The sequence below is a fragment of the Tetrao urogallus genome (genome assembly GCF_951394365.1).
Source record: "Tetrao urogallus genome assembly, chromosome: 26".
NCBI classification, from domain to species: Eukaryota; Metazoa; Chordata; class Aves; order Galliformes; family Phasianidae; genus Tetrao; species Tetrao urogallus.
In genome coordinates, this window is record NC_136839.1 from 2463295 (window position 1) to 2576290 (window position 112996).

Here is a 112996-nt window from a genome sequence, read left to right on the forward strand (position 1 = left end):
CTGCGGGGAGAAGCGGCCGCGTTCAGCGGAAAGGACCCGGCGGCCCCGCACCGACCCCGCAGCCCGGGCCCGCCCCGCACCGAGCCCCGTATCGCGGCTGCGGCCGGCTGTGGCCGTGCGGGGCGGGGGGACCCTCAGCCCCCGGGCCTCCTTCGCCTACCGCCTTCCATCCCCCGCCCCCCCCACGGGTCCGGGATGCGCCGTGCCCGCGCTCCCCGGGGCTGCAATGGAGGCTCCAATGCGGACCCCCGCCCCACACCGCGCCCCCCCCCCGCAGCGCAGCGCCCACCCCCGGCCCTACGGCCCCTCCTGTCCCGCCCCCCCCCCCCCCCCCCCCCCCCCCCCCCCCCCCCCCCCCCTCCGTGTTCTCCCCTCCCTGCCGCGGCCCGTTCCCCGCAGCCAAGTTGCGGGACGGCAGCGGGACGAGGCCGGACCCCCCTCCCCACGGTGCCCGCGGCAGCCCGGTCCCGACGCCCCCCATCCCGGCCGGGCCGCCCCGCACCGGCAGCGCCTCGCCCGCACCTACCTGCGCCGCTCAACCAGCCTTGAAGTGGGGACCTTCCGCCCTCCCCCGCCCCCATTGGCTGAGCGCGGGGCATGCGCCCGTCCCATTGGTCCGCGCCGCGTCAATCAGCTCCGAGGGGGCGGGGCCGGGCGGTGATTGATGCGGGGCCGCCGCTCGCCCCCCGCCGCGGGGGCCGGGACCCCCGAGGGCGCCCCCGCCCGGAGCCCCTCCGCCCCCCGCCCGCCCCGCATCCCGTCCGACTCCGCGCTCCGGGGCGGCGCGGGCCGCGGCCCGGGGGGTCCCGGCCTTCCCCTCGCCGAGGGGCGGCCCGGAGCCGGGCGGGGGCCCGCGGGGGGCTCGGGGCGGCGGGCGCGGAGGGCGCGGGGTCGGGCGGTGCCGCTCGGCGCGGGGCGCGGCGCGGCGGGGACGGCGGGGCCGTAACGCGGGTGCCGGCGTGTCCGCGTCCCGCCGGGGACGGCAGGCCGGTGCTCCGTGGTGCGGCCGGCCCTGGGCGCACGGTGACAGCAGGGCCCCGCGGCGGGACGAGGCCGGGTCCGGCCCGACCGGGCGCTCCGGGCTCGCGTCCCACCGGGCAGCGTCGCGGCCGCGTCCCGCAGACGGCGCCAGGCCCCGCGTCCCACCGCGGGCTGCACCAGGCCGTGAGCTGCAGCTGGCATCGCGGCCGTGTAGCAGCGGTGGCACCGAGCCCCGTATGGCCGGTGGCAGCACATTGGGTTCCCACCGCAGGTGACCCCGTGTCTGCGTCCCACGGGTGGCACTGAGCCCGTGTCCCATCGCAGGGACAGCCTGCGTCCCACCACGGGTGACAGCAGCCCCGTATCACCCAGGTGATGCCGTGCCCAAATCCCAGCACAGGGGTCGGTATTCCCACTGCTGCCACAAAGCCTGCATCCTGCAGGTGACGCCGTGTCACACAGCTGACATCAGGCACAAATCACGCTAAGCCCATGTGCAACAGGAGACATCCAGCCAACGTCCCTCTGCTGACACAACAGCCATTTCCCAGTGGTAGCACTGTGCCTGTCACAGAATGGCCAGGGTTGGAAGGGACCTCAAGGATCACGAAGCTCCAACCCCCTGCCACATGCAGGGCCACCAACCTCCCCATTTCACACCAGCCCAGGCTGCCCAGGGCCCCATCCAACCTGGCCTTGAACACCTCCAGGGATGGACGGGGCATCACAGCCTCTCTGGGCAGCTGTTCCAGCACCTCACCACTCTCAGAGTAAAGAACTTCCCCCTGACATCCAACCTCCATCTTCCCTCCCTCAACTACAAACCATTTCCCCTCATCCTGCAGTTATCTACCCTTTCACAGAGTTCATTCCCCCCTGTTTGTAGGCTCGCTGTGTCCAATAGGAGACACTACATCCATCTCCCCTATGTGACACCATGTCCGTGCCCCATGGATGACTCCATGTCCATTTCCCAGGTAACACCATGCCCATATCCTGTAGGTGACACCATTTCCCTCAGCTGACACCATACTTGTGTCCCATAGGAGACACCCTGTCCGTGCCCCACGGATGACACCGTGCCCATGTCCTGTAGGTGACACCACGTCCATTCCCCACAGGTAGCACCATGCCGTTTCCCATAGGTGACTCCATACCCACATCCTATGGGACAACACCCTCAGGACGCAGCAGAGGTGGAGGATGAGCTCAGAGGGGGGTTGGGGACAGAGAGTGGCACTGGTTGTGACAAGAGGCACGGGACAAAGGGGGCACTGGGTATCTCTGCCCTGCACAGCCAGCACCACCCTTCTGTTCCCAAGGCTCCTGTAGCCTCCATAATCAACAAGTTAAAGCCAAAAGCTCAGCCACACTGCAGCTGGAGAACAAGGTGAGACTCTGGGCTGCTGTTGGGCATTCCCAGCACAGCCATCCCTGCACACACAGCACTGCAGCTTCTTAGGGATTTTTGCACTTCCAGTCACTCAGCAGGAGCCAAAAATCAGAACGCTCACAGTTCGTTTGAATGCTGTCAGATTTCAGTAAAGCCAAACTTCATGAACCTATGTTTCCAATCGTGGGGTCACAAAATGGTTGTGTTGGAAGGGACCTTAAAGCCCACCCACTTCCAACCCTCTGCCACAGGCCGGTCGCCCACTCCCAGCTCAGGTTGTCCAGAGCCCATCACCATGGCTGCAGGCGCCTCCAGCAGAGCTGGGCCCGACTCCTCCTGCCTCGTCCTGAGCTGCTCCATGCGTGTGATGCTGACAGTAGTGCTGACGTCCCTTTGTATCACACGCAGCTGGCTGGCTCTTGCTCTTCAACAGTTCTAAGGCCCAAAATGAATTTCAGAGGAAACTGAGTAGGAGCAGAATGCAGCAGAACGCAGCAGACAAACTCTTCTTACCCATTGCTGGGTTTCTCTTGCTGCCCACAGCTGCGATTGGGAACTGCTGGATTTCTTAAATATCTCCTCTAGCTTAACTGGTAGAAACCTAAAGGTGAAGATGGGCAGAATCACAGAATTGGGTTGGAAGGGAACTCCAGAGCTCATCGAGTTCAACCCCCTGCCAAAGCAGGTTCCCTACAGCAGGTCGCACAGGTCGGCATCCAGGCAGGTCTTGGACATCTCCAGAGAAGGAGACTCCCCCACCTCCCTGCAGCCTGTTCCAGTGCTCCTCACCTCACTGTACAGAAGTTCCTTCGCACATTGGTGCAGAACTTCCTGTGCTGCAGTTTCCGGCCGTTTCCCCTCGTCCTGTCTCCACTCACCACTGAAAGGAACGTGCAGCTCCTTTGGGGATGTTTTCGATGGAAGGAGCTCTTTTTCTGATATGGGGACCACTTCTGAGCCCTCCATAGGGGGAGGCATGCTGTGGCACTAACAGCATCCACTGCGCCAGCACGAAGAGCACAAAGCTCATTAAGCACCAAAACGATTCCCCAGCTGGAAGCCCTGAGGTTCTGCCCAGTCCTGAGGCACTGCATGGCTGCTGTGCAGGTGGGGAAGGAGCGCTGCAGCATACGGGGAGTCCAGCAGACGCTGCTTCTCCCTGCAGGAACTGAGAGCTCTCTGCACAAAGCATCAGGAGCAGAAGTGTGAAGGGCAGGGCTGAGATGCAGAGATGAAAGGGACGAGGGCTCAATTTCAGTGCAGCTTCTGCACCCAAAGGCAGAAACGTGCCAGGTGGGGCTGACAGAACAGACTGAGTGCCAACAGCTTTAAGCCAAGGATGGCAAAACTGTGACCCCTCCTGCAGCCTGCAGAACTCACAGCTTCCCTTATCAAGGTTGGTGCTGGAGGGCTCACACACAACTCTCAGAATCCCTGCAGCACAAACTCAGGATGCAGCGGTTTCCACAGGGGCAGAACACTGCTGAGTCTGCTTCTAACGCCTTCCCTTGGATTTTTACCTCTTTTAATTAATCAAAAATATATTAACAACAAACTGCTCCCCCCCAGCACAGCTGCACAAGTCTTCAAAATAAAAAGCACACAAAAAAACCAAATCGCATTGTTTCAATGCAGGTAATACAGGCCACACTTCACATTTTGCCTTATTTTTGCTGTAAGGATGTGGCAGATCCCCCAATTCTTTCCCATGAACACAATTGCTCAGGCCTGGCTGCCCCAGCACCCGCTGCTCCCCTCCCCAAATAACAACACCTTACCAATTAAGCACTAATTGCACGTCGCTATCTAGAAGGCAAGAAAGCAGCACGGTCAGTTCAGATTCCTTTCAAAAAAACCTCATTTTAAAGGTCTGATGTACATGTAAACGTGGGGACAGATGGAAGTATTAAACCTTCAGTGAGGATCCAACATCCCAGATGAGTTCGTGACCATTGTGCAGTAGCTCTGAAGCCTCGGGTCCCCAGCTAACAAGCAGCATTTCTTGGGGAAGTCACAGCAGCAGCTCCTGCTGCAAGGCTGGAAAGGGGACCAAACAAGCAGCGCCTTTCTGGGAGCCTGGTGTTTCTTTACACACACAGAGAAAGACTCACCTGCTGCAGCTGGGAAGCTCTGAGGGATGAGACTCACTATTTTTGCTTAGCAAATGGGTTGGGCACCAGGAGGATGACTTCACTGTGCAGACAGAGCGGTGCTGCCTCCTGACAAGGAGGGTGGCAACGGCCACAGAGCTCATGTGGACCTCAGTGTAGGTAAGGAACTCCTGGGGAATGAGAACAGAGCCCCACAGAGCCCCACAGAGCCCCACAGAGCCCCACAGAGCCCCACAGAGCCCCACAGAGCCCCACAGAGCCCCACAGAGCCCCACAGAGCCCCACAGAGCCCCACAGAGCCCCACAGAGCCCCACAGAGCCCCACAGAGCCCCACAGAGCCCCACAGAGCCCCACAGAGCCCCACAGAGCCCCACAGAGCCCCACAGAGCCCCACAGAGCCCCACAGAGCCCCCATTTCAGGACCTCAGTGGTGCCGGGGGCGCTCAGCTCACTTCCCTCTGCTTGTCTCCCCCTGCTTCCAAACAGCACAAAGGTATTTGTGAGCTGCACCTGTGGGTTATTTCTCATACAATAAAGGTGTCCCTGTGACTCAGCAGCGATGGGGCACGGTGCAGGGCAAGGCTGTGGCTTAATGCACAAGCTCTGAAGGTAAGCAACGACCCCTAGAAGAGAGAACGCTTGAAAAGGAAACAACAAAAAGATCAAGACTGATGACACCAAGGATGTTGCTATGAAATTTATATCATTCCCAATTTATTATGCATAAATTGCTCTTTAAAACTGCTTTTATCATACACTTTCTTTATCATCACTGCATAAAGGGCACCAATTGTTGCTGCAAAACACTACAGAGAAAGATCATTTTGGACTCAGTGTGGCACAGCTTTCTTCTCACAGAAACAGCCTGTGGGAGGAGGGCAGGGGTCTGTATTCCTATAGTGAGAAAGTACTGCAACAACCTTAAAGAACAGCTTAAAAAAAAAAAAAAAACAAAGAGAGAATTGCACGTTTCTGCACTCTGCTTGGACCACATGGTACAAAACAGTTTAAAAAGGAGACGATCTGAGGCAATTATCTGATGCATTTGACTGTAAGGTTCTGATTGCATTAAGGCTTCCATGGTCTGCCCCATGGATTTGCTCAGCAGCACGCAGTCACTGCAGGGAAAGGGCTCAATGCTTCCACATTAATCATACCTACATTTCTCTCTTGGTTTCGCCCTTTATTAAGGTTTATTCTCACACCAGGAAGAACAAATCAAGGGATATATGAAAAAAAAAAAAAAAAAATAAAGCAATGCATCGCTGATTTCTTTAAAGTACAAAGTAAACACATTTTAGAAACTAGGTGAATAAATTAATTCCTGGTTAGAAGATGAAGGTGTTCTGTGAAAGCTGTGGTTCTGCACTGTGATTCTCTTGCTACGTTCCCATTCCTGCAGGTCTGCACTCTAACAGGGACACAGCAGGGACACAGGATGTCTTACTTGTGTGACAGCCCCAGTCCTGAGCACTGAGCTCTGTTTGTTCACTGGAGACGCTGCAGCTTTAAGGTCATTTACATTCCCTGGCATTTAAGTTACACTACAATATGCAAAAGTCTTTAACAGCATTTGTCAACACTGTCCTCAACGAACTTGGAAATGAAGTTCAGCACTCCGCTTATCAAGAAAGAACCAAACTAAGACACATTTCTGGGAAAAAAAACAAGACACTGCTTCATTAGTACTGTCCCCACATCTACTGGCTTTGTTACAGCAAACCACAAGTCTCTCTTCCATGATATTTTTCCAGCAAAGGGGAGTCCAAAAGTAGCATTTCCTCCTCAGTCACTTTCATAAGTGTAAGAGCCAACTCGTCAGACTCGGCAGCAGCCAAACGCTGCGCTGCCGTTCGCTCTGCGCAGTCTGAGGTGTAACGTGGAGAACCACGGCAGTGCTGGCTCAGTGATGTGAAGACCCAGGACGCGAAGGAAGGGGAGAACACAACAGTACCAGTCACACACTCAAGCCCACAGACTGGCTTTCGGAGGTTAGAATTCATCGCTTTCAACTGCGTGGAGCTGTGTGTCGTCCGCATCCGTCATGCTGCTCTCTTGGGATTCGTCTGTGCCGACTTTGAAAGGAAACAGAACACAGAAGTGGTCACAGCTTCCCTGCGGTTCTTCCACAGCCAGCTCAGCACAGCGGAGCACAGCGACATCTCAGTACCAGCAATGTGAAACTGAGCTCCTCCCCTTCCCCTCAAAACGCTTCAGAGCCATACGGCTTTTCCCTTGTGATAAACTGGCCTTGCCAGCATCCTGCAGTCCAAATGAACGCATTTAGAAAGGAGTCAGAACCACGAGGTCCAAAAACTTGCAGCCTCCTCCATTGAAGGACTGCTCTCTCGTTACCCCGCACATCAGTGCGCTGCGGTCGCTGCACTCGCGATCAAAATGCATTCCACAGGACACTAAAGCAGCGTCCCAACGTGCTCCTTTTCTTCCAGTTATGTTTAACGGACCGCTTAACCCCGACCCCCCACCCCGCCGCTTCCTGGCTCGGCTGCCGCCGCAGTTCCAGCGCTCTGCCTCCATCTTCTGGCGAGAAACGCACTCAGCCCACAGAGCGCAACCAGCCACAGCAAGGGGAGAAGCCTGGTGCCCCAGGAAACGCAGGGCAGGATGAGCTCCCACTGTAACAGCATCATTAGCAGCCACTGGGACAGGCACCCTGACAACTTCTCCAGCTGAAGGTTTAGGGATGCGGAACACAGCACGTGTTCCTTCAGAAACTTTTCCGAATTCCTTTTTTTTCCTCCTTTGGAGGGAGATAATCACACTGCCTATCAGCTTCATTCTCTATTTTCTTTTACATCAGTATTTATGGCTATCCATTTCACAGCGCCATCCACGCTTCACTGCGCTTCAAGCTGATGACGAGAGGCTGGAGGAGGGGAGAACCCCGCGCCCCCCCTTCCTGCAGGCTGCGATTCAAACAAAACTCATCCATTACTTTACCTTTGATGGTTACCAGACAGTCAAGGCCTTTTAACCAACATCCAGTTCATCCAACCTCTCCCAGAGCCTCCGTGGATCCCTCAGTTACACAGAGAATGAAGAAGCCCTGGAGCTCTCGCTGAGCAGAGGGGCTCTGACTGTTAGCCTGGAATTCTCCCTACCCCCAGGCAGGAGGTGACCCCTCGCACTGGAAACACCTCACTGAATAACAGAGGGTTGCAAAACACCAACCTGATTCGTAGGGATAACATTCACTGATTTGCTCTTCTTGAGTTATTGGCTCCTCATCATCTGGAAGGTAACGTTTATCGATAGCCTCTTTGATTTGGTTGTTGGCTCCTTTGGGATCTAAGTCCATCGCCCACGAGAAATTCATCAGGGCCAAATGAGTCTGGCCCAGCTTTTTATAAACCTAAAATAAAAGCATGAAATGCTACGCTTACAAGTTGCTGCTTGAAAGGCTGGACAACAAACATGGTAAGGCACAGTCAAGTAACACTTCTGAGAAGCAGCAGATTCAAATATTTAATATACAAGTCCAAAGGGAAGCAGAAAAAGCGTGTAGAAAAAGTGCACGAGTGTTTCTACAGAAGTGCCAAAATTTAAATGAAACGATCAAATGAAATTAGCAGCCAACAGACTCAAGAACATAAGGAAGTGGCTCCTCAGATGTAATTGAAGCTTTGGAACTCCTACAGCCTCATTCAGGTTTCCCACTTCCCAAACTGTCACGGAAGGACATCGCCTCTGTGAGCCTGGGAAGGCCATCAGCTGAAACAGACACTGAGGCCGCTGATGGGGGAGTCAAAGACATTCACACAGACATTTATGCAGCATTTCTGATGAAGCATCAATAAATTTGAGTGTGGTCCAACTTGAATAAAGGCTCAAATAAGCAACACAGCTGACTGATGGGCAGACCGGCCCAGACAGCCAGCTGCTGCTCCTCAGTGTAAGATCTCAACAAAGATCTATTCCTTGCTTTCTAAAACGAATCCTTTCAAGTCGACAGATGTAGAAAAGACAACAGGAGTTTGGGTTTTCTCCTCTTGGGTGGTAATAAAAATAGCCTGAGGTTGCTCCAGTCTTTTGAGGCTGAAAGCAGACATGTTAGAGCTGTGAGATCACATGCAGCAAGCTTCATTGAAGGCTGTGTGAATTTTTAGAACGCTGCCCCAGATGTAAACAGCTTGGCAACAGGCATCAAGTTTTCTCATCAAGCAGTTTCTGCCATGAAGGAAAACAAAGTACTTCCAAAGACAGGGAAGCTTCACCTACCTTTCCTATTAAGAAGTAAACAAGAGACTCTTTGGGAACAATCTGTTTCAGTTCTTCAAGTTCTTGTAAAGCAGACTGAAAAGGAAGAATAAAAACGTAGCACAAGCTGGCAGTGTGCAAGCAGGCACTGCATCACTGAACTGCAATTCAGTGCTGATGTGAACCTTGAAACTCACATCCAGCACACTGCACCACAAACAGCACTGTGGTCTCACCCAAAGCAGCTCAAGCTTATTTGTTACATCAGTTTCTCATTTAGGACTGTAGAACATTTTACCCCAATTACAGGCACAGAGCAAATTGGCTCTCCTGCACTAACATCTATTTTTTTCCTGCTCACATTCATCCTCTGCTTTCAACTTATAAAAACAACTCCACTGGGCACTTTGCCTACTCCTCACCCCAACCCTTCTTACATTTAACTGCTTAAGTGAGGAATTTCCAGAACACGTTGCAGATGAAGTTTCTCCCACACGTAAGCACACACTCCTGAAGAAGGTTTCAGAAGCCAGACTACCAGACTTGCTTCTGTTGGCCACAGAGTTCAGACCAGAGGACAAGAGTCCCTGGAAAGACAGGGGAGACCCAACCCACCCACCAGCAGGGCACAGATCAGCAGAGGGATCACAACAAAACTGTGTGGCCTCCCATTTTTCAATTGCTGATACAGCCTTTAGCAGCAGGTTCTTACTGCTGTCATCTGTTAGGACCCTTAAAAAACAAACCAACACATCTGTTGCCTTCAGATTTTATGAACAAAAACCTCAAATTTCCCCCTCAGTGAAGGTGGCACTTCTTGAAACAAAGGCTTTGTTAGCTGCTCTGCCTGCTCATGCTGCAGACTGCATCCCCATTCACTGCTGCAGCAACTGAAAGATAATTTAAGGTTGTCTGCACCAAATCTTACCTTGTATTTCTCATTTGCAAACAATACAGAAGCCCTATGGAATTTGCATAGTGGGTTCTTGGGGTCAATGTTAATGGCTTTGTTTAGAGTATCCAAAGCCTTTTCAGATTTTTTCAGTGCGTGCTGTACCTGTAACAGAACAGGAATAAAGCCTTGAAAGGGGGAAAGAAGAAAAACACATTTGCCTGGTAGATGTGCTGCTGCATTTCCTGACAGCCTGTTTCTACCAAGTCTTAAACCAAGCTTTCTCCCAGGCAAGCTTATGCTGTCAGTCATTTCCACACTGGCTAAAAGCAACTGGGGGAGGGAGAGAGGAGGACTTTTTTCTGACACAATCCCACGGTGACTCATTTATGCCATAAGATCCTCTAACAGGTCTTCTGAACTTTGTTTTGTTTGGTTTTGCACTTCAAGTTCAGGAAGACTGCAGGTGAAGCACAGAGGCAGATCAGAAGATAACAAGGAGAGCTGAGTGCAATCTACTTACGACTCCGATGTGACACAGTAAGACTGAGCTCTGAGGATTGATATCAAGTGCTTTCTGGAAATGCATTTCTGCTAGACTGAATTTTTCCTGTTTGTAATAAATCATTCCCAACCCATACCTGCAGAAAGGAAAAAAATCCATTAATAAGAGAGCATCTGAAGTAAACTTTCATCAGCAAACACCAACTGGCAGAAGTGGCACAGATTCACTATTTCACTGAGGGTAAGAAATGCCTCTATGACAAAAAACGTGCCCAAAATTCACAGCAACGTTTGCAGCTCATTTCTCTCCAAAAGGTGCTCAGGATCACACACAGCACAAGGGGACAAAGCAAGACTTACCACGCATTATAGTGTCTAGGATTGACTCTGATTGCGTTCCTAAAACAAGCCAGTGCTTTGTCTAGCTCTTCTGTTAACACAAATTCGTGCCCCAGAAGGGTGTAGGCGTAAGCATAGTTTGGATCAACTTGAATGGCTCTCTGGAAGAACTTGATTGCAATGTCATGCTCTCGTTGCAAACTGAAGCAGTTCCCTGCAGCACACCATGCCTAGCAAAAGCAGCATTCCAAAGTTAGCAGACAGTTTTGTTTTACAACCTGCACTGCTGTCACTGATTTATGCAGTTACACATCACTTCCTACTGGATTCTAAATAACACAACAGTTTGAACAATCCTGACCAGTTGCTTCACTGATTTTCCTTCCTCTGGTACATGACAGAATGACCTCAACAGGTTTCTCTCCAGCAGAAAATCCCAAACTCCACAGTTTTCTCAACTGTTAGGAGCAGATTTATAATCCCTCCACACAACACACTCTTATTACTTGTGCTGGGGCACATGTTAAAATATCAGCCTGTTTGCATCCCATGTGTATGCTATACTACCTGTTATACTACTATACTGCAGTTCAATGGACTTCAGCACAAAAATGTTTCCAGAAGGATGTTGCCCAAGTACAGGAAATGAAAGTGCCAGTGAATTACAGCACTTAGAGGGTGGTATCAGGAAAGACATTCCTTGTGTTCACACACTGGCATCAGGAGGAACAATCAACCCACGCCAATACGAATTCAAATGATACAAATTAATAGATTGCAGGTTTCAACCTGCCCCATATAAGCTGATATTCTAATGCCAAGCAGCCATTTCAGGCATCATCAGTTCGACAGACAATCCTGCACCTCCCTCTCCATTTTCACCACACAGTTCTCACGTCAGAATGAAATCCTAATCCAGTTCCAGGCCAGGTTCTGGTCCCTGTCACTGATTGTTGCTCATCTCACTGAGCACCACAGCATTTTGTACCTCTGGGGAGTTTTTATCCATGTCTGTTAAATCCTTGGACAGAACTGAAAGAGCAACATCTTTCTGCAGGTGCCACAGCGTCGTTGAATAGATCTCCATGCCTTCTACTCTGTAGTTTTCAATCCTCCTCACTTCTGAAAATATCCTTTCAGCCTAAGAAAGGAAACGAGAAATCAAACTTACGATTCCACCCAGCCAAGCAGTGCACACAGATCAAAGTTAGAAGCCTCATGTGTCCAGACTGACAGCTCTTTGCCACACAATCACACGATGCAGAGCTACGAGTCCTGCTGTATTTTTATCTTCCCCTCCAAACACAGGAGGTGACTACACTCCAATACAGCTGGGCCAGGCAGAACTCCAGCTGCCCTCCCTGCTTGTGACTCCTGCAGGAAACAAGCACACCAACTGCCAGGACAACAGAGAGAAGGGAAGGTGAGCGGCTGGATTCATCTCAGCTGCCTGCTTCTGTTCTGAAGCAGCTTGCCATCACCTCAGCTGTACAAATAAAATGCAGCCATTCCCCAGGCTGCAAGGGGAACCAGGCCATCGATGGGATCTGTGTTAATTAAACAAGTGTGGGGAGAAGAACACCTGGTTTTAGAACCTGAACTGTTTCAGTGGTATTATTTACAGCACTGCAGCACAAACAGCTGCATCAGCACCACTGAGGGTGAAGAGGCAAGGGGAGAGCCCCACAATTGGACACAAGAGGAAATAAGCTCAGCTTTGAAAGCAGTCTGAAGCCGAACTCAACTTCAGGAAAGAGTGACTGCAGACACAGATTCAAAACCAACCACACACAGCTCCTACCTGCATGTATTCTGCGAGCTCAAAGTAAGCTCTCCCGATTTGGCACAGCACCCAGCCAGTGTTGTAGTGGTGAGATGGCAGATGGCTTAGAATATTTATCGCTTCTTTGCAGTTGTACGAGCACAAGGCTAAATAACCTTTCCCCATGTCACGAAGGAGGCTCATCAAACCTTCTAGGAGAAAAATACAATAAGTAAAAAACGGAAAACAGATTGCTGGAACACTTATTTACTTGAAACTGCTAATCCCCATAAGCTTTTCAGTGTGGCACTGCTCCCAATTTTGCATATGAATATCTTCCGAGGGTCCTTAAGCAGGCTTATCCACTCTTAATTCACAACACAACAGTGCAAACTGCAATGGAACTCAGGCATTGGCAACTTCTTAAGCCAGCAACAGAACACTCAGGAACACGGAAATGGGGAAGCTCGGGAGAAGTGGATTTCTGCACTTACACCAACAACTCAAACTTATTTTTTAGGTCTCAGTTTCCACATGTCTGGTATCCATGGACACGTGCTTGCTGCCTGGAAACTTTATGGAGCCAAAAGAGAGGAATTCAACAGTTTGTCTAGGATTTTCTGTCAAACTGGACAAAGGCTTGTGCTTAAACAAACGGGAAATAACAAGGGAGAAGAGACAACAAACCCAGCTTTGAGGGAAGTTAGCTGAATTACTCATACTTTGAATCGGTTTCCAGGGTTCCTGCCTGAAAACATCTTCAACACTCAGCAGAACCAGAATCAGATTCACTCACTGTCACTTTTTCCTATCCTGTTATTTCAGCTGTTCTCTGTAAGTTAGCTGGAGCATACTGAATTCAATCACCTTGATAATCACAGAAAGGCAATAACTGCAGGTTGACCAAAACATAACTAAAGCAATTTTCCCCACCCACTAAACCACAGGGAGCTCATAAGCAGGAGGGAGAACCACTTCACACACAGCAGACAGTGCTAGGACAAAGGGGAATGGTTTTAAACTAAGAGGGGAGAATGAGGGCAGACGTGAGGGGGAAACTCTTGACCAGAGTGGCGAGGCCCTGGCAGTGCTGCCCAGAGCTGCGGGCGCCCATCATCCCTGGAGGTGCACAAGGCCATGGATGGGCCCTGAGCTACCCCTGCTGCTGGGGGGCAGGCAGCCCACAGCAGAGTTGCATCTGGGTGGGCTCTGAGGTCCTTTCCTACACAACCATGCTATGATCCCACCATTAAAAACACGGAGCTACAAAGTTCGACCTGTCTGACCGCATTCAAACAGACCTGCTGCTGCCTTCTGTAGCGTAAAAGCCTGGATCTGGGGTGTAACAGTAGATATTTTCCCTTCTGAAATGATGGAAGAGTCCAGTTTGGTAATTTCCAAGCTATCATTTATGTTTGGCTGAGTTATCCCTCCCTTATTTGTTTTACTTTTTGTTTTCCTGTTTGCAATCTTAGGTGGAAACTTCATTTTTAATTTTTTGCTATTTTCCTGCAAGCAAAAAGAAAAAAAAAGTTACACATGTAAAAAAAATTAATTCAACTTCACATAATTAACTTGCAAGTTCAGTAAGAATGTATTTATGCCTCTTCACAGCAGCGCCCAGCTGCTCCACTTTCGCACTTAGTTACAGGCACCTCCAACTCCATTGAACGCTGTGTTTAACAGCAAAGACTCTCATATATTTAACCACAGTCCACAGGCATTGAAGTCCTGCTCCATTGATTAAAGAGCAGGAAACTGACAAGAAAAAAGTGCAGCTTGCTTTCAGAACAAAGCAAGCAACCAAGACACTTCTTAAATAAACACATCCACACAACACAGCCTCTTGTCAACTGGGTTGGCAGCCAGCAGCACCGCTGCACTTGTCATCCCAGCACACATCTCTGTTTTTGTTCACCTTCTTCCCACTCCCAGTGGAGCACTACTGAGAATGAAAAGAAACAAGGCACCAAGACATGTTTCACAGAGCCTGATATGAAATGTCAGTTCTGCTCACGATGGAGATGAGGAACCAACTGCTACGACTGATGTGCAGATGGGGAAACTATTAGAGGCATGGGTGAGGAAAGCCCCTCAAAAAGACAAGCGTGGATTCTGTTACCTTTGTTGTGGAGCTATCACTAGTAAAAAGGCGAGAGCTTCTTCGAGGCAGTGAGTTTGGTGGAGCAGCAATTGTTGGGCTCAATACCTGAGGTGTTGTACTGAAAACAAACAGCACGTTAAAGCTGAAGGTTTCGCTTCCATTCTTTTGAAACAAGAAAATTGTTTTATTGTTGCTTTAAAGAAAAATGCTCAAGTACTGAAGTGCAAGCAGTCCTACAGGAAAGGGATGGAAAAAACCCACCTGCCTTTTCTGTGTTAACAGCACCAACATAAAACTTCCTGTCTACCTTGCTGTCTATTGATGACATTTTCCTGCCTGCCAAGCAGATTTAAAACAAACACCACCATCACACAGGAGCCTTCAAATCACTGAGGTCATTCTCCCCAACAAAACAGACACTTCCTCATCCCAACCAGAATCCTGCAGGACAGCCCGTAAAGGATGGACAAACAAAACCATCCCTAAATCCTCCAGAAAGAAGATGTAAAAGGTAACAGCAAGCTGAGAGATTTTTCTCTTCCTACCTTGTCTGTGGACCAGAGCTCTGTGTTTGTGCAACGAGGATTGGAGTGACCTCCCGGCTATTCCCACTCTGGGAGAAGACTGATTTTGTTCCAGCCTGGCTGATCCTGGTGACCGCCTGCATAACACGAAGTTTCTACAGGTTTGTTATGATGTCACTGAGAAACCTCAATTCTCTGCTCTAGCAAAGCAAATCCCTTCTGCCTACTGACCAGTGCCCAGAGAAGTATTTCCACAAAGGTTTCCTCCCCCCCAGTTGTAAGGAGAACCCAAAGCATTCCTCATTCTCTGCCTGAACGTTTGCCCATACAACAACTTCCCAAAACTCCACACACATTATCTGAAGACACAAAATCTCCATCTAGTGGCAAGAAACTACATTAAGTGCTTGTGCAAGAAGAAAAGGGAATTAAAAAGTATCACATTTCAAGTTCCTTAACGTGACTGAATCTGAGCATTCAGGAACAGGTTCACAAAGAAAGCAGTTGTCTGATGTACAGATTTGGTCTTTCACAGAAGCCCAAGTTCCAGCTCTCTGCCCCACCCCAGAGGCACTAACAGCCAACTCTGGTGGTCACACAGAAGAGATGCTTTCTAAGGCACCAAACTGTAAGCAGGACCAACAGCAGCACAAGCAGCAACAGCTGATGGATTATCTGACTTGTACAGGTTCTGTCCCTCCTTTCCTTCTCAATGTCTTGTTATCAGAGGACAGCTGAGGCAGCCAGCACACAGGCCTGCCCACTCAGATAGGGAGCCTTGGATCAATCCTGATGTCTCATTCATTTACGCAGGTGTTTCCTAGGAAACTGCCTCCATTCAGTCATGCACATCCTAGCCACAGCTACAACAGCGTTAGCAAACCTGGCCATTTGAAGTGAAAGTGGCCAAGTAATTATTTACATTGGGCAAAGCATGCATCAGAATTCTAAGCTACTTAAGTGTTTGTATTCAGGGACCAGCAGAGATCCACCTCAGAAAGCATCTGCAGAGCAGTGAAATTCCCATCGTGGGGCCCTCGTGGCACACCGAGCCAAGTGACAAAGGAGCAAGAAGGACCTGATTTCCTGAAGCCCTGCATCTATCACAGCACATCTGAGACTAAATGCAGGGGAGTACTACAGCAAAAAGGCACATGCAACTTCTGGATTTAATAATACATTCAAGTATCCTCAGGTTTTGTTTTTAGAAAGGAACAAACGGTTCCTTAACTGCCATCAACATCCCACCTCTCATTTGTCACTATGGCAACTATGATAATTTCTTCCTGAATAAAAAAAGATAATTTGTAGTTTCTTCTAGACAAGATTTAGCCAAATGAAACAGCACTCTATCAGTCAGCTCCCCACGGACCACCAACAGTATTTTGATCAGATCTGATGTAAACTAGAATTCAGGAACTGTCTGCAAGCTGACTTGAAGCTCCTAGTATTATCTGAAGTTCTCTCTGAAGACACCTACAGTAAGGAAAGAAATCAAAGTGAAAACTTCAAGTTCTGACTGCTTTCAGACTCCAGCTTGCACTTAAGTTTCCAATCCTTCCCAGTTCAGCTGTTATTGTCTGTACATTCCTGCTGGGCTGCAGGAGGACAGAAGTGATGGCCCAGGTTGCCCCTCAGGCCTGCCAAGCAACTCCAGCAAGGCAGCCTGCAGATAAATGAGTGTTTAGGGGCAGGAGGAAAGGTTTGATTTACCAGGAAGAAAGGATTCCTCACTGGGAGCCTTCCCTGTCTTTACAAACCTTTGGGAAAACAAAAATCTGTTTTGCTATCAAAAGAAAGTGACAGAATGAGTTGAAAACATTTGCAGCACAAACACTGTTCGAAATACAGTTGCTGTCTTCCTTGCTGCCTTATTTGCTCAGCTGAAGAGAAAGGTTTTTAAAATAATAAGCTTTTTGTTGAGGCTTTGGGAACTGTGAAACTGTCACTACTTCAAAACAGACCATTTTACAGCAGATTTCATTTCAACTGACGCTTCTTAAAAGTCTAAAGAGTTTTGCCAGGGAGATAACTGGCCCATCACAGTCCAAATGAAGCATTCATTAATAGTGTTTGCCTTTTTTTTTTTTGAATCTGCATTATGGATTCTCCTTTTAAAGTAACCAACAGAACAGCAACTGCATCCTGGAACACAAAGTACCTTCTTTGAAGGTGCTCCTGTGGATGGCACATCAATTACAGAAGAGGAGTTGGTGTAGTTTTGTAAATAGGATCCATCTCCAGGGCTTGGGGTTTCTAGTGGCAAAATTCCAAAGCTGAGAACAAAATGAAGAGCAAATGTTTAAGTCCAAATGTTAGGCCATAGAATCAGACCAATTCTGTGGCCAAAGCACAGACCCAGATTATCAGCTTCACTTCACTGATTTAGGTTAACCCTGATATCTTCCGATCTATTCTCTTCTGTGTTCTTAAACTTCAGGAATAAGAACACAGAACTTTCTTTACCTCCCTCCAAAAACAAGCAATAAAATCAGATAACCCAAGTATTAACAGTTGTTTCTGTAACTAAAACAGCATATAAGGAAGATTCTTATATTTACATGTTCTTTAGAAGAGAGACACTTTTCCAGGAAAGCTCTAAGAGCAGCTTCTCATATCAGTTCTAAAGAACACATCTCTGGAATAAAGACTCTTCCAGTGTGACTGCAGCAATAAGAAACAGTGAATCAAGAGCTCTTCCCCATTCTAGACATAAAACACCAGCTGCTTGTTTAAAGAACAGAAGAGATGAACACTAGGGCCAAGAGGAGTCGTTGGATCTGTTCTGCTTCTGCAGCGCTGTGCATAATGCACCATCAGCAAGCCTTGTGCTGCACGACACAACCCAAACCAAAGGAGAGCAGCTAACTGTAGCAACAATCCGTTAGGAAGGCTCACCTTGGAGTCAGTGGGCTCAAAGCAGCAGGTCCTCCCAGTAAACTTCGCCCAGTTTTTGGTTTATTTTGAGCCTGTTTCGACAAGATGGCAGTTCCTGACCCAAGAGGGACAGCATCTGGTGAAATTACAGCTGAGTCAATGTAAGACATAGAGGAGTCTGTGTTCAAAGAGGAATATTTTGCATTGGAGGACTCTAGGTTGATCCTGTTCAACTCCTAAAAAAACAAAAGGCAGCTTTTAGTTACCCATGCAGTACAGCTTCTAATTCACATTTTAAAGTGAAGCTGGAAGGGCTGCTTGAATACAGTGATGATGGCAAAACTCACAATTGTGTCTTGCGGTGTTTCCATCAGGACAGTCTCAGGCTGTCTGTGGGAAATGTTGTGATTAGACACCAACGTTGTGCAAGTGTTAGGCAGACAGCTGCTGAAGTTCTGTAAAGATGTTAATTTAAACGTTTGGTCGGGGTCTGGTTTTTCACCTGTAAGAATGGAAGGAGATTTGAATAGTTCTTCCTCAGTTCCCATGCTGAAGATTCAAGAGGAATCAAGGAGTGGGGAGACAAGTGTACTTTAGGAAGAGGGCATTCTCGTTTTGTTCTTTTAAAAGCCCTTGCACAAAAATCAGAAGTGCACTTCCACTGCAAAACCCTGGACGGTTTAATTCATTTAATTCAACTGAAGTTAGTCCCAGAAGTGTGGTTTCTCAGGGTATCCTAACTGCAGGTACCAACACAGGGGGTGCTGATAAACCCAAAACCTAACAGTCATGAGAACAGAATGAGGCACAAGCTCTGAACACGGGTAAAGCATTTTAAATCCATCATTACTCATGAAAACACTCCTGAAGAATTCTGCTGGCATTTTGCTTACTAGCTTTGGACAGGGAGTAAAAACAGTAAAAATACATGTTGTGCAGTGATGGCAAATTGGAAAATGGGACTTAACCAGAAATGCAGAAAACATCTTCGTTAGGAAGTCAGCTCTGCAGACCTACCTATTTCACACAGCGATTCAAAAGGGGACCAGAGGAAAGGATTTAAACTAAGGCTCTTTTGGTAACATTCTGATCCTTTGGCAAGCCGGTCTGTCTTGCTGCAAAAAGAATGCAACAGTTTATCAGGAAACTTCAGAACAGAACCTTTGTTTGAGATGCTCTCCGGGAGAAGAATTGAAAAACAAAAACACGTTAAAGAGTCACAGCAACATTTCTCACACCACAGAAACAGAGCAATACTGAGTTACTTGGCACAGTTATGCACAGGTGGCAGCTTAACGCAGCCCATGGAATTACTTCAGCACTGGCCTGGTTTGAAAGTTTTCATTTTTTAGAAGGCTGCTGTTGTTGTTAACAGTTCCAAAAAATCTTCCTAATAAAAACTTTTCAAGTTCAGCTCAAGAACTTTTCAACTTCAACTCTTCACAGTTAAGAAAAATTCAAGTGGTAATACTGGGAAACAGATTTTGAGAGCTTCTCTTTAGGAATATTACAGACCTTAAGTTGTAAGAACATGGCACTTAAACACATGTTGAACACACAAGAGGGAAGCCTGTTTTCAGGCACTCAGATGTTCTGGGTAGCAGACAAACCATGCCTGCATTCCTAAGCTGGATGGTTTCCATAACTATCTGTCTGCATCTATCATTCTTCCGTGCAGGCAGCACAGCCTGGCCCCACAACCGACACTTCTACATCCTGCGTTGGCTGAATTTTTACTTATTTTGGCTAACACTGATTCGATCACAACCAAAAGCCCATCGCTATCACCACCCAAACCCTGGGCTCTGAAAGACAAAATGAACAAAGCAGCATTACCAGTAGACATGTCCCAGTAAGGAGAGCGTAAAGCACGCAGAGTCACCGAACTCCGTGACAATGTCATCATGGCTTTTCTGTTTATTCAACACTCCACCAGATAAGATCTGCTCTCCTTCTGCAAGCCTTTTTAAAAAACAAGAGGTTTAAAGGGGTTACAAGGCTCACAGCACTGGCAGTCCAGTGTTTTCACCCTGCTGCAAACAAAAACAGAAATCCACTGTCAGTGGTCACAAGTTTCAAACGATGTACAAAATAGTTCCTGCAAATTAACATCAAATAATTGATTCCTCTTGTAATGTGGAGTATGCAGAACTTGGGAGCCCAATATCCCCACTAGGGAAAAGAAAAAGAAAAATCCCATACCACTCCATAACTAGCAATGCATAATAGAGCATGACTTCCCCAAAAGAGCCTGGTTTTGGGCACTATACTAAGGGAGAAGCAGCCTTCACTGAGATGATCAGAGGGCTGGAGCAGCTCTCCTATGAAGGACAGTTGAGGGAGCTGGGCTTGTTTAGCTTGGAGAAGAGAAAGCTCCAGGGAGACCTCATGGTGGCCTTCCAGTGCTTGAATGGAGAGTATAAACAGGAGGGGAACGGCTGTTTGTGAGGGTGGATGGTGACAGGACAAGGGGGAATGGCTTCAAACTGAGACAGGAGAGGTTTAGGTTGGATGTTAGGAGGAAGTTTTTCCCCCAGAGGGTGGCGAGGCACTGGCACAGGTTGCCCAAGGAGGCTGTGGATGCCCCATCCCTGCAGGCATTCAAGGCCAGGCTGGATGTGGCTCTGGGCAGCCTGGGCTGCTGGTTGGTGACCTGCACACAGCAGGGTGATGGAACCAGATGAGCACTGTGCTCCTTTTCAACCCAGGCCATTTTGTGATTCTGTGATTCCAGGAGCTTCATCTTCGAAGGTGTTTTACCTAAAACACCACTCAGCTTGGCTTTGTTTCCCAGCTGAGAAAAGCAAGCTGTAAGGCTCTAAGCTCTTATTTCATAAGATCCAACACTGGGATGCGGCACACTTGGCATCTGAATGTCTGTTGCTTTCACAATCCCCTCCTGCCTTCACATGAAATTGCATTCATTGGTAGATGCTCTCATCAATGCAGACCACTCTCCCAAGAAAACAAGGCACATTTCTACAAGTGCCAGTCTAAGTTAACTTCTGAAGGATCTTCCAGAAACCCCACCTAACTGAAATCAGCTCAGTGGTGTTGTACACATCCAGACTTTGTAAAAGCAAGGGAGAACAATCAGCTTCAAATTTATTCTGTGGGGACCTTCCCAAGTAGAGCACTAATGTGATTTCCCTTTCAATAGAAGATGCAAAGAAACCTGTATCCTAGTAGCTCCAAGAGTGCTAAAACAATGTCAGAAGAAATGCAATAAAACCAGACTTCTCTGCTACTCTTATGAAATCAGAAGTTTTGCCTGCTAAAGAAAGCACCAAAGCAGAAAGAGCTGCTCCAAGAGACCTGTGTTTTGGTTACACATTGCAGATAGGATCCTGACTGCCACCAAAACAATCACATCACGCCGCACCAAACGACACATTTCACCACCCACTAAAGAAATGGACCTTTTTCTTTTGGGTAATTGAAAGAGGGCCTTTCTAAATGGGAGAAAACCCACACCCCAAACCCTGGAATACAAGCTGTCACGTAGGAAAAAAAGCCAACACTTAATCTTTTGCAAAGAACCCAGCTGTATTAAAAGGTCCTTGAACAGAAGTTTCTCCCTCCTTTGGTTCCTTATTCGCTCCATCTGCAGCTCAGCCAGATGTTGTTTGCTACACTGGAGCTGCAGCAGCCCTGAAGGTCTGCACAGAGGCAAAAACACCTTCAGTAACAAACTCTCTGGGCATCATGGAGGGGCTGTAGCTCGGACATTTCATTTATGTGCTCTTACTGCTAGACTGCAGCAAGCAGCAGCAAAGTACCTCCCTGCTCACACCTCGTTAAGGTTAATCCTGTTCTTGGCTTTGGAATGGAATCCAGCTGTTTTGTTTGCTTGTTTTCAGAAGAGATTTTTTACCTGCCATCCTCTCCCCCCATCCACCCCCAGCATTAACTGGGTAACAGGAGCAAGCTTACTGTCTGAGGGAAGCAGGCTGCCCATTAAATCCATACAGGAAACACTTAATGAAATAAGCCAGAGCATCACAGAAACACAAAAGCAAAACAATCACTTCTCAGACTGGTCTGCCTGAGCCACCTCAGCAACCAATCCTCTCTCCCCTCCCCTTGAAATCTCCTTTGCAGGTTATTCAAGACCTTCTGGAGGTTTCTGCAATACAGGCTATTGCTCATTAGGTTCCTATCTGAAAGCAACATGAATTGAACTTAAAATTATCTTCAGAGTTGGAGGGCCAATAAATCACTAGTTCACACGCTCTGACAGCTACGAAAGAGAAATTAAAATGAAAAAAAAAATGCATTTGTAACCCTGAAACAGAACACAGAGGGTTCACTTACTTGCTGAGGTCAACACAACATTTTGCAAGCAGGTATTTACACTGTGGAGTAGTACAGCTGTGTCCCTTTAGGAGCCTGTATGCTTTATATGCCTTTCCTGAGCGGTAGTAACACGTTGCCAGCAAAAACAGTGCTTCTTCTGAATGTACTAAGAGAAATAAAATGAAATCCATCAGTTGGTCGTTTACCACTGTAATACAGGGAACTGGTGGGAGCAGAACGCAGCCAGGAGCCAGATACAAGAAAGGAAGTAGTAACATTAGAGAAATTCATTACCCACTGGAATGTATTTCTTTATTTGTCAGCATGTAACCAGCTTCCACATGCTGCTGTCCTGCACAGTCACACCAACACGACATCTACTGTTGTAAGAGAACTTTGATCCTCATGGCTACCCAATTTCAGCAAGCATTAGCCAGCTGCTGTTGAAATGACAGCAAGCCAAGCAGAGCTGTTACTTCTAGCAGAGAAGTGCTTTAACCTGTTGGCCACACCACGTTTGGGCTCTGAGCGTTACCAGCAAACACCAACCAGGGACCCTTGGCAAAGAGCTGAGCTGCACATGAACACTGGCACAACCATGGCTGGCAGGAAGAGCCTCCCTAAGGAAGCCAACTTCAGCTTAAGCAGCCTAACTAATAGATCTAATCCTAATTACAGGATTGAACTTTCTCTATCTGCAATGTTACTTCTGCTGCTTTCCAAAAGCATTTGACTCTGTCTTTTGACATGATTTACACAGATTTTTATGATCATTAAAATAAACCACTTACCAGTCACCTCCAACATTAAATCTTTGTCCTTTCCAATGCCTATAATTATTTAATCATGATCATGGTTTACAAGTTACCATTCAGATGCTTTGTCTCATGATAGGGACAAACCCTCCTCTAAATCTTCTTCCTAAAGCTGTAAAAACTGTTACAGGTTTCTAAATTCTGAAAGAACTTCAAGCTTCAGGACAAAATCATCCCTATCAGAGCAGAAAGCCAGAGTGATCAAGACACAATAGCATTTTCTACAACAGAAACTCGAGTTGCTTAGGATGAATCATGTCTGCTTCCACACTTCTTCCACTGCGGAGCTGTATTACGTACTGCCCTGAGAATGCTCTATTCAAAGAGCTGGAGCTGGCATCCAGGTTTAAAAGGCTGAGGTCAGACTTGCTGATTGTACTTGCACTTGCAGTATAAAGGACAGAGCAGCTAATCCCTCGAGTAACTTTGAAACCTTACTGTATAATTGTCAGCTGAAACTTAAAACACCAGAACACACATTGGCGAGGCAGCAGTGAGCCCTGCCGTGCTGTGAACTTGAGCAGCAAGCCGTGGCTGTGTGAACTACCCTCACTTCTCATTCCCTCTTCCAGTTTGTAAGGGGTTGAGCCCTGCTCTTTGTTCAGCACTAAGCCATGAAGCATTCCATGTCAAAGGCGGCCTACGAAGGCAACTCTCTCAAGTACCCAATTAATTAAAAAACTGATATTACTTCACTTTTTCACTTAACAAGCAGATGGAATTCAGCACTGAGATCGAGACAGTTATGAAGTTTCTTTCTGTACTTGCTTAGAATCCTCTACAAAAATCAGGAGCAGCAGCCCACAGAAACCTCTTGGGGAACTTAGTCAAATCCTCTGCTCCACTGAACACCATTTTAAGGGTCTGTCATCACCTGGACAGTAACAAGAGAAACTGAAGGCCCAAAGGGAGAGCAACATTGCTTCAATCTTACGCTACAAACTCCAGATCTTTTTGATAACTGAAGTTAAATCAATTATTTTATCCACTAACTTAACACACTTCAAGGGTCCCGAGCAAGTCCCAAGCCACAGATGTCCCCACAAACACAAAGTGCAGAACTTAAACCTCCTCTGAGGGTAAAAACCCTACTGCTGTTATGGAATCAGTGTGTTTGAGCTCAGCACCCTCTACTCCGCAGCATAATTACTGACTGTAACCAGAAGCAAGGTGTTTGATTGCTTGAACCAAGGGACAGCAAGCTGCTCCATCTCAGCACTGCTGGCCATCCAAAAAAATCTGTCTGAAGATCTCGATAAGAGAGCTATCCTGCAGGGATTCCTGCAGCAGCACAACAGGACAGCATACTGCTACAAAGTGGACTCTATTTCTATGTGCTTGGCAATTACTTTCCATCTAGCACCTTCCTGAATCTCAGAACGTGCTTTGTTCAGGGGAGATGAACACAGAGCATGGACCAGGTTACACCATTTGGTTACAGTGTAAGCTCAAATCTTGCTTAGCCTGAAAAAATTAGATGTGTGCTTGTTATTTGATTGTTAAATGTTATATTGGTGTTTTTTTTCTGTTTCCTAAGGGACTAAGAGACAATAACTTCCAAACCAGAGAAAACTGAATACCAGTATCAAAGAGGAAGAAGCAGAGAGCAAAAAGCTTATCTGAGGTCATAGAGTAAAAGATAAGGAAGAAAACAGACTACAATAAAAGAAGGAAGTTGGTCTTTGAAGGACAGAGGAGAAGCATGGATTCATGCTGCTGTGCATAAGGCATCCTAGAAGTGACAGCACACTCCTAGCATTGCACAGGAGATGTTTATTTCGTGTTCCAATGCTCACTGTCTCCATTTTCCTCTATGCTCTTTTCTCACGCCCACAAAATCCTTCCAGCTACGACATTGACACAATCAGTGCATCTAAATGGGATTATCAGCATCAGGATAACTTGTGGCATGTACTCTGCACCTCTCCAAGACGACTTCAAGAACTGTAGGTCTTCCAAGACCCTGAAAATCTCTCCCATCGGAGGCCGCACAGCATCGATGCAAACGTTACACTCAGAACATCGACTCTGAATTTAACTTCTAAGGAAGCTTTACAAACAAACCAACAACAAACAATGCAAATAGAAAGCACTCCTGTTACACTATTTGATTGGCAATCCTGCCAATGGCAGGGTGGTGGGGTCAGCCATCTCTGAGGTCCCTTCCAACCCACGCCATTCTCCAATTCTAAGCCTTCCCAACTGAACTGAGAAACATTCTTCCTAAGCAGAAAGTTAAGCTTTATTATAATAACTAGAGCAGGACAACACAGGACCAGAGGCTCAAGATCTTAAATCAGCACTGAGGAAACGTCTTGTTCACGTCTGCAAAGCACAGCAGTACTCACCTTCTGCATACAACCTTTCTGCGAGGAACACCGCGTCGCGGTAAGCATAGTGGTTAAGTGCTTGCCATATAGCAGCCTACAAGACAAGAAAACAAAGAGCCTGTATTTAGAGAGAAATTTCAGAATGCAGAACTCAACATCATCAGCTCTTACTGCCAGAAGGTGCAGCTCAGCTTTGGTTCACCGGAGTTGTAGGAAAGTTTAGGGAAAAACACGCAGGCTTTTGTGACTTCAACTCTTAGTGGCAAGGAGCTTAAAAACGAGACAGCCATCTCAGCACTGGTAGCACAACCCAACCTCAGAACACAGCTGGTTCTCACCAGTTACCATATACAACCATCTGTAAGTCTCAACCAGTTACAGTTTTAGCCTAAGGGAACACAGATCACTGCAGACCACCAAATAATACAAGCAGGAAGAACAAAGCCAGCCCCCAACTTTTAGCACAGCACCGTTCTGCTCTTGGCCTAAGGAAGAAAAAAAATAATAATAATCAAGGGAGCCCAACCCATTTTAATGCATTGTGCATAAACCCATTTAAACCATCTCACCTTGAGGTGTGACAAACTGAAAAGCAGCAGGACTAGGAGCCCTGTCAGGCTGTCAACACAAGCCTGCTGCTGGTTAAGCATACGAAGCACTGAGTGTTCTCCTTGATGACATGTTGGCTGGGGTGACCCACTGCTTTTCACTGCCATTTGCTTTGGGTCCTTGCTTACCATTTGCTGCACTGATGAGGGCTGAGGTATCACACAGGAATGTGTGCAGCGCAGTGAGGTGGACAAACAGATCCGTGCAGCCACATGAAGGCTTTTTAACTTCTGCATTTTGCTCGTGTACGTGGACTTGGTCAAACACAAGTACCTGCATGAGGGTACCAATATTCCTTTTTCACCAACACCAAAGTTCAGTGTGTGGAGCTGACAGCGTTCAACCCTTAAGGATGACATTACTCCAGTGAAATGCAAATTAAATGCAGATACAGGTGCACAAACTCTGTGCACCAGTGGAATAGCTGCCACAATTTCTTGCACTGAGTTGCTATCAGCCGAGCTAAAAGCAGGAGCTGCCCTGCAGGAGGATGGAGAGGGCTGGAGTACATCAGCCTCGTTACACCACCCCGATTTTCCTCAGATCAATGAAAGTATCTTCAGGAAAGGGGTAGGGAGGAAAAAGAATCCCTCATAACATTGGCTTTGTCCTTCTCCATCATTACCAGCTGTGATCTGTGTGCTTCTCAGAGGTAAGACAGGCTGGGACCAGGACTGCAGCTCCAGTTGCAAAGCAGCTTCCCACAGCCAAACTGCCATTTTGCAGCAGTTCTGTTACTACTGATCCAAACAAGAGCTCAACTGATGAACTCAAGGCTCTGCGGTCTAATACTTCTCCTATATTTATATGTAACTGCAAACACAAACAGAACCTAGATCCCAATACCACAGACATCCAAAACCAAGATTAAACTCTCAGAGAGAAAGAAACAACGAACGCTGTCTCCAGCAGGAGATATAAGTGCCAATTTCACATTTCCCCCCCCCCCCCCCCCCCCCCCCCAAACATCACAAACAGTTACATGGACCATATGCTACTTCTTGCAACACAAACTCGACAAACTCAGGGTGTGAAAAAAATGTGCGAGTTCTCCTTCAGGGAAGCCTACACAGTCTTTATGAGCAGCACACAGCAGAGTTCCCAATCACTATTTAGATATTTTATACATCACCTCCACAGAGGTATTTTCTCCTTGGTCAGTAGGTCCCAGCTGTACACTTAAAATCAACAGGTACTTTGAGCCCGTGTCAAGATAATTAATTCTCTGCAAATTATAATGCAGAGGAGTTATTTCTCTCCAGTTGCACTCCGCACTTCAGATAACTTCAGCCACAGCATCTGCATGAGCGATTGCTGCTTTTACCTTGAAAAGCTCCAAGGCTGAGCACTGCTGTGGTACGAGAAGTACTGAACAGAAGGAGGGTGTTAAAATCTTTCAGACTAAATCCAGGTTAAGGCAGCTCAAGGTCTCCTTTTTCCTCCTGCTCTCCAAAGCAGCTCTTCCTTCACCCAGCCACAAGTGGCATTCAGATCAATCTAGCCAAGCAGAGCTGTCCTGGAGTTAAAAGCACTGTCTGGGCACACGCACAAAACAAAGGGATGGGGGTGGTGGTGGCAAAAAAAAAATAAAATCAATGTTATCTGCCTTCCCAAACGAGAGCAAGTTGCCAGAAGATGTTGCCAAAGGCTGAGAGGGGACCCAAGCCATTCTTGGCTAAATCACAGCCATGTTATACAAGGTATGCTACACAGCGCCTCAGAGAACAAGCCTTGCTGAGCAGAGTCCCACTGACTGCAGAAAGCCAGCTGGCAGAATCCCTCTTACGTAACAGTCGTCATTTTGCAACTAAAAAGGTGCAAGTTGGAGTTGTGCCTTCAGCCGATTCTGACAGCTGGATCCTCACATGTGCTGCCCATGGGGGCGGGGAGGGAGAAGGAAGGTGCAGGGATCAACCACACCGGTGCAGAACTGATTTTCTACAGCACGAGACAAAGCCCTAGCTTACACAAACTGCCACAAAGTCTTGCTGCCACACCCCTTAGGAAGCAAATCTGGGACTGGAGCATCACTGTCCTTATAGAGCAGTGGTTGAGTTATTTTCTAGCTGAGGATCAATGCATCCACACCACAGTGCCACAGTTAAGTCAGTCCAGAAGAGCGGTTTGAAGCAGAAACACTTTGGGGGCATTTATCCAATAAAAACTATTCAATGCTGCAATGCTTTGGGGCAGGACAACCCAGTCTTCCTTTCCTCTCTGCAGTAGTGATGAAATTTTACACGGACTGCACCCACCAGGACGCAAAGCAGCCATCTCAAGCCATCTCCCCAGGGCTGAGAAAAGCAGCTGAGGCGCTGTGGCTGTCATGTCTGTTCTGTGAGCTGCAAACAAATACAGACAGGAGAGAAGCTTCAAGTGCTTTGGAGTTTTACCGTGCTTCCAGAAGAGGTGGATCCCCAGGCTCCAGTCACCCAACCTCCTGAATATACACATAACTTGTAAACGTAGAGCAAGCAGGGAATTCCAGAACCACCACACCAGCTACAGCTCTATGGCAAAGCGTCCGCAGAGTCAGAAGCAAGGAAATAAGAGCCAGCTCACACGTGTCCACCTTCAACCCAGAAGGCCCTGTGCACCATCCAACCATCACTCCACATCTAACCCAAACCTCTTGAAGGGTAAGCCCACACTTCTGACAGTTACACAGCCTTGGGAATTACTTCCCAAGCTTTCCAGCCTATTGACATGCTAAGCAATCACTTCCTACCACATTTTAACATTTGTTCAAGGTGAGGAGAGGGGAAGACAGAGTTTCCAGTGACAGACTTGGCTATATTTGCTAGCTACAGAGACTCTGTCGAGTAATCAGACACTTATTGGTACTGCATGCTTCCAGCCATGGCAGCAGTCGTGGAGTTCAAGCATCGTTCATGTGGGTCACAGCAGATGATCACCTTGAGAAGCTGAATCCCAAGGAATGCCTTCATTTTGTTTCCATGATGTTTTTCAGAACTATTTGGAAGGCATCCAAACGCACAAGAGGTACAAGGCCTTGCATCTGAGCTGAAGAGATTTAAGCTGACCACATCAAGAAGTACAACAGTGGTCTGTTGTCTCCATAAAATGAGTAAAAATACCAGAGGCTGAGAGATTGAATAAGCTAACAGAAATCTAACCAGTCATTTTGATGTCTTTTAGGATATTAGTTTTATATAATTAAAATGTCACACTTTTAAGGCAACTGAGAAACAGATTTCTAGTATTTATCTGTCAGACTTCGTGTATCACGACAACAAAAATGAGTTTGCCCTCAATATCAGCCTCGTAGGCACCTGAGGAGCTGGGGGTGAAACAACAAACAGAGAACGTCTCTACAGTTACAACAGCAGTACAAAAGAGAAGTAGTGCCTACTTATTGAAGCATAGTATCAAAAACGTACAAATAAATAGAAAATCAGAGATAAATGCACAGACTCCAGCTAGAACGGGAACTCAAAAGCACAGTTTAACCTCATTCAAGCTGTGTACTGCAAAATGGAGTCTGGTGATTGGACACACAATATCAGTGCAAAAAGAAGCGTGAGCCGGTACAGAAAGCTTCTGCAGCACAGTGCTCACAGCTGTGGCCTGCAACTGCAGATCCAGGCAGAACCAAATGCCAACCCTGCTCTGGATGGTCGCACTGGCAACTTTCCTACCTCAAAGACTAACAGTACAACCAAGGCCACAACAAGTAACAAATCCTAAACTTATCAGCATTGCTGCAAGCAGGGAACAGCAACAGCACTGCTGACTAAAAAGTTATTTGGCACGTGAAGAATCTAAATAGGTACATTCAATAAAGCAAAGCCCTAGCAAAACTTTCAAGTAGATAAAAGCTTGAGAACAGCAATAGGCAGGTCCTTAGCACGCATTTCTACCAGGGAACTCTCAGAACAGCCAATACTTTCCTCTTGCTTAGTCTAATTAGCAGAGTGGTGCAAACGTTAAGTATTGTTCCCTGTCATTCCCTCTGAAAGGCATTCTTGCTTCCCTTTCTAACATAACCCCATATTTTCCTAGAACACCCAGCTGCTAAAAAAGCAACAGCAGAAATCCAAAGGTTGCAGCAGTGCATGGGCAAGACCATGAAGAGGAGGTGCCCAACAGCCCAAATCGTTCCTACCAATACGCTGTCCCTCACTCTCTAAGCAGAGCAACAGAACAGCAGCATCACAAATGCAAGGCCCTGCTCTATCAGAGTGCCATCGCTGCCTCCACCTCACGCAGGCAAGGTCAGGCCAGCAGGGTGGTGGTTTTCCACAGAAGTCCTTGCATCCTCTCTTCATCCTCTTCTCCTTGAAGGAAGCACCAAGCCAGACTCTTCACTATGCTTGGTACAGACAATCATCTCTATACTACCAAGACTCTTACAGCTCCAAAGATAACGAGAAAAAATAAATGCGTTAAGAAGCTAAAAATAAAAAGAGAACATGAATGGGATTATTATACTGTTAGCAGAGAATTACACAATTAGAGTAATGCACATAAGGGAAAAAAGTAGGAAGAGACAGCCAACTCCTATTCTGTAAATCATGCCTTTGCAATGGGATGACTGAGAACGGGAGCAGGACGCCATCAAGGCAAGACGTGAAATAGGGTAGAAAAAAACCACGATTATGTTATTTTTTCTCCCGTTGCAGAGATACAAACTCTCCACGCCAACTCCCGGGGAACGAGGCACGTCCTCAGCCGGGAGCCGAGCACGTTTCGAAAGGAGACAGCGGCGCAGAGGTGAGTGAGAAGGGCTCAACAGGTCTCCCCGGGGAGCTGCGGGGGAGCGGAGCGGCCCCGTGCCGCCCGCAGGGCGACGGGGGGGCGGCCAGCCCCGGCCCAGGGCAGCCCAAAGGGGCGGCGGGGCGGCCCGTGCGGCGCGGGGGGCGGCCGAGGGAACCCGGGAGGGCACGCAGAGCCGCAATGGGGCCCGGAGAGCTGCCGTAGGGCCCCGCCGCCGAGGAAGGGACGCCGAGAGCCGCCCCCGGGAGCGGCCCGAGCGGAGCGGGCCTGCCTCGGCCTCAGGAAAGGGCCCGACGAAGCGGGCGGAGCCGGACCGGGCCTCGGGGCCTGAGAGCGGCGGCGGCCCGAGCCCGTCCGCCCGGGGGTCGGTACCTGGACGGGTTCCTGCAGCACCGTCATCCTGCTCCCCTCGGCCTCCTCCGCCTCCTGCTCCTCCTCCTCGCCGAGCCCGGAGCGGGGCGGCCGCGGACCCGGCCCCGCCTCACTGCGTGTCCCGGCGGCGGCGCGGCGCGGCCCGGCCCCCGCTCATTTAAACTCGCAGCGACCGTTACCGGGGCAGGCGGCGGGGAGGGAAGGAACGAGGTGGGCCAAACGCCGAGTCCGCCCGAAGCCGCCGGCGGAAATAGCCGAAGCCGCTGCCGGAAACACCCGAAGCACCGGGCGGAAAGAGCCGAGCGCTGACGGAAAACAGCTGGGAAAGCCCTCTCGTCAGGCAAACGGAAGCGCCTCAGTCGGCGGAGCCGCCCGAGTGCGGCCGGAGAGAGCCGAGCGCTGAGGCGGGGCGGGGCGGGCGCTGAGGGGCGGTGGGTGGTTGCCGCCCCTCACAGCGGCGGGCGGCGGCCTTGGGGTCTGGGGCGGCTGTGAAAACACGTTTTTGTCAATACGAAATAAAAAATAGCGCTTTTTTTTTTTTTTTTTTTAACCTAAAAGATGAGACTTCGGGGCTAGTCAGGAAAGATCAGAGTCCCTCGGTGGTGGTTGAGGTGCCTGGGTCTCCTCCCACAGAGCGCTGAGGTGCTGGCCCACACCTCTGTGGTAATTCCATCCACGTTATCTGTCATTAAGCCATAAAAAGTCATTCTGTAACGATCTACGAATCATTAACCGAAGCTTACCGGGTTGGGTTTATTTTTTTGGGTCAAGTTTTAAACGCTGGAGCTTTTATGGAGAGCTTTTCCTTGGAAATCCTCACGGTGCAAAAAATAAAAAACCCACGGAGGTTCTGCTGCAATGCGGGGCAAAAAACGGCAGCAAAAAACGGGCAGATTGTGTCCCTGTGACAACTGTGAGTGCTGCAGGTGTGGTGTCACCTGCAGGCTGACTGAGGGGCACTCAGTCGCAGAATCACAGAATGGATTGAAAAGGAACACAGTGCTCATCTGGTTCCAACCCCCTGCTGTGTGCAGGTCACCAACCAGCAGCCCAGGCTGCCCAGAGCCACATCCAGCCTGGCCTTGAATGCCTGCAGGGATGGGGCATCCACAGCCTCCTTGGGCAACCTGTGCCAGTGCCTCACCACCTTCTATGTCAAAAACTTCCTCCTAATATCCAACCTAAACCTCCCCTGTCTCACTTTCAAACCATTCCACCTTGTCCTATCGCTATTAACAGTGCCCAAAGCTTTGAAATGAAGCTGTGTGTGTGGAGCAATGGGCTCAGCCTGTTCCCCAGTCCCTTTGTGCACCGTTCTCTGTGTTTCTGAAAAGTGCATTTGTGAGGTTGCTATCGCTCCAGCAGATCTGCAGGTGTTTGCTTTCAGGGCGAGGGCAGGCTGGCAGCACTCACCTCTAATGACAAAGTGTGCCACGCAGCAGTGCTGTCCCTGGGATGGACACCTGCCTCCCATCCGGCTTGCTTTTGTAGTGTCATAGAATACCATAGAATACCCCAAGTCGGAAGGGACCCATAGGGATCACTGAGTTCAACTCCTGAGCCAGACAGTGAGGTGGGTTGAAAACTGGCTGACTGGCAGAGCGCAGAGGGTCGTTGTTGGCGGTGCAGAGTCTGGTTGGAAGCCTGTAACCAGCGGTGTTCCTCAGGGGTCGGTGCTGGGTCCGGTCTTGTTCAACATCTTCATCAATGACCTTGATGAGGGGATGGTGGCCACCCTCAGCAAGTTTGTGATGATACGAAGTTGGGAGGATTGGCTGAAGGCCGTGCTGCCATTCAGCGAGACCTGGACAGGCTGGAGAGCTGGGCAGTAAAAAACCAGATGAGGTTTAACAACAGCAAGTGTAGAGTCTTGAATCTGGGGAGGAATAATTGCATACACCGGTACAGGTTGGGGGATGAGCTGCTGGAGGGGAGCTCTGCGGAGAGGGACCTGGGTGTCCTGGTGGACGACAGGTCGGCCACGAGCCAGCAGTGTGCCCTTGTGGCCAAGAGGGCCAATGGCATCCTGGGGTGCATTAAAAAGAGCGTGGCCAGCAGGTCGAGGGAGGTGATCCTCCCCCTCTGCTCTGCCCTGCTGAGGCCTCATCTGGAGCACTGCGTCCAGTTCTGGGCTCCCCAGTACAAAACACACAGGGATCTCTTGGAAAGAGTCCAGCGGAGGGCCACAAAGATGGTGAGGGGCCTGGAGCATCTCTGCTATGAGAAAAGGCTGAGTGAACAGGGTCTGTTCAGCCTTGAGAAAAGAAGACTGAGAGTGGACCTGATCCAGGTCTATAAATATCTGAGGTGTGGGGGGCAGAATGGCGAGGCCGGACTCTTAGTGGTGAGTGGAGACAGGACAAGGGGAAACGGACGGAAACTGCAGCATAGGAAGTTCTGCACCAATGTGCGAAGGAACTTCTGTACAGTGAGGTGAGGAGCACTGGAACAGGCTGCAGGGAGGTGGGGGAGTCTCCTTCTCTGGAGATGTCCAAGACCTGCCTGGATGCCGACCTGTGCGACCTGCTGTAGGGAACCTGCTTTGGCAGGGGTTGGACTCGATGAGCTCTGGAGGTCCCTTCCAACCCCTACAATTCTGTGATTCTGTGCTTTTGCCCCAAACGCAGCAGAACCTTTCCATAAGTGATGGTGGTACGTGCGTACATGAGTGTGCGTGCATGAGGCTGCATTCCAAGGAGCCCACTGTGTTTTCATCATCCTTACCCCAGTCTCTGCCCCACTGCATGCTGAGAGCTCGTGGGGTGGAAGCTCTGCCTGCCTGCCGTTGCACACAGCCTTCTGACACCCAGGCCATCTTTGGTATGAACCTCTGCCTTATCGCAGGGTGAGGAGATATGGCAACAGGCTCTCCCTAGAGCGGGAGGTTATTTTTTTTACTTCTTGGAATCTCCTGGGCTTCCAGTGAAGTGTTTGAACTCTGAAAGGGCAACAGCCTGAACTCTTGTCTTGGGACATCTTGATCTGCAGAGTCGCCTGTAGCCACGCAGTTCTGTGCTTGAGGTCAATGGAGGCTTTGTGTAAATGTCCATGGGACCAAAACCACTCCGCAGCACCCAGAGCTCTCTGCAGGAGGCTGGGCACAGAGGCACATAGAGATAGATGTGTGTGCTGTGCCTGTCCAAGCACATCATTCCAACCTGCCTCAATATGAATCTGCTTCTCATTGCCCTGGAGAGACAGAGCAGATCCCCAGAGCACAGCGTGGCTGACGTACCCTGGGGCTGCTGCAGAAGCTCGAGATATCAGCCCTCGCATTCTTCTGTAGTCCTCCCTGTCCTTTTCCACTGCTCTCTGCCTGCCTGCCTGCCTGCAAGAGCCTCTTTGCTTTTAATTTACAGTGTCATTCCTGTCTGCACAGGAGCTGGAGGCTGGAACGCGCTCTGTGTGCAGGAGCAGAAGCGCAGCCTCTGACTTGCTGAGGCAGGAATATCACAGCTGGCGGGGCCCCCAGCCCCTGCTGCACATTTCCTCTGTGGGTTTGGGCAGATCCTTTACCTCTCTGCTCCTTTCCCATCTGTAACGGGAGCAATGCGGTGTCGTGGCCACCACAACCCCAAAGTGCAGCAAGTGGTGTCCTGTTGTGCCCTTTCACCACAGTCCTTTGCCAGGTTAAATCACAGACTGCTCTTTAAAGGCATGAAGTGCCCAGATTCTCCCTAGTGGAAGCTGTAGAAATACCACAGACAGAAGCTAGAAATCTAATCTTGCATCTATAAACAGCTTATGTTGCTTTTTATGACCATTCATATCAAGCAGTGGGAATTGGAAGCAGCTGCTGCTCAGGCACTGCACAGAAATGAGCGAGTGGTGGCTGAAAGCAGCCAGGCTGAAGGAAGATGCTTTAAACTGCCAGTCCAAGCCATGGAATGAGGGCACTGGAATAAGGAACAAAGCAAAGCATTATCTGCTCCCAGGTGCTCTTCTGATGGGAGGACTGAGTTGTCTCTTATGAATTATTCACCACTTCTAAGGATGCTAGCACGATTTTTGCAGGTAGGAAGGGAGCTTCCAGCTCACAACACACAGCCCTAATGGCTCCTGGCTGCAGTGTGTGTGCACCAGAGCCAGCCGGGGAGCACGGCCTGTCTGGGCTTTGTAGGATGCTGCTCATGCATCAGAGTGGCTGCACCAAAGCCATGCAGGGAGCACGGTCCTGGCTGGGTTATAGGATGCTAACAGCAGCAGGGCCTGGCGTGTCCCTCTTTGCTGCACAGTGTTCAGCTTAGGCCTGCAGGGAATGCTCACAGTGCAGCACGCTGTAGGGCGGATGGGCTACAGATCCAAAGGGTTTTAAGATGTGTCCCAAAAACAGGAGTGTGGTGCTGCTCATCACCTCATGCTCACTTTTCTCCGAGCCTTCCTTCCCCCAGCTGCAGGACCCTCAGCCCACAGCAAAGTCAGGGAGATGAGCAAAGACCCTCACGCCGTGCCTGAGCTCCTCTCTCCTATCTGGAAGCCACCAAACCCACTGTTTTCCCTTTCTTCCCATGCTGTGAGAGCATCCTGCCTCCTCTGCTTGCTTGGACCTGAGCTCCCCCCCCACCACTTTATGATCAGCCCAAAGCCAAAGCAGAGAGACCACATAAGGGAGGATGGAATGAGGTTTAATGATGCGAATGGCACAGGAAAGAACTGGAAAGAATAATTTAAGGCTTAGAGCCAAGGTGCAGACTTGTCCCATTGAAACCCACTGGGGCACGTTTGTGGAGGCTGGCTGTGTGCTTGTGGAAGTCCTCTGCCTTCGGGGGACCTCTGGGGAGGAAGGGGGGACATGGATGTAGGAATCTTGTGGTCTGTGGGGCTCGGATGGATTCCATCATCTCCGAGAACCTGGGAGAAAAGCATGAGAGGGATTGACACAGTGAACCATTGCGATAGGAGCCCCAGGTGAACCCAGAATGTCCATAACCACAACTCCATGCCATTAAAAAACAAACAAACAGTTTCATGCAAGTAGCTTTGTGTAGAATTAAACCTCCCTGGCAGCAGCTGCCAGCCAAGCACCTCTGTGGCTGCATTTATGAATGGGGGCCGGGGAGAAACAGATTAAAAGCAAAGTGAGACGAGTGCTGGCCCTTCAGAGCTCAGACTTCAGCCCTCTTCGATTTTAACCTTCTGATATTTAAAGAGATTTGCAGAGAGAAACAAACAAACAAAGATTTTAAAATATTAAACGTGTGTATTTAGCAGGTTTTATTCTTTTAATCATTCTTTCCACCGGTGTGAGTTACAGATGCAGTGCCACAGAACAGCCTTGGGGGACTGGTGCTGCAGGGCTGCCTGTGGGTTTGGTGCCTTCTGCCCCTGGCAGCTGCACGCAGGGTTTCCAGCCTTGCAGCAAACAGGGGAGACCCCGAGTGACCCACCTGCAGTTCCTCGCCTCAGCCAGACATGATGTGCTTGACAAAAGCTGGGGAGGAAATGAGAAATGAGCTCTCAGACACGCTGTGCTGGGGGCACCCAGGGACAAAAGGGAGTCGCTGCAGCAGAGATGCTCTGCCAGGACCTGGAGTCTCCTTCTGTTCCCACCTTTCATGTGCAAACACCCAGCGAGAGACCCCCCCCCCTCCTGGAGATAAACCAGCTGCATGTCCCTGGTTATCCGAGGCCACAGGGGACAGAAACCTTTTCCTCAGTGCTCTCCAATTTTAGGGGTTCCCAGACTTCGCGCCAGATTTTCACCTCCTTGGAGCCACAAGCAATCTGTGCATCCAAATGTTCCCCATTAGCTGCGAAAGATGCTGGCTTTGTTTATTTTTGATAGCTTAAAGCAAAACAGCACCAGGAGCGGGGATAAAACAGTCCCCAAACCTTTGGAAACATGCTGTCCTCAGGACATCACTGCCACGAGCACCACATTCCCACCCTGGGTGACCCATCACAGCTCTGTATGGAAGATGGTCCCCACCTTCCTCTTGGGGATCACTTGAGTCCTCACAGAGGACATTTTGCACCCCAGAGCGCTGTGTCTGGGATGTACCTTCGTAGTTGATGCAGCCGTTGGCGTCTTCTTGTCCTGCCATGAGCTGCTCCACCTCGCTTTCTGTCATCTTCTCCCCTGGAGAGAAGGATGGAGAGGTGAGGGGAAGGCTCTCGCCCTGCTGCGACCCTCCTGTCCTTCTTCCAGACAGCCGAAAGCCACCGGAAAGAGGAGAAGGGGAGTTGAAGAGGGGGGTTAAAAAGGAGTTGTGCACTGCAATGGGCTGGGGAGTGCTGGTGGGAGGTGGGGAGGGAGGACCAAAGTGCAACCGTTGGCTGAGAGCTCAGGATTCCCTTGGGTCAGACACGAAGCCATGGCTTAACATGGGAAAAGCCGCATATTTGGGAGCCATCAATTCCTTCTATCGCGTGCGACCAGCCGACTAACTAACCCAGCCGACTAACTAACCCAGCCGACTAACTAACCCAGCCAACCACCCCGGGCCGTTTGCCCCAACAGGGCTCGTGGAGGCTGGCTGTGCCGCGCTGCTCCGCAGGCAGCCATACCCAGCGTGACCAGCACGTGGCGCAGCTCCGCTCCCATCACCAGGCCGTTGCCTTCCTTGTCGAAGACGCGCAGCCCTTCCACGAAGTCCTCGAAGCTGCCCTGCTCCCTGGTGCGGGTGAAGTGCTGCAGGATGGGGAGGAAGGTCTCAAAGTCCAGCATCTTCGTGTTCATGTCTGAAGGCGGAGGAGGAGACGGGGTCAGAGAGAACGCTGAGGTCAGCCCCCAAGGACCTCCTTAGACTTTTTGGGTCTCGTTTCCATCTGAGCGCGGGGAGCGAAGGCTCACGGGGTGATGGGACTGTAAGATCCGTACAAAGGATCATTACAACCTGGGCACTGCCAAAAATTAAAACCAGCAGCTCAGTCCTCTGTCACCAAACTGTCCCTGCACTGGAACTGGATGATGCTGGCTTGCACCGCTCGGGATCCTGTCTGCTGGTTTCCCTGCCAGCATCCCCACCGGGGACAGCCTGTCCCTCGGATCAGTCGTGCTACAGGTGTGGATGGGAAGGAATTATGCAGGAATGAAGCCTCTCTGCGTCACTCCTTTCCCATTTCCTTCATCTCACCGGGCTCAGGGAACACGATCCTTCAGCAGCTCTCAGAGTTGTCCCACCCCATCCCCACAGCCCCAGCATGCTGTCACCTTCTGGTTTGGGTTTGCCCAGCACCTTCAGGACCTCAGCGTTGGTGGGGTTGTGACCCAGAGCCCTCAGGACGTCGCCACACTGCGCGTAGGAGATCTGCATGGCTCCCGTGGGCGTCCGGTCAAACAGGCTGAAGGCTTCCTTGAACTCTGCGGGGAGGAAGAGCTCAGCTGTCCCTGCCGTGGCCGCTCCGTTCCCAGCCCACCAGGAGCAGGGTGGGAGGAGAGGGAGGGGCGCACGTGTGGTGGGTGCCCTCTGCACACATCGCTGCTGCACCCGGCCCTGGCAGTGAGCCCTGAAGCTTGCAGACTCCTTGAAGAAGTCGCTTGGCTCCTCCAGCTGGTTTTGCCACCCCCAAGGAGCTGGATGGGCGAATCCTGCTGGGCTTCCTGCACCGCCTTGAGCACCAGCGCCGGCCGCAGGCTGCTGTACCCATTGCAGAACATCCCCTCCTCTCTTCCCCTCCTTGGCTCAGGCCTCCCACAGACCACCCAGCCCTCCCTCCACACCCCAGTGATGCTGCAGCGCCCCATGTGCACCACCAGACCCGGCCAGGTGGGCACTGTGTGATGTTGCTGGTGTGTAGGGTCACCATCTCCACATCCCTGCTCGGAAGGATGCAGGAGGTTCATTTCCAAGCTCAAATTATCACCTTTAGAGCGTTGCTTTTTACCTGGAGAAAGGAAGCCTAGATTGGCATTGCTTTCCTGCCTTTCATGATGCTTTTCAGCTGCCTGACTTACCGCTGCATTGAATGCAGACACTGACTACACATTGGCTATATGTTAACTATGTGTTGGCTATGCACTGACTACATGAACAACCACGTGCCCACACTGCTCAGAGCCTCGTCTCTGGTTCCTCGCTGTTGTTGAGGTACAAAATGTGAAGAACTCAGTTCTTCAAGATCCCCCCATTCCTTCTGTTCCTGGGTGAAGCCATGGGCTCCAAACCTGCTGCCGGTGCCCGTTTCCCCAGCAGCCCCATGTGAGCAGGCAGGCATTTGCTTTTCCTGCAGCAGATGCTCTGCACGCTCCTGGATTTCATCCTGCTGCCTCCAAGTGGGCCAGGCGTGTGATCAGCCCTTCCAGCTGGTCCATGTGGACGCTCAGAACCGAGAGCTTAATGGTCGTGGCGTTAATGAGTTCCAGGTTCTGGTCCATCTCCTTGGTGATGCTCAGCAGCAGCTCGCTGGGCAGTCGTTGTCTTCACGTGGTGATGGAGACACGATGGGCTGCTGGATATTTTGTTGGGTTTGCTGGGAATTCCTGCCCGGAGCTTTGCGTTTTCTACTTGGCACCTTTGTGTCTCCTGCTGAACGTCACCATTCCCCTGAATCTGTCCTCACAGGATGGATCTCTGTGTCCCTGTGCTCTCATTGACCTCGCAATGCTTCTGTCGCTACAGGTGACACCCAGGCAGGGCTGCCACTGCCTGCAGGTCCCTGGGCACCCGCTGACATCCTGACTTACTGAGGGGGAACAAAGAGCAGCACCCCTGCACCCTGCTGCCTCAATCCCAGCCGAAGCCGGGCAGCACTGCTCCCCGTCACCTCCGCCTCCTCTCCTGCCTCCCCTCCCACCGGTGCTCTTTCCCACCTCCTGCTGCAGAAAATTCCCCCATCGAACGCCATCTGTGGGGGAAGGCGATGCCCGCGCTTACCTTCGATCTGCTCCGCAGCGAACTCGATCTGTCAGGGGAAGAGAACAGAGCGTGGGGACGGTGCTGGGAGAGCGAAAGGCTGTGCCCGGCCCTCGAGCATCCCCCGTCAGCTCTGCAGCCCGCTCTGGGCGGCGGCCGTGGCCACGCCGTGCCCAGGGTTGTCCCCCCCTCCCCACGAAGCCGCGATCCCCATGGAGAGCCCAGCGGGCACAGAGCGCAGCGAGGATGCTCAGCCTGCGGGGCTGTGTTGGAATCCCGTTTCCAGGGATTAAGCAGCCCCTGTGCCGAGCCCGCTATTAACAACCTGCAGCTGGGGCTTCAAAATGGAACCGTATCCTGGGGAATCGCAGCAAAAAAAAGCAAAAATGCGAGGACTCGCACAAAAGATGCTGCCAGACGGAGGAGGCGATGCAGGGGGGAAACGCCTTACGATGGAGGCGGCGGGCAGCGGGAATGTTTTCTATTGCTGCCGTGGGCTCCCGGAGCTGCGGGGCGTTGGAATCAGCGCAGCATCCCCAGCTCAGCACCGCGCAGCATCACCGCGGGGCGATGCTCCCCTCCCCGCCCTGCCGCTCTCACCGCCCGCGTGCCGCCGCGCGTCGCCCGTCGCCAGAGCCGTGCCGCCACCCCCGTGCTCACCTTCACGCTTTTGGGGTCGAAGGCGAATTCCTTGGGTGCCTCCGGGGCTGCGGCTGCTTTGGCCGCGTCCTTCTTGGGCTCGGATTTCTTGAGCGGCATGGCGCTGGGATGAGTCCTGCCCGGCGGAGCGATGCGAGGCGGGGGCTGCCGCCTCCGTTATAAACCCAGCCCTGTCCTCACCCCGCAGGGGCAGGCCGGCTGCTGGAGCAGCTGCTACTTACTATAAAAGGAAGAAAACTCAAACGAGAGGGGCCCCAACTCGACAATTGCCCATTGTCATCGGCTCCCGCGCTGGGGGAAGCTGCTGGGGCTGCCCTGGATGCTCTGAGTTCCCCCGTGAGCTTTGGCATCGTGAGAGCTTCCCCAGGTAGTGGGCACCCCCGGCACCTGCACTGCGTGGGGCCTCCACCGAACCCTAAACTCGGTGCCTGCAAGGACGCGGCTGCACGGAGCGGCTCTGGAGGAGCTGGTGGTGCAAGCATTCAAAGCTCAAATCCTTCAGGGGGTTCATTCCCTCTGCGTGCCCCCGTCGGGTGCTGACCGTGCTGCTGTGGGTGCTACCTGGAGGGGGGAGGTTTCCAAAAGCAGCTTGGCTTTATTTTACGTGGTAGGGAGGTAAATAAAGTCTCTCGGATAGTTCTGACAGCTGGGGAACTCCTGCAAAGGGGCCGAAAGGATCCACTGGGGCTCAGCAGCTCAGAAACACGGCGCAAGGGTCAAAGCGTGACATCCTGACCCATCACCTCAAGTACGGCATCAGAACATGGAGGAAATGGCAGTTCTGAGAGTCGTGGCAACAGAAATAAAGGGGGGAAAACCATTTGCAGGGGTTGGGAGCATCTCCCGGGGTGCTGCATGGCCTCATTGCTCCATCCGGAGCACGCAGGCACTGACTGCTGGGGGGGAACAGGTCCTGCTGGGGCTGAGCCGTGACACCCGTAGATCTGGGTTGCGTGCATGAGTGCAGAAAATGCAGCTGCAGGTTTGTGTGCCGTCAGTGGGCTGAGCGGGACCTGGGCAGCTCCTCTGCTTTGCTCTGCTCCTCTGATCCCTGCCCAAAATGAACGGCGTAGGGAAAGGGGCACGCGGTCAGGGAGATGGGCTGCAAATGCTGACCTGTGCTTCCCACTAGGAAGAAAATTACCCCAGGTCAGGGGGTCCTTCAGAAGGAGGGAAATTTGCTGCGTGCCATCATCTGCTGATTGCCAGCACGCATGAGGGGCTGCACGATGGGGCTGGTGGGTGTCACTTACTGTGATTGCCTCCCTGATCTCTGTGTAATCCAGCAAGCAATTTAGCAGAAAACAACGTGTTTTGCTCACTGCAAACTCCAGGTCTGGGTCAGCTGTCACATGCAGTGGGAATCCGATGGCCCCGTGCCTCCCCTCCATCACCACCAGCCCATGCACAGCACAGAGCTCCAGTGACCTCCCCCACCTGCAGCCCTGCTCAGCAGGAGCTCCTTGGCCACAAACCAGCCCCCCAGACACCACTCCTGCCATCGCACCCTTATCCCATCTCCTGTTCTAAAAGCCCACAAAACAGCCCCATAACCTCCATGAGCCAAAGAACCGTACCACTACCCACAGCAACTTGGGATGGGGTCTAAATAGGGCCAGGGCGAGGGGCAGCTGCCAGCTCTGCTCTGCTGCCTCTTGGTTTACAGCTGCACCCCATTGCAGTTTTCCTCTCTGGTTCAATCACAGTGAGCAGCAGCAGCTCCTGGGATCTGCTTTGCTCTCTCAGCTATCAGACAGATTTTTGCTGTCTGCAGGAACCCAGCAAAGCCCGACCTCCTCCATGCAGCCCCTGGTCAGGACCAGAGCTCTGTCTGGAAAACGCAGCCAGCAGGGAGGCCCCCAGCTCTGCCCTGTGCGGGGCTTTGCCATTTACGGAGACACCCAGCCATGGTTTGGGGTCCTGCAGTTCCCATGGTTTTGCACAGTGCTTTTGAATTTTGGCCCCGTCCCGAGGTCACCCTGCTCAGAGGTGAGGATCATAGAATCACAGAATGGGCTGGGTTGAAAAGGACCACAATGATCATTCACTTCCAACCCCCTGCTGTGTGCAGGGTCGCCAACCAGCAGCCCAGGCTGCCCAGAGCCACATCCAGCCTGGTTTTGTGCCTCCTTTCGCCATTTGGTGGACGCAAATTGTTCAAACCAATGAGGTGGGGGGAATGAGCTGAGTGTGGGCATGATCCCCAAATGGGGCAGCCCCAGGGCTTCCCCGTAGGGTGACAAGGGACTGCAGTGATGGGATGGTGTGGGACCCAATGCTGGTGTGTGCCCAGACGGTGTGCAGCTGTGCAGTGAGATGCCATAGGAAGCCCTGGGGGGAGCGGGGCTGATCCCCGATCCCAAGAGAAGGAAAAGGGTTAAAGCACTGCTGGAGAGCAGTGCACAGAGATGCTCACGTGTCGCACCCTCTGCCTCCCCACCTCCAGCTGCATTCCCATTCCCTCGGCTCCTCAGAACCAGGCTGGAGCTTGGGGTGGTGGGGAAATGTGTGACAGCTGAAAAATGAGCTGCTGGGCAGTGAGAGATGATCTGAAAGGAGGAATCCGCCTCGAGCAAAGAGGATTTTAGCACCTAGGGCTGAGCCAACAGACCTCTGCCATCCCCATCCCTCTGGGAACTGTTTGCACACTCTCCAGGAGCAGCTTAAAGCCGGCGGGGCACCAGCGCTGGATTGGAGCAGGCGAAGCTGTGGGACGAATCCCCAGCATGGCAGCCCTGTGCAAGCCTCCATCCCCATAGAACTGCCCCACTGACACCTCGCCTCCATGGGGACGGCGTTTGGGAAGGCGCTCCCTGAGGATGCTGCACCTGGCCCCACACCTCAGCTCACCCCATAGCCTGCAGCACTGGGCTGCTGGGGACACGGCTCCCATCCCTCGCTGGCTCCGTCCCATGGGGTCTGTGGGCATCGTGGCTGCTCTGCTCTGCTGCTGCCTGCTGGGCTCTGCCCAGGCTCTGGTAAGTGTGCGTCGGCTCCTTCATTCTCTCTGCTCTGTTGGCTTTGATTATGCATTGCTAATTGCAGCCCGTGCTGGTTGGGGATCTCATGGCTCCGTGCTCCCACTGATGGCTTTTCAGCAGCGGGGGGGACACTGATGGGACAACGCACCCCACACCTTTGTGCTCTGTAAACCCCACGTCTTTGCTCATTCCGTTGCCAGTGCTGCTGCTTTGCCCATCCTGGCCCCAGATTTCATCCCATGTCATTCTGCTCTTCCTGCAGTGCTTGGTGTTCCCAAGCAGGACTCTGTGATCCTGTGACTCCGAAGAAGAGTGCAGTGCTGTGGGCTGCAGCCTTTGCTTCCATCCCAGCTGCTCTGGTGGTAGAGCAGATCTGAGCTGCCCTCAGACAGCAGTGGCCCCACCATGACGGGCTCCTCACCCCTATCTCTATGGGCAGGTGGACCCTGACGACGTTCTCACTAAGGAAGAGCAAATTTACCTCCTGGTGGAAGCCAGAGAAAAATGTCAGAGAGACATCAGAGCTCAGCTGGAGAAGGTCAAAGGTAGAGCCTGGTCCTGCACACGGGTGGGCCTGGGGGACCGGGCTGCGTCCCCTCCGATGGCAGCAGGACATGTGGGGGACACACAGTTCTCAGGGACTGCAGGGTCCTGGTGTGGGGATGGGGATGGGATGGGATGGGATGGGATGGGATGGGATGGGATGGGATGGGATGGGGATGGGATGGGATGGGATGGGATGGGATGGGATGGGATGGGATGGGATGGGATGGGATGGGATGGAATGGGATGGAATGGGGATGGGATGGGATGGGATGGGATGGGATGGGATGGGGATGGGATGGGATGGGATGGGATGGGGATGGAATGGGATGGGATGGGGATGGGATGGGATGGGATGGAATGGGGATGGGATGGGATGGGATGGGGATGGGATGGGATGGGATGGGATGCATGTGATGGATGGGGATGGGATGGGATGGGATGGGATGGGATGGGATGGGATGGAATGGGATGGGATGGGATGGGGATGGGATGGGATGGGATGGGATGGGATGGGGATGGGATGGGATGGGATGGGATGGGATGGGATGGGATGCATGTGATGGATGGGGATGGGATGGGATGGGGATGGGATGCATGTGATGGATGGGGATGGGATGGGATGGGATGGGATGGGGATGGGGATGGGATGGGATGGGATGGGATGGGATGGGATGCATGTGATGGATAGGGATGGGATGGGGTTGGAATGCATGCCATGGGTAAGGATGGGAGGCAGACAGGATTGGAGGCATGGGATTTGATGGGATGCGTGGGATGGGATGGGATGCATGCTGTGTCACTGGGACACACAGTGCCTTTGCCCCCTCGTCAGACACCAACTGCCTCCCAGAATGGGATGGAATTATTTGCTGGCCCAAAGGCTCTCCCAGCCAGGAGGTGGCCGTGCCCTGCCCTGATTACATCTATGACTTCAACCATAAAGGTGAGCACTTGCAGCTGAGCAGCACCTCAGGAATCACCTCGGGGACACTGCCGGGTTTGCTGCGGGTCCTGCAGCTCTCAGAGTCCCCTTCTGTCCCCAGGCCGTGCCTACAGGTACTGCAGTGCCTACGGGACCTGGGAAGTGACCCTCAGCCTCAACAGGACCTGGGCCAATTACACCGAATGCGCCGTGCTCTTCTCCTCCGAGAGCCGGAGCCGTGAGAAGGTGACTGGAAGGTGCTGGGAAAGGGGCTGGGATGGGAGCAGGGCTCAGATGCCCCCCTCTGCCCCCCCAGCACTCCCAGTTCTCCCTGTGTTCTCAGCCCAGAGGCAGAAGGGACACAGGCTGTGGGAGGTCTGGACCTTCTCTTCCAGGAGGTGTTTGACCGCCTGCACTTGATGTACACCACTGGCTACTCCATCTCCTTGGCCTCCCTCATTGTGGCCGTCTGCATCCTCTCCTACTTCAAGTAAGGAGGAGCTGAGCTCCTGTCCCCATGGGGGGAAACCTCCCCATTGCCCTGCATGCAGCAGCCCCTGGAGCAACTGCAACCACTCCAGGCCGTTCCCAAAGCCCCCAGGAGCCGCATCTCATTGGCTCCCCATGACCAACACACCCCACTTTTGAAGGTGTTGAAGATCCACTCTCACCCAGATCTGCCTCCTGGGGGGCTGACACCTTGGAGTTGATGTCCGGCCCCCTGTCATCACCTGGCAGCCCCTGTGGAACGAGCTGTGGGGCAGCTGGGGTTGTGCTCATGTCACACCCTTCTCCATAGGCGCCTGCACTGCACTCGCAACTACATCCACATGCACCTCTTCGCCTCCTTCATCTGCCGGGCAGCGAGCATCTTCCTGAAGGACGCCGTGCTCTACTCAGCCACGATGGGCAGCGAGGCGAAGCTGAGGGAGGAGGACCTGGGGGCAGAGCTGAGCCCCCCGCCAGGCCAACGCAGCCACCTGGTAGAGCACAGAGACAGGATTGGGGGAAAAAGGGGATTTAGGAACTCGGAAGTGTGGGGATACGGACTGCGTTACGTGGGGTGATGCCACTGGGAGGGATGGGATAAAGGGCCAACCGTAGCACAGCTGTGTGCTCCCCGTGCTGATGCCCTTCAGCCTGTGCTGGACAAACCCAGAGGAGTTGTAGCTCTGGGGAGGACTGATGTGGGCACCTCTCTGACCCACGTCACAGGTTGGCTGCAAGGTGGTGGTGACGCTCTTCCTCTACTTCCTGGCCACCAACCACTACTGGATCCTGGTGGAAGGTCTCTACCTGCACAGCCTGATCTTCATGGCCTTCCTCTCCAACAAGAACTACCTGTGGGTCCTCATCATCATTGGCTGGGGTGAGTTTGGACCCCAACCCAAGGCTGGTGCTGCTGAGCCCAGCAAGGAGCTGAGGCACCAGCCAAGCAGCACCGATGGGGGCAGTGGAACGTGAACCATGAATCGGTTTGGGCTGCAAACACCAATCTCAGCCGTGTTCCTCTCGTGTTCCATCCCTCCAGGTCTCCCCGCTGTGTTTGTGTCCATCTGGGCCAGCGTCAGGGCCTCGCTGGCAGACACACAGTACGTAGATCCATCTCCTCCAGCAGTTCTTTGGGGAGGGGAAGGCAGGTTGCAGATGCTAGCAAGAAATCTGTGGGCATCAGAACTTCAGAAAAGATTTCCAAAAAGAACAAGAGGAGTCAGCAAACACAAAAGGCTTGTTCATAAAACTGCCAGTAGTTGAGACCCGTAATATCTTTGTCTTGCTTGTGGAATGAAGCCAGGTGGAGGCTGACATCATACACTGATAACTGCTGCCAAAACGATTTACCCAAATCCTCAAACTCCTCCCAGCCAGGCGCTCAGGGACAGCAAAGAGGGGAAGGTGGGAGGACAGGAGGTGGGGATGGTGATGGGAGGACAGGCAGCCATCGGCTGCCACCAGCATTTCAGGCATTTCTTTGGTGTGTCCTTCCTGTTCTCTTCAGGTGCTGGGACCTCAGTGCAGGGAACATGAAGTGGATTTACCAGGTCCCCATCTTGGCTGCTGTGGTGGTAGGAAATTAACAATCCTTTCTGGGGAAGGGGGGACTGAGCACCCCAGGGCCGTTTGCTGCCATTTTCAGGGCCAGGTCCCTGCAGGCAACAAACCCAAGGCGGGCGGGTGGCTGTTGGCAGGTGAACTTCTTCCTCTTCCTCAACATCGTGCGGGTGCTGGCCTCCAAACTGTGGGAGACGAACACGGGGAAGCTGGACCCCCGGCAGCAGTACAGGCGAGTGCAGGCCTGGCTCATCCTCTGCCCGTTTCCTGGGGACGGTTCCCCATAGGGCTGTGAACGCAGAGCAGAGCTGCAGGGTGGCTGTGGGAGGTGGCTGGCAGATCTCAGCTCGGCGCCTGATTTCTCTTCCCAGAAAGCTGCTGAAGTCCACGCTGGTGCTGATGCCGCTTTTTGGAGTGCACTACGTGGTGTTCATGGCCATGCCCTACACCGAAGTCTCGGGGGTCCTGTGGCAGATCCAGATGCATTACGAGATGCTCTTCAACTCCTCTCAGGTAACGGTGCTCCAAACACAGCGATGCTCATCCAGGAATCCGAGCTCAGGACTCAAAACTCTTCCATCTCTTTTGGCAGGGTTTCTTTGTGGCTTTTATCTACTGCTTTTGCAATGGGGAGGTAAGCGAGGGGCAGCATCTTTCCCTGCACCCCCTGGATAACCAGAGGGAAAACTCGGATTTGAGAAGGGAAGGGAGGACCGCTTTGGTGGCTCTGAGCAGCAGCAGCTCTGATCTCTCCCACAGGTGCAGGCAGAGATTAAAAAAGCCCGTTTTCGGAGAAGCCTGGCGCTGGACTTCAAGCAGAAGGCGCGTGCCAGCAGCGCAGCGGGGAGCTGCTGTTATGCTGGGCTGATGTCCCACGGCACCACGAGCTTCAGCGTGAGCCTGGCAGGGCGAGGGCCGGGGGGCACACAGCCCCGGGGGCTGCTTCTCCCTGCCCGCGGCAGCCTGCCAGGCTACGCCCCCAGCTCCTGTGCTGCAGAGCTTTTGTCTCATCTGACGCAGGAGATGAGCCAGAAAACCTGCGGGGAAAACAGCTTGGGCTTAAAGGACCTGGATGAGAGTCACCCGAATCTGAACAGAGAGCTGGAGACGATGCTGTGAAGTTAACGCTGCATCTCCCAGCTGCACTGCTCTTTGTGTTTGGGGCAACTTTTGTGCTTGCATGGAGAGCTGGGGCAGGAGATAGCAGCTGAATCAACCCGTTGCCCTTTTCCTCACAGCCAGCGTGCCGAGGAACCACGCGCTCCTGCTCCCTCTTGCACCTGCCTGGCCTAAAACCGAGCAGCAGTTCAAAACTTCATTTCCTTCCACGTGCAGGTGATGGTGTAAGTGATGTCTGCATGCAAAGCCTTGAATCATCACAGGAAACAGACCTCCAGGCTCAGTGCCTCATTGTGATGGTCTGGAAAGTGACTTCAGCTCCAGTGCATTCAAAATCGAGCCAATGAGATTGAACCCTTTAAGTCCAACTCCCCTGTTCAGCACCCAATTCTTGCTGTACAGCACGAGAGGGGCAGAGCAGCTCACCCCCCCCCACCCACATCCCCATGCCCATGGATGTGTGCAGTGATCGCTCACAGGAGGACAGCTGAGGGTGCGAAGGGCTGGAAGCCCAGCCAGCATCACAGCCCCCAGCTCTGCCTTCCCTGCTCGTTCCTGGGGCACAGCTCCCTGCTGCCCCCCCTGCGAGGCAATGCTCACTGCTGGGAAAACACTCCTGGGAATACAGAGATGGGTGGGAGAGAGAATTACAGCACTGTTGGGAGCGGGGATCTACTTGTTCCAATGTAATTTCATAATAAAGATAGCGACAGAGAGCGTGTGAGTAATTGCGTGTGCATTCGTAGACCTTTCCAGTGAAAAGCTTAGATTCACAAAGATTAGGAATCACTGGGGGGGGCAGCAGCCAGGGGCCGAGGGCACAGAGGGGCAGCGGGTCTTGAAGGTGGCACATCTTCATCACCTCCTGCTCTTCTTGCTCCACTGCAGAGCACAGGACAGGGGGTGCCGGAGCAGCAGGATTGTGCTTTACAGGCAAACCTGAGCTTCCTTGCAGTTGATCTGCTCAGCTGATTTGTGCTCCTGACTCTTCAGAAGAAAGCACAGCCTGCCACTGCAAGGAGAGAGGCTCTTTTTCAGGGCAGCTGGCACGCAGCTCACACTGCTACCTTGTTCTGTGGAAGAGGGATCAGCCCTGCTACCCATCCAACACGGACCTGTGAGCTGACATTTATAGCTCTCTGCCACGGATCAATATTGACTCCGGGGGCTCCTGGCAGCTGAGAGAGGGGTGAGGAATTTCAGTAATCCTATCAAAACAGCAGAGGGATGCATTTAAAACAAGGGCAGACAGCACAGCTCCAGCCAGGCCAGCTCCCAGAGGCAGCAACGTGAAACCAAGGGGGCAGGGAGCAGCTTCAGGTTATTGAGCCATCTTTTGGTTTTAGACCTCAGATCTTTAACTGTGATAAACAGGGAGTGTGATAAGGGGAATCCACAAAGGCTCCTGAGCTCTGCCACGGGAGATCATCCTCATCTTAATACTGACTACTAAACAAACTCTGCTGTCTCGCAGAGTTCAAACCAGTGCAAAAGCGATGGGACAATTCAAGTGGAAGCTGTTCCACAAACTGTATCAGAGCTGTTTGTGAGGGGGCCTGAAGAGTCAAACTTGAAGTGAATTGAGGACATTTGCAATGCTGGGCACATCACCAGCGTTGCTGAGTTCTCTTTCCAGCCCCAGGACTCTGAAAGGTTGGGATAAGCAGTGAACCCTGCACTTCTCCACTTCAAAATGGGAGAACCCAAACCCCAGAAGGCTCTGGAGCTCAAATATGGTTCTCAAACCTGTCTGAGGTAAAAGACGGCGAGAAAAAGCACGGGATTATTTTCTCACCTACTTGTGGTGAAAGAAAAGGCTGCAGTCAGATCTCCAACAGGACAGATCTCCATCCCAGTGCCAGGAGAGCCCGAGGAAAAGCAGAGAATGAAAAGCACGTGCCAGGTGTTTTGTCTCAGTAATAAAACATTTACTAAAGCAAGCAGAAAGCAAACGCACAGCGGATAAAGAAAACTTCACAACGTCACAAAAACCTGACAGGTTCTGATACTTCTGTGAGCAGAAACAAGACAGAGGTGAGCGCTGATGTGTTTCAACAGCAGAGCTCCTCCTTACCTTCATGGCGCAAACAAAAAAAGGAGTTAAAAAACAGGTAATGCACACAATGAGTTAAAAACGGGCAAGCAAGATTTTACACTTTTAACTGCACGTGTCCAACGTGGGATATCTGAGCTGTTCCACTCCATCAATCGCTTTTCAGGTTCTCCCTACAGGCTTCTGAGCAGCAGGTCCCTGAATTTCGGAATGAAGGCCCTTCACTGAGCTTCATTTCATGGGGGCACCAGACTCTGATTGCTGGGAGCAGATCTGCATTTCTTTCTTTTCTTCCCTTTGTTTTTACCTTGAAGAAAGCCATCAGCCCTCACATAACAGAGGGTGCATAGGCACAGCACAGACACGTTTGCTAAGAGGCTTCCACCCAAATGAAGGCTATTGGGAAAACAAGAGGTTCTTTACAAGGAAAAAAAAGGACACCTGGACAATAGGATTGCTGTACTGAGCACAAAGCAGGGATTCCACCCCCACTTGTGAAGTCCTGGTTAATTGGGCTGAAGAAGGATGCCTTCAACAGCTTCCATAAGGAAAGAAAACTCAACTTGTTCCATCCCACCTAAAGCAAGGAAAATTGATACATTCTTAAGTGATAGGGAGAGAAGGAAGGGGCAAATCTGGAAGCCAAAATTTATTTGGGGATAAAAGAGGGGATGAAAAGAAGAAACTGGAGAAGAACTCACCATAGTGAACAAACTGCTGAAAGTTAATGCTGTTTAATGTTAAACAGGTGGGTCCTGAGCATCAACAGATGGACTGGTTTGTAGGTGGGTGTGCTGGTTAAGAAAAGACAACCTGAAACAGTTTCTTATTGTTCCAAGGACACGAAACAGCTTCTCTCTGGTCAAGATCTGTTTAAATCCAGCCGAGTTATTCGAGCACTGAATGTTTAAAAGCAGAACCCAGGCAGCTTTATCAAAATGATTTCTTTCTAAGCATCGCACGTACACATCATTAGAGTGAATGTCTGCAGATGTACCGGCGCAGACTCGCGTGGGGAGTTTGCACGGCTTCCTTCTCCTCCCCCAGCTGCTCAACAACCAGTTACCAAGAAATCCTCCAGATAAGAGACCTGCAGAAATCCCAGGCTGTGAAGCACCAGCTTTTAACTGTCCCACCGGCTCTTCTTACGTTTCGGGGGCTCTGGGACAGCAAAACCATCTGTCTTGTTGTCTCGGCTGTTGGCATCCTTCCTGTTCTCACCATTCCTGCTCTCGTTGCTCCTCCCTTCGCCGATATTCCTGCCGTCGACGTTATTGCGATTGGCACCTCCCGCGTCGCTGAAGTGCCGGCTCTCGGCGTGGCGATGGCTGTCCCCGTGCCGGCCCTCCCCGTGCCGATAGGCGTCACCGTAGCGACCGCCCCCCTCCCCGTGATGCTGCGAATCGTTGTAGCGACCGCCGCCCTCCCCGCGGCGCGGGGCCTCGCCGTGCCGACTGTTCCTGCCGTCGCTGTAGCGCTCCCGAACGGCGCCGCCACCTCCGCCGCCACCGCCGCCACCGCGAGGAGCGCCGCCGGCGCTGCCGATGCCTTCCCGATTAGCGGCGCCGGCGTTGGCACCGTTGTTGTTGCTGTAGCCCTGCATCCCGACGCTGGGAAAGGTGGGAACGCTGCTCAGAGTCCCGGTGCTGCTGAAACCCGGGACGCCTTTCGCCGCCGCGGTAGCTGCGATGGGGCTGGCGGGGTTTGCAGCGTTTTGTTGTGCAGAACTTGTAGGTACTGAGTTCAAGCTCCCCGCGCTGGTCCAGCCACTGGCACCAGCAGCAGAGCTTCCAGTCTTTTGGTTATTCAAGCTTGCAGCAACAAAGTGGCTCTTATACTGGGACTGCCAGAAAGAGAGAAAGGAAAGGAAAAAGAAGTGTTTGCATCTGTGCTGCGCCACAGAACACAGCCAGCATGCAGGCACAACCCTGTCCTGAACTTCAGGATGTCCCCAGGAGAAAGGGTTCCTACAAAAACTCGTTCTTGGAGTGAATCAGAATCACAGAATGGCCAGGGTTGGAAGGGACCTCAAGGATCTCAAGCTCCAACCCCCTGCCACACGCAGGGCCACCAACCTCCACATTTCATAGCAGCCCAGGCTGCCCAGGGCCCCATCCAACCTGGCCTTGAACACCTCCAGGGATGGACGGGGCATCACAGCCTCTCTGGGCAGCTGTTCCAGCACCTCACCACTCTCATAGCAAAGAACTTCCCCCTGACATCCAACCTCCATCTTCCCTCCCTCAACTTCAAGCCATTTCCCCTCGTCCTGCTGTTATCTCCCCTTTCACAGAGTTTCAAAGAGTGATTACATTCCTGCCGTGCTTATCAGCACAGAATTAGTAGCAGACATCTGTTGCCTGACCACAGAAACAAGGGGACTTCTGTGTTGTGGGGTTAATTTTTACACTCAAGGGAGCCAAACAGGATCGAACGTAGTAACAAACAGAATCCAGAAGGGAAGAAGAGCAAATAGGCAGCAGAACACAAAATAAATCTGGCAAATGAATGTTGTGCAAATACGTTCAGTCCAGCCTGCATGCTAATTCTTCCACTCCAGACTCCCTGCCCCAAGTGAATGAGACGTGGCTGCAACCACCAAACTCAATTTCCCTGAAGTCAGCACAGGGTTTCTGCCCTTTCAAGGAAGAAAAAATTTGTTTCAAACTATCAGTAGGAAACATTTTCCACCTCGTTTCCTTTCCTCTTGAGTTAGAACGTGGATTGAACCAACCTGAAAAGCTGCTTTCATTGCTGTAAGTCTGTCTCCCATTGCCCCAGATGATGGCTTGTATGCTTCATAGTTACTCATCACACTGTTGTTGTTGCCACGGTCCTAAACACAACGACAAAGGACAACTGGAGAGATTTACCCAACAAAAGACATCACACTGCACAGTTTCCCAAACCTATCATCACTCTGCACTCAGGCAATGCACCCACTAAGGATCGTGGACCTTCAGAGAGCTGAGCAGCAGCACAGTCTGCCCTCTGTTCTTTAGGGCAACAGAAAAGCAAAGGTGCAGGAGGTCTGAACAACTCACTAGGACCACATTTTAACCATCTCCCTACAGCACAGCAAAACGGGATCAGCTGGCTGTGTTCACAGATGTCACAAGCAGGACAAAGTGTGAACAAGGCTTCAGCTGTGGTTTCTGGATGAATGGTGAGCACGATGCAGTTCCAGCACGTCTGCAGTTTGTCCCTGTAAACACTGGCAGTGAGCTGCTCTGGGATGGACAGACAGACCTACGCCAGTTTGTGGAAGCAGAGGTGGAACTGATGCGAATTTTTACACTGAAGAAAGGCAGCCTTAAGTTTAAAAGATCCAAAGACTGTAAACAACTTCTTCAGCATTTCTACTTACTGAACTCTCTGATCCCAGGCCAGGACGCTCACGATATCCCAAGCCACCACCACCAATATTCAGCTTCTTGCCTTTTCCTCCTTTGAAACGGGATTTCCGGAACCAAGGGTTCTGGGCAAAAAAAAAAGCAAAGGGGAGCAACACAGGGATGAGCAGCTTGAGAAACACAGGCAACGAAACTTAGAAAAGGAGGATTTTGAGCATTTTGAAAGAAAAAAGATGAAGCATGCTGTTTCCCAATCCAGAACACAGCTGTGGCAAGGGGTTGGGACAGGGCAGGCTGCACCGAGTGGGAACTGAAGCTGCAGACGGTCCTGATGCACGGCTTTCAAGCTTTCCCTACAAATCTTCCTCATGAAAACTGATTTTATGTCCTGCTCTCTTATCTATATTAAAGATTCAGAGGCTTGCTTTTTCTAAACCCAGGAATAAATGCCATTTCTAATGTCATTCACTTGAGAGGTCTGCATTTACTCATCCCTGGGTTTTACAGATTGAGCCCATTGGCAGCTTAAGAAGAAATGAAGTTTTGTCAGTGCAACTTCCTGCAACAAGCAGCGGCCAGGAAGGAACAGCCCAACCTGAGCTCCCACTGCCATTTCTAAATAATGGTTAGCTGTGTCTCATCGTGCCTGGTAGCTCCTTCAGACCCAATTAAGTCCATAAGCCAAGCCATTCAGCTTCTGTCCTCTCTTCTGACAGGCAGCCTATGGAGCTGTGCATCACACATTGTGTCACTTCTGAAAATGCTGCCTCTGTACGTCAGAAAAAGACCATTTACTTCCAGCAGTGGGCATCCGAGCTCTCAGTGCTGAAGTCAGAAGTGTGTTAATCTATCTTTGCATGTGGAGATTACCAAAAAGCCTTTGCTCCCCTGCAGCACCTTTGTGAGCTGCCAAGCACTGTGGTGCAAGTGCTGACCTATCAGTCATACTGTACATAGCAAGCCTGTCAGACAGCACTGCCAAACAACCAGGTCACACAGTGAATTAACCTGTAATCATTTTCTTGTTCAGCTTTCAACTAACTTGCATCTTATGATGCAGAGCAAAAATCTGAGTGCAGTGAGACATCAGGGTTGGTTACATATTGGAGTCCAACATCTTCATGTCTCCCTTTCTTTCAAAAGTTATTAAATAAACCCACTGCTGTACCAAGCCTGCTTAAAAACAACACAGGTTGCCAAAAGAACACTGAGGATAAATGACGGAACCCAAAACAAGTCTCCAAGCTCCTGGCTTTCTCTGCCAGCTAATTATGAGCAGCTTTCCTCACAGAGTTTTGCTTCGTACCTGCATTGCCAGATCCAACAGCTCTTTGGAAACATGTTGATTAGCACCTTCCAGATTTCTGACAAGATCCCCAGCGAAGTTGCTGTCCTTGGGAGTCAGCAGGGTGTAGGCAACTCCCTTCTCGCCCGCTCTGCCCGTACGCCCGATCCTGTGGGTGTGGGTGTCAATGTCCCGAGCCACATCGTAATTAATCACAGTCTTAATGGAAGGAATATCCAACCCACGAGCTGCAATCAAGAGCAATACAGTGGTAAGGATCTTTACCCTGCAAGGACTCAAAGCAATGCCATTCATACCAGCACATCGTTCTGCTCCATTAGGGAAGAGCTTCCACACCAACAGATCACAGTTAAGACATCCTCTGTAGGCTAAAACTCTTTGTTATCTTAAGTGCAGCGACTCACAGGACTGGAGATGGAAGATATCAGCTCACATAACTGTTACTTCAAGAGAGAAAGAGGTCTTTATTACAGGACTGTGACATTCATCCTTCATTCAGCTGAACATCTGGGAACAAGAGCTGTTCTACAAAGGCCCCAAGTGTTTCCACCTCCTCTTCATATAAGCATGAGTAAATTTGTCAGCTGATTAACAGCAACTATTTCCTTCAGAAGCAGCTTATTTACTTTCTGTGTATTAAAATACCTTTCTCTCTCTCTCTTCCTGTCACTGTATATTTAACACCACTGGGAAACTTTCAGAATAAAATCCCTTGCTAACAGTGTGCACTTCTGGAAAACATCTGGGAAGCCGTGCAGCAGGTCAGAAGTCAACCTTGCTGCCTTCCACTGAGGGGTGACACCTTTCCTGCTGATATCCACAACTTGCCCGAGCTGCAGCTCCTTATCAACCCACATACCTGCTACATCAGTAGCCACCAGTATCGGGATCCCCTTTTTCTTGAACTCTGAAATGACTTTATTCCTCTCGCTCTGGTCCATGTCGCCATGAAGGAGCCCCAGGTTATGATCCTCCTGCTTGAGGTTATTAGCCAGCTCTTCAGCGTTGGCCTTCTTGGTGACAAACAGGAGAACACTCCCAGAGGATGTGAACTCCACAAGGCGCCGCGTCAGCCAGTTCCACTTGCTGGGACCAGAGGGGAAAATCTCCACTATTTGAGTAACGTCTTCATTTGCCTAAGGAGAGAAATAAGCAGTGATGCAGGACGCAAAGGGCGCTGCAGCAAACACAGACAGCAGAATAAAAATCAGGAATTTAAAGTGATTTTGAGAGCAGAAGCAGGGAACTGACATTCTCCTCTGAGCAAGGTCACAGCTGCCTCCCGCTCACTTCATGGCTGACCACTTTATGTTCACAATGCAGAAATGGCAGGAGAGCTGAGCTGCACTTTAAAAAACTGGAGAGGCAAACTGCAGTCGCTGGCATTGATGCAGTTTAGCATCCAACTGACACAAGATGAGTATCTACAATTCAGATGCGAGGTTTGAGGTGGAGGGGGTGATCATCAGCAAAAGGTATTCCAATGGGGGTCAGAGAAAGCAGCTCTGTGTGCTGCGACTGCCCAGAGCATCACGAAGAAAGGAGGCACAAACAGACCCCCTGTGCACTCTGCTGAGATAACAAACGTGCAGTGGGGCAAAAAACTCCATTGGGAAGTTTCCAGGAAAGATTTGGTTTCTACACATTTGAATGGTAATTCCTGTGAGGACTAAGTTCCCAGACTAGTAATTTAGACCAGAGAAAAGAAACTGGCTGAACAAGGTAAGCTGCTCCTTTTCTTAGGCAAAGCATAGGAAAACCAGCTTCCTGGAAAGACAAGGCTGCAGGTAGCCACTCATTTTTTGTTAGTAAGGAATGGGGACAAAAACTGCAGAGAATGGGTGGAAAAAAGAATGTTCAGCAGACAGCTTGTGAAACTTTGCAACAGTGCAAAGCCTCTTCACAGTGAGCGTGCATCCACCCACTTCAACTGCAGAAACAAGTCTGCTAGCAGTTCAACTGCTATGTCAAGCAAGTATAGAATCAACATTCCCACTTAAACCAGCTGAAAGGCATTATAACCAGTTTCAAAGCCTCCACTGCAAAAGCTGTCATTGTTTTATTTATCCTTGCGAGACAAAGCAGAAGGAGGTGCCCACTGCTTCAGCCCAGCAAACACATCAGTCACTGCAGTGATGTTGTTTCCCTGCATGATGGAACTCCCCCCCCCCACAAGAACGTTGCTGGCAAAAAGCTCAGCAAAATAAACACCAAGAACAGCACAACAACAACGACGAAAACCCCAAATATTCTTGGCTTAAACATCCAGTATTTCCTTCTCAATTTATGAGCTGACTGCTGCAGCTTAACATAAATTTCAGACAACGGTGTGATTCCCTTCTGTGACTGGCTCAGAAGTGAGGTTACCTCCCCAATGTCTCCCTGCACCACTCGAATTGGGTCGATCAGAATATCTCGGGCCAACTTCTCAATCTTCTTACGGAAGGTGGCACTGAACAAAAGGGCTGAAAGGAGGAAGAAAACAAGATTTGCACTCCCTGAAGAATTAATCTTCCACGATTGTGACAACGCTGCACACGTGTGAGAAACCTGCCTGGCTGTTTCATGTCAGTGATCCGAAGCTACAGTCTGTCTTACCAGTGGTAAGGAAAATCAGAAATCACACTATTAGAACTCCTTGAAGGAGAAACACCTTTCATGGTATTTGAAACAAGATGTGAATAATAATAACGTGGCATGCTGCAAGCCTTCTTTTATCACAGTTTAGCACATGGGATCTCAAAGCATGCAAATATTGGTTCAGCAGATCATCCTTCCTCTGAGCAAAGACTGCGGGGGGATTACAGAGGGATGAACAACCTGGTTACAAATGCTCACACTTCCCAAGCAGCCTCTCCCAGCAGCCCACAAACAGTAACACAGTAACAGTGCAGAAGCCTCGCTGGATTTTCTGTTCTTGTCACAGCCACACAACCTCTGCTCCGCATTCTGAACTGGCTCACCCTCCACCTCACAGCCTCCTGCAGCTCCCAGAAGTTTGATCTGAAACATGCTCATACTCACTCTGTCTGTCCGGACGCACGTGGCTTGCAATGGATCTGACCTGGTACTCTGGAAAAGAAGGGAAGTGCTGCAATCAACACTGCATGTTTGTCAGCGAGTAGAATAACTCAAAGTGCAACTTCACCACTTTATTTAACAAATGGAATCAATGAATGCTTCTTCTCTATTTAACTTTGCTGTGACTTTCCAGTTCTCTGCCGCAGAAGGAAAGTTCCTTTACTGCACAAAAAGCTCAGCAAAAAGTTCTTTAAGCAAAGATGTGAGCTGAGCAGAGCACTCTGCACATCTCAGGTGCCTCCCTCACTTTGCAGCACCAAAGCACCCTCAGATTTTCACTCTGCCCCGTGATCCAACATCATGCAGATGGAAATGACTGATCCTGTTCCAATAAAGCAGGGAGTTCTTACAACACTGCTGGATCCAGTCACAGAACCAAGGCAGAGAAGTGAGTTCACTGTAAGATATTCATCACTTTCAAGATAAAAATAATATCAGGATTTCTGGAATTTATCAACTGGGTTTCACAGATCTCTGTATCAACAGATATTAGATCTTTCAATAGTTGTGTGTATTACTGTGTATACTTTCCTTAAGTGTTTTCCAGCATTCAACACTACAGGAGTTATAAACAGTCACACTGAGCAGAGAAACACACACCACTGCCTTCCAAAACATACCAAACCCCATATCAAACATCCTGTCTGCTTCATCAAACACGAGGTAAGTGACTCTCTGAAGGTTTGTAGCTTTCTTTTTCACATGATCAATCAAACGACCCTGTTGGGAGAGTGGGGAAATAAATATTAACAGCCAGTTGGTAAGCATATTAAAAAGTGTTAACATGCTCAACCTCAGAACTCACGCGCTCTTATCCTCACCATATCTGCTTTTAACCTCACCAGAGACACAGAGCAGAAAACATCTCAGGGCTTCAGTCCAGAGGTAAATGTCAATATTCAAGGCTTATAAACAAATAACTAAATCTCTCATCAACCACGCTGTCAAAGCTGAATTTTAGGGATAGTTTTTGGAAGGGCAGCAGTGCTGACATCCAAGAACTGACCATCCTTCATTTCAATTAAACTTTAACTGGGAACTGCCTATCAAAACCTCAAGTTTTTGGTGCACGAGTTATTCACGCTCTGCTTTTTTGGCCCAGTACCCCAATAAATAGCCATGACAGAACTTCCCCCAGTCATCAGTTCTGCACAAGTTCTTCACCAGCTTTTGCAAAAAGCGAGGTGGTTTGAGAACAGCCCTCATTCAAATCACTCCTGCTTCAATGTTTCATTGTACTTTGGGCATAAAGGCACTCACAGGTGTGCAGACCACGATCTCTGCCCCCTCCTGGAGGGCTTTGGCTTGCTCCCACATGCTCCCTCCTCCATAGACCGCCACTGAGCGCAGGTTGTACGCCTTTCCAAAGCGCTTACATTCAGAATGGATCTGAGGATTTAAACAGAACACCTCACAGTTCATGTCACACAGATCTGAGAACATATACCTACCTTAACAACAGAGCCCCGCTCCTGAGGTCCACTTTCCAGCTAAAAGCTTCCTGAAATCATTCAGAAATCCACAGGGCTGAGCGCTCCAACATTTGTGGACGACTTCCATCCACTTACTGGGGAAATGGATTCAGCCACCCAACCGCAACGTAAGCCACAGGCTCTATCCTTCCACACACACAGCTTGTGGCAACAGACCCACAAAACCCTCAATACTTAGGAATAATTTGGGATCTCTGTGTAAAATTAACGATGACTTAAAATTTGTCACGATCCTACAACAAAAAGGAGTGGAAGCGAGAGCTGTGAGCTTACACCACAGTTATGGCCAGGGTAATTTCTTACAAATCGATCACTGAGGTTCTCTGGCAACTTCTGCACAGGATTTTGCCTTCTCTGGGAACACTGCAGGGCACAAACCTGCTCCCTGGACACAGCCCTGCTCCCTGGACACATACCTGCTGGCAAAGCTCTCTGGTCGGGCACACAATCACTGCAATGGGGCCGTCTCCTGGTTCAAGCTCCTTTTGATCCATGATGTGAATCAGCATTGGCCAAATGAAGGCTGCTGTTTTCCCACTTCCAGTCTTAGCTATTCCAATCATATCTCTGCCACTCATGGCAACTGGAACACCCTTAAAACAAGGAAATTTTAAATCCATATTCTACCTCGGAATCACACGAAGAACTCAGATAACAAAAGAACTGCACATTACAAGGGACTCACAGCAATATGGTGGATGCATACACAGTTTTATTGCCAAATTCAGATTAGCTTGTTTCAAAGACTCAAAGCAAATGCCAGCATTCGGGCACAGCACCACATCCTAAGGATGTATTTTTACCTGGCCACAAACGCTTCCTGTTCAGCTGTAAGGATGCTAAAACCAGAATTCTCTGAGCCTGTCCCTCCAGTGACCATTCTGAGTGACAAAGCATGCAGCTCCTCCCCACTGCTGCTATGAGGACCTCTCAAGTTTTTAGAAAAGAAATTTAAAACACCCAAAGCTCGCTCCCTAGAAAAAGAAAACATTTTTTTTTCCCATGACAGTTTGGAAACTGGCATTGTATGCATCCTCATATGCACACAGGACCTTTCTGTATTATTTCTTAATGTATTCTATTAGCAGCATTTTAGATGTTAGGCAGCAACAATCCTCACCTGACACTGTATAGGCGTGGGCTGGGTATACTCAGATTTCCTAATTTGATGCATGAGCTGCTCATCAAATCCAAAATGAGCAAAACTACTGCCTGGTCTTGGAGGAGCAGCACCGGAGACCTTAGAAATAGAAACAGTGTTCATAGAAAACAGTAAGAGGAAAAACAAATACAGAAATGAATGAAGCACCTTTATTTCAGTAAGTTTTGTTGTTTTTTTTTTTACTTACTTTAAGTAAACTTCAGTTTAACTTGGCACAAATTCCATATGCATTTTGTAAACAGGGCTTCCAGATATTAGAAACCAAACATAAATTGTCAATCAACACAAGTTACTAAAAAACCACATCTCCTCCTTGTACAACTGATCTCCTTCCTCCCCAGACAGTTCCTTTCACAGGAATCACCACACTAACATGTTTCAAATGGGAAAAAGACTCAATTCTTGCTTATAGCATTTCCAGCTTCAGTTCTTAACACTGTAGCTCTCAAAAGTGCACCCACACAACTGGCGATGGACGCCCGCTTAGAGAAGACTGGAGACAACTTTCAAGACCTGCTGAGGAACACCACGCTCCTTTATATCAAAGGCATTGAAGGTGTCCAAGAGGCCTAGCATTCCAACCCTTTAATGAAAACTATTCAGGCAGTTTGAGAGAATGGAGGCAGAGAGCTCCTGAGGAGGCTCTGCGACATGCTTACCCGCAGGTTCAGCTTGTGCCGTAACTCCACCACCTGCTGTGGGGTCAGGCTGGTGATCTCTTCGTGCTCATCATAGAAATTTTTCTCAAATGGGGGATATTCAATCTGCAGGGGTAATTACATCTTCATTATGGAGAGAAAGGTTTGAGAAAAAGTTGATTGTCTGCAATAACGTTTATTTGATCTGAAGCAATTGTAAGGGTTTGCAGTGTGACTCGAGTGGCACAGCAGTGGAATGCTACCTGACAGCACCAGTGCATTTGGAAGGAAGCATGTTCCACTCTACTTCCCAGCCCCTGCTTTCTACAACAGACACAGCAGGATGCAAAATAACCTCCTACCTCTGAATGGTCAATGGGTGGAAGAGGATCGATGATTTTTTTGGATGGTGCAATTGGATTCCCATCGCTGTCATACTCCAGGTTGTCCTCTTCCTCTTCTTGCACCACACCAGCAGTGGGGTTTTCAGCCATGTAGCGAAAATAAGCTTCCTGCAGCAAAACATACAGTAAAATTGCATACAACAGGATGCAAAAATACCACGGTTGCTTAAACAGGGTAGATGTTAGATGGCTGTTTGTTTTCACACACATCACTGAGAAACAGAACATTCACTAGGACTGGTTCTTCTAATCAATATCAACAGTTATGCCCAGAAAAAGGACAAGAAGAAACAAAGGAAACAACTACAATGTTCAGTTAGACCACAGAATGCTTTTTTTAAAAAAACGAAAATAACAAACAACTTCTTCTCTTACAGGTCTGCTTAAGAACTTCTTCCACTTGTAAGGCTTTAACAGTACAAGAATCTAGTCTTATTTCCACACGAACCAAACACAAATGCTGTAGATTTCTACACAGTGAGCACAATTTCACTCTATGTTTACCTCTTTTACATAAACAAACTATGCTAAAGTTCTCCCTCTTCCCCTAATTACACTCCAGAAATGAAAAGCAACAGCAAATGGGAAAGAAACTATTTCAGGAGTCCTCTGACACAAGCCCAAGTTAGAAGCTGTCACATGCCATCCTCACAGCTCCTCTCAGCATCCCACTTACGGCTCCCTGGCACAACAAGCCATTCTCATGCACAAACACCTCAATGGACTTCCTTCAAGCAAAGATTTACGACCAGACTTTTAAGGCACGGTTCGATTACAGAGGCATGTTACACCCACCTGGCTTTTTCATTCACGTGGCCAACTGTCACTCAGCCATCTGAATATGCATACAGTACACTTGCTTAGCAGCTGTCTGCAGGTAGAAGTTACCCTAGCTCCAACTTGAGCATGGCTACACTCACTAAATTGGTAGCAAAGGCCAATGGGCACAACAAGCCTTCCATCCTCTGTATTATTACAACTACCGAGGTAGTTAGTAACTATAATTAGGTAGGAAGGTGCATTTTTGAAACGAAGTGCTTCCTTTTTGCTTATTATTCTGTTACAGCAATGCCTACAGTCCTCAAACAGAACTGGAGCCCTGCTGAAAACAAAGAGCAGAAAGCCTCATTCTTGCCCTCAACAGACACAAAATTTCACTGCAAACAGCTTCCCCACTGGTGCTCCATATTAGTTGATTCAGCTCATCCCAAACTTGATGAGACCCTTAGACACCAAAAAACCTGTTGTACAGGAAGCTGAAATTCAAAAGGACTGAAAAAATCTTCTCAAAGCAATAAAGAAAGGAATGGTCTCCTAGTATTCTTCTTTTTTTAATGGAACACCCAGAAGGGTGGAGGCAGCAGGGGAACCACTAGAGCTTCCTGCTGAATTGTCCGGGTACTGAGTTGTGCTTGTACCTAGCATTATGTGTTTGGGGAGGGAAGATAAAAAACAAATAAGAAGATAGAAAGACTGCATAGGAACTCACTTGGTCATCTTCCTCTTCAATGTCATCTCGAATACCCCTGGAAAAACAAGCGGAGAAAAAAAAAACTTCCCTGCAAGTGTTCCACATACGCAGCTCCATACTTTCAATTGCTTAGTGCTGAGCTCCATATTTTGTGGAAGTCACAACACCAACAACTCAGTAACATTCATAATCCCAACCCATGGATTTTTCATCTTTTGGTGTCAACCACAACAACGACCCTGCAAAGCCTTCATTTTTACTTCTATTAACGAGACTGAAAGATTTGGGTTCCGTCTTCCCAGTAGAAGCCACATCAAAGATCATCCTGGTCTAAGCTCTCGATGCTACCAGATGTCCCATAACTGAAGAGGAATATGAGCCAGGAAGTGCAAATCCGGTTCAGAACATCCCCAGGTGGTGATTTGGATCCGGTGTTCTGTTTCAGGACCACGTATAATCTGATCAACCCCATGCAGTGCAAGTGCTACCAACGCTTCTGACATTTACATCAAGAATCAACGGCATCATCATTTACCTTGGTCAACACTGATAGATCAGCTGCAAAAATGTCAACTGCTTAAACTCCAAATTTAGCATCCCAATTGTCAGACATTACCTAATGCATCACCTGACAGGGAACATCTTAAAACAAGCCTGGAGGAGCCTCCAGTATCTCCAGTACTACGGTACAGCAGTACTGTTTCATGTTATCTACAGAACAGTGAACATCAACAAATTGCATTGGAATCTTTCAGCACCATACAAGACACTGTTAGGCATGGGAATTACAGTAAAGAACTTACTTAGCGTTCTTTTTTTCCTTGTCTTTATCCTCCAGCCTCTTCATGTCTCGAGCAGCTTGATCCTAACAGGTTACAAAATTGTGAGACGTTAAAAAAACAAGATGATACAAATGGGAAGGAAAAACCATTCCTACATAAGTGGATCACCACGCCACAGAGACAACACTTTCTCAACCAAACCTTCTCTCATCCCACATCCTATTACACTAAACAAATTCTCCTAACAATTACTTCGAAATTTAATTATAACTTTGTGGCAGTGCTGTCGAAAAAATACAGTGTCCACACTCTTCTGGAAAACACTGACAGAATCCAGCTAAGAATTGCAGCTAAGGAGCTGTTTGGGATAAATCCAAATCATTTCCATTTGAGCTGTGAAAAACACACAAATCCTTAGCGTTGCAGTCAGAGGTGCACAGAGATGCTGTGCAGCCTTAGCATGCCCAAAACAAGTAGATAAGCTACTGGAAATTCTATCGACTACCTCTGCATTTAATTCATCTTTGAGTTCTAATTAGCAGCATCTTACACAGAAAAACAAAAGCTAAGTGACATTCTGAAGACAGCTGCCAAAGCCATGACAGGCATTTGCTGCTTCTGATGGGAGAGAAGTACTGCCACGTGAATTAATAAACATTTCAGGAGCTGGGTCTTGCCTCCACTTCAGCCATGAATGCCTCCAGAGGATCATCATCGCTGTCAGAGTCGGCCGACTTGGAATTAAACTGCTGGCGAGTGGGGGAATTCTCTGCAGGAATGTATGGCAAGTCAACATTGCTGTTATCCTCCTCTTCATCCTCAAAGTACCTGAGAAGTAGCAAACATCACCCAGTCAACACAGAGCCCATAGCAACACACTGTCTTTCATGGTTTCCGAGTCAAGTTTTCCATGCAGAAAAGGATAATAAGAGTCAGAGCACACACGGGGCTTTCCTGCAGCTGAGCAACTCAGGTTTCTGTGATGTTATTGCTGTGGTAGAGCATTTAGTTGAGCGGACTCTTCTAAATATCGAAACCTCCTACATGTCACAAATACTTTCACTGCTTTGGAAACAGTAAAAGACTAAAATGCAGAACCAGAGAAATGCAAGAAATAACCCTACTTACGCATTTTCTTCATCGAAATTCGCTCGCTTTGACCCAATTTTGTAGAAAGAAGGCAGCTGGGGAGGTCCTGATTTCGCAAACGCAGCAGAAGAACCGGCTGTTCCAAAAGCACTGTGAGACTGCTGAGAAAGCTTCGGCTCCTCTTTCTTTCCAGGGGTTATGGCAAATCCACCAAAACCAAAGCCTCTCTTCGTACCAGGTCCACCTTTATTCCAATTCATGATGCCTTCAATAGATCTGTTAAAATCAGAACAGATAAGTTAATGCCTTTCTGCTTTAAGCAGGTATTGACTACTGGCATGATTTTTCTTGAAAGCACATTACTGTACTCATGATAAAGAGACCTGGGAACTGTAACTGACATGACTTTGATCTGCTCCCCAAAAAGGAGTTAGCCTTTGTCCTTTTCTTGTAAGTTTAAGTGCATCTGCAATCTGAAAAACAGTAAAACAAAGAAATTCCCTTCCAAAAACAGACAGTGTCCCTAAAATACTACTTAAGCATATGCTGCTTGTCCTGCTTGCTTTACAGTTTTCATTTTTATAAGACAAACAAACTCAAAGCCAGAACCTGGAACACAGGAGAAACAACACTTCCCATTTAAAGTAACTTAATTACTTTGTTTGCATGATCAAGTAAGTCATACCTTGAAGGCTGCCAAAAAGAGTGTGACCACACTGCTTTTAAGTGTGTTGGAATGGGATGGCCCACCAGCCACGAGTCTTATTATGGAAATTCCCACTTTCAGTGGGAATCATTCAATGACAAAAGAAACAAGTTTAAAATAATCTGAGGATAAATCCTGCTGCTGCACCCTGTAAAGAACATTCAGCAGCTCGGGACTTGCTCGATAAATCACAAGTCCTGAACACCGGGCTCACCTCAAGGCAAACTCTGCTTTTCAGTACCCCACAGCACTGCTGGGTGCCCTACCCCTCCATGCCTGCAGTTTGTCCACCCGCGTGTTCCATAGGAGATCTATCAGCACACACACGGGCGGATGGCATGCTGCGCGTCTGCTGCTGACAGCACAGCGGGCAACCTTTTCAGTTACAATGTCTGAATTGCGGGACTCTTCCTCACTGTACCGACCCAGAAATTAAAGAACCATTCGTTGGACCTGTCACCCGCGTGAAAACTTCTCGGGCGGGTCACTCCGTCCATAGGACGGCAATGGGGCGCTGCGGGGACTGTGTGGCAACGCGGGGCTCGGCCCCCCCGCCCCGGGAAGGGCACGCCAGGAGCCCCGGCACGGACCGCCGGAACCGCAGCCGGCGCGCAACGCCCGGAGCGCCGCGCTGCTGCCCGCCGTCCCACACGGCGCCGGACCGCTCTCGGTCCTTCCCGCCCGCGGGGCCCTTTGTGCAGGCCGGGCCCAGGCCGCCCGCAACGCCGCGCCAGGCCTCGGCCCCGTAGCGCCCGCGGGCAGATGCCGGGGGAGAAGAATGAGGAGCCGCCGCACTGCCCGGCCCGCCCGGCCCAGCACCCTTCACTCACCGCGCAGGCAGCGCAGCCGCCAACCGCCGCTCCCCCGGTTACCGGGGCGGGGGGTGGAGACGGAATGGAGCGCCGCACCGATGTGCGTGCGTACGTACGTACGTTCAGACGTACGTGCGTACTTGGTGCGCTGACGTCAGTACGCCGTACCGAGCATGCGCGTTAGAGGCGGGTGAAGCCGCAGGTGAAGGGCGGGCGGCGGGAGGGCCGCCGGCAGCCTCGGGGGTAGTGCGTACTGCGCATGCCCTGTTCCTGCTACGTGAAGTGCGTAGCGTTGCGCCGTTTGCGGCCGTGGCAGCGGGCAGGGCCTGAGCGGTGCGACGCCGCGTGACTCAGGTAACGCGGCTCGGCTGGGCTCGGCCTCCGCTTTCCTTTCGGTCCCTTCCCGTTACGGACCCGCCGTGCCCTCGGTAGGAGGCAGTTCGGCCCTGAGGACAGCGGAGCTGGGGCACTCGGGTTGAGGAATGGGGCTGTAAACGAGGCGAGGGCTAGGGAAGAAGGGCTGTGTGTAGCGAGGGGCTGCTTGCAGCGTGGCTCTCGTCCACGTGTGATCCGTTGCGGTACCGGCGGGCCCACGGCCGGGCGTTGCGGGCCGCACCGAGAGCAGGGCTGGGCTGGAGGGAGCCGGGCCTTTGCTGGGCAGGAAGCCGAGTCTTTCGCTGGGGAAGGCTGTTTTGAACAACCTCAGCACACGCTCCGGCACGGCATTACGTTCTTATGAGTGTGCTCCGCTTGGGTTTTTGCTTGAACTGAAAGCCTTTGGCATAGGAATCGATTTTAGCTGTCCTTGTCATTCATAGCGGTGAGCATGTGGTGCTCAAAGGAGTGCCGGCCCAATTTAGAAACAGATTGTTTCTATTTTGAGCTTTGAAGGGAACAGTCTCGTTAACGTGCGAGTTCCCACTCAGATCCGGTTGCAGGAGGAGTCTTACTGCCAAGCCTTTTGCAGCTGATGATCCATAGATCATAGAATCATCATAGAACGGCCTGGGTTGAGAAGGAGCTCAAAGATCATCTGGCTTCAACCCCCTGCTGTGATAAATGCTGCAGTAGGGTTCTCACTGCCTTCTGAGACCCTTTGTTTTGACCTCAGTGATGCGGAGCTGGTGGCAGTGTACAGTCTGAGAGCCTGGGGCTGCTCAAGCAAGGAGATATAGGAAGCTGAGGGCAGAAAACCAAAACCACCAAAAAGAACCCTAACAAATCTCTGCAGGTTCCTGGCAGATACAGGGGAGCTTCAGTCTTGTGAGCCCATTCATTGTGTTATTTTGGAGACTAGTACAATATCCGTCTGCTTTCCACTTTTTTTTTTTTGTCATTGATTGTCCAAGAAAATGTCTCTGTGTCTGAACAGAAATAGCAGTGGAATGCCCTGATTCTGGGCATGTAATCTAGAAAGATCACAGATGAGTGGTTTAAATTACCGGAGCACTGCTGCTTGAAGTAAATGAATTAAGCACGTTTACTGCTGTAACACGTGCGCGTATCTGACTGTGTCCAATTGTAATTAATGACAACTCTGCACAGCGTGTGTTCTTTGAAATGACTCGGTGACTTTGAGATGCTGTTGGAGAGACATTTTATAGCAGCACATCTCTGTTTCTGGAACTCGTTCATCTCAGCAGCTTGGCCAGATGTGAACTTGCTGCTGCCTCAGCTGCTCCTGCAGAGAGTCTCGCACCAAACCATCCAAGCTTTTCTTGTAGGAGTGTTTGCTTTCTTTATACAGAAGGTGGCACGGCAAAGGAGTTTAATTTCTGTTCATCTGATCCCAGCAGTGCTTTGAAGTTGTTTGTGGAAATTGGACGTTAGTGGAGACGTAATATAACAGAATTGGTATCTCGTAGCATAAGGATTTCATGCAATTTTTTGGATTTTTTTGCAGCAAAAATGAAGAATTTATACATTTTCATTGCTGTTCTGTTCATCCCGTGGAGTTTTTCTTTGGCCAAGTATGATGAATTTGAAGATGGAGATGACATTATGGAATACGATGACAATGACTTTGCTGAATTTGAAGATGTTAACGAAGATGCAGTCACAGAATCCCCTCAGAGGATCATCACTACAGAAGATGATGAGGAAGAAGCCACTGTAGAGCTTGAAGGTCAGGATGAGAATCAGGAGGACTTTGATGACACAGATGCACAGGTAACCTCCATCCCTGTGCATTCCCTAACAGTATCTCTGAACCATGCTTTCTTGCTGTATGTTTTCAGACTGTGATTGCCAGACTTCAGATCTTCACAATGCTTGTGCTTTTTTTCCATCAGGAAGGTGACACTGAGAGTGAGCCTTATGACGATGAGGAGTTTGAAGGCTATGAAGAGAAACCAGATGCATCTCCTGGCAAAAATAAAGACCCCATAACAATAGTTAATGTAAGCATCAGTTTTGTTTCTCTTTCTATTTGGTATTTCATCGCTTAATTGTGTGTCAGTATGCCAGTGAAGTTGTACAAACACTAAGAATCCTGTTTACTTTCTGTAGGTCCCTGCTCACCTTCAGAACAGCTGGGAGAGTTATTACATGGAGATCCTGATGGTAACAGGTCTGCTTGCTTATATCATGAATTACATCATTGGGAAGAACAAAAACAACCGTTTGGCTCACGCGTGGTTCAATACTCACAGGGAGCTGCTGGAAAGCAATTTTGCTCTTGTTGGTAAGTTCTGTGGTGCCTGGGGTGCATTTTCAACTTGCTGCATGGTAGCACTAATGACAGCTCTGGATGTGGATAAATTGCATGCCAGTCTTCCAGTGCTGAATTTAGATAATGGCATGGTGGTGTACGTGGTTCAGAAACATCGTGGCAATGCTGAAGTAATCCAGGAGAACCGATTCTGAAGTCTGTTGTCACCACTTGGTGTATAAATGTGTGAGCAGTTATTTTTCACTCTTGTTTCCTTTAGGGGATGATGGCACTAATAAAGAAGCTACAAGCACTGGGAAACTAAATCAAGAAAATGAACACATTTATAACTTGTGGTGCTCTGGAAGGGTGTGCTGTGAAGGAATGCTCATCCAGCTCAAGGTGAGGATGAGTTTGTTTGTCCCACTGCTTGCTTGTTGCCAGATTTCAGTTTCCATTGTGATCAAGAAAGAGGGCCCAGCTGTGCTTTGTCTCAGACTGAGAGACAGAGTTCTGGATACACCATGGGAAGGGGAACTGGTCAGACAGTCCTGTATTCTGCCCACTAACGTTGGTCAAAGGAAATACTTGAAGTGTAGAAAACAGGAAATATAAACAGTATGTGCTGAAGAGTCCAGCTGCTGTTCAGAGAGTCTTAAGCAGAGGAATAGATCAGCAGGTGCCTCAGTGAAATCTAACAAAGGCAGTATCCTGCACTGGGATGGACAGCCCACACATTGGTTCAGCTCGTAATTTGAGAGAACAAGGCCCTGAGCAACTCAATCAAATGCAAAATGTGGGCCTGTTTTTGAGCAGTGTGAGTGGCTTCCAAAGTGTTCATCAAAGCTGTGTTCTTCTGTAAAAAACACTGACTTAAAACTGCCCTGTTTTTCCTTAATTTCCACTACTATCTGCCGATGAAGATCTTCGTCCTAAGTATATCTATCAATATTCTGAGTTGAAAATCTTGTGTTTCTAGTTTCTCAAGAGGCAAGACCTGCTGAACGTCCTTGCACGTATGATGAGGCCAGCTTGTGACCAAGTGGTACGTGCTCACCCCTTCAGATTAGCTGTGGTCAATGGATGCCTTCCTTTGGTGTGGCTGTGCTGCTTTTTGTAGTATTGATAGCCCATGAGTGCACTGCTGGGTATCTTTGCATAGTATTCTGCACCTCACACTTCAGTATCTCATGGAACAATCTGCAACAATTATTCATGTTTCTTTTCTGACAGTAAAATGCAAACTGGTGATGACCGTACTTTGTCTCTGGATTTTACCGAGTATTTTGCAAAGTCTGTCATGCTTCAAGATCTCATCTTGATAAAATCTGGTTTTACAATCTGAAATAATTGTTCCTTTGCTGGTTCAGTCAACCAGGACAGAGCTGTTCTAACGCATACGCTGGCATGCATGTTCTGATATGTAAAGTCATTGTTTGCCTTGTCCCTTGCTCTCGGAGTTGAGGGGAATTTCTAACCACAGAAATGCCAAGAAATTACGCTTTGTTATAACAGTAGCTGGGAATACTTTTTCTGTGTATCTATAATTGTATTTGCTTACATCCATTAAAAATACTGAATTCAGGTGTGGGCAGATGCTCATGAGCAATGGATGTCTGCTCCACAAAGAAGGCTTACAGCTCTTCTGTTGAGATCACTGTCATGATGTAGCATCATACTGGAGTGCTGAACTGAATGCTCAAAAAAAATTAAAAGCTGCCTTTCCCTCAGACACACTGAGAAATTCTAAATTAACACCCTTTATCTCAGCTGTGTATGGCCTTCCCTGTGCTTTGTTCTTTGTGGTTGTGAAATAAGAATTAAAATGTCAGTCAAACACCGAAGGAGCAGCAATGGAGACGGGGGTCTCCTTTTGGCTGGTGGTGTGAAGACAGAGTGCATTGAGGAATGTGATCAAGGCTAAATGCTTTCTGCCCTGCAGCAAATAAAAGTAACGATGAATGACGATGATATGGACACCTACGTGTTTGCTGTCGGAACGAGGAAAGCACTGGTGCGACTTCAGAAGGAGATGCAGGACCTGGTATGTGCACTCACACTGGAATAAGAAGATAGAAGTTCTTGCATCCTATTTTTTTGCATCTGTTTAGGAGGAGGTTGGAGTATGCTGTTGGGATACATGCACGTCTCATTTCACCCTGTGTAATTTGCACAAAAGACTTGGTTAAGGATTGAAAAGTAAACTTAATTAGTGATACTTGATGTGGAAAATTCTGGATCATGTTTTACCTAGTCTGGGTACAAGTACTTCCAAATATTCAAGCTTTGAAGCTTGCAAAGAATCCAGTAATAACAACCAGTGATTCACAAATCTCTCTTAATGTCCCAGATAACAGCACCGAGGTGTGGCTGGCAGGATAGCAGTAGTTTAGTTGTTGTATTGAACAAAATAGGCCAAATGCATTGATCCACTTCAGATGATGGCGTGGATGTGTTACAGTTGTTTCATTTTTCCTTGAAGTGCTCGCTCCTGAAGGGAAATACTGACTTAGGCTGCAGGCATTGATACTGCATGCTGTACTTCACACTCAAAATGTCCTCAGCCAGGCAGAATGACTGAATTAATCCATTCTCTTGTTGTTTCTTATCAGGTATTTTTAGGGGTCCTGTTCTGATTGAACAGTTTGCTGTGATAAGCTATTTGCATGCTTGTATTACTGTTATTTTTTTTCCTCTGTTCTCTGTTTGCATTAGAGTGAGTTCTGTAGTGATAAACCCAAGTCTGGTGCAAAGTATGGGCTTCCAGATTCCCTGGCTATCTTGTCGGAGATGGGGGAGGTCACAGAGGGAATGATGGACGCAAAGGTAATCTTGGGTGAAGTATGCAAATACTCCTTGGTGCTCCTGGCACTTGCAGCCTGTACAAAAATCCTGACCTTCATCACCTTTAAAAATCACGATAACTTTATGGGCCTAGTGAGATCTAGAAAAAGCAAGACCTTAAAGAACCATAAGGGCTGGAAGAAGGGTGCAGCTGTCACTTGTTGTTTTTATGTAGCAACTGTTAGTCTAACCTATGAACTGAGGACTTGAAACTTCCTTTCAAAGCTTGCAAGTTAGTTCAAGCCAGATGAAAGGAGGGCATTAATCTGTCCATGAGCCCTCAGTGTTAAAGTTGTTGTCAGATGAAATGGCAAATCCCAAGTGGGAATTAAATATGTAGCAACTCCTGCATTGCTCATCTTGATTCCAGGCATTGAGGCCCGTTCTTGCAACGGCTAAAAACCTGGTAGTTTAAATTGTGCTGTCGTGGCAAGCAAAGCACAAACCTTTTCTGAGTGATATGTGGACACCCTGACAAGTCAATACACAGCATGTACATGGATGAAGGTGTCGGTGATAGGAAAACTAACGCCAGTTTCCCTTTCAGATGATACATTTCCTCACGCACTATGCTGACAAGATTGAGTCCGTCCAATTCTCGGACCAGTTCTCCGGTCCAAAACTTATGCAAGAGTACGTATAAAGCTTGATCTCCCCTTCCAGTAGCTGTTGTAACACAGAGCAAAGTAGAGGCTGACAAACTTGTCTGCAGTGTGCTGCTGGCTGCAATGCACGTAAACTGGGAGCAAAGGTGAAACAGCTGAATAAATACACTCCCAGTACTTCTAAACGCTGCATTAATTCAGAAGTTGAAGGTGTTGTATTGCCTTAAATATTTATTTTTGTGTGCTCGTTACTCTATAGCTTGGGCAGCTCCCAAGCTTAGGTAACACCTGGCTGACACAGTGTACACAGCTGCATGGAAAACAATTGTGTAATCCCACTAAAGGTGGGCAAGAGTTCAGGAGTAAATAACGCTGCAGGAGGAGTGGTTGAAAAAGCACATGTCCATCCAGATGCTATCTGAATGCACTGAAGGCTCAGTTTGGGCAAAGTCTGCAGTTTAAAAGACAAAAAACAAACAAAACAAACCTGGTTAGGTTCTGTTGTTCCAGTTAATGTTTCAAAATTACAGAGATGTAGTATGTTTTGTTTCTCTGAGCCTTGTCTTGGGGTACTTTTCACTGCTGCCTCACAATTACCAAGCAGTGGGCGCTTTATCGTACCATAATCACCATGGAGGCTTTTGCAAGAGCGTGGTTTGCTCACAGGTATATGAATAAATGATCCATATCAAAACTTGAAACTGTCCTCTAAAAAAGGAATGTACTTTGATTTAATTATAAGGCAAGACAGTGTCTTGTACTGAAATGGCTAAGCTTTGAAGGCTCTGTGAAATGTAGGTTTGACTTTGCGTTAGAATCCTGAATTGAAGTAAAATAGTTCAGGAGTCTGGGTAGTCTGAAACTTAAATGTATTTATTTCAGTCTTGTGTGTACTTTGCAAGTGTCTCTTGGTTCTTCGTGTGATTCCCTGACATTGGCAGATATTTTGCGTGCCCGTGTTTATTCTTCGCTCATTTCAGTAACTTTTTCTTTCCTATCAGGGAGGGTCAGCTTACAAAACTGCCCGAAACTAAAAAGACACTTTTGTTTACATTTAATGGTAAGAGAACTGCTTGTGTGTTTGTGTGTCTGCGTGGTGCTGTGCTTTATCTCTGCTAGTCATATGCTCGAGTTTCTTCGCCTATTGAAGACGATGTTACAAATGCCTTCATTGCATGTAAGCAGGATCAGAGTGATTATCCAGTAAATAAAAGACAGTGGACAAGAATATCTTTTTCATTAGTGGTGTGATAAAGAAAATTACAGCCAATGGAAAAACCCTGCCAATCTCTCTGAGTTAACAGGAAACTCTCTGTTTCAGTGCCTGGTTCAGGCAATACTTCCCCAAAGGATATGGAGTCTTTGCTGCCTCTGATGAGCATGGTTATCTACTCTATTGACAAAGCAAAGAAGTTCCGTCTGAACAGAGAAGTAAGTATATGCCTTGTGCCTTCTGAAAATCATATAAACTCCAAATGCTAACATTGGATCCTTAATCTCAAAGGCAGAGTCTTGTCTTTCCAGTATAACTACCACTCTGCTCATGGGGGATCTCTGTTAACTGCCTTTGCTTTTCTCTGTGAAAAGGGTAAGCAGAAAGCTGATAAGAACAGGGCCCGTGTGGAGGAGAACTTCCTTAAACTGACTCACGTGCAGAGACAGGAAGCCGCCCAGTCCCGTCGAGAGGAGAAGAAACGAGCAGAGAAGGAGAGAATCATGAATGAGGAGGATCCAGAGAAACAGCGTCGGCTGGAGGTGAGGTGGATTTTTCAGACTTTACAGACTGCTGGCACGTTTCTCCTGCAGTATCTCCAGGGCTGTCTGTAGGCATTACCAGCAGCAGTGCCTGACTTCAATTCTTATTTCGCTGGAGGGCATCATGCACTTTCAGTGTATGCTCTCCTGCTTTCTGAAATGTGTGAAGGCTGTCAATGGGGAGCCAGCTTACCTGGTCAGAGATGTGACCCCAAGCACAGTACTGAACGTTGCTTCTTTGTCCTGCTTTTCTGAAACGGCGAGCTTGTTCTTGGACTACATCACTGATGCTCACTGGGATCTCTGTATCCTTTCCTACAGGAAGCTGCGTTGCGGCGTGAACAGAAGAAGCTTGAGAAGAAGCAGATGAAGATGAAGCAAATCAAAGTGAAAGCTATGTGACTTCGCTGCGAGAAGCCTGTCTCATCGCCACCTGCAGAATTTGAATTCACGGGGTGCAAAGACCTCCTTAACTCCACTGTCCTACAATTCTTTGAACACTACTAGCCATTAAGGGAAACGTTCCCTGCGTTGGTGTTACTTAAGTATTAGAGCGACATTGCAGGTTTATGTACAGGGCTTTGTCTCAGCAGTTTTATTCCAGGTGGTATAAATTTTTGCTACTTGTTTGGAAAAAAAAATGCAATATTCTTGAATGCTCTTTGTCATTTATTCTTCAAAAACGTGAGATTGTAAACATGTCCATGTATGCTGGTAACATTAATGCTTTGGTTTTAAACTTTGGTTTTAGCTGTTAGGAAGAGAGGATTTCTTAAATTAAGGGGAAGAAAACTGCACAACAAGCATTTACTGTGCATTTATTTGCATCAAGCTTTTAAAGGCACAAAACTTAAAGCCTTCCATACACAATATGGATACTTCAGGGATTTAAGCCCAGTAGAACAGAAACTATTTTTCTTTTCTTTACAAATAAGGTACTGGTTCACCTGTAAGCATGATAGGTAACATAGGTGGTTAGATACCAGGGAATGGAGTATGTGAGCATTGTTTCCTACTTGTGGTTTTGAATGCTGCGACCTTAATACAATGTAAAATTGTAATGTTGCCGTCGTGTTTCTTTAGGAGTGCATGGTGAGTTGAGCAGCTTCAACTAGCCTTCCTGGAATATTTTAACTGTAAAAACTTGCCTCAAGAACATTTCTCTTGGTCTTAGCAGCTGCTGCATAATTCACTTCAGCAAGAAGCTAGATTCAGTGGAGTATCTGCAATTCAATTTCCCCAAGGAAGTGAAAACGTTCCAGAGGACGTCTCGTCTTGTCTGATAAGCAGTCATTTCAGATTTTTGAGTATAAGTGGGGGGAAGTGAATGCCCTTGTGCAAACACTTCACTGAGAGAGCTCTGCATTTTATAAATGCTTCCAGTCAGAAGGCATTACATTGTTGCTGTGACAGACTTCTTACAGTTTTGTGGGGAAACAGCGTCTTGCATTTGCTTGTTCAATGATTTGTGCAAACTTTGTTCTTAGGCAATAAGAATGATCTGCTGTTGAAACAACACTTGCTTAAAGCTCTTGTTCCAGCGTGGGGGTACTTCACATGGATTTAAATGCAAAAGTCTGTAACCTGATCCATGCAAATATGTGAAATTTTATAATGGTTGGTAAAGTTAATTTAAAACCAAAACTAAGGTAGATCATGTGAAATTTTAGCACTATTTAGCTTTAAAGATTTAATATAATTGTGTTTCAAAAGGTTCTTTGAAAAGAAATACGGTTTGTGCTCTCTTGAAGAAGCGGACAGCTTTCCCCAAGTCCCATGGCAGCTAATTTTGTAATTTGAACATTCAATGAACTACCTAATGAAGAGTAAAGGATCATTGAAACACTCCACCTGTCTTCTTTGCTTTGGACTCCATGTTCCTCTCAGCTAACAGCACCTCAAAATCTCAGGTGCCCTGGGGAGGGCTCAGTGTATGTTTTGTGTTTGAGTAGTAGTTTTTTTCAGGCACTACAACTAACTTCACCTCAGCAAGGATGTGGGGACAGTGATGTGAATCAGCCCGCGGGTGAGAGGTAGGTGTGGAGCCAGGGCCAGCAGCCAATGCAAAGCGTTCGATATGGTACCGATAGAGGCTTTGCCTCTTGGAGTAAAGCACCGTTCCGCGCTGTTGCGGAGCAACCGTGCTGAAAGACCTCGACCACACCCTGAGGAGAGCCAACATGGCGGCGCCCTCCGCTTCCCGCCTTTCTCATGCGCGCGCGCGGGCCTGCGAGGCGACGTCATAGAAGCGCGCCGAGACGTCCTGCGTCACGTGGTTGCGTGCTGACGTCACACGCAGCGTCTCTACCGGTGCGAGGCGGGCGCAGCCTGAGGAGAAGGTGAGGGCCGGGGGCTGCGTGAGGGGCGGGTGGGACCAGGCCGGGCAAACCAACCGTTCTTGTCCCTTAGGTTGCCGTTCATTGCGTGAGCTGCGTGAGGTAGCGCGATCGCGGAGTCCATGTCTTTTCTTGTAAGTAAACCCGAACGGATTAGGGTGAGTGTTAAACGGCGTCCAGCTCCCCTCAGCCGGTAAACCGGGCCGCGGCCTGCTCGGGGCCGTATGGAAAGCACCGCGCCCGGGGTCACGGGAACCGCGCTAAAAGCTGCGTTAAAACCCCGCTGCTGGCTGTGCGGAGCGTTCGGGACGAGGGGAACTGGGGAAGGCCCGGCACCGCCCGTGCGCCCTCCGAACCGAACATTTGGGAAACCGAACGGCGGCGCTGTTAATTCCGCGTTTTAAAGTGTCGAACAATCGGCGTCACGTGAGAAAAGCACTTCTAACGGCTTACAGCGCAGCGGCTGTGATCGCTGTGTGATGTCCGGTCACCGTCACCCACGGAGCGCTGCTTTCCAGGACTGCCTTTGCTTGCATTGAACGACACAATCCGTTTTTACCTTGTTTTATTGCCACGTTCTGACACGGGGCTGTTTGTGATTGCTTAATGCTAACCTGGCAGCCAGCATTGCAAGCCTAAAGCTGCACTTTCTACTCTCTGTTCCTCATTTCTTTGAATCATGGAGTCAAATAGAATGGTAGAAGCGTATCTCTGCACCAACAATGCTTGCTCTGACATTTAAGCATGAATTCTGGAAGAGAACAGCACTTCTGTGATACTTGTTTTAATTTTGCACCTAGATAGTATGTAGCCAAAGTGCTCAGAGATGTTGTCACTTCATAAGAACAGTGATTTTTGCACCCAAACATTTATATCTTTATACAAGGGAGCACAGCATGCTTATTATTTTGCTCTGTGTGCATGTGTGAAAGCTCTTGTTTGAATAATCTAACATTAACCTTATTGCAAGTGCATGCCATTCAGGAGATGCAGTGACACGTGTGTGCTTGCTGCATGCCTGCCATCCTAGTGGCAAACAAAACGAAAATCCTTGTCCATAGCATACTGTGTTGCAGACACAGTAACAGTTGAAGTGTGTTATGAAGTGATTCTGCTTTTGTTTAGGGGTGTGGGAGGGAAGGGGAGTGGTTTGTCTCTAAAGGAAGTAACCAATTGTTGGGGGGATTTCTTTTCTCTTAGCGGTGGGTGTCCGAAAAGTTCATTGTTGAGGGCCTGAGGGAGTTCGAACTATTTGGAGGTAAGTTTTCCTCTCATTAAGTGACCTTTCTAGAAGTGCTTTATTGTAGCCTTATTGTAGCCTCCAGGCCTGTTATTTTGGGAGAAAATACCTACCTAGCAGTAAAAGAGGTGGATACATCTGGTTGTAGCACCAAATCTGGTTGCTCAGACTGACTAGGAATGTAAAGTTACCACAAACACCCAACAAGTCGTTTGGAGATCGATTCCACATTGATGGCAGTTCTGTTTGCAGACACTGCAATCTGGATTCCTTAGCCTAACTGCTTTTGGGTGAAAGTAAAACACAGAGGTTTGAGAAGGTAAATGGAGTAAAAATGAATTTGAAACTATTATGATGGTTCCCCAGCATTGCCTGTAGGAGAGCTGATTGGTTTCTGGTCTGCTTTGTGTGCAACAAGCAGAATATTCTGGTAGGATGCAGGAACCTTCGTCGGTGATTTTGTATAGGAAAGATGTATCTGTAGATCGTTGAGCTTCTGCTTCAAATAAATAAACATTAGATGATTTGTTCTCTATTCAAGCTAAGTATCAGTGTCATTTCTTAAGTATCAGTTTGCTTTTATGTTGAATATAAAAAGCAGCACTACTGAATCCCTTTGATTCCCGTTCTTGTGCGACTGTCTGATTACTTGTAACGCAGCAGCCTTATTGTTAATTAACTATTTGTGTAAAAATATATATCTGTAGCTGTTGGTGTCAATAAGTATCGCGTGGGGTCGTGCACTCAGTTATGTTCCAACTCTGTTCTGAACGGGTGTCTGTTGAACACAACTTGGTGAACAATGAATTTCTTTACTCCAGAGCAGCCTCCGGGTGACTCTAGGAGAAAAGTAAGTGGCGTTTGCAGGCTGTGGTGCTGTGGTTCATTGCATGGAGATTCTCCTTGTGGAAGTTTGATATATATACATTTTTCTTTTTACCTTGGTTCTAGTCCTTCATCTCTATACGTAGCTCTGCAAGTGTGGAGATGGGTTTCACCCTGGCACGGAGGTTTTGGTGTATGGTTTGCAAACTTGGCGACTGGTCTGGAAGTTGGAACTTCTTCTCTTGGATTAGTGGTAGGGGTTGGTCCCCCACCCACCCACCTGAGTTTTGGGATTATGAAGATCTGATTTTGAGCGATGCTGATCTCTGAACTGTTTCAGAATAAATGGAAGCAGTTAGCTTGCTGTTCTGAAAACAGCCCTCATTTATTATTATTTTGCCATTCTGAGCCACGTTCCCTTCTGAACACGTTGATTTTGATTTCCTTTATTTCCTCTGGAGAGCAGTTACATCAGTAACGTGTAATTTTCAGTCTGGGCTGACTTGACCTCCCGTTGCATGGTCGTCTTCGGAGCCAATTCTCTGCACACACACAGAGCTTTGCCTCCTAGAAATTGAAGCCATTTGTGAACGTGGAATTTCTGCTCAAAACCATACAGCCAAACAGAGCTGCTGAGAACTTTGCCTTTGCTTTTTGTTCTGCAGACCCTGATGACACACAGCACCGTTCATGATGAGCAGTGCTCAGAGAATAACGTATTTTATGGCAAGATATATCTCTGAATTGCTGCCCACCTGCTCACACCACGTTTGTAGATCTGTGTGCAGCTGTTGCTTTAGTTCAAGCTAATTACTAACAGGAATTAAGTGTGATTTGATTGTAACTGTGTCAGTTCAGGCTGCTGCTAATTAATTTTGTGTCACTATCTGTAATTTACTGGCACAAACAAAGCTGAAAATACACAGCACATGGAATGTTTCATGTAAAGTCATGCAGATTCACACCTTATGCTATCCTGGGAGAGCACTGAGCTGAGCATCTGTATTGCTTTTGTTAAAGTACTCAGATTTTTGGACACAGAAGGGGTGCTGGTGATTATTTTTGTTCTTACAGCTAAATGAAAGCTTTCTTTTCCTCACGTGGTTCTACAGAAAGGCAAACAGTGGGGGAAGGGACTGGATGGGATGAAGGAATAAGGAGGTGATGAGGCAGCAGAACAAAAACAACGTTCCCCCTTTCTGCTTCAGATGAATGTGATTTGGCAAAGGCAGATCTTTGCTAGCATCACAACTCACTTTCACATGGCATTTACAACAGCAGTTATCTCAGATCAGTTTCATCAAACTTATTTCCAGTTACAACCTGATCAACGAGGCTGAAATCTGTCTATTCATGAAAGTCATGCCATAAAGCAAGTTACATGTGACTTCATTTTGCAGCTGCTTTTGCTTTTAACCATACACCAAAAGCTGTCCTGTGTGAAACCACCAAGGAGTGGTTTTTTTTTGTTTTTTGTTTTTTTTTGCAGTATTTCATAAGTGACATTTCAGTTTAACTTTCTTTTTTTCCAACTCTTATCCCATGTTGATAATTTTCTGGTGGAGCTCCTTTTGCATTAACTCTCAGCTATTGGTCACTGCTAACATGAGGACAGGTGAGTGAGGACCTCTGATGAAGACCTCTAAAAAGAGAGTTTACATTCCTTTCTTTTTTTTTTTCCGTTGCTGTTGAAACAGCCTGAACCATGACTAAGATCTGTTTAATTTTTGCATCTGTTTTGTTGGCTTATGCTCTATCTGGAATGGACTTGAATAAAGCAAACCACTCACATACTGCTGAGCGTTTCACCTGCTGTCATTGCTCCATGATGCTGCTATCAGAGCCTTCTGCTTTCACTTCCTTGGTGGTGCCTTTTTGCTTCAGAGGTTTCCATCTGCCTGTGTGTCGAATCTTGACGTTGACAGGACTGTGTGAAATTGATGGAAGACATAATTAATGATGCGGTGAAAGAACTAACAAGAATCTTTACCACAGGTTTGAGACAGGCAGTAACTTTCCATTCAGTGTCCACAGCCAGGCTGCAGCACTGTGTGGTGCTGTGGCTGCAGTGAAGGTCTTAGAACTGTTGAGGTCGGAGGGGTTGGTTACCCTGGAACAGACACCAGCTGAGTTGCTGTGCTGCAGTTGTTTGAGCTGAAATTGCATCATAGCACCGTTCACAAAACTGAGTTTCACCTTTGCCCATAACTGAGATTAACACTTATTTTGAAGGTGGATGCAGAGAGGTGAAATGTTCTTTGAAATCAGCTGCAAAGCTGGAAGTTGGGAAGCCTGACTTGTGGCTTATCCCCAGGCTACATTTAGGGACAGCTGAAAGCTGCTCAGGAGCTGAATCCTCAGACTGAATCAAAGGTGATCTATGGTAAATGATGCCCTTGCTTGTGCACTGCGTTTACCCTTTCCTGAGTGTAGAGCAGGGCACATCGCTGTGTTGGGAATAAAAGAATGTTCACTGTCACTGTAGGAAAATGCACGAGCCCTTTGTATTTCGTGTGCCATAAGGAAAGGTCTGATAAAGGGCATTTGCAGTTGATGAAGAATGAGGTGGAAGAAATGAGCTGTGCTTCCAAATGTCAGCGGGAGTTAATGTGCTGGAAATGGGAGACGACTAAATCTGCTGTGAGACACCAAATCAATTTGGATCCCCATTAGGATGCACTGCTCGTGACTTTGGGAATTCAGGGGAGCTGCAAGGTAGAGAGGAACTTGCAAGAGCCTTGCAGTTTGTCTTGCACAGAATGCTGCTGGAAAAGAGGTGTGTGAATAAAGCAGGCAGCTTCATATTGGAAGTAGCAAAGAAAAGCTGGCAGGTTTGAGAGTGCTGATTCCCTGTGTGGTGTGAGGTCGTTTTTCTCCTGTAAGCACTAATTCTTTGCAGCTGAATTTTTGCTTTCATTTGGAGCTTTATTTTTCCTGCTGACCTTCATGCCTTCTCTGACTTGGTTCATCACTTCTGCACTCAGCTCAGTAGCTTCAGCTGTGCTGGTCTCAATGCAGCGAGCACCGAAGCCCCAGCATCAGGCAGGAGTGCTGAGTGCCACAGGGCAGCATACTGGAGATGTTCTGTGCTTCCATGGCCTTTGCTCAGGCAAGATGTAAATAAAGAAAGATAGTTACTACAGAGCAGTGCTTAAACTGTGCAGGGGATCAGTAATTGGCCTTGTCCAAATCTTTCTGAAGACATCGTAGCTTAACGTGAGTGAACATTTTATGGTTTAAAACACAGATGTCTGGACCTTCTGAAATGAGGCATCTCCTGGATTTCAGTTGACATTTAACTGTTCAGTGTTATTTTGACAGCAGTTAAATTATCTCCTCTTGTTTCGGTTGTTTTATTGTGTGTACAACAATCTAAGGAGCAGGTGATTTTTATCAGAACGTGATCTTTTATTTTTTCTCCCCAGACAAATGAGGCGAGCTCCGAGTCGATAGCTTCATCCCATAAAAGGGACACCATGAGCAACTTCCTGCCAGACAGCAGCTGTTACGAGTTGCTCACTATCATAGGTAATATTACTGCTGGGGTGGAGGACTGGAGGTCTGCTTTACAGAGGAAAAAAACAACTGCAGATCTGTTGGCCTTGACTTGATGAGTTCCTTGATCTTTTTTTGCCATTAGAACGCTTCCTCTGTGTAACCTGGAATAGAGAGCCTGCTTTGCAGGGGGGTTGGACTTGATAATCTCTGGATGTTCCTTCCAGCCCCTACAATTCTGTGATTCTCCGATTCCTTTTTGATTTTCAAATCACTTTGATAAGTGATGCTTATTCCAAAGGCTTGCAATGGAAGGTGGTGAATTAACAGCGCTGAGTATGAAGTACAAAGTCAGCAGAAGGACCTGAATCTTGTCCCTGTCCTTGGAGGGGCTGTAGCTGAATCATTTCTGTCTCAGTTGTGAGTTTGAAAGACTGGATAACGTTAACTTACTGGCTGGGATCAATGGGATATGTGCCAAGGGAGTCGACTTCTGATGGAACAATTACTTTCTTTCACTCACAAGGCCATAAATAGTTTGAGTAAATGAGTATAAAGGTTATTTAAGGGCCCAGGATTGGAGGAGTTCTTTAGAACTGCGTGCTTCCAGAAATATGACTGAAGCTTGAATGCCTTTTATTTCAGGCAGAGGCTTTGAAGACTTGATGGTTGTAAACCTGGCCAGGTATAAACCCTCAGGGGAGTATGTCACTGTCAGAAGAGTTAACCTGGAAGCCTGCACCAATGAAATGGTCACATTCTTGCAGGTAACACATACCTACTAATGCTGTAGTGTAAGTTTAGGAGAGAACAGAAGATAAGAGCAGTGCTTATCAATACTGTATTCATATTTTTGCATTTGCTGTATTGAATCAAAATCTCCTCTTTGCTTTCAGGGGGAACTTCATGTTTCCAAGCTCTTCAACCACCCTAACATTGTGCCATACAAAGCAACGTTCATAGCTGACAATGAGCTGTGGGTAGTGACATCTTTCATGGCCTATGGTAAGTGAAGAGGGTGTATTTTTATTCTGACCAGCATATCCTGTAAAATGAAGCTTAAGAGGTGTTGCATCTTTATTGAAACATCCTTGTTATTCTGACCAATGAAGGGATGTTTTGTTTCATTTTAGGTTCTGCAAAAGATCTAATCTGTACCCATTTTATGGATGGGATGAGTGAATTGGCTATTGCATATATTCTCCAAGGAGTATTGAAAGCACTTGACTACATCCACCATATGGGCTATGTACATAGGTAAAAATAATAATAATAGCAGTGTTGCTGAAACAAACTTACCTCTGTACCCTGAAGGCCAGTGTCTGTGTGAAGTCAGGACAGCTGTGTTGGCAGGCAGATGTGCTAAGGCTCTGAATTGACACTGACAGTGTGGGGAGGTTTGTCCTGAGTCCTCCAGTCCTGCATTTCTCCTTGCCACAGAAACATTCCTTGGGGGAAGAGCAAAGTGGGTGAACTGAGTCCTGTTGGTGTTTGTGCGTGCAGTTTTGCACAGTATTCAGGATGGCCATTAGGAATCTCTTGATAAGCTTTTAGTCTTTCTATCAGTGCTCGTTAAGGTTGAATCATTTAAAAATCTCTTCCTTACGTTACTATTTCCACCCTTTAGCATATTTTTCCCTTCCTCTGATATTATCTTTTCATTGTGAAGCTATATTTTGAACACTGAGTGTCCTGTGTTATCAGTGGTCGGTCCTGTGATGGTGTGTACTGTCAGAGTTGGTCAGGTAAATCCTGTGTGGCATACTTCTATGCTAGCAGCATTCCTGGGGTGCTATAAGGAACATCAACCTTTGGGGACAGAGAACCTGACTGATGTTTATTGTTCTTTTAAGGAGTGTGAAAGCCAGCCATATCCTCATTTCTGTAGATGGGAAGGTGTACCTCTCTGGTCTGAGAAGTAACCTGAGTATGATTAACCATGGGCAGCGCCTCAAAGTCGTTCATGACTTTCCCAAATACAGCATCAAAGTCCTACCTTGGCTCAGCCCTGAAGTCTTGCAGCAGGTGTGTTTAAAAACCAACTACTGCTTATGCTCAGTAATACATCTTATCTCTGCATAACTTGCTGAGGTTGTAGGGTGTGTTCTGGGAAAAGTAAAACCAACAGCCACAGGGTTGCTTTTGCTCATGGTGATGAGCATCTCGACTCTGTACTTTTTACCTTAAAACTACCCACAACAACAGACCAATCCTATATGTGGGTTGTCTAATTTCTACTGAAATCGTTTCTGCTTGTTCTACACAGCAAACCATGGGCATCACCCGTCTGCATTGCAGGCCTACAGTTTTTATTTGCCTTCTCTTCTAGAATCTTCAGGGATATGATGCAAAATCTGACATCTACAGCATAGGGATAACAGCTTGTGAGCTGGCAAATGGACACGTACCATTTAAAGACATGCCTTCCACTCAGGTAAGGTTTAAAGGCACATCTTTCACTCTTTCATCTCAGCATGCAGAACTGCATTTCAGCTCTGGGTTGTGGAGACAGGAGGGTCCCTGAATTCCCCCCTCATTGCTACTTTTTCTAGATTACTGCAGTGCTTCTGTACTGAGGCTTTGGTTAGAATGGTAACATCCAAATGCTGAGGACATGAGAAATTTTAATTGACTGCTGAGAATTTTTAATTGTTGTTTGTGTGTATGTGGGATGTTGATGTCCTTCGCTTCCAGATGCTCTTGGAAAAGCTGAATGGAACTGTTCCCTGCCTGCTAGACACCACCACAATTCCTGCTGATGAGCTGACTATGAAAACCTCTCGTTCAAGTGCAAACTATGGGCTGGGTGAGAGCATGGCTGTTAGCAATGTGAGAGCAGCCAACGGAGAGTCAGCCCTGCACCCTTATCTTCGGACCTTCTCCAACTGCTTCCATAACTTCGTAGCGCAGTGCCTTCAGCGGAATCCAGACTTCAGGTAAAGCCAGGCCAAAGCTGCTCTTCACGAGCCTGCTACAAGCGCAGTTTTTGTGCTGAATAAACCATGAGAACCAGTGAAGGTTGTTTGCAGTTTTTCCAAAGCCGTGAGTGAGGATGTGCTTTGTGTGTTGAGAGCAGCACGTCAAGTGTGTGCAACAAAAGCAGCGTTAATGTCGTGAGGCTCTTTCCTTGAGAGTTCATAGCCACAGTTTGCAGCCTCCTTTGGGAAGGTGGGGGTCCTGCCCTGTCCTTCCGCTGCCCCTTGTGCTCGTCAGATCACCCCATCAGCTGCTAAGAGCGTGTTTTCTGCTGGGTTGGTGTGTTGAATCTTCACAGAGTCTGGGTGCCAGAGCTGGTGCGAGGGAGGGGATGGGTGGGACGGGGTTGTGATGATGCACTGCTGACAGAGCACGTGGGCATCTTGAATCTTGAAAGGTCAAAGTGCACTGACTGGTTTTCTTCTCTTGTTTTATTTGAACTTCCTTCTGCAGGCCAAGTGCGGGTGCTCTGCTTAATCATCCCTTTTTCAAGCAGGTAAGGAGATCGCTTAATGCACAGGTACAGAACAGTGGCTTTTCTGCAGTCATTACCTTACAGTGTCACCAAAGCTGAGGGTGGGAATTTTGAGCTGCTGAATTTTCTGGGACCTGAAATGATTAATTTAGCTTGGTGATTAGCAGCAGTGCAGGTTAGGGAGCCTTGCATTCTCTAGGAAGGTAGCAGGGCTGTTCTCTGGGAGCACGATGTGGCTCTTCCAGCAGCTCCCTCTCCTGTAACACTTCAGCTTCTCTTACCCTCAGAATCACACAAGTGTTACTGCAACGACCGTGCAAAGCGCTGTTACAAGATGCAGGTTGTGCATCTCTCAGTGCAGACAGGAGGATGCTTGTCTTACTCGCTGCCTTCCCATGTGAAGAAGCATTTCAGAGCTGAGCTTTTTTTCCCACGCAGATCAAGCGCCGTGCTTCTGAAGCGCTCCCTGAGCTGCTGCGCCCCGTCACACCCATCACTAACTTTGAAGGAACTCGGCCCCAGGATCCCAGTGGCATTTTTGGGCTGGTGTCAAACCTGGAGCAGCTGGATGTGGATGACTGGGAATTCTAGAAAAACAGAGACTATATTTGGTTCTGGAGGAGCTTTCTGGACGCTGTAATTTATTGTTCCTGTTCATAAAAGGTGATGAATGTTACACGTAGAAGAGTTTACAGGTCCTTGGGAAGGAACTTCAGCTGCCTGTTTACTTGGAAAGAAGCCTGGAAACAGATGGACAGACCAGAGCTGTGGAGTGTTCTGGTTGGTGCAGTGCCCCATATCCCAGTTCTTTCAGCTGAGCACCAGGAGAACACTACAATGGATGGAGTGAATCTGTTCAGTTGTGGTCTCTTTCCCTGTGTTTCTAAAAACGAGTGGCTTCCTTGTATTGCAGGTGAAGGCTGCATGATTCTATTTTTTTTTTATTTTTATTTTTTTAAAGGGTGCCTTAGAGTTAAGAAGGGGAAGAAAGCAGTTCTTAGTTTGGGGCATTTTCTTAGAGCTAGTCAGATTTATGTTACAGTGGTGTTACTGGGTAACTTCTGAGGGTGGGGAAAGGAGTGCATTCTTAAGCTTGGTCACTTCTTTATGGGGAAAACAAGAAACAGGAGATAACCTGATGCTGGCCTGGGCACATTCACTGCACTGGGTGTTCCTCTGCAGTCCTGAGCTGTGCTCCAGTTCTGGAGAGAGCTTTTAAGACTCCTCTCAGCTGATGCTGTGTGCTCTGAGCTCCAGGTCGGATGGCATCCCCACCTCTCCTCCCATGGCTGCCTGGGTCATCAAATTCTAGTGCATTTAATTCTGTGCATGTACCAGCTTTTCTAACCTCCCAGAGCACATCCAGCTCAGCCCTCTGTTAGCTGGGCTGCTTTCACAGCATGAAATATTCATACCAGCCTGTTCTCAGTGACTTGGCATGAAGGAAAAGTAATTTTCACACCAACTCCTCTTATTCACAACACCTCTTTGAATGTTATGTACAGAATGATCTTAAGCCCTCTCTTACTATTGCTGTACCATCATCCCTGAATGAATGACAGATCTGAAAAAAATCCTTTGCTTGCTTTTCACAGCTTCCCTTGATCCCTGGCTGTGGCAGCTCTCCCCCAGCCCATAGCATTTGGTTTTGGAGGTGTGTTTAAGGCTTTCACTTTGACCTTTCCAAGGACCGTGGGTGCTGGAGCTCTTTCCATTCTCAAATGAAGCACTGAGACTCCAATCCTGTATGTGTGGTTGATGGGAGAGTGGTGCTGACAACAGGTCCTTCTTGTGTTTGTAAACTACTTGAACCCAGATAAAGTTTGTTACTCTAGTTTTTTGCCAAAACAAATAAAATATTTCTGAAGTTTGTAAGCCTGCTGTTTCTGCAGAGTGACAGAGGAGTGATGGCAGCAGTGATGCCACAAGCTTTGCAAGCTTATACTCTTCTCAATTCCAGACTTAGGAGATTGCATTTTGCAGTCCAGCCCACTATGAAGTGGGCTGCAAAAATTTGCTTGCAAAAATTCTCATCCCCATTCCACAGGCCTGGACAGAGATGGTTACTGGTACTTGCAGCAAGGGAAAAATAATAAAGTACCAGTGACAGCATAAAACCTTGGGGACCGTGTTTGGGATGTGCTGCAGCTGCTGGCTTCGTCCCCAAGGGGTGATTCCACATCACCCACTGAAGTTCTAAACCCTGATTGATGTGACTTTTAGCTCTTGACTTCTAGAAACCAAGAGGCAGCAAAACAGACAGGAGGGAATATGCTCCTCTGAGCTGTAATAAATCACAACTAACTGCAGAAGTCTGGCTTACTTCCCAAACAGCATTTCCAGAGTGACAGATGAACTTGGTGCAAGCAACTAGTTTTCTAGTTTTCATTTCTCTCCCTGCTTTCTGTGTTCGACATGATCATATTTTATGGACTTAAATTTTGGGATAGAGATTACTCCCTCTAACTTCAGGATAGTTTTTTATGCTTCCAGAGCTAACTGGCAGGACACAAGCAGGATAATTGCCACAGCAGGAGTAAAATAAATGGCAACACCTTGTCAAAAGTAACTGAACAGACTTCCACCCCTCCCTCCCCTGGCCCTCATGTGGTCCCACTGCTGGCACAGAGGACAACTCTCCACTCCCCCCTTCTGTCCTGTACCTTCACAGAGCAGCAAATGAAGGCTGGCACCACTTGTGCCCCCATTTTAACGACCCCTGGTTGGATGAGCGACCAATGGCTGCAGCTGCTGCCCAAGGGTGCTGTGATCAGTGCTTTGTTCCCATGAAAACTTTATTTGGCTCCATACAAAACTGCTCTGCTAGTGCGGGTCTTCTCCATGGTCTGAGTGGTCTGACTCCTCCTCCTCTTCCTCCTCCCCTTTGTGTTTTTCCAATTTTGCCATGAGCTCTGAAAAGCAGGAAGAGGCACAATGAGACTCCAGGTCTGAGGGATGTCCAACAGCAAAGCTGGCTGTCCAAGACCTGCCAACACAGCTCTCCAGGAACTGAAGCACCTACCAAAAATCACTTTCCTACACAAAGACTAAACCAGGATGTACCACCGTGTGCTGAGCCCGGGGCTTCAGATGCTACAGCACCAGGCTCTATCAGTGGATTACTGACCTGCAAACAACAATATCAGAAAAGCTACTGTCTGCACTCCCAGCACCCTCATCAGAAATCAGTCTCCCCACGTTCCTCATCTGGGCAAACACAAATGCTCTTTTTACACCTGTGGAGGCACCCAGGCCCTGATGTGGTGCCTCCAGGCACTGAGAGAAATTCTGCCTGTGAGCTCCAACTTGCAGCCGGGCCAAAAGCTGTGAGCATACATCAGCAGCCCTCTTTCCCACAGCTGGCTGTTACCTTTTGCTGGGTTGAAGACTCCGTTGGTCTGCTTGTCACACACGTAGCAGCGCTGGGATTTGCGATAGTGCTGGAGGGCACAGCTCTCACAGAAGTAATGCCTACATCTGTATGGAGAAACAGATGGCAGTGCCTGTCACCACACACAACTGCTGCATCCAGGAGTCAGAAATAATTGACCACTGAGCCCTGTGGGATGCAAAAGCAAGCTGGATGCACAGCTTCCTATGCAGCATCAGTCCTGTGTTCTCTGCCGTACTCATAAAAGCTATTTCAGCATTGCTTCACTGCTGCTGAATGTCTGCACGCAGCCATCAGCCAGCTCTCCCAGAGACAGCACGGTACAAGTGCTATAGTGGACGGGCTGTGGTATTCCCTGGAGGAAGCATGGAGGTAGCAGGCACCTGTCAGGACAGCCAGCAGTGTGGCTGCTGCAAGGTGATGCCATCAGGCAGCATCTATGGAAATCTAAAAGGTGCTTGGACAACAAAGGCTTGAGATCCCTCAAGGAGATGCTTGAGATGTAGTTAGGAGACTCCCTGCACAGCAGAGGCTTTCCCCACCCCCCAGAGAAGCAAACAAGCATGCTCCACCCACCAGCATGTAGGCAATGACAGTGTTTGCAACCTGTTAGAATGGCCGACTGACCAGAGGACTCAACCCACCGCAGATGTTTGGCTCCCTCACTTACTTGGTGACCACGGGGTTCTTGAAGGAACTTCTGCAGATGAAGCATTTGAAAGGCATATCCTCCTCATCACTGCTCACCTCATAGTTTTCTTCATCTGCACAAAAGAAAGTTAACCAGACTGGATCAAGAGAGGAAGCAGCCAGGCCAGCAGATGCACGGGGCATGAAATATGGAACATGGAGAAAAAGTACAGCAGGTGGGATTGAATCTCTGCTGGAAACAACAGAGTTCTAGCATCTGGGTGTCGCTGATGTCAGTAACATGTGTGGGATTGAGATATAATTAGGTCTAATGAGCCAATGTGCTTGTTGCTCACCTCACAGGAGCACATTTTCTGACACCCACTTGCTGCTATAAACAGACAGATCCTCCAATTTTTCACATTTCTTTCCAAAACAGCTGCTATTAAACTCTTTAACTCCAACTCACAGAACATCCCCTTTCCTGGAACTGCACAGGGGTTCATAAGCAACACTCAGCTGCATCCTTGGGCCACAGATATGGATTCTGAGTGAGAAATAGGGATGTGACGAGGCATGAAAGCATTCTAGCTCCTGGGCACCTGTGCTGCAGGAAATGGTTCTATCTACCTCCCCAGCTCCACGCTGCTTGCTGCTGGGATTCATACAATAGCAGACTGCTATATTCTGTATAGACTGAGCAAATAGTCCTCCCTGGTAGCAGTCAGTGGGAATCTGAAAGCAGCAGATTTGCTCAGCACTGGCAGTGGTTACTGGTGCTAAGGTAATTCCACAGCAGGGAGTTCCATAGCTTTGTGGAATGAGGAATTCCTTCCATCTAATCGACCCATTGCTTGTGCAGTTTGAGACAGCAAAGTCTGTAAGTCACATTCACTCTCCGACATGAGAGAAGGCAGGACCTTGTGGCCTCGTGCACCATTAGCTCAGGGAGCAGGAGAGCAGAGGGGCTGTGCTGTACCATTGACTCCATAGCGGCCTTCATCCAGTTCCCGTTCTATCTGCCAGCCATGTTTGTAGTCTGAGCGGTCGTGGAGGAATTTGCAGCTGTCTGAAAAGCATAAAGGAGAAGGGATGAACAATCTTCCCCCATTGCCCAGCTGTTCACAGGTCACCTCATGCAGGGGCAGCCTGAGATTTGCCAGCACAAGGTGAAACCTGATTGCTTCTCCACGCACCTACATTCCAGGGCAGGACCGAGCAGGCCACACTGCCCTCTCAGGATCAACAGGCCACGAGCATCATGCTCTGCATGCCACAGCAAGAGCTCCAGCATTCACCCACGTGGCAAGTGGGATAAGGACCAGGAAATCCCACCCCCACATAACCTCAGGTGAGGAAACACAAACTCTGCCCGTGAATCAGTAACTTAGTGCCACAAACCTGGGGTCACCCCACTGGGTTGGATCCCTCTGCAGATCAGGGGCAGCACGTGCTCACCTGCAGGCAATGCCCACTCACCTCCAAAGCCGCAGAACCCCGTTTCTTTGTAGTCCTTACAGATGTCTGGCTGGTAATCCCACCGCACCGTGGCCCGCAGGTGCTCAGGAGCACGGATGGGTCCTTTTCTGAAAGGGTGGGAGAAGGCTCAGGCCAGCTGTGTCACTGCAGTGGAGAAGGGCCCTGGGGGCCCGGCCAAAACCAGACACCGGACTCATTAGATAGGAACAAGTTGGCAAAAACAGCAACATTTCGGCCCCAGAAAAATGCCTTTGGGGACAATGCCTGAAATTCTCTGTGGTTCCCCCCATCCCAGGCTCGTCCCACCCTACCTGACCATTCCTGAAGAGGCATTTCCCATTGATGTGTCTTTGGGCTTCACATACTTCTGGTAGTTGTTAATACCACGGTAAATTTTATCATCTTCTTTTCCTCTCAGTTCCTAGAAAAGAAAAAAGAAAGGCAATTAAGGGGCAGAAGAGCTTCATGTCACAAACCAGCTTTTACCTCTCCAATACCAATCTCCCTTTCTGGCCATGCCTCCCTTAATACCAAGAAATCGATAATGCCAGGAGTTCCATTTACACAGGCAACATTTTGGCCTCTCAAATTAGCAGGGAAGAAAAGACTCAAACTCTTGGCATGCAAACGGGGATGAGTTAAGCACACACACTCCTCCTGCACAGCGTTAACTCGTGAAGGTGAGGCTGACTGACCTCCTGGATTTTCTGGCTGCGCTCGAAGATGGCCTGGGCATCTTTATCCTTCTCTGTGTCCAGTTCATACACTGCTGTGGCCCCCATGTCTTCTGGGCCAACAGGTTTCTGAAAAGCAAGAACAACTTGTGACAACAGTAGAAAGAGAGGCTGTACAAGAGAGAAAGCCCCTGGGCTATCAGGTGGGTCAGTGACTGAACAAGTGCTGGGCACGGCCTGCTTCACCCTCCAGCAGTTTCTAACTTCTCTTAGCACCTGCCAGCATGAATCCAGCCTAGTGCTTGTGGAAGACAGGATGCTAATTACTGGCTGCTCCCAGGTTTTAGCTTGCAAAGTCAGGACACACTGGTCCCCACTTTATTCCTTCAAGCTTCATCTTGTGTTAGCTGGAAACTGATCTCAGCTCTCCCATGTTCAACGCTTCAGTCATGAAGCGCCCAGCCCACACACAGCATGTTTCATCTGAACTTTTAACCCAGCAGCCTGCGCTCAGTTTTAATCCATTTGGTTTTTGGTTCCTCTTGAACACAGTGAACAGACACCTCCTCCTAGGTTTTGTCAGCTCTTCAGCTGCACAGAAACCGAAGAATAATTACTACCAGCCTCAAATTAAAAACAAATCCAACTTACACACCAAAAGCCTCCACCTCCTCCTAAGAACATGCTGCCCTGCCTTGGCTTCCTCCTTACAGCATGAGCCTTCATATTGATCTCTAATGTGATAATGAGACCTCAGTCTGACCTTGCATCTTTGACTGAGGAGAGCTGGACGCTATTCCCATTTTACAGAGAAAAAAATGGAGACACTGAGAGTAAGGAAGCAAATCTGGGGAGGAATAAAAAGCATCAACGCAGCAAATGCTGGTCCTTGCTTTTAGTTCTACGCAAATCTCGACGAGACTCTTACTGATGGACACAATTTCACTGGATGAAGAAGAGAGCTTGAGAAAAACCCAATGGGAAGAACATTTTTTCAGCTGTGTCAAAAACTTAAAAATAGTGATTTCTCTCCACTTCAACTGTTAACAAGGCCCTCAGGTTTCCCCATCCCTCAATCCTAAGAAAACAGTGACCTCCCTCTAAAGCATTTACCCTATTACTACTCACAAGAATAAAGATGGGAGTACATTCTATGCTACGTGAATACCTTATGGAGGAAGGTGCTATAAAACTGAAAATACGGCCCCAACAATTGAGCAAATCTGATTCTGGTGCCCCTTCTCCCAAACACTTTGTGTGACTCCAGTCGCACCTTGGGGTTTTAATTCCCACTTCTAAGAGGGAAAGACCAACCTTAATTCATAGAATCATAGAATGGCCTGGGTTGAAAAGGACCACAGTGATCATCTGGTTCCAACCCCCTGCTGTGTGCAGGTCACCAACCAGCAGCCCAGGCTGCCCAGAGCCACATCCAGCCTGGCCTTGAATGCCTGCAGGGATGGGGCATCCACAGCCTCCTTGGGCAACCTGTTCCAGTGCCTCACCACCCTCTGGGGGAAAAAATTCCTTCTAATATCCAACCTAAACCTCCCCTGTCTCAGTTTAAAGCCATTCCCCCTTATCCTATCACCATTCACCCTCTTAAACAGCCGTTCCCCTCCTGTTTATATGCTCCACAATGAGGTTTCCCCACAGCCTTCTCTTCTCCAAGCTAAACAATCCCATTTCCCTCAAGCCTTCTTCATAGGAGAGGTGCTCCAGCCCTCTGAATTCCTAGTTGAACTCCTGAGGATGCAGTACATCAGAAGAATAAACCTAGCACAAAACACTTGTGTGTTAGGAGAGTAGGGACACACATCTACGGATCAAAACCAAGACGAGCTGACTGCACATCTGCAGAAGCAGATTATTGAGATCAGCCAGCCCCCTCGACCTCAGCCCGTGCTCAGTCCTTACCGCCGACCTTGTTGATCTGTAGGTGACTCCGATCTCCTTCGATGGATCATCCTCATCGCTGCTGCTCAGCGCGTACGAGGGCCGCTCCTTTGTGCACCTCCTGGTCTGAAGGGCAAACAGACAGACAGACAGTGGCTGTGAGGGACAAACGAGCCTCACACAGCCCCCGGCCGGCGCAGTGCCCCGCGGGCTCCTCACCTTCTGGATCATGGGGTTGGGGGCCTCCCGCCGCCGCTCCTTCCGCACCACCGTGCTGCCCTCCTCACCGCTGCTCTCTGCGGGGCACAGTGCGAGGCTTAAGGGGCGCCAGGGGGGGCCGAACCGCGGAGCAGAGGGGGCGGCGGATCCCCGCGTCTCTGCGGGAGGATAACGAACGGCACCCCGGCACGGAGGCCCGGCCGCCGCAGCGCCCCTCACCCACACGGCCCAGCAGCCCAGGGCCGAGCCTGGCTGAGGGGCAGTACGGCCCAGGGCGTCAGCAGGTCTTCCCTCGCCTCCCCCGAGCACCGTAACGGGCCGCCTCAGCGCCTACCGCCCCCGGCAGCCCCCACGGCCCTCACCCTGCTCCTGGTCGCTGCTGGGCCGCTTCCGCCGGCCTCTACCCGCCGCCAGACCCCGTTTCTTGAAGACGAAGCTGCACACAGAACCCTCCTCCGCCATCTTGCGCCGTCGCCGCCGGCCAGAGCGGCCCTAGAGCGGCTCAACGCGGCTCAGCGCCCCCTGCTGGCCGGGAGGACTCGGGCCGCGGGGAGAGCGGCGGCTCCTGGGGGCAGGGCGAGGGAGGGCGCCCCCTGCAGGCAGGGAGGGCGCAGAAAGGAGGAGCCGCTCCCCCTGCCGGGGGGCTGCCGGGCTGCCGGGGAACTCGCGCGTCTCCATAGCAACGGCTTGGGGTGCGCGTGCACCGGTGTGTGTGCGTGAGCGCGCCCCCCACGTGCACGCGCGTGCATGCGTTTGCATGTGCACGAGCACTTCAGCATGCATCCGTGAGTGCGCGAGCATGCGTGTGCACATAGCCAAGCGTGCACGCGTGTGGAGCACACAAGCGTCCAGGCGCACGAGCACGTCGGCATGCACGCACCGTGCACTTTCACGGGAGTGCCGGCACACGAGTGTCAGCGTGCACGCATGTTTCCGTGTGCGTGTGTGCGGATGCCGCTTTCCGCAAGCCAGGCGCGCTGCTGCAGCCCGGCCCGGCGAGTTTCCTTCTTCCATTTGCAGCGAAGCCTCCACGCTGCAGGTGCTGCACGGCCACGCAGCGACGGCACCGATACGCCGCACCTCCCCTCCTGGTGAACGCCGCCGCCAGGCAAGGATGCGTTGCACCGAGGTCGATCGCCGCTCTTTGCGCGCGCACGCGGCTAACAGGAGCTCGGGGCCGCGCTCCCGACCCTGCTCCGCTGCCCCCGCTTTGCCCAGTGCCGCCCTTCGCCCTCTTCAGGCGAAACCCCGACCCCAACAAAACCCCGACCCCAACAAAACCCCATCCACCATCGCCGCTCCGCTCGCTGAGGGGCGGCCGTGCGGAGCTTGGGGGGGATCCGCAGCCCGCTGCCTTCGTGGCCTCGAGCTCAGCACCGCATCCACGGCGGGTGGTGGAGGGTGGGGGGGGCGGGGAGTGGGGGGCGGCGGTGCGGTTTTGGGGCCGGGGGGCCGCCGGGTGAGGGAGAGGCGGCTGCACACAAAGGAGCGGCGCTCGGAGCCGCACCGCGCAAGGAACCAATCGCCGCGGCGGCCGCGCGATAAAAGGGGCTGCGGGGCGGCGGGGGGAGCGCGCACGGAGCGCGCCTGAGCGCGGAAGGGACAGAGGCGACCGACCGACCGACCGACCGACCGACCGACCAAGCGCGGTGAGGGCTGAGTCCTTCTCCTCGGCGGCGGAGCCCGGGGGTATGGTGGGTTTGGGTTTGGGTTTGGGTTTGTCGGGAACAATGGGGGAGGGGAACAAAGCGGGGTGGGAGATGGGGAAATGGGGAGATGGGGAGAAGGCAGGGCTGCAGGTGGGGAGCCCCGAGAGCAGCGCTGCCAGCCGGGGTCATGCAGCAGGTGGGGGTTTTTGCCCCCCGAAAAATGCATGCGTGACCCCACAGAGAGGAACTTTTGCTTCGGGAAGCAGCTCGGTCGAGGGACTGTAGGGTGGGGGAGCATGCGGGGGATGCTGTCTGGGCACTGGGTGCCTTTTGGGGTTGGGATTCTGTTGGGAGGGCAAGGAAGAGGAGAGGGATCTGCACCCGGTGCTGAGTGGGGAAGGGACTGAATAGGGTCTGGGAGTGCGGTGCTTGGTGGGGGGGAGTGCAGCATTTTGGGGCTCCCCAGCTGTGCTGAACTCCCTCTTTGTTGTGTGCTGCATCCCGTGCTCGGGGGTGTGGTGGGGTTGGACAGATCCATCTGCTTAAGCTGAGCAGATTGAGCAAAGATAGAAGAAAACCTGTTAGATCCCTGCTCCCCTATACCCCCCCTTCTTCCCCCCCCGCCTTGGCTGCTGCCTGCTGCCTCTCCATGCTGTGTCTCCCAGCACCCATCCAGCTTTACATCCCTCCAGCCACAGGTCTTCCATCACCCTCTCAGGAGGCTGTTGCATGACTGTGAGATTTGATCCCAACATTGAATGCACCCCCAGCCCTGGCATAGCCCTGAGCAGCTGGGGACCCCCTCAGGGCTTCACAAAGGGAAGCAGCTCTGCTTTCAGTAGAGAGAAAGGGAATGGATTAAAAAAACCAAACCAAGATGTTGTCACCCAAGAACTACAGCCGGGATCAGCCCCAGGTGGCAGCCCTGTGCTGTAACCATTGGGTAAAGGGAAGATCTGATCCTTATAATCCCTTAGGATCTCTCGGACCAGCTAGGATACCACATAGATGATGTTTTTATTGGTTTTCAACTGGTTTCTGTTGATGGGTTGGGCATCTGTTTTGGTACACTGGAGTTGTGTGGCAGCATGCTTCAGAAATGGGGCTTTGTGCACCGAAAGCATCACACGAGGGCTCTCCCAGCTGAGCTGCTGCGTATTTAGGGCCAGGGACAACATGCCTGCAGCATTATTAATGCTGATTAAAAAATAATGGCAGGGTAACTGATGTAGTATAGTCTGAAACAGCCTCGGTGCTGCTGTCCTCTCCCCATGGGGTCCCGCAGGAAGCAAACTCCCAGCTGAGCAGTCAGGGTCCACCTCAGCACGGGGTGCGCAGTGATTGCGTGCATCTTCGTTTCCGTAAGGCTCACAACAAAAGTGTCTTTTTTTGGTCCCCAAAGTCCCATGAGACTTCTCATTAGGGAAGGGAGTTCCATTGGTGGTTTCCTCCTGCAGGTCTGTGAGCCTGCAGGCAGTCCCTTCAGCCCAGCTGCGAGGGGTTTTCCTTTTCCTTTTTGCCCATCCTCAGCTCTTGCAGCCCATTGTCAGGCAGCTGCCATGTTCCCATCTCTGCCTTTGGCTTTCCACTGAAGTCATCTTTTCATCTGCCATCTGGGAGCGTTGCAGAGCTTACCTAGCTATTAGCAAAGCTCTGGGATGGAAAACGTTAAATCTGGGTGAAGGGATTATTGCAATCATTAAACACACAATATATTTCTCACTCCTCTGGTTGCCCAAAGCCCACTCCATATGGCCAGCGAGCGGAGGGCACTGCAGGAGAGTGAGCATTTGGGATCAGTGCAGAGGTGACAGAGGAAGAGTGCATCAGCACTGCTGTGTGCTGCCAGGGAAGGGGTCCAAGCAGGACGCAAAGGTCTGAGCCCTCCTCTGGTGTAGGAATGGAGAACCTCTCCTATAGGAACTGATTAAAGGGATTGGCTTCTCGTGGCCAAAAAAGAGGAGGCTGATAGGCCATGAGTACTTTTGGGAGGCAAAATGGGAGCAAAATTCCACAATAAGAGTAAAGGGATGAACATGTTGGTAGGAAACTGGGAGGTGGAGTTTCTGGGTAGGACGAGGGGGAAGTCTTCTAAGGCTAAGGAAGAACTGAGAAGGGGGTGGAAGGGGCATAACTGCTGTAACTGTGCTCGCGTGTACTGCACTTAATAAGTACCATGCTGCAGAGCTTCCAAGTCTTCCTTCTTATGAAGCATTTGTGCCTGATGCCCAATCTGAACCTCCCAACCTGTTGTTGCTGCCTGCTCTATCATCTGGCTCTAATGAGAGAGATTTCTCTGCCTGGAAAAGAATCTCCTCTCCCCCACGTAGCAGCTCCCTACTGCATTCGTCCACTCTCTCCGAATGAGATCGCTGAACCCAGGGAGCAGAGATTCCCTTCATGATGCTTAATGGATGCCATAAAACATGGCTTTAGTCCAAGGGATGGGCTGCTCTGTGCTTCAGTTCCCACTGCTGGAAAACAGATGGATCCCAGCAGCATCCTCAGGGCATGGCTGGACCTGGTGCTCCCAGGGCTGAAGGTAGGAGAGCAGAATGGCTGGGCAGGGGCTTCCCTGGCTCGTGTGGGTCCTCCATTGTTGCCCTGACAAAGGCAGCCCTGTTCCTCCCCACAACTATTCCTTGTCAGCATCCCTCAGCATTTCAGCTGCAGATTTCCTGCCCGCTGGCAGCCTTTCAAGAGACGGCACGGAACGTGGATGGAAAGTGGATGAGAGGGGAAGCTGTGCGTGGTGGGGCCGAGTGGGGTCGTGGGGGCTGCGTGAGCGGCCCATCTGGTTCCCTCCAGAGCCCTCTGTCCTGGATCGCAGCAACAAGAGCCTGGGTTGGGTCCCAAACACCGGTGTTGGCCTGGAGCCACGCAAGGAGCCCGGATCTGAAGCCAACTTAGAATCATGGAATCATTAAGGCTGGAAAAGACCACTGAGACCATCAGGTCCAACTGCCAGCCCATCACCACCATGACTTGAGGTCTGCCAAGGATGGAGCCCTGACCACCACACTTGCTCTGTTGTCCCCCCACGGCTGCAGCTTGCTGCCCCTTTTCCTGAGAAGCTGCAGCAGCGCTGGTGGTGTTGTGTTCCTGGCCTGATGCTGGCCTGTTTGATGCTGATTTGTTTCACAGCATGGGTTGGCCATGGCAGGTGTTTGCATAACCCTACATGTGGTCATGGGGACATCAGCAGTACCAAATTTCATGGGGGAGATGCCCGATTGCCCCTCTGAGGAGTGGAAGCCATGCCACGCTGCTGGGGAAAAGGTATCTTCTTGGGATGGAGAAGGAGGGGGCCTGGATCCTTCCCTCCCCCCCCCCCCCCCCACACACACTGTGCTTGGTCTTTGGGAAAGCCTCTGGCCATGGCACAGTGATCCCAGCAGTAAACACTGACTTCACAGGGCTGCTAATGGGAACCATATGGCAGAGAGGGGCCTCTCACCCTTTGCAGTCACGCTGCTTTCCTGTGCCGGAAAACCATCATCAGTTTTCAGAGAGGCTCTCAGCCAGCAGTGGGCTGCTTGGGGGCCCAGTGAAATGAGGCTGGTAGGCAGCAAAGGGCCGTGATGCTGAGCAGGAGAAGGGGACAGTGCTGTGTGTTGGAGGCAGGCCATGGTTATGGGGAGATGCCATCCTCCTGTGAGTCGGGGAATTTCCACAAGGGGCCACTCCAGATGCTTCTCCGTCCTTACATCTGTCCCCAGGACCAGGCAGGTGAGAGGCTGTGAGACAAATGTTTTGTGACTGAGCAGCTTCTGGGCTGAATGCTGCCTTCTTCAGCCCAAAGAGCTCCTTGGTTAGTGCCAAAAGGCAGAGCTGCAGCACTCCTCCTGCTGTATTCCCATGGCAGCAAGTGCATGTGCCCTGCAGGTGACCTCCAGCCCCACTGTCCTGGGTCAAAGACAGCTTGCTGAGGTCACCAACAAGCCCCCAGAGCCAGGCTGAAGCTGGTGGTTTGGGCACTGAATGCATCCTGCTGAATCCAGTGCCACTGAGATCCAGTTCTGCCACACTGCAGCCACCAGAGCTGCTGTCAGAGGCTGCTCCACCTCCTTGGGCTCAAGCCCAGATCCACTGGAGGGCCATCAGATGCTCCAAGGAAGGACAGGAAGAACAAAAGCTGCAGGGTGAAGGGGTCCTTGTCCCATCCTGAGCTGTATGATAAGAAGTCAATAGTCAGTCCTCCTCTTCCTGGGGTGTGTAGGTGGTGAAGGAGCTTAGGAACGGAGGTCTGGAGAAATCAGGGCTAGCAGCTGTGGTGCCAGCATCCACCATGGAGGCCAGGACTGAGCTTCCTTGCTTTGTCACAGACATAACACGTGGTCTTCGTGAAATCAGCAAGCCGTTCCAGCACCAGCAATCCTGGCATCAGTGTGGCAATGTGTCCTGAAGCAAAGCCTGTGCCATGGGGGTTCCTCTGCACACAGAAGCATGTTTACTGCTTTGGGCTCAAATCCCTCCTTTGCAGACCAATGCCTCCTTGAAACAGTGATGACAGCAGCTGGAAGCCTCTTAGAAACACTCCTGCGGTCTCTAATGTGCTCTGTTTCCCTTATCACTTCAGCATACCCTTCCCCTTTGAGATTTCTACCCCTGTCCTTGGGCAGGAAGGATGTTTAGCAACATCTACTCTTGTCTGGAGGGCAGCTAGACCAAAGGGGCCTCTCTTGAAACAAAGACCGGGGCACGGGGCTGCAGAAGGGTATGTGCATGGAGAGTGGGTCTGGATGGAGAACATCAAGATATGGGTTGGGATAATTGTGATGGTCTTGAAGGGAATGGGATTGGGGAGCTGCTGCATGCAGGAAAAGAGGGGAAGGGGAAAAACAGAAGCAGAGGGAGCCAGGGATCGTGGGGAGGAGGGGGCTGGAGGAACGGGGGAAACTGAGGCAGCTGGGGTAGGGGAGGAAGATGGGCTGTGAGGGGAAGAGGAAGGGGTGGAGAGATGTTGGAGGGACGGGCGGGGAGAGGTGAAAAGAGGTGAGGAGATCAAGGGCTGCGCATCCGTGCTGGAGGTACATGCAGGGTATGGGCCAGAGGGGCTTTGTGGGTTCTTTGGGTTCCCCATGGGGTCTGTGCACCACGCAGACCCTGGAGGTGTGGGAGGGACGGTGCTGCACCAGGAGGGGGGTGGCAGGAGGTGGGGGGTGTCTGCATGGCCTCCAGCATCATCCGCCTGCGTGCGCTGCATCATGGCGAGCAGGAAATGACAGACAGACCGCAGAGAGGACGGGAAATGATTTCGGTAAAACTGGAGTTGTGTTCTCAGCTGGGGCTGGGAAGCGTCTGCACCGAGGGCTGCCCAGCTCAGGTCTGGAAGCCTGGCTTTGCTGCTCAGGTGGTTGAACTCTGAAAGCAGTCGCTCATTTGGGGTGTTTGGTTGCAGCAGCTCGAGCCTGAGGGCAGCTGCTGGGTGTTGGGGCTTTCTGGGGATCAAAGAATTCCCCAAAGCCAAATCGTGGTTGCAAACGTCACTGGAAGATTGGATTGGCAGCACATCTCCATCATTGCAGAGCTCCTGTTTGCAGCCAGGGCAGCACGGGGGGCTCAGAGGCCACAGCCATGGCTCAGTGTCCCCACTCTGCTCCTCCCTCTGCACCAAGAGCTCAGCTCCCCATCTGTTTCACATGTGCAAAACAGGGCTCATCAACCCTGACCTTTTATGGCTGTTTTGAAGGTAAAGCACAGTTGGGGAAAACCCCAAGGATCTGTCAGTACCTTTTCATCCGACTTTTACCAAAAGAGGTGGTGGTTTTTTTTTAGTTACTTTTTTTTTTCCTGTGCTGCATTAAAGCTGTGCTGGGAGGCATCAAACTCACCCTCACGGGTTGCTCAGCCTAAAGGCAACGTGAGCTCCTGAGAAAAGACAAAGTTTCCGTCACTCGCTCCGCTGAGCTGTGAGCTGCTCTGTTCAGCAAAGCTTCTCTGGGCTAAAATTAGGCTAAAATCCGGCATCACCCATCTTTTGGTGGCTGCACCAGTCTGGGCTCTGGGTTTGCTGCCTCAGCAGGACAGCAGCTCTGGCTGGAGGCTGTACCTGCCTGCTGACAGCTTGCTACCGCCTGCCGACCGCCTTCCACACGTGGTTTGGAGGATGCTTACAGCAGCTGCCACTTTGCTTCCTGTCCCTCTCCCATCCAAGCCCAATATCTTTGTATGGGAAAGCATCAGAGCCGCATGCTGTCCCCACCTCAATTCCTAACATTGAGCCCTATGCCAGATCTGGCGTGCCTGGAAGTCTTGGATCCCCCGAGGAACCCTTGTGCCCCACAAGGAAGCCAATATCACACATCAGCTCCTGCAGAGCTGTGGGGTTGGGGTGGTGAAACCGGCCACGCTCCCACTGACATTTCCTTTGCAGGTGTTGCAAGAGGAGAGCTTTCAACACCTCCCCAGAAATATCAGCCCACAGACTCCAAGCTCAGGATTAAACCCACCGAGGAGGGGACAGAACCATGTTCCAGGCCTCGGAAGCTGCCAGCACAACCCCATCTCACGTATGTCGCATCCCCTGCAGTTTGCATGAGAATTCCAGAGCCAGTTGAGTTTGTTCTCAGAGGCTGAAGGCTGTGCATAGAGGACTTGGTGTTTTAGAGTGACTGAAGGCACAGCTGTGCTCAGACAACGGGACCGGGGGGGTGGGAAGGTTCCAGCAGAAGGTGCTGTTTGCTGAGCACATTGCTGAGCACGTTGTCCAGGCTCTGGTGCATCTCATCCAGCGCTGCTCGCCCCGCTCGGCTCGGGTTGCTTTCTGTTTGTTTGGGTTTCCATGGCTTTCCGTGATCACAATTGCGAGCATGCGAGCTGCTTAGGATCGGGGTGATCGGAGATGGAAAAACATAAAGGCTTGAGAACATCCCCTGCTGGGACAGGATATGGCCCTTCCCCGAGGGAGGATATCTCAGCCATGGAATAGATAGCGTGCCTGGTTGGAGCCAGGAGGCTGCCGAGAAGTGACGAGCAGCAGCAGAGCACTGCAGCCTTGGGAGCAGACAGGAGGCAGCAGCCCTGCTCAGCATCCTCCTTAGCGCTGCTCACCGAGCCTGGAAGGAGCCCGTGAACCCCAACCCCAGCAGAGCACCTGTGTTGCTTTGCTGGCGCTGAGGGATGCAACTGGTTTTACACAACCTGAGCCTCCTCTCTGCCTGCGCTGCTCTGTTGACTTTGGCTTTCTCTTCAGCCTTGTGCAAAAGTGGGAGGGAGAGGAAAATCATGTCCTCGACCTCAGGCGGTGAGAGCAGCTGGGAAATGTCTGGAGAGGCAGCTTGGTGAAGTGAGAGCTTCCTGTGTGTCTCTTAGACAAACTGTTTCCAAAAATACAAAGAAGAAATGCTGGGGAAGGACGAGGTGGGAGCTCACCCTGGGGACAGAAACGAGGCTGTGCTGCCCAAACAGAGCTGAAGCTGCAGCAGAGGAAGGGCAGGGAGGCAGGAGGTGATGCTGTGCGGTCACTGCCTGATGGGGACCCTCTAAGGGTGCACTGAGACTTGCTCAGAGCCCCCAAGGGCAGAGGCTTGGGCACCTCAGAGTCTGCATCTGCTCTTCCCACAGCTGTGGGCTCTGAGTGGCACCCAGCACGTCCTTAACTCCACTCTCCCCTCCGTGCACACAGTCTGCAGGGACTTGTGGAAGCTTTTCGGTCTCGCTGATGGCGCAGGCGTTTCCTGTGCAGCACGAGGGCAGGCCTGGCTGCTAACGGGAACTCGGAGACAAAACACGTGGTGAGGGGCAGCCAGCACTGCATGCTGCATCAGTGAGGGGCATCCCAGATACAGCACAGGGAAACTGCCAGCCCTCCTACAGAGCCCTGAGTGTTGGATGAGCCCAATGGCTTGTTGGCCAGAAGGAACCACGAGCAGCCTCTCGCGCCAAAACAGAGCTGTTGTTAATAAAAACATCAAAACAATAAAAATAAAACCGGGGCAGCATGTGCTGGTTTGCCGGTGTAGGTCACAGGGAGGGTTCTGCTGCAGCCACTCTGCAGAGACCCAAGGGATGTTGAGGCAGGGATGTTTCCTGCTGCCCTGCTCAGCTTTGCTGAGGGGCTGATGTCAGCCCTGGAGCCTTGGTGGGCAGTTGAGGAAAGGAAGCACCGCCTGCAGATGGTGAGAGCTGCATGACCCTGGGGTCTGTGCTCGTGTGCTACCTGCACTAAAAAAGCAGCCAGTATGCTGTGACACCTTGCCACAGAAGCAGAGCCATGGCACGCTGCTACATCCAAGCTTCGGTGAGCAGTGTGGAATGGCAGAGCTGGCTGCTCTGTGCCCATGACCCCAGAGAAGCCCTGTGCCTTCCTGGTGCAGGTTTCAGAGCCCATCGCCGGCTGCCATGTGCAGCTCAGTGCCTCACCTGCCAGTCCCTAACTCCCATTTCAATTTCTCTCCTTAGGAGGCAAAGAGCAACTCAGGAGGCAGCACGGTGCAGCGCTCCAAGGTACCGCAATTCTCCTGCACCCGATTGCTCTGGGAGGAGGTGGGAAGGACAGGGATGGGCACAGGATCTCCAAACCCCTTTCCTCACCTTCTCTCCCTTTGGTTTCCCCTTGCCCAGTCCTTCAGCCTGAAGGCCCAAGTGAAGGAGATGTGCACTGCCTGCCAGAAAACCGTCTACCCCATGGAGCGGCTGGTGGCGGATAAATTTGTCTTCCACAACTCCTGCTTCTGCTGCAAGCACTGCCACGCCAAGCTCAGGTGAGCAGTGCTGGGTGCTGCTGTGATCCTTACTGGCAGCTATGGGGTGTGGGGAGGCTCTTCACCCAGCTGCCCATTGCAGCCCTCCTCTTGAAGGGCAGGGGAGGACCCTCCGTCCCCTTTCTGCTAAGGGCCATCTGCACGTTCCTTCCTCTTTCCTCCCTTCTCCCTGTGCTCCCAAGCCCTTGTGAGCCCCACTAACCCCTCTCCTTCTCCAGCCTGGGCAGCTACGCGGCACTCCACGGGGAATTCTACTGCAAGCCCCACTTCCAGCAGCTCTTCAAGAGTAAAGGCAACTACGACGAGGGCTTTGGGCGCAAGCAGCACAAGGAGCTGTGGGTGCACAAGGAAGTGGAGAGCGGGACCAAGTCGGCATGAGCAGGGCACGGCCCACCCTTCCCTGGAGCCCAGCAGACAGCACGGAGCAGTGCTGAGCCAGCGCTGACTGAGCTGATGTAAAGCAAAGGGGACCCAAGCAGTAGGGAAGGGGAGGCAGCTCAGCTTTTCCTGGGGCCTCTGAGGATGTCTAGAGGGGTCCTACAGATGGTAAGGATGGGGCAGAGGTGAGCGGGGTGCAGCCCCCAGGCCCAGAGCCCTCTCTCCCTGATGAGATCAGACCAGAAGCGCTTGCCCCCTATGAAATCCCAGCCCTGTGCACACATTCCAGGCCTGCTGCCGTGGGAAAGGAGATCCGAGGGCTTTGAGAGCCCCAACCCAGCCTGTAAGTCAGAGCAGAGCTCCCGGTACCAATGCTGCCTTGCTGGGGCTCTGAATAAGGATGGTCTTTGGTTTACATCAGCTCAGTTCAGTTGGGATTGTTCAGCCTTAAGGATGTTGCCCTGCGACTGTTTAACAGTGTCTGTCTTTTTTATATTTGCCTTCCATTGGTACGTTCTGCGCTGGAGCCGAGTGCAGCTCCCTGCGTGACACCTCTTTTATTTTTGTAATACAAGGTTTCCAAGCCTTCCCTCTCTTGTCCTGTGCTTCCAGGGGCACAGGGAGGTGGGAGCAGCGGTCAGCTCTGATCCATTGCTGTACAAAGAGCCCACACAGGACTGAGGAACCATTCCTGGGGATGCGCGTGCGATGCTGGGGCTGAAACAGACGTTATTTGGGGAGCAAACTCAGGATTTCACATTGCACACCAGTGAGCTACAAAGCTCTGAGCTGCGGCTGTGACCACAATTCAGCTTCCACGCAGAGCCCAGAGACCAGCCTTGGAGGCAATTCACTGTCGTGTGAATTCTGTCTGCCCTTTTGCTTACATGCACTTTGCGGCTCATTCGCTTCCCTCCATGCCATCGCTGTGCCCAGTCCCAGCAGGCGGGCATGGCTGGCTCCAAGCTGGGCTGGCTTCCATCAGCCCCAGCTGCTGAGCTGTGATGTTTGGATGGGGGAGTCAATACTAATTAATGAGCCTAACGAGACCTAATGCAGTGAACCCAGGTGGGTCTGTTTTTAGTGATTATTTACTTCCTTCCTCCACACGCGTGATCTGTAATCCTCATCTGCCCAGCAGGTCATGGCATCACAGAAGGTGACCAGGTTGGTCAGGCACGATTTCCCCTTGCTCAATCCACAGTGATTCTGATGACCTTCCTCTTCCATTTACAAGAGATGGGTGCAGGCTGTCCACCTGTGTGACCTCAAAGGGACGGGTGACCCCCAGTGTCCCTCCTGCTGGACATCACATCTCCCCTTGTTTGTTATGAGGTTTCCTAAAGACACGTGTGGGGATATGCAGTGCACAGCAAGGACTGCACACACACAGCTGTGAGTGCCAGCCTCACAAAGCACTCTGCTCTCCATCACACAGGTCTGCTGGCTCCTTACACCACAACAGAAGCCACTTCCTGCCTGGCCCTGCAAGATTCATCACAGCACAACAGTGCTGCTCTGCAGAGGGGCCCTGTGACCCCGATCAGGTTCCGGTCCTTTCCTTGGCTTAGAAAATGAAAACAGGCTCCTTTTGCTTCCTGTTTCTTGCTGGCTTCACTTCCCCATTCTCACACTGACAGTCTGCTGCTCTTTCTGCACAGCAGGGAAATTGTATGCAAGGGATTTTAAACTAGCCTAGATAATCTTCCATTCTGAAAACTGAAGATTGGGATTTCGCCTGATGAGAGAAGCAATCCCTGTTCTCTACTACTCTCCTATACCCCCTTTCCATATGGGCGCAGCAAACTCTTGTTGATGCAGCAGAAATGGAAGGAACACGAAATACCAAGAGGCACAAGGTCTTCAGAGTCTATCTGTATCTTCTCTACCGCTGCTTTCTGCAGTCCCCTTTTTCTCATTTTGAGAACAGAAAGCTGACCCAGACACCACAGTTTGAGGGGGATACGGGGGGGACACGTAAGTGAACCTGATGAGCATCAAATTCACACACAGGGAGAAAAGCTTCCATCACTGCTGCATCTCCCTGGATGGACGCAGCACACAGAGCTGCTAATGGCAAACTCTGCTTCCCAGATTAACCTACCAGGCTCCGTGCACAGGGAAGCCCTAGTGGTAGAGTGCATGGGAAGATGTCTTAAACAATGCTCTGAGCTTATCTGATCTGCCTGGTGTGTGTGAAGGATGTTCTGCACAGGTGACAACACACACTTTCCCAGCAAATACCAAAAGCTGCAGCAGAACAGAACCCCCAGCTTAAAACTTCTCCAGCTGTGAGGTTTTTGTAAGGCAAAGATTAAGAAAGGGCCAAAAGCACTCCTTGCCCCTAATATTTCTCTAAGATCCAGCTGATTTTAGGATGAGTCTCATTCCCTTTCGAATCCTCCATCCTTCTGGCTGCCAGCAGCAATCTGCTGGTGCCGGATGCTCAAGTTCCTGCGATTCGGGATGCTCAGACCCACAGCTGGCTGGAGTAAGACTTAACAGCGTAAGTACCCATGAAGAAGAGAACCACAGGAGGTTCCCAGCACACACAGCTGCCAAACACCGTCCCAGCTTTTATTGGAAGTTTCCGAGCGGCCAGGAGCCAGCCACCAGCTTGGAGAAGCATTCCGTGCTCCCCCTGGTGCGGCTCGGCAGCACCGCGCAGCGGCACCCGCAGTTGGGATGGATGTTTCGGAGCTATTTGGGGAGGAAACCGTCCGCACTGCTGGGCTCAGAGGGCAGCCCGCAGCCTTTGGGGTGGGGAGGAAGAGCTGGGGAGATGGCTGCTGCATCACAACTACTGGGGAGGCTGCACGGAGCTCGGAAGTTGTGCTTAGATGTAGCACGATGCCACAGTGCCACCTGCATTTCCTCTCCTCCACTGCAGAGATGTGGGCCTGCACTGAAGATGCAGAGCGAGCACTAGGCAGAGCTCCACACCAACAGAACAGGGGACGGGGCAGCGAACTGTGCCAGCATTTCTTGGATACAGTGCAATACACCCACATGGTATAAAATCCAGAAGACGTTGTTCCTAGTTAAGACTTTACGATGCTAACAGAAATAGCCACAGCAGTCTAATATAACCAGCCTCTTTGAGGATTTGAAATTACATTTGCTTCAGAACTGTGTAGCATTGGATTTAAAGAGAAAACTTACCTTGAGTCACCTTCCCTTGAGCCACGTTACAAATATAACACCATTGATGGGGGGGAAGCAGTTGAGGTTTTTAGGTTCATTCCTTTTGTGCACTGGTCACTCCTTGTGGCAGATCATTCCCACCTCCAACCCGAGTTTGCACTTTCCTCTCCCACCCCCTGCTCCAAACCACCCAAGAAGCAGCATGGGGAAGATGCAAGGCAGGACCACACACTGCACTCACGGAACACAGCATTTCTGTGGAGCGTGTTGCTCCTGAGAGGGCAGCCCAGGAGTGAACAGGCCATCCTGCAGCCCTGACGCATAAATCTCACGTCCATCCTTATAGCAAATGTCACAACTGATCAACAGAGCAGTTAGGAGAGGGAAAGCCTCAGCTTTGGGAAAGGCGTCCCAAAGCAACAAGTTTTCAGAGCCTGTGAGCTTCTCAACTTGGCCTGTGGCACAAGTGGGAATTTCAGGTTCTAACACTAAGAGAAGTCAGGAAGCAGCAGGAGATAGAATCATAGAATCATAGAATCACCAAGGTTGGAAAAGACCTAAAAGATCATCCAGTCCAACCGTTCACCTATTGCCAATAGCTCCCACTAAACCACGTCCCTCAACACAACATCAGCACAGATGGCGGCGCCTGGTCCCACAGGACATTTTGGCTCTGATGCAGCTTCAGTTGTCTGCTTCTCATCAGTTTTGGAAGAGCACACAAGAGGCACACGTGTACTTGTTTCACGTGCAGGGGTTCCTATTGCATCAGCCTGTTAACCCATTTGTTCTTAGTTGTCCACATTTAACATTAACAAATATTTCTGTGTTTAGTGGACATAGAAACAAACTATGTGCTGACCTGGGAAAAGGAGACTGCAGGGAAAGTCGTGGCTCTGGCCCAGCATCTCAAGGGACCACAGTGGCATTGAATCCACTGCTCAAGTGACAATGGCACTCAAGCCTAGCTCATAAACACAGAACAGTACCAGGAAAAAATGAGTATCTGAGCAAGCACTGCAGACTGACTTTACAGGAACACTATTTCTGTCCTTTCCTAAGATAGTATGCTGGAAAAAAAACAAAGCCTGAAAATATTTGGAAGTATGGGCACCCATTCCCTTACTACTTCAGGACAGCTAGGCTTACCCTGCCCAAATCCTCAGCACACTCCATGCAAGAGCTCCCTTTTGCTGGACGGCATCAATTCTGGCAGCAGAGCTCGTGGTGTCTCACATTTACCTGAAGCCCACCGGCCTCACTTCCCCACTTTGCTTTATAAAATGACCCAACAACACAGCCAAGGGAGAAACAATTCAGGAACAGTTTCCAGATATTTGGAATCATTGCTTTCAAGCAGGCTGAGCTTCACAAGTTGGAGCTGCAGTTATTCACTTAGCAACCTCTCTGGGGAATGATTCCCACGAGCTCCCAGCTGAAGCAAAGCATCCCAGCCAGGGCAAACACCATCATGCAAACCATCTCCTCGTGGTCTTGCTGCCCTTTTGCCTGATGACAATCCAACTCTGTAGGCACTGGTGAATGAGGACCATTTACAGACCCACGTCTGGACTAAAGAACTCACTCACAAAGCACGATCCAAAGCTCAGCTTCTGCTCTCCATCCGCAGACTCTCCATGTGCAGAGCCAACGGAGCAGCCCAGCTCCCCTCCTGCAAGGTGAAATGAAGACACTGCTATTTTTACACTCTAACAACAACAGCAATGAAAAAAAATATCTAGACAGAGCCATTCTACCTCTTGGAAGAGTGAGAATGGATGGAGGTGACCTTCCCCAGAGGCAGTGCTGTAGAGCACTTACCTGATCCAAGGAGCAATGCTTCCCAAATAGGACACTTCTCCACCTGTCCCAAACAATACATCCCTGAGAGCACAGAATTCATCTTTCAGTTAAGGTCCTTGGTTAAAACTAGCTGTCCCATCTACTTATCCAGAAGCACTGTTTGCATAGGAAGTAACGGACGCTGCACTGCAAACAGCCACCGAAAAGGCTTTCATATAAATGATAATTTTATTGTAAATAAAACGATACATTGGCCTGGCTTTGCACTGCAAGCCCCCGGTCGGTACATATAGATACTGGTTCAAGGTCTTCTGCACAATCCAGGTTACAGCAACTTCTGCCTGCTCTGCACAGCTGATGTCAGGCAGGCATTGATGGGCAACTGTGTCCTTTTCCACATTTCAAAACCACCTTTAGGCCTTTCCTAGCTGGGGAATTCAGAGCTGCTGGTCAATTTGCTCCTGAATAAGGTTGGGGTTGAAAGACCTGAAGCCCAAATATCATTAACCCACAGAACATTGACTGAATGCTCCCAGCTCCACAGGCATACAGGTGACAGGGCAGCAGATATTCAAATACATAAAATCTTTCCACCCAGCAGTATTAACCTAAGCACCAGTCATGGGGGTCTGATCCAGTCCTTTCCCTGTCGAGCTTTAAATATCTGAGCTTTGCCCACACCTGCCCAGCTTTCACAGATTATCTTTGCTCTCTTGGCACTTGGAAATACCCACTCACCTGAGCGGGTACCAACGTCCCTCTGGGTCAATTTGTTTTGGTAATTAATGGCAAAGGGAAATCTTTGGAGTATCTCCAAGTCCTGTGGAATACTACTCCAAAAACGTGAAAATTGCTGCAATGTGCAGCAATCGGAACAGGCAAATATTAGATTTTACTGGAGAAGAAGCCAGTAACCTGGAATGCACAGAATCGTCGCGCCAAGACCAAAATGCCAACAGTTTGCTTCCTGACAAGCTCACAGTTTGCCAAATCCTCTGTTCCCAAAGCTCCTCTCTGATGGGAACCTCCAACATTTTCCTGCTCGAAGTTTCGGCTGTTCCAGGATAGCAGCACTCTGATAAAATACATTTGGTAAAAAAAAAAATGAATCTTCTCCACTTCTGCAGCACCTCCCATCAAGAAACACTCGCTCCATCTCCCTCCCAGGCAGGAACAGCTGAAAACACAAAACGACATTTGGAATGGACGCAGCACTTTGCTGTTAGCCTGGCCACCCTCCTCTGAACAAGTTTATTCCCATTTTTTCCCAATTCTGCCAGGATCAAGAGGCTGGATGTAACTCAGTTCAGGGGTGTCATTACATTTATGTCCGCTGGCATTTTTTTTGCTGTCAGGGCTGCACAAAGAGACTGCAGGATGGATGCCAGCCTCAAGCTTATTCAGTGCAGCAGTGGACATCAGAATCCAGATCTCCCCTTCCCATAATCAAGATGGCTGTGAGGAAACAAAGAAGGCATTTTGGCTTGGCTCTACTCGTTATAAACCATCAGCAAATTCTCTGCAAAACCAGCTGCTTTTTTTTCCTTTTTAAATTCATAAAGGCGTCAAATTTATTTCCCATCCTCCCCCCAACCCCATAACAGTCGAGTCGATATATATAAAAATCACCAAATATGATCTTTTACGATATAAATTAAAAAAAAAAAAAAAAAAAAAAAAGTATGAGGCATCACCGTTTACATGATGTAAAAAGAGCTAAAAAAGAGCGATATAAACTACATTCATAAAAGTGCATCTCCAAACACACAAGTAATGCTTTGGCTTGTTCCTGTGCCGAACGGGTGGCATTGGGTCAGGGACTGGAATACAAGAAGTCCAAGCTGGCACCCCATGTTCTCTGTCGCTGTACGATTGCTATTGGCTTTCATTAATACAGACTGGAATACAAGTGTATACACGGAGTAGGCACATTTCAGCAGAGGTGGTGGGAAGGACCAGAAGCTCTGGCAGGGAAAGGACTGAGCCCATCAGTCCGTGATGCTCTTTGCTTTGCTCTGGAACAGCCTTCCATGATGCGTATGAGGTAAAAGCCACAACAGATCCTGAGGATTTCGTTGCTTTGAAATATTAAAAGTGACACCATTTCCTCATGCCCTATTCTCCCAAATCGCAATGTGTGGGACAGCAAGGAAAGACCACGGAAGGGGGTCTCTGTTTGGTGAGGACAAGCCAAGGGAAGAGAGAAGCCTATGTGGAAAGGATCGACATTGCTCCTGTGCATCTGCAGGTTCAAGGGGGGTAATTAAAGATTCCAATCTTTGGTATATTTGTAGTTGCAAGGCTTGAAGAGTGCTACCGGGCCGCATAGGACTGCTGACCACTCCTGTCAAGGCTGCAGGAAGGCCTTAGCATCCCTCTGAAGCCATTTACAATGCAGCCAAGTGGTGTCAGATGCTCCCCAGAACAGAACAGCAGCGTCATGCCCTCACTTCCCTCTGGTGCAAGCAATAGTGAAGTGCAGGCCGAAAGTCAGGCCACGTGTTGGACAATTTGGAGTCAAGTTCCAGGCTCTAAGGAGATCAATAGAAGTGCTCTCACTCAATAAATTACAGAACAAGGGCTTTCATGAGAATAAAATCCTCCTAAGTGCCTGAAACTGAAACAGTGCATCCTTGTAGCAGTGCAGGAGAGCCCGAAAGTGAAACCAACACTAACTTGCTTCCACCCATTACATATTGCTCTGAGTTTGGCACAGAAAAAAAAACAAGATTGTTAAATCCTTTCCAGGCTTTTTTTTTTCTTCTTTTTTTTTCCCCTCTTCTAATTCAATATCCTATTATTTGTGGTGTGTTCAAGGATCCTAAGCTCACATTAAAACTTGCTTTATCCTGTCAAGAGCTTAACATGAATTCCTGTTAATTTTGCTGCATCATGAAGCAACTTTCAAGGTTTTTTGGGGGAAGAGAAAAGCATGTGGGCCCTTTGGAAAATGGTTTCCAATACAAGAGGAGCACACCTTTAGTGTTGCTCTATGAAGCAATACTTTGGCTAGTAATTTGCTTGCTTCTCTTAGTTTTATTTCATGCAGGACACTTTTAATTAACTCAGGAACCCCCAGCACTTAAAAGCTGCTGCTCTCCTGTGTGAAATAAGGACCACTGGTGTCCCAGTGCAGGATTTGAGGGCAGTAAGCCATCAGGAACTCTGTTACCAGAGGTGTGCTACACACAAATGCAAAATGGCTTGGATGTATCTGTTTGTAATATGCCTGTATGGGGATCTCTGTAACTCTCCTCTTGGTCAGATACTTTCAGACATCTGCTAGCATTACAAGTGTTCTCTTTGTTCCACTGACTTAACTTGTACAAAAGCTTATTTAAATGGGGTCAAAACATTTTATGGGAACCTTAAAATGAACACCTGCATGCATATAGAACACAATGCACACTGTGAGGGGATGAGCTTGACTCTGACTTAATGTGCACAAGCAAAATTGCTGTCCAGCAAATTCTCCACGTGAAAAAAGGCAATCCATTTCCTTAATTTTCCACTAGGCTGGGCCACCAAAGGAACACC

At 49.7% G+C, this 112996-nt stretch overlaps 8 protein-coding genes across 15 annotated transcripts; 4 read left to right on the forward strand and 4 right to left on the reverse strand.

Annotated features, from left to right (window-relative positions):
- Positions 1 to 6478: 6478 nt before the first annotated feature.
- Positions 6479 to 30892, reverse strand: CDC27 (cell division cycle 27; the record flags this gene model as incomplete). 5 transcript variants are annotated; one of them, XM_079547019.1, is made up of 19 exons in its annotated part: positions 6479 to 6561; positions 7703 to 7859; positions 8726 to 8800; positions 9633 to 9761; positions 10120 to 10237; positions 10461 to 10669; positions 11428 to 11580; positions 12241 to 12410; positions 13503 to 13710; positions 14324 to 14423; positions 14851 to 14966; positions 16991 to 17105; positions 17728 to 17942; positions 18054 to 18208; positions 18724 to 18821; positions 19543 to 19668; positions 22021 to 22168; positions 25166 to 25241; positions 30866 to 30892. In XM_079547019.1, 19 exons carry the CDS (start codon positions 30890 to 30892, stop codon positions 6479 to 6481), a joined length of 2478 nt encoding a protein of 825 aa, XP_079403145.1. The 5 variants fall into 5 exon arrangements, with proteins under 5 accessions (XP_079403145.1, XP_079403144.1, XP_079403143.1 ...); XM_079547018.1 differs by having other exon boundaries at positions 12241 to 12413; XM_079547017.1 differs by having other exon boundaries at positions 12241 to 12413; positions 14851 to 14984.
- Positions 30893 to 36267: 5375 nt separating this feature from the next.
- Positions 36268 to 40419, reverse strand: LOC306955718 (myosin light chain, embryonic; the record flags this gene model as incomplete). Its single annotated transcript, XM_079547074.1, has 6 exons — positions 36268 to 36296; positions 36867 to 36944; positions 37373 to 37546; positions 38019 to 38168; positions 39682 to 39709; positions 40321 to 40419. 6 exons carry the CDS (start codon positions 40417 to 40419, stop codon positions 36268 to 36270), a joined length of 558 nt encoding a protein of 185 aa, XP_079403200.1.
- A 2813-nt stretch (positions 40420 to 43232) lies between these two features.
- Positions 43233 to 47940, forward strand: LOC306955830 (parathyroid hormone/parathyroid hormone-related peptide receptor-like; the record flags this gene model as incomplete). Its single annotated transcript, XM_079547201.1, has 13 exons — positions 43233 to 43298; positions 43741 to 43846; positions 44680 to 44790; positions 44891 to 45026; positions 45113 to 45259; positions 45569 to 45752; positions 45985 to 46138; positions 46301 to 46361; positions 46769 to 46835; positions 46959 to 47057; positions 47197 to 47334; positions 47414 to 47455; positions 47581 to 47940. The coding sequence occupies 13 exons, from the start codon at positions 43233 to 43235 to the stop codon at positions 47938 to 47940; spliced, it is 1671 nt and encodes a 556-aa protein (XP_079403327.1).
- A 3176-nt stretch (positions 47941 to 51116) lies between these two features.
- On the reverse strand, positions 51117 to 65032 carry DDX42 (DEAD-box helicase 42; the record flags this gene model as incomplete). The annotated part of the gene is made up of 17 exons (XM_079547160.1): positions 51117 to 51836; positions 52728 to 52829; positions 53361 to 53471; positions 54653 to 54879; positions 55512 to 55788; positions 57020 to 57117; positions 57677 to 57724; positions 58354 to 58453; positions 58994 to 59122; positions 59643 to 59819; positions 60347 to 60466; positions 61048 to 61152; positions 61389 to 61538; positions 62920 to 62956; positions 63705 to 63766; positions 64361 to 64511; positions 64812 to 65032. 17 exons carry the CDS (start codon positions 65030 to 65032, stop codon positions 51117 to 51119), a joined length of 2835 nt encoding a protein of 944 aa, XP_079403286.1.
- A 3166-nt stretch (positions 65033 to 68198) lies between these two features.
- CCDC47 (coiled-coil domain containing 47) lies at positions 68199 to 74546 on the forward strand (the record flags this gene model as incomplete). Its single annotated transcript, XM_079547036.1, has 12 exons — positions 68199 to 68459; positions 68582 to 68689; positions 68799 to 68973; positions 69221 to 69342; positions 69920 to 69985; positions 70883 to 70984; positions 71656 to 71766; positions 72332 to 72417; positions 73391 to 73449; positions 73711 to 73820; positions 73977 to 74144; positions 74466 to 74546. 12 exons carry the CDS (start codon positions 68199 to 68201, stop codon positions 74544 to 74546), a joined length of 1449 nt encoding a protein of 482 aa, XP_079403162.1.
- A 2056-nt stretch (positions 74547 to 76602) lies between these two features.
- Positions 76603 to 86131, forward strand: STRADA (STE20 related adaptor alpha; the record flags this gene model as incomplete). Of its 4 annotated transcripts, none has more annotated exons than XM_079547270.1 (12): positions 76603 to 76638; positions 77681 to 77738; positions 78542 to 78570; positions 81971 to 82073; positions 82686 to 82807; positions 82937 to 83045; positions 83174 to 83297; positions 83894 to 84065; positions 84370 to 84474; positions 84735 to 84976; positions 85470 to 85512; positions 85930 to 86082. In XM_079547270.1, 12 exons carry the CDS (start codon positions 76603 to 76605, stop codon positions 86080 to 86082), a joined length of 1296 nt encoding a protein of 431 aa, XP_079403396.1. The 4 variants fall into 4 exon arrangements, with proteins under 4 accessions (XP_079403396.1, XP_079403397.1, XP_079403395.1 ...); XM_079547271.1 differs by having other exon boundaries at positions 76603 to 76614; XM_079547269.1 differs by lacking the exon at positions 85470 to 85512 and having other exon boundaries at positions 85930 to 86131.
- Positions 86132 to 88314: 2183 nt separating this feature from the next.
- On the reverse strand, positions 88315 to 94242 carry LOC306955664 (E3 ubiquitin-protein ligase RNF113A-like; the record flags this gene model as incomplete). The annotated part of the gene is made up of 10 exons (XM_079547001.1): positions 88315 to 88403; positions 88862 to 88968; positions 89553 to 89646; positions 90492 to 90581; positions 90992 to 91098; positions 91303 to 91412; positions 91687 to 91794; positions 93583 to 93687; positions 93781 to 93857; positions 94143 to 94242. The coding sequence occupies 10 exons, from the start codon at positions 94240 to 94242 to the stop codon at positions 88315 to 88317; spliced, it is 987 nt and encodes a 328-aa protein (XP_079403127.1).
- A 7657-nt stretch (positions 94243 to 101899) lies between these two features.
- LIMD2 (LIM domain containing 2) lies at positions 101900 to 104512 on the forward strand (the record flags this gene model as incomplete). Its single annotated transcript, XM_079547045.1, has 4 exons — positions 101900 to 101941; positions 103833 to 103877; positions 103995 to 104134; positions 104353 to 104512. The coding sequence occupies 4 exons, from the start codon at positions 101900 to 101902 to the stop codon at positions 104510 to 104512; spliced, it is 387 nt and encodes a 128-aa protein (XP_079403171.1).
- Positions 104513 to 112996: the final 8484 nt, after the last annotated feature.